This window comes from Oncorhynchus mykiss, chromosome 21 (assembly GCF_013265735.2).
Source record: "Oncorhynchus mykiss isolate Arlee chromosome 21, USDA_OmykA_1.1, whole genome shotgun sequence".
NCBI lineage: Eukaryota > Metazoa > Chordata > Actinopteri > Salmoniformes > Salmonidae > Oncorhynchus > Oncorhynchus mykiss.
This window is the reverse complement of record NC_048585.1, coordinates 42,551,941-42,692,363: the sequence shown is the minus strand read 5'-3', so window position 1 is coordinate 42,692,363 and position 140,423 is coordinate 42,551,941. Positions and strand designations below refer to the sequence as shown.

The 140,423-nt window shown below is 43.9% G+C and overlaps 8 protein-coding genes and 1 non-coding gene across 13 annotated transcripts; 5 read left to right on the top strand and 4 right to left on the bottom strand.

Moving 5' to 3' along the window:
• Window positions 1–2,084: 2,084 nt before the first annotated feature.
• LOC110500846 (N-acetylaspartate synthetase) lies at window positions 2,085–15,419 on the bottom strand. Its single transcript, XM_036957893.1, has 3 exons — window positions 14,960–15,419; window positions 13,122–13,286; window positions 2,085–5,246 (listed from the first exon to the last, which is right to left on the bottom strand). The coding sequence occupies exons 1-3, from the start codon at window positions 15,273–15,275 to the stop codon at window positions 4,879–4,881; spliced, it is 849 nt and encodes a 282-aa protein (XP_036813788.1). The 5' UTR covers window positions 15,276–15,419; the 3' UTR covers window positions 2,085–4,878.
• Window positions 15,420–31,268: 15,849 nt separating this feature from the next.
• On the bottom strand, window positions 31,269–37,003 carry c21h4orf48 (chromosome 21 C4orf48 homolog). Of its 2 annotated transcripts, none has more exons than XM_021577861.2 (4): window positions 36,873–37,003; window positions 36,473–36,618; window positions 36,068–36,156; window positions 31,269–32,420 (listed from the first exon to the last, which is right to left on the bottom strand). In XM_021577861.2, exons 2-4 carry the CDS (start codon window positions 36,582–36,584, stop codon window positions 32,349–32,351), a joined length of 273 nt encoding a protein of 90 aa, XP_021433536.1. In that variant the 5' UTR covers window positions 36,585–36,618; window positions 36,873–37,003; the 3' UTR covers window positions 31,269–32,348. The 2 variants fall into 2 exon arrangements, with proteins under 2 accessions (XP_021433536.1, XP_036813789.1); XM_036957894.1 differs by having other exon boundaries at window positions 36,929–36,947.
• A 571-nt stretch (window positions 37,004–37,574) lies between these two features.
• Window positions 37,575–50,216, top strand: nelfa (negative elongation factor complex member A). The gene is made up of 11 exons (XM_021577859.2): window positions 37,575–37,968; window positions 39,389–39,560; window positions 39,950–40,111; window positions 43,073–43,162; window positions 43,305–43,432; window positions 45,766–45,835; window positions 47,485–47,573; window positions 47,647–47,758; window positions 48,156–48,463; window positions 48,812–48,911; window positions 49,415–50,216. The coding sequence occupies exons 1-11, from the start codon at window positions 37,759–37,761 to the stop codon at window positions 49,597–49,599; spliced, it is 1,626 nt and encodes a 541-aa protein (XP_021433534.1). The 5' UTR covers window positions 37,575–37,758; the 3' UTR covers window positions 49,600–50,216.
• An 866-nt stretch (window positions 50,217–51,082) lies between these two features.
• Window positions 51,083–58,971, bottom strand: faah2b (fatty acid amide hydrolase 2b). Its single transcript, XM_021577860.2, has 11 exons — window positions 58,597–58,971; window positions 57,588–57,670; window positions 57,256–57,392; window positions 56,199–56,408; window positions 55,807–55,926; window positions 55,569–55,704; window positions 54,222–54,339; window positions 54,021–54,140; window positions 52,691–52,802; window positions 51,676–51,864; window positions 51,083–51,433 (listed from the first exon to the last, which is right to left on the bottom strand). The coding sequence occupies exons 1-11, from the start codon at window positions 58,780–58,782 to the stop codon at window positions 51,258–51,260; spliced, it is 1,587 nt and encodes a 528-aa protein (XP_021433535.1). The 5' UTR covers window positions 58,783–58,971; the 3' UTR covers window positions 51,083–51,257.
• Window positions 58,972–72,553: 13,582 nt separating this feature from the next.
• LOC110500469 (dual specificity testis-specific protein kinase 1) lies at window positions 72,554–95,422 on the top strand. Of its 2 annotated transcripts, none has more exons than XM_021577855.2 (10): window positions 72,554–72,762; window positions 74,327–74,632; window positions 86,188–86,309; window positions 86,796–86,844; window positions 87,818–87,964; window positions 89,744–89,826; window positions 92,002–92,176; window positions 92,443–92,529; window positions 92,710–92,806; window positions 93,309–95,422. In XM_021577855.2, the coding sequence occupies exons 2-10, from the start codon at window positions 74,420–74,422 to the stop codon at window positions 94,475–94,477; spliced, it is 2,142 nt and encodes a 713-aa protein (XP_021433530.2). In that variant the 5' UTR covers window positions 72,554–72,762; window positions 74,327–74,419; the 3' UTR covers window positions 94,478–95,422. The 2 variants fall into 2 exon arrangements, with proteins under 2 accessions (XP_021433530.2, XP_036813778.1); XM_036957883.1 differs by having other exon boundaries at window positions 72,560–72,677.
• A 258-nt stretch (window positions 95,423–95,680) lies between these two features.
• si:dkeyp-75h12.7 lies at window positions 95,681–106,125 on the top strand. Its single transcript, XM_021577856.2, has 8 exons — window positions 95,681–95,790; window positions 95,928–96,068; window positions 96,414–96,534; window positions 99,519–99,688; window positions 99,893–100,074; window positions 102,241–102,412; window positions 102,519–102,646; window positions 102,783–106,125. The coding sequence occupies exons 2-8, from the start codon at window positions 96,005–96,007 to the stop codon at window positions 103,260–103,262; spliced, it is 1,317 nt and encodes a 438-aa protein (XP_021433531.2). The 5' UTR covers window positions 95,681–95,790; window positions 95,928–96,004; the 3' UTR covers window positions 103,263–106,125.
• Window positions 106,126–106,150: 25 nt separating this feature from the next.
• LOC110500468 (phosphatidylinositol 3-kinase catalytic subunit type 3) lies at window positions 106,151–123,132 on the bottom strand. Of its 3 annotated transcripts, none has more exons than XM_036957872.1 (26): window positions 122,668–123,132; window positions 121,482–121,670; window positions 120,990–121,133; window positions 120,623–120,752; window positions 120,478–120,504; window positions 119,484–119,570; window positions 117,292–117,390; window positions 117,069–117,140; window positions 116,837–116,941; window positions 116,654–116,746; window positions 116,090–116,275; window positions 114,539–114,678; window positions 114,235–114,313; window positions 114,081–114,145; window positions 113,886–113,991; window positions 113,563–113,679; window positions 113,280–113,411; window positions 112,882–113,010; window positions 112,413–112,482; window positions 112,259–112,323; window positions 111,853–111,937; window positions 111,653–111,727; window positions 111,282–111,450; window positions 111,067–111,157; window positions 110,832–110,957; window positions 106,151–106,390 (listed from the first exon to the last, which is right to left on the bottom strand). In XM_036957872.1, the coding sequence occupies exons 1-26, from the start codon at window positions 122,730–122,732 to the stop codon at window positions 106,376–106,378; spliced, it is 2,661 nt and encodes an 886-aa protein (XP_036813767.1). In that variant the 5' UTR covers window positions 122,733–123,132; the 3' UTR covers window positions 106,151–106,375. The 3 variants fall into 3 exon arrangements, with proteins under 3 accessions (XP_036813767.1, XP_021433526.1, XP_021433527.1); XM_021577851.2 differs by having other exon boundaries at window positions 114,081–114,148; window positions 122,668–123,131; XM_021577852.2 differs by lacking the exon at window positions 120,478–120,504 and having other exon boundaries at window positions 114,081–114,148; window positions 122,668–123,131.
• msmp (microseminoprotein, prostate associated) lies at window positions 122,017–126,990 on the top strand. Its single transcript, XM_021577858.2, has 4 exons — window positions 122,017–122,250; window positions 125,186–125,565; window positions 125,874–125,982; window positions 126,380–126,990. Exons 2-4 carry the CDS (start codon window positions 125,442–125,444, stop codon window positions 126,552–126,554), a joined length of 408 nt encoding a protein of 135 aa, XP_021433533.1. The 5' UTR covers window positions 122,017–122,250; window positions 125,186–125,441; the 3' UTR covers window positions 126,555–126,990.
• Window positions 126,991–130,500: 3,510 nt separating this feature from the next.
• Window positions 130,501–130,573, top strand: trnav-aac. The gene has a single exon. It is a non-coding gene; the product is annotated as a tRNA-Val (tRNA).
• Window positions 130,574–140,423: the final 9,850 nt, after the last annotated feature.

Below are 140,423 nucleotides of genomic sequence, written 5' to 3'. Positions count from 1 at the left end.
GTTAGCCACAGCAGAGTGATAAGTTCACCAGAGGAGTACAGAGAGAGGGAGAGTCCATTTTGTCCCGTCCCCCCCAGGTAAACTGCCACAGTGGCATGTCCCCCCCCCCCCCCCCCCCCCCACGTTTGGTGGAACATTCCAAAGACAGCCATCTTCTCAGACAGACAGTTCCAAAGTCCATTATTTTAGCATTGATGAAATCAACAGAAATTATATATATATATATATATATATATATATATATATATATATATATATATATATATATATAAACTGTAAATCAAAACAACAGTAATAGATATAGCTATGTACACAGTCACTCTTAAACATCAAATGTTGTGGTTTTCTCAGCAATAGAAGAACCATTAGCTGCTTTTTGTCATTTTTGTCTTAATCCTTTCTCTCGTAAAATAAAAATAATGTTTTAACAATTTCTCGCAACAAAGACCCTTAGTAACGGCACCCATATACATTCATGTCTGCTATTAACTAACTCCACGGCCTTTGAAATCTGCACTCGCCCAGGACAAAACACCTATACTCACAGGAATACTATTTGTGCGGTTTTGATATCTATACTTCTACAATAGTGTGCGTGTTCAACTTGACATCTGGATGACAGACGTTGAGGGATTTTTGTCTCATACTTGTATTTCCAGGTGGGAGAGACTACGATAAAGTATGAATTGAGTATTTTGTGAGCCTGCATGGTTTCTTCGCCGCAATTTAGGTGATCGGATGATCGTTTTTGGATTGGAAAGCACTCGATAAAGGAGCGCTCCAATGAGAGAGGCGTTTAGTTCTGATGCAGCACACATGTCTGAAACCCTTTGCAGATAACAATACATGAACATTCTCCTGTGTTCCCAAGTCAACACTAACAATATTTCCCTATTTTCTCAGAACCAAAAGAAAAGCAGAAAAAAAAAAACATTTTCTCTTGGATTGTACATCAGCACAGGTTCAGTGGAATGGTATGGAATAGTATTATTAAGTTACAGAATCACACTAGTTGTGGTGGTGGTTGCATACAGTATTTCTTCTACTTTCTAATACTGCGTATGCTTTACCAGAATCAAGAAGTACTAAGACCAGACCGAACAGGGCATAGCATAGCATTCCCCATATAAACACAGGCTTGACCCTTTTGCGAAACAGAATACAGTAAAATGCATTATAGGCTAGTGACATATCAGTGTAGTTTGTCTGTTCCTCTCTAACAACTTAAAACAGGAAATGAATCATTCGCTACCTTAAGCCATATAGATTGTTGGTGGGATATTTGAATGTCAGCATGTCATTATTACAGTACATAAGGCTTTTGCGGAGTCTTGGTATAATATTACGTCCTTTATCAAGAACACAAATAGTAGCCTAGGCTGAGATCACCCACAATGCTTAACGAGAGGGTATATTATTATTGAAATGGCGACAGCAGCATTCATGGCTCAGTTTGATAAGACTTCACATTCATCTTTTAACAGACATGAGTCCACTTACTACATCACTATGTAGTGTACACTTGTAGTGAACACCAGAGGAGGCTGGTGGGAGGAGCTAAGGAGGAAGGGCTCAATGTAATGTCTGGTATGGAATTATTGGAACGATATCAAACATATGGGAGCCACACGTTTGACTCCGTTTCATCTATTCCATTCCAGCCATTACAATGAGCCTGTCCTCCTACAGCTCCTCCCACCAGCCTCCTCTGGCATACAATACGCTCTTATAGCCTCACCATTTAACCTCTGCCTCCTACATTCTGGTGGATCCACGCCAAAATACTATACCCAGGTCTGTTCTGAATTTTTCAGATGGGGGGGATTGATCATAATTTAGATAATTTAGTACATCCCAAATTGCATACTATTCCGAATCGCACCCTATTCCCTATATAGTGCACTACTTTTGACCAGGTCAAATTGGAGAAGGAGAAAAAATCTGGGCTAACTAGTTTATTTGTTGTGCCCTCCACATCTCAATTCACATGGTTGAATGAGGAAGAGGGGGGTGTCAGAACAGTGAGAAGTCCTCTGATAATACAGCAGACAGTTAGTCGAATGACCCAACATCTGATACGTCAACATGATCTCACTGCTTTATTTGACGTTTGTCAAAACGACCCAGGGACAAACTCCATAGGATTCTTCTCACTGTGCATGATATCACCACTCCCTTGATAAAAAGAGTCCATTGATAATATCAACTTAATACAAAAATGAAACATTTTATCTCCACTGCTTGCCATGTGGTACAATGTATCCTCTAAGACATTTTCATTCAAAGACACATCTCATGCAAAAAAAAAAATGTTTTTTTCTCTTGACAAAGAAACACACATTTTTGTTTATATGTTCAGCTAAAAAATATCTTTCTTTTTTTTTTTAAATGTCGTTTTCCGATTATTTTTCCAGGGCAGGCACCGTACGTATATACGCACACACCAGGAACAGAGGCATGCCACACTTGCATTGCTTTTGCATTTTACAATTGGCAGGCTTGATGTCATCAAGGCAGTGCTGCGCTGCGGTGAGTGGGTTTAATGCACCTCTTCATCTACCCTACCTCCACACACAACCACACACACACACACATACACGCTCAACACACAAACACTCAACCAGACACTCAACACACACAAACACAAACTTAACACACACACCTATGCATTCTCCACCATTGTTGCAGGGAGGGGCCAGACTGCTTTGATGACATCACAATAGGGGCAGTTTTTTTTTTGGGGGGGGGAATAAAAGCAGCGCAGCAAGACTGTGGCGCATGCAGAGATGGGGTGGGGAGTGGGTAGAAGAGTGGGGAGGGGTGGGGGGGTCTGGCCCAGGGTTGCAGTCAGATTTATGAATGGGGGGTCAGAAGGGGGAGTAGAAGTCAAGGCAAGGAGGATCAGCACAATTCATGACATCTTTTTGTCGACTTTTTAAAAAAATCTATGTTTTTTTTATGATCTTTTTTTTTTACATTTAATTTCTTGATTTTTGTACAAGTATGACAAACTCTTGGGCTCATAGAAGTTGTATCTCTCCCTCTGCTGGTTCTGTCTCTGATAGGAGGATGGAAATGGAGAGAGTGGTTATCTTTATGAAGGGGAGGGAGAGGGACGTCTTTTGGGTTTGTCAGCTACATACTGTACAGAGTATTCCAACTGTATACACATTAATACATACACAGAAGGATATAAATATACCTGTAAATTGGATATAGTATTGTGTCTAAATTCAAACTGAAACATTTGTGCTTAGATACATTTTGTTAAGCCAGCTATGTACTGTAAATCCGCAAATATTTTGAATAATGTATTAGGTCTACCCAAGTAGTTTCCCCCAATTACCTGGTTTAAATATATACTAGATTGCGGTTACTATGTACATGTAGGAGTATCCATAAAATGTGCATACTACAAAGTAGCAATGCTTCCATCAAATGTTGTGAATAATAATAACAAAATCTCGAATTTCTCAATCAAATACCAAACATATTCTAAATGTTCAAATTTATCTTGATTCAATTAGTAAACCATTGATAATTACACATAAAACTCAGTAACACTCAATGTTTCATTAGATTAGATCATTTACTCATTAGAAAAACCCATGATTAAATTAGTAATATGATTAACATTGACACAGTATTCACCCTGCATGGGTACGTACCCCTGACCTGAACTACCCTCTCGTCTTCCCAACCAATCAGAGAGACCCTCTTCATAGTTCCCATGCAGGTGGAATGGAATCATAGAATTAGATTCTGACACTGTGTTGAATGAGGGGAAGAGAACGTGACCAAAGATGGAGGAAATAGTGAAAGCAGAAAGCAGGAGGGTTTAGGAAACAGAAAATGCACTGTGTCTGCATCTAAAATGACACCCTTTTTCTTACACCGTGTACTACTTTTGACTAGAGCCCTATGGGCCTTTGTTAAAAGTAGTGCAATATATAGGGAATAGGGTGCCATTTGGGACGCAAGCCTGTTTGTGTTTGTTTTCCTGCCTATGCAGGATCCACAGTGTGTGTCCACAGTACACGTCCTGCCTGTTCCTCCTGTCTCTCCACAGGGCTGGTACAGTACACTTGATGACCCTTGCTGTGCTTCAATATGGGCTGAGCTGGAGAAATGCCAACCTACTTTGTCTTTTTGTCCAGGTCTTTTTGGGCACAAACGTTGTTGTGACAATGGAGAGGGCTTAGGCGGGCTAACGAGAGACAGGGTGCGTTTGAGATAGAAACTATTCAGATAGAAATGCCATGTGTAGGGCGGACACGAATGCCTGTTTTCCATGGCAAAGGACAATGTCTGCTCTACGTGATATATTTCTATCTGAATGTTACGGAACACGCCACCCTCCTGATTAAGCCTCTGATTGGTGTTCTGAAGGGGGTGGGAGGGGATTTTAGTGTTAATGAGTAAAGGGAGGGTGGAAGGAAGGGGGGGGGGGTGATTTTGTCATGGTGATCGAAAAACTGATTGCAATCAAATTTCTATCAAAAGCAACGGGAACACTCAATTGATGATGTCATTTGAATAGGCATGGGACGGTGATATATGTTAGGGATTCTTTTTTCTTACAACAGGAAAGGACGGGAAAATAGGCAAAACAAAATAATTTACTCAAAGGCGGGGGGGGGGGGGGTAAAACACTAAATCTAAAATGTAAAACAAAAACCCATAAGTTAATGACTTAGAAATAATGAATTGACATAGTAGTGGTAAGTAGCAAGAAGAAGTAACTGATACAAAATAAAGTTGTCAGAGGAGTATAAGATTGATCGGGGACTTGGTCGAGGCTCGTCGGGCGAGGGGCTCTGCTTCGAGGAGGAGGTGTCGTTGCTCTCTCTTTCCATCCCTCTCTCCCTCTCTCACCCCTCACTCCTCGCGGAGCTGCAGGCGGTAACGCTGGTAACGGATCTGAAAGAAGAGCCTCTCTAGCGGCGAGCCGCTCATGCCAGGCAGCATGTAGTCCTCGCTCCCGCCCGTCCGCCGGAAGCCCAGTGACTCGTACAGCTTGTGGGCGGCCATTTTGACGGCGGTGGTTCCCAGGACAACGGCGGCGTAGTTGTTGTGCACGGCGAACTCCAGCACGCGGCGCCCCAGCACCTTGGCGATGCCCTTGCCGCGGAAGCGCGAGTCCACCGACATGCGGCGCAGCTCCACCGTGTTATCGTCCTCCCGGCCCTGCGCCGCCACGATGCCGACAACCTGACCCTCCAGCACTGCCACCCAGAAACACGAGCCTGAGGACCAGAGAGCCCAGTTAGACACACACACCATACCAACACAACACATATCACATACCACTGCCAAAAGCACCAACACAACACATATCACATACCACTGCCAACAGCACCAACACAACACATACCACATACCACTGCCAACAGCACCAACACAACACATATCACATACCACTGCCAACAGCACCAACACAAATCTGACAGAATACATACTTTACATTTAAACCCCAAACGACCTGATGTGAAGGGGCTGAAGCAATAAGGGAGTGGCAGCCGGACCTATGACTGCCCACGGACCACGGCTGTCCTTATTGGACTACTGGTTGACTCAGTGAAGGACTAACGCAATAAGAAGTGAGCAGAGCTGCCCCATTAGCCCCCTACACTATTTGCCATAACCCTGGGACCTCATTGCAGGCCAGCTAACATTAACATGTCATTCATCACACATCACAGACCTCAGAGCCTCTGGCTGGGTGGATCAAATGCAGAGGGGACTCCCATCCGCTAACTATGGCCAGTACAACAATCATTAAAGCCACAATCTGCAATATTTCCTGCTGTTCAAAGGCCATTTGAATGAAATATGCCTACAAGGTGGCAGCCTGGGCTTGTGAAACGGCAGATTGTGGCTTTAACCCGGCACCACTGCTCATGTGTATCGGGATATCTCATCAATTACGGACTGGTGTTAATGAGTTCAGATTACAGAGCAATTAGAGGTTGCTTTACAATGGCTTCTGTCAATTAACACAACCATGTGATGCAGTTAAGATGGCAAACATGAGGATGATTCACTCTTGGCTGTCCGCGTAGGAGAACCTTTTGTAGAACCCTTTTGAGGTTCCATGTAGAACCCTCTGTGGAAAGGGTTCCACACGGAACCCAAAAGAGTTCTCCTATGGCGACAACCAAAGAACCCTTTTAGGTTCTAGATGGCCTTTTTTTGTTGTCTAAGAGTGTTGGTAAGACCGGCGTAAAGCCTGTGGTAAGGACAGGCTAGCTGCTTGGACAACAACATAGCACTGTATCATTTACATTTGAGTCATTCAGCATAGCTCCTACGCAGAGCTACTTACAGACTAAGGTTGGGAGGGGGGAAAAAAACAGACACATATTGCAGGTAGACCTTTTTCCTCGAAATAGCCCCTGTCAGCAGAATCAGGGCAAGGGAAGGAAAAGTACTAATGTGGGTGCAAGAAAGTGAGGTGGAATATCGCATGGCGCTGGCACACACATTATAGAGCTGTATGAGAGAGTCTGTCCTGTTGGTAAGATATGCCAGTTATGGCCTTGTCAAACCCACTAACTGGATGGATCTACTAAAAGGAAGTAAAGAAGGAGGGATTCTGCACACGAAACACTCCGGTCACATAGCGGCGGCTGGTGTTTCCATTGGCGACTGGAGTGAAGTGTATCAGAGAGATGGAGAGCATGAGAGAGAGAATCAACTGGAGAATGAGGGAGGTAGGCAGAGTGAAATTAAAAGCCGACAGAGGCTGGCGCTAACTGCTTAATAGCATTATTTGCTCTGAGATGAGATGCTCATAATGAAAAGTACAGTCGTAGGCCCGAGCTGTCCCTCAACGTTAGGGCGATTAGACCCTCAGGGAGAGACAGACAGACAGACAGACAGACAGACAAATACAGGCACACAGGACAGAGAAGGAAGGACACAAACGCACACGTCAACAGTGAAATGTTCGTCCACAATGTAACCTGACCAGGGGGAGAAGAAAAAAGCCTCCTGGTCTCAGTCATAGTAAAAGCAGTTTTATACAGTATTGAAATGTTTTCTGCTCAACTTCGTAACGTATTCTTAAGTCCGTGCCTGCCGTGTTTTTACCTGTGTCAGCAGGCCAGATAGTAGTTGCATCGACGAGAGTACAAAGATTCCCTGTCAGCCTCTGTTGTAACGTGAGAGTACAGCGCTGTCGTCCGTGTGTCGTAGCTACAGTATCTACAGTGTAAAGGGGTCGGTACAGTACCGTGTTGGGAGGACGCTGGACAAGTCGTTGTAAAGAAGACCGGCTTACTATATCCTCATTCTGATAAACCGTCTCCCCGAGTTGATTTTGGATTTGCAAACCCCTCCAAGAACTACAAGGTGAAAACTGCTGACCTTTTCTCTTTCCTTCAGCAGGCAAAATGTGTTGCACGGATGCAACAATAAACTGTTGCTGAAAATAGCGTTTTGTCAATGTCAGCGGTATTGGTGACATGTCCTTGTAGTCAAATACAGCACAGAGAATATTCTGCCTTTTCTGGGACTGACTGATTGACTGGTGAATGTAAAACCTGTGTGTCCATCTGCCAAAGGGTCACCGACACACACAATCTGAGACTCGCACACACGCACATACCAGGCACACAAGCACACTCTCTCAAACACATCGCGTCATGGGGCGAGTGGGGAAACGATGCGAATGTGCTGGAAGCCAACGTTATGAGGGATTTAAAGGGCCCTGTGAGATTCATTGGATTAGTGTTTGATTGAATAAAACAACTGTCGGATGTCCTGCGGCAGGGTCGCCGCGGTAACAAGCCTGCTGATCCAGACACACACTCCATGACATGTGGGCATCACAGCTGGGGAGGCAGTAGCAGGCAGCTAGATCTGCAAGCAGAGTGAATGGTGGGACGGGACATTTTCCCCATTTGACCTTGGTCATATTGTGTGTGCAGGGTTCAGAGTGGGTCAGACAATGACTTCTTGTGTTGACTCTTCCTTGTCTGTAGTCCCAACGCAGGAGAATGTATGAGGTGTCTTTGGAATAGCTACACTTTGGAAGGGGCAGATTCACTCAAGGTACGGTGTACCGTGTCAGCGTCTTTCATTTTTGTTAAAGGGTAGGTTTCATGTAATTTTCCCCCAGAAATCTAACAGTGTGGTGATAATTGACCTTATACTCACGATGTGATAGCTAATTCAAAATCAGACTTTAGTTTCCAGTGCTTTATCTCAGAAGAGAGCATGATGTGAGGCGTGCAGTTAGTTACCCAGAGGCCCTGTCTCTGGGGGGCTACAAAGAGGAAGGGGGAAGGTAGGGGGAGGGGGGTGAAGGGACGGCCACGCCTCTGAAACTGAAGCCGTCACCATCTGTCTGAGCAGGGCCTGTGCCAACAGTCAGCACGGGACGGGACAACCAGGCACGCCAGCCCTAGCTGTGTGTGTGTGTGTGTGTGTGTGTGTGTGTGTGTGTGTGTGTGTGTGTGTGTGTGTGTGTGGAGGGGCCTGAGACAGTGACATACACTCATGTCCTGTGTCTGACGCCGTGACGAAAGAAAGGTTGGTCGGAGAATCTCCGAAGCGAGCCTTCTCTTCCTTCTTCTCCCTCTCCCCCTCCTTTGGGAAGCAGGGGCTATCAGAAGAAGGGATCTGCTGGTTAAGAGTCAGATATGTAGAACGAGAATGAGAGGAGATAGCTAGACTAGAGAGCAGAATCATAGAGCATGTAGGACATTCATTTGTCTTCAGTCCTCCTCTATTGGTAGATAGGGGGGGGGGAACAGGGAGGGGTTGGGGGTTAGACAAGGTAGCTGATCTATCATAGACCCGGGCCAGACCAAGATGAGCGCGGGGGGGGGGGGGGAGGGGGGGGGGTCTTGGATTTAACCAGGCTAAGAGGACTCTACCACCGACCAAAAGGGGGAGGGATGGGTCGACTTGAAAGATGCAGATAAAATCTCATGGCGGTAAGGAAGGAGAGAGAGCTAACGCGCTCTAAACGTACAGATTTTTTACACAGGATTTATTGTGACGGCCTTTTCTCTTCTAACTGCTAAAGGAAAAGAACATGCTACCTGCCATGCATGTGCATTGGGTTGGAGACAGTTAAATATGGCGTTATGACACGACTATGAACCCCCTCCCTTTTTATTATGCTTAACAAGATTAGTGTCTATCCTTTCCGTTGAAACATATGAGGGTAATTCAGTTGATAAGCGTTGAGTCTAGACGGCGCACACCCTGACTGTGCGTGTGTCTAAGATGAAACAAAAGCTCATTAACAGCTTGTGTCCTCTGAAAGTGTGTGTGCGTTCATGCTCATTACAGATCATCCCTATTTTAGGGTTAAGCGTGCCTGTGTGTGTGTGTGTGTGCGTGCGGGAGAGCAGTGTGAGGTGTGATATCTGCAGTGCGTGGCCTCCTCACTCCCCATGTCACAGACCCCTCCCCCCACGTGGAATGCTCCCTCCCCTGGGAACAGAGTGCATGTTGGGAGTATGGATCTGCCTGACATCTGTACCACACCCTGACAGATGAGACTCGGACAAGGAGACCAGGGACATACACATGCTTACATACACACATCCACACACACGTTTGCACACATGAAGGTGTACAGGCACACACAGCACATGCCCAAACACACAGATCTCAAGACCAACAAGCTCCACCATATCTACCTGTGTCCAGTCATACATAATACTTCCTGCCCCTTGTACGTTACAACCAACTACACACACACACACACACACACACACCCAGCCTGCACTCGTTCTCCGTTACAGCTCCATTAGCTCTGAGAGGAGCAGTGTAGGAGCATTAATCACTTAAAGGGGCTGCAGCACTGGCCTTTTCCCATTAATTTAGCTACCCTGCCCGGGCTAATCACTGTGTGTGTGTGTGTGTGTGTGTGTGTGTGTGTGTGTGTGTGTGTGTGTGTGTGTGTGTGTGTGTGTGTGTGTGTACACTTGTCCAATTTAGGTCCTCCCAATCCTAGGGTCAGAGGCTAGGAGGGATCATAAAAAGTCCCTCCCCCCCCCCCCTCCTCTTCCTTTAAAGCTCTACCCAAAACCATTTTTTATGAACCTCGAAGATAATGTGGCATAAGGCAGAGGAAGAAGTGCTATTGTCTGCGAGTCTCACCCGCATATTCATAAAGATCGGACCACATTATTGGTCATCCATTAAAGATCGGACCACATTATTGGACATCCATTAAAGATTGTATTGGTCACCTGGGAGTGACTAACTATAGTGTTCAGAAACGATAATGTTGTTAACATCTTATTTTGCTTCTGGTGTGGGTCCATTGTTGCCTAGCTACAGACTCCTTGCTCCGGCCAAATGCTACGCCACGCCCGTGGACGTTAGTTTCTTCTCCACGATGAGTCTGGATCTGAGAACCTCCCTGACCATTCACCGAATGCGAACACATTCGGGGCCGTCTGATTGGTCCACAAACCGATGGGTTGGGCCAGAGTCAGAACACACTGTAGTTTGAAAATGTGTCATTGGCTTTGATACGCTGATTGGTTAGAGACGATCCAATCGCTGATGACTTTGTTTGGTACAACGCCCCTCGTCACCACAAACGACTTCAACGATAGCAGTCTCAGACTGTAGCAAACAGAGCTACAACAAACAAAATATGTTTTTTGAGGAGCGGTTCTGTGCTATTGACGTGTGTTTGGCTGCGTCATTGTATTATGAATGAATAAGACGCTTACTGAGATTTGCTATGACATTTATAGAACATAAATTCAGTGGATGGAGAATGGAGAATAAAGAATTCTCTCTCTCTCTCAACAGGGACAGGAGGAAGAAATGGAGTGGAAAGATAGGTGCAACGTGTATCTACTGTGTGTAACTACCTCACCTTTGTCTGTACTCTACCCGGCAACCCCTATCACCACACACACACGTGCCCACACTCCGTGGCCAGACTCAGATATGCTGATAACAACCCATCTGGCCAGTGTTATCACTGCTCTGGGGCTCAGGATGGAACCAGGTGACTGTAGTGTGGAGACACATTGGCCCACCTACTTATCCCCATAGTGCACTACTTTTGACCAGAGCCCAACGGCAATAGGGTAACATTTGGGATTGGACCCAAGCTTTATACTGTCCTGTTGTGCAGTAGGTCAAGGAGCTTGGTTTTGCCTTGTGCCTATTCAAGCCATTAAGCTATAAAAGAACTGGAGACTGCATCCAAGATGTCCGACCGTTGTTTTCAACATTATGTACTCAAGTTCGCATACGCCGATTCATGGACCGTCTATATCCGGGTTGCAGCCTGTTTACACGACCCAACTTCACACGCGCAGAGGTAGAAACCGTGCTTCCAGACAGGAACCCTGGCCCCTTGATTCACACCGATCGATATGTCTTGTATAACATCCTATAAGGCCTTGTTACTGTTACTTGTGTATGCTTGGTATAGACAACAGCACAGTGGTGTATATGTACAGTCCAGATGATTCAGTAAAGGGGATTGATTGGTTGGTTAATGAAACAGAATGTATTGATTGGTTGATAGTACCAAAGGGATTTCAGGGAGAACTCATGCTGGTAGAATGAATGTCCTGGTTCATTTGTTGTTAAGAATCCCTAGTTAACCCCCCCCCCCCAAATGCCCCTATTGTTCCTGGTAAGTCCTATGCACACACACACACCTATGAGCTGAGCAGAGGACTGAAGTAACAGCTGGCCTTCAGTGACAGTGGGATGAATAAACGTACACACACACACACACTGAAGAAGAGATAACCATATTTATCTTTTTCCTGGCTAGTTGAGGCCGGTAGACATAACCGTGTTGCTGCTCATCGTGTCAGTGACTGGCCCTCTCACCCTGCACTGTATGACTCACTGACTACTGACACACACACACACTGCCCATGGCAGGAACGTGAAAGGGTGGAGGCCACTGTAAATCATCGCACTCTTACTATCATATGACGCCTGCTCTTTCCCTCTCTCTTTCTCTCTCGCTCTCTCACACACACACACACACACACACAGTCTCTCCTGACAGACCCACACGCTCACACATACAAACACACACAAAAAGACCTGCAGCGTTAATCCCATTAATATCCTGTGTGACTCCTACACACACACACACACACACACACACACACACAGTGGATAACTGTAGCTGCCGGACACAAAGCGAAAGACAAAGACAAGAATCAATGAAGGGCTTAACGAACACCTGCCCTTAAGTAGCTTCGCAAATAGGGTCCGACTGACCCCAAAATGTAGGGTGGATGGAAGTGTGTGTGTGTGTGTGTGTGTGTGTGTGTGTGTGTGTGTGTGTGTGTGTGTGTGTGTGTGTGTGTGTGTGTGTGTTTTAGAGCGAGAAAAAGGTTTGATTTGATTATAGCCCAACGTTTTGGAACGGAACCAGGAGGAAGTGTGGTCACAGCTCAATTCCTCTTATCAGAATGGATAAGAAGTTCATAAGAGAGTGATTGATTTTCCTAGTTAGGGAATATAGTTGAGGAAATGACTCCAATGAGGCTTGGCCGACACAGAGTGGACAGACTGCTGCAGAAAGTGTATCAGCAGTTTCCATCTCAGAATCAATAGGCCCAGTAGCATGGTGTGCCCTGGCTCCCTCTGTAACTAAGTAGAGCGGAGCGAGTCGCCCCGCATACTTAATAGGCAGGCAGACTGCCTCTGTTTCTGAACACACAGGTTACATCCCAAATGGCACCCTATATTCCCTACATAGTGCACTAGTTTTGATCAGTTACTGTGCTGTGTCGGGCATGGAGTGCCATTTGGAATGCAGCCATGCTGTCACTATCCAACTCCTGCTGTGCTTAATACAGGCAGGGAGAGCCTATGACACTGAGAGAGACTCTATACTTTGTGTGTGTGTGTGTGTGTGTTTGTGTGCATGTGTGTGTGTGTGGGGGGGGGGGGGGGGTCATTTGGATACTTTCAAAGGGTCTGTGATTCCATATTTGCATAGAGCTATGTTTTGTATCCCATCATTTTTTTTTAAATCCCATAATTCACTAAAAGCTTAATGTCTGTGGATGAACTTTATATGCTGACAAAGACAACAGATCATACATTTCCACAGATTATATATAGTTTCTGTTTTGTGTCCAATCTCCCACTAGCCCTCTTACCTGTGGGTTTCATGTAATACTCCTCGATGTCCGCCATGTCAGTTCGGAGCGCGCAGGCCAGATAGTTGTGGATAACTTTGCTGCTGTAGAAGTAGCGCGCGGCCATGAGAACGAACGGCGCACAGCTGGTCAGCGTGAGGGATTTGCTCACAACAAAGCACATTACTATGGAGATAAGGAAGAAAAATAAACGATACCTGTCAGAAAAGAGAATCAAATGTTGGATTTTGGCGGAAGTCACACACATAATATATATTATATAACCAAACAGTGACATTCCAAAAAATAAGTTGCTTAAAAATAAAGATCAGTCCCTAATATCACACATTTTGTTTACTGTAGAGAAAGCGATTGACAACCGACGAGCAAACATCACATGACATCCTTTGTTGAGTCTATTTATTTATATGACTGGATGCAAACAGATATTCTACACAGCCTATCAATATCATCTCTGGTCCATTTACAGTCTGATTTTTGGAGTAGCCTATTTTCTCTGGTTTGGCCGCACGGAAGCGCCAGAGTGGAACCCACCACACAGACAGGCTGTGCAGCAGCATTATGTTGTCGTCTGGTCTGCCATGCAAACATCTTTTACTCCATTGCACCACGACATGGCGTGATTACTGTCAACATAGACATTAGGCTACATTGTAGCGACGTGGTCCTAAATTATAGCGTCATATTCATATTAAAGCACTTTAAATAAAGGTTAAATAAATAAAACAATTATACACACATTTTCAGACAAAATGTCAACAGTGAAATAGGCTTATGTGAGATGTTTTGTTGGTCATTAAGGTCACTTACCACGGCACAGACAAAGGCATGAGGTGTAAAAAAAAGGATTGTTTTAGATGGTGTACATTTAAATGACAATAATGATTATGGAATATATATAGCCTAACACATGTTGTGGTGAATTGTTATTCGAAATTTGGTGCGTAATGCCATTCATTCACATCATAGACTAAGCTATGTGTAATGAGTCTGATCATATGGATCAAGTGTGCCATAAGAACACCCATGCATATCATACATGGGGAAATTAACATCTCCACTAAATAATTATAAACTATGCCAACATGCACACATGGCTAGTGGTGGTGGTGCATTAACGCGCTGCCTGCAGGCACAGTAAAACATATGTGTGTAGCCTATGATGATGGAAACTGGTGATAGGGTGCAATTGGTGCACGCTAGCGCACACTGTGGGCCAATCCTCACATTCTATTAATGAATGAATGCATCCAACCTAACCGGCAACTGACATCATTGCCCCCTACATGCACACCAAACAGGCCCACCCGCTACATGCACCATGCGTTTTAACCATGCCTTTGTGTTGCGGTTTGATGCGGTGCTGCACATGAGCTACGCTACATGCCGGTATCGAAGATCCAACACACGAACTCGAGAAGAAATCGACAATTATTCAATGTATTTGTTGTTATTGAATTTGTATAATGTGAAATCATTTTCCTCTTGATGAAAGTTTCACCTAGCATGTATTTGTGCCATTAAATGAATAAAGCACTTTAAAAAGAAAGAAAAGAGGTCAACGAATTATCAATTGACATTTCGATGCTCCAACAGATTATGGCTTTCCTTCAACTTAATTTCAACTCACTTCTAACTTTAAAAAAAAAGATATATATTTTGTTTTACAATAATTGGTTTTCATGTGTTAGTATGGATGGGTTATTCATAATGTCTTTGACAAGAATCATTTGTAAATACATGGGTAAAATGAAAATAGTTTTTCAATGGGTAATGGCAACTTTTAACGAATTTCAGGCCCGTAAATCGTTAAGCATATGGGAAATCTTGTCACTTACGTGTCAGAAGAACATATAAGAATTGGGTTTGACTTTGCTGTAATATGCCTCTGAATGCGGTGTTGGGGATTCTCTCCATGATCCCCTCGTAAAAGATGCGGCGCACTTCCACATGGTCCGTGCGCTCAAACTCACGGATAAAAACCGTATCTTTCCTCACATCATTTTCCTCGATCGGATTCGGTGCCGGTGTGGAAGAAGTCCACATTTGCGAGGAGGAAACGATAATAGAATCTTTTTTGGTCCCTTGTATGGCATCGTGTTCATCCGCAACAATTTTAGTCTCGCAAACCATTTTTGGAGACGAACAATGCATGCAACTGGCCTCAAAGAACTTTAACCTCAGAAATAATATAAATGGGATATGATGCGTTTATAAATATGGAAAGAAAAAAGACGGGGAGTGTTTCTGCTGCAACCCTGAGCGTTTCTGCATGACCAAGGGTTGCAGGAAAACATTTAGCCTATTTATAATGGGCCGTAGTGGATGCATTCAGATTCAGGGGCCGGGGTGGTCCACATAGCGTGCACATTGGCTGAGGCGCTACGCCATTCGATTGTGATAGGCGGATAGAGACAAGAGAGGCACACGGTCAAATTCTTTTAAAAACCTCAACATTCCTCTCATTGTTCCGGCGAAATTCTACACGTGTGTTTGAGTGGGACGGGGAGGGTGGGCTTGCGTAAGGGTATTTCTGAACCGGTAGGCTAATGGAGCCCTTTGAAGCTCACCCCAAACAACCCGGCCTGCACCAGTGCACCTGCAGCGGGAGCTGCGCCAGACCCTCTTCTTGGATGACTGAAATGACACGTCTTTACAGAACGGATAAGACACGTTCATATGAGGACACATGAGCTTTGATGCGTCAAAATATATAAAGGGCAGTTGGTGATGGTTGGACTTTGTACGGGGAATGGTTGGGGAACTGACTGTCCTATGTTAAGGTCTGGTTATGGCGCGGCGCTTCGCTCCTCCCGGCTGTGTGCCTCCTTCGATACCCGGTATCTTGACTGACAGTTCTGCTGCACTGCAGTGATTCCTCCCCGGCTTTATACTCTCGCCTCACCCGTTCTTTCTCCAGACAGTTTCCTTACGATAGCGTTTTGGTGTATCATCATTCATTAATTCACATAATTATCTGACTTTGTAGGCTATGCCACAGTCACAGCCTAGGCTATGTTATAATATAGGCTACGTTCACTGTTAAAAAAAGGTCATTCATTCACATAGGCTGTCGCCTAATTCACTGTTAACATTAATTCAGTGTTCTATTTAATTCTGGCCATAGGCCAATGCCTCACTGGATTTATCGATCAGAATGCGATGTTGCGCCCGTAAGCAATACATAGGCTTATCACAACGGATAAAGTTTCACTGAACCTAACGCTGAAGAAAGTGCATTTTTATAGGATGGATTTAGACTAGAATCCCCCCCCACCCACCCACACACATACACACAGGTCGTCGACGTGTAGCGCAAACCACAAAACATACGCACGCGGCAGAGTATCCCTTTGCGGTAGCCTAGGTTGTAATAGCCTAGATATCGCTGGTTTCTCGCGCCCAAGAACAGCCATTTTACACAGCATGATACTGTCACCCTAACCCTAACTGAATGTTACTGCTATCCGGGATTCTTGGGACATCCCTACCCTAAACCCTAGCCTTAATCAATACCTTACCCTTACCCTAACCTTATCGTAACCGTTACCTAACCTTAACCGTTCTATATGTCAACTTCAATGGGGTGACGTCAGAGTTGGAACGTCCTTTTCCCACCAACTCGGAAGCTCCACCTGCAGATGGAACGAAAGGAGTTCTGAGCATGTGCGGATTGATCTAACACCACTTCATAGGATATTCCACCACCGTTAATAGGCTAGACCAGTGCTTAATTTGAGACAGGATCCGGCACCTCTCAATTTGGGACTGTTTCGTTTCGGAACCCATTTGCCAGGATCCGGTACCTCTCGTGGAATGAACAATTATTTCCACTGTTTCCAATGTAAAAAATTATAATGAGACCAAGTTGCCTCTAATACTCCTGGCTGGCCCCTAAAAAACGTAATGTGCCTGGGTTAATGCTTTGCGCAATTTTGTAGCCTTTATAGACCAACGCTTGGACATTGCTGTGGGGAGAGAGAGAAGCGCGCCAGTATCTCGCACAGAACTACAATGAGATTAACTTTCTATGATCCCTCTCTCACTACTCTGATAGACATGAGCCTGCAACTTTCATCTCCCCAGCGTTGCACTTCATCATTTATTTCCTTATAGAATCATAGCGGCGCGAAGGGTTCTGGAGGTGCCGCAACACCCATGATAAATTGAAATACATTTGCCAGTTATATAACTACTGCTGTCTGTTAAGAAATAAATGAAATTATTACGAATATTACACAAGTAGTAGGCCTATAATTAGCCACTGATGATTAATAGTTTATTTAACAACATTTCCTAGCTGTGGATTGTGTGTAGCCCGATCAAGAAGCATGCCTACAGTCGGGAACACGCGGCAAATGTGTCAGTCATGCAGCTAAAACAGGCCTTTCGTAATATTTAAAATACGATTGCGACGAAAATACAGGTTGGAAAGCAAATGGATCCTGCTAACAAGAGAAGACTATTCTGTCTGTAGGCTACCAAGTTATTGAACGAACAAACATTTTTTTTACCAAGTAAGACAAGAGAGAGCTTTTGGCACGAGCGCATCGGCCCATCGTCGGTGATTGAGTCAGTGAAACTGGAAAGCTTTTTTAGGACTATAATTTCCTCCTCCTATTGTACAATATGTTTGTCTCCACACACCCAGGTCTAGGCTATTGATGTATTGAAGACAAGGTCGTTTTTATTGATCTCAGATTCTTATTTTGTTCGTTTCAAAATAGCCTGTCATTTTGATCATTTGTGAGGTATTAAAACTATGTTCTTCTTCTAAAGTCTCCAGTCATCTAAAAGTATGTAGAATGGCATGAAATCCGTTTACAAAAAGGCCACATTTTCCCGAATTCAAGGCTACAATTTCTTTCCCCCATGTGTACAACTTCTGCAAGCGCTTTACTGATCTATGACAGTACGCAAAAGCATGATAATGCATGCAATGCTTTATTATAAAGGGGATTTTGTTTTCACGCCTTCTGGTACCTCAGAGCATCCTGGGTCACCCCGTCTCTGGCTAACTTTGTGTTCCATGTGTCCAGCACCTCCAAATGTACAAATTAAGCACTGGGCTAGACTACATGCCTTAGCCTACATTCTTTCCTCAACTGTTGCTTAGGCCTACTAGTGTCCTAGCACCGGTGCTATACATATAAATATAGGCTACATCTTTTTGTTATATTTCAGGGTTAGATCAAATAACAGAGTGATAAAGGGGAGCTCAGTCAGTGCTTTTCTCGAGGCTGCAGTGGAGACAACTACAGGTCTGCAAACCATTGAAACAACATGAAGGGTTGTCGTTCTGTACTGCAAACATCCAAGAGGGTTAGAGCCAACGGGGAAGGGGTAGGGAACGAATTAGGACGGTCTGTTCCTGAGCACTGTTTCTGCGTCGCAAATGGCACCCTATTCATAGTGCACTACTTTTGACCAGAGCACTATGGGCCCGAAATAGGGAATATGATGCCATTTGGGAGTCAACCCATCACTCCCAAAGAACTTGTAAAAGAGACTGGTGTGTAAGTCCACTCTTTATTGGGACATAGAACAACTGGCTATAGCCCTGCCCACATATAGTTCTGATTATCTTCAACCTGACCTTTGACGTCTTTCTTTTTCTGTGATCTATGTTTGTTTGTTTGTGTGTGTGCACGCGCCTGTACACGTGCATGTGTGTCTATGTACGTGCATGTGCGGTGCCAATGTTTCCTAAAACACTGTCTAACACTGTCTATTTATAACCTGTCTGGCTGCAGGATAGTTCTAGTCCTTGTCCCAGGGTTTCCACTGTTCTGTTACCACATTACCCCCCCCCCCCTCCCCACACACACACACACAAATACACACACTGTTACCACACAGAGTCCTCATCCTCTCTGCCAGCCATTAGTGCCCACTTCCCCTGTCCCCCTGGGCACCATGCCCCAGCCTGTCTGCCGGAGACACCCACTACTCTGAGGGCAGAGTGTGTGTGTGTGTGTGTGTGTGTGTGTGTGTGTGTGTGTGTGTGTGTGTGTGTGTGTGTGTGTGTGTGTGTGTGTGTGTGTGTGTGTGTGTGTGTGTGTGTGTGTGTGTTTCCGTGCGTGTGTGTGTGCATGCATGCTACAGGCTCTGACCAGGATGAGAGGGAGCGAGAGATATAGATTGATAGAGAAAAGGGGAGACGGGGACTGAACGGGGGGTGATAGAAGGTGAAAGGGAGAGATAGGGACAGAGCTAGTTAGGGGAAAGGTGAGGTAAAGATTAAACTAACAGAATGAAAGAGAGACACAGAGATGGTGGAAGGGAGAGAGAGGGCGGCGGTATCCTTGAAAGCGAAGACCCAGCTCTTTAAAAATGAGATACAGGGTTGTCTTGACTGGCTGGGTCTGTGTCCCAAATGGCATCCTATTCACTACACAGTGGGCTACTTTTCACCAAAGTTCTATGGGCCCTGGTTAAAAGTGGTGCACTATATTGGGAAAAGCGTGCTATTTGGGACACATCCTGTGTATACCAGGTGTCAGCAGATACATAAGGGAACATGCCACAAGCTCTACCGGCTGCATGCAAACACCCAGAACCCAGTGAAGAGAGAGCGAGGGAGAGAGATCAAGATAAACAGTGTATTCAGATATTATTCAGACCCCTTGATTTATTCCACATGTAGTTACGTAACAGCCTTATACTAAAATTGATTAAATTGTTTTTTCCCCCTCATCAATCTACATACTATTAATACCCCATGATGACAAAGCAAAAACTTTTTTTTTCAAAAAAAATTATAAATAAATGTACATAAATATTCAGACCCTTTACTCAATACTTTGTTGAAGCACCTTTGGCAGCAATTACAGCCTCGAGACTTCTTGGGTATGACGCTACAAGCTTTGCACATCTGTATTTGGGGGGTTTCTCCCATTCTTCTCTGCAGATCCTCTGATGCTCTGTCAGATTGGATGGGGAGTGTCGCTGCACAGCTATTTTCAGGTCTCTCCAGAGATGTTCGATCGGGTCAAAGTCTGGGCTCTGGCCACTCAAGGACATTCAGAGACTTGTCCCAAAGCCACTCCTGCGTTGTCTTGGCTTTGTTCTTAGGGTCGCTGTCCTGTTGGAAGGTGAACCTTCGCCCCCAGTCTGAGGAGCTGAGCACTCTTGAGCAGATTTTCATCAAGGATCTCTCTGTCCTTTGCTCCGTTCATCTTTCCATCGAACCCTGACCAGTCTCCCAGTCGCTGCCACTGAAAAACATCCCCACAGCATGGTTGCTGCCTCCAGACATGACCCTTGGCATTCAGGCCAAAGAGTTCAATTTAGTTTTCTCATGGTCTGAGAGTCTTTAGGTGCCTTTTGGCAATCTCCAAGCGGGCTGTCATGTGCCTTTTACTAAGGAGTGGCTTCCGTCTGGCCACTCTACCATTAAGGCCTGATTGGTGGAGTGCTGCAGAGATGGTTTTCCTTCTTGAAGGTTCTCCCATCTCCACAGAGGAACTCTGGAGCTCTATCAGAGTGACCATCGGGTTCTTGGTCACCTCCCTGACCAAGGACTTTCTCCCCCGATTGCTCAATTTGGCCGGGCGGCCAGCTCTGGGAAGACTCTTAATTTGTGGTACTTTTTACCCCTTTTTCATGATATCTAATTGGTAGTTACAGTCTTGTCCCATCGCTGCAATTCCCGTACAGACTCGGGAGAGGCCAAGGTCAAGAGCCATGTGTCCTCCGAAACACGACGCCGCCAAGCCGCACTGCTTCTTGACACACTGCTCGCTTAACCCGGAAGCCAGCCGCACCAATGTGTCAGAGGAAACACCGTACAGCTGGCAACCGAAGTCAGCATGCATGCGCCTGGCCTGCCACAAGAAATCGCTAGAGTGCGATGGGACATGGACATCCCAGCCAGCCAAACCCTCCCCTAACCCGGACGATGTTGGGCCAATTGTGCACCGCCTCATGGGTCTCCCGGTCGCAGCCAGCTGCGACACAGCCCGGGTTCGAACCCGGATCCGTAGTGATGCCTTAGACCACCGCGCCACTCCACAATGTGTAGATTGATGAGGAAAAATTTGATTTAAAGGCTAACAAAATGTGGAAAAAGTCAAAGGGTCTGAATACTTTCCAAGTGCACTGTAGGGTGTGATATATAGGGAGGGAGGGCAGGAGAGAGATATATAGAGATAGGGAGGGCGGGCGGGAGAGAGATGTATAGAGATAGGGAGGGCGGGCGGGAGAGAGATGTATAGAGATAGGGAGGGCGGGCGGGAGAGAGATGTATAGAGATAGGGAGGGCGGGCGGGAGAGAGATGTATAGAGATAGGGAGGGCGGGCGGGAGAGAGATATATAGAGAGAGGGAGGGAAAGAGAGAGCTTATAAATGTTTGAGCAGTGTTCTTCTGCTGCTCTCCTCACACCTCTGAAGCAGTCTTTAAAGCCACAATCATTAATCCTTACTTCCAGCCAAACGGCAGCTCCGCCCGCCACTTGTTTCACTATAATGCTGAGGGATGGGCGGTAAATATTCAGCGGTAAATATTGCAGATTGTACATTTAAGTGGGACCCTCCCTGCTGATTTTCTCTCCACAACCCCTTTGCCTTCCCTCTCTCTCTATTCATCCCTCTCGCCCTCTCTCTCCTCCCCTCTCTCTCTCTCTCTCTCCACCACCCCCCTCTCTCTCCATCCATCTCTCTCTTCCTTCACCCTTGTGTATCTTCATCCAGTGAATATTTAATTGTGGTTGGTCAGGGCTTTATTCATAGATCGGCCTCTAATGAGTTATTCATAAATATAAAAAATGTATATATATGCATATTTAATGCATTATGATGCATATCCCGTGTGGTCCTATGCGACTCAGTTGGTAGAGCATGGCACTCCCCCTGATTCCTGCAGGGGGACCAGTACGAAAAAGTCAGAAAATGTATGCACTCACTACTGTAAGTTGCTCTGGATAATAATGTCTGCCCAATGACTAAAATGTAAAAATATAATTTATTCATGGTGGCAGCACTGCAGCCGGCCACCCATGCCAGTAGCATCTCTGTTGGTCTAAAGTATCCGAATGGCAGACTGGCATTTTCAGGAATATTCAGCCTTGGAAGATCTGTTACAGAAACAGTACAGCGGCAGAGATTGTCATTGTCACCACTAACTAAGTCACTCGTTGCTGACATAGAATGTGTGTGTGTGTGTGTGGTTTGTTTTTTACCAGAAGTCCATCACAAGGATAGTAAAACATGGATCATTCAGAGAAGTGGGGGCTTCTTTTTTTTTCACACAAGGAAAAAGGCTATTTAAGGTTTAGGGTTACAATTTGGGTTCGGTTTAGTTTCTGCGTTTTGGGTTAAAGGTTAGGGTTAGGTTAAGGGTTCGTTTTAGGAAAAAATTGATTTTGAAGGGGAATCCATTTTTGGATAGTAAAACTTTGATGTATTGTTGGGAGCAATGACACATCATGAAGAGTTTACACACACTGGGGGGTTTCCACTCCAGAGGAGAATAGTGGGGAGGGGTATCCTCCTGATAAAATGGTGCATTCCAAAGTTGGAGAGTAGAGAGCATGTAGTGGGGTGGTAATGTAGCGATTAAAGCGTCAATCAGCAATTAGTCCATACATTTTTTTTTACTGTTAAATTAATTATATATACAAGGGTTGAATCTACCAAATTGCAAGCCCCTCCCGGTTATCCCGGGTATTCCCGTTCAAACCGGAAATGGTAGGCATATTTAAAAGCATGTAGGTCTACCAGAGAAAAAAATGTACCACTGTAAATGGATTAATATAGGCATCGAAGGAATCGAACGGTTTCTTGTTGAATTTGCTGCAATTTAATCAACTAAAAGTTCTCTCAAAGTCACCACACTGTTTCGTTGGTGTAGCCTAGTTTTAATGGCCTATGAATTACTGTTGGCCGACTGTTAAAATATGAATTATTACAGCCTAGTGAAAATTACAATCGTTTTAGCCTACCTTTGACGGTTTTCTCTCCCATGTTTCATCTGGCTATCAGGGGAATTAGGGAAGGTTGTGGCTGTTTTTACTTTATGATAACCCGTTTTTTTGTGGCATATCCGACGCTGCGTTAGATTCAGCACCATGGATAGCGCCGCGGTGCAGCGTTTGGGCCGCAGTTCATATTTCGGACAGCCAGAGCCACACAGCTAAAGTTAGGGTATTTGTGAATGTGAGTTGGAGATTGCCTAACTGCGTCGAGAGGTCGCGTGTAGCCTACACATGATAGTCGTCAATGCATTTTATAGAAGTCATGCAAGTCAGCAGTGTTTTCTGTTTTCTATTGGAGACTTCATGTTGAGTAGGCCTAGCATAAATTTGGTAGGCTGTTGTGATGACGGGTCTAATGTATGAATGAAGCCAGATAGTTGATATGTCCATTTCCTGAAGCTATTAGCACATATTTTGTATTTTTGCATTAGTGCGCCATATAAATTGTAAGCCTATATTATTGGTCCAGATTCCACTCATTATTTTTATCGGGGAATGGGCAGGAGCTTGATCGAGAAATCTCGGTATCCAGTTCTTCCATCCTAATATATAACCATTGATTCTTGAAGAATATAATTTCTAAAAGCCTCTGAGGTAGCCTAACTTCGACTGTCGTGCGGTAGACTACCCCATTATAAACCAAAATATAAGCCTGTTTTACTCGATTGTTTGCTAACATTGTAGCCATTGAAGGGGAACAGGAGTGCCATAAAAGCCTGGACCTCTTGGCAGAGAGAGGTCCATAATGCAATCACATACTGCTACTACACTAATGAAACGAGTCATGTCAACTTTTTTTCTGCTCACTAATTGCATACGGTCAGTTGCGTGAAGTAGGAGTGATTTCTAGTTTATGTGATGCAACTGAGATGCATGTCATTTTTTTCGGGGGGGGGGGGGGGGGGGGGGGTGACATACCACACAGAGCAGCCCAGATGCCACTTTGTTGTAAGCAACAGGAATTGCGTCCAGATTGTTTCCTGTGGCATCCGCGTTACTGATGACATAAGCCTTCTGGCAGAGATACAGGGAAGAAGAGTCACTTCCTGTGACCTCTGCTCTGCCCTGTTCCCACAAGGAAACAAATCACCATCCGCAGCAAATCTGTATTTGCTTAGTTACCATGTCCTGGTTTTGGTTTGCATAATGCTCATCCATGGGCTGTGGGTGGTGGTGGTGCTAAATTTGTACTGGGGGGTCAAATAAGGTTGGAAAACCTCTGCGAGGTTAAACACTTAGTGTGTGTGTCTATGCATATGTGTGTGTGTGCGTGCGTGCGTGAGAGAGAGAGCTCTTACTGAACTGTATGCAGGGAACACTTAGAACGGTAATAACGATTTAGTGGGGGTTCACAGGAACAGATGAAAGGGGGCTGTTGATGAAAGAGCATCTTCAGGGTACATCCTTGGTCAAAAGTAGTGCACGTTAAAGGGAATAGGGTGCCATTTGGGATGCACCCTCAGAGACAAGAGGAGGCTGCTCTGCTCCACTGCCAAGATCCATTTGAGTGATTCAGCAGAAAATCTGCCTGATTCTCAGGCAGTGCATCTGTGAGGATGTGATTCCCCCATTAAAGGGGAAATCTGCAGTTCAAGCGATAAGAAAGGGCCACCCTGCCAGGGTTTTGCAAAAAATAATAAATAATAATGAATGTACCAATCGCAGATTCCCCCATTTACTCATCATAAGGTTCCTGATTGTCTGCTTTTTTCATCTTCTCTGACACAAACAAGCCATGCACCGGGCCTGTAAAACCAATGATTGGCAACCTCTAGTCTATGGCTCTCTAGAGATTTCCTAAGACCTACTAAAAAGTATTGAGTCTCCTATTACTGCACCATGTGCACCGCGAGCCAGTAATACCTCTCTACAGCACTCCATGCCAGTCCAATGTGTCAGTTTGTCATTCCCAAAGACCTACTAAAATCCCCTATTCCCATTTATAAAACTTGTTCAAGAAACCAAACACTTATTAAGGTGAAGAAAGAGTTCAAAGTGCTTGGAGAGAGAGAGAGAGAGAGAGAGAGAGAGAGAGAGAGAGAGAGAGAGAGAGAGAGAAGAGACGGAGAGCGAGAGAGAGAGAGAACAGAAGGGGGAATGAGTCCGGACTGGGTGTGTTCAGTTCTGTCAGAGTTGTGACATGAGGATAGCTTCTTTAGCCTGGCTGGATGGTGAATGATGGTTCAACCAGGGTTGCGTATGCAGGGAACCCTATTCCCTACATAGTTCACTACTTTTGATAGGGTGCCATTTGGGACACAAGCCAGGGTTGCAATGCCAGGTTACTGCAGGTGAGTATGTAAAAGAGGAGGGGACGTATGGATGCAGTAGTGCACACTAGATCCCTGATTTTGTGCAAACTGTTGCTAGATCTATTTATTTCCCTAACCTGCTTGCTCTGCAGAGTAGCCCTGTTTTTAAGCCTATAGGAAAGATGCTGCATCAATGCGACATAGCAGTAGCAAGTGCCCAACACTGCACTGAGTTAGGGCTCCTCCATGTGGATTGAGGGGGTATTGCAGGCAGTCTCTGTCTACATGCTGTTATCCACGTTAAACAGTGCATTCGGAAAGTATTCGGACCCCCTGACTTTTTCCACATTTTGTTACAGCCTTATTCTAAAATGGATTAAATCGGGTTTTTTTCACTCATCAATCTATCTACACAAAATACCCCATAATGACAAAGCAAAAACAGTTTTTTTTTTTTTTTTGCAAATGTATATAAAATAAAGAACTGAAATATTACATTTACATAAGTATTCAGATAATTTACTCAGTACTTTCCTGATGCACCTTTGGCAACAATTAAAGCCTCGAGTCTTCTTGGGTATGACGCTACAAGCTTGGCAAACCTGTATTTGGGGAATTTCTCCCATTCTTCTCTGCAGATCCTCTCAAGCTCTGTCAGGTTGGATGGGGAGCGTTGCTGCACAGCTACTTTCACGTCTCTCCAAAGATGTTTGATCGGGTTCAAGTCTGGGCTCTGGCTGGGCCACTCAAGGACATTCAGAGACTTGTCCTGAAGCCACTCCTGCATTGTCTTGGTTGTGTGTTTAGGATCGTTGTCATGTTGGAATGATATCCTATAGAGCATGTTTTCATCAAGGATATCTCTGTACTTTGCTCCGTTCATCTTTCCCTCGATCCTGACTAGTCTCCCCTTCCCTGCTTCTGAAAAACATCCCACAGCATGATGCTGCCACCACCATGCTTCAACGTAGGGATGGTGCCAGGTTTCCTCCAGACATGAAGTTTTACCATTCAGGCCAAAGAGTTCAATCTTGGTTTCATCAGACCAGAGAATCTTGTTTCTCATAGTCTGAGTTCTTTAAGCACCTTTTGGCAAACTCCAAGCGGGCTGTCATGTGCCTTTTACTGAGGAGTGGTTTCCGTCTGGTCACTCTACCATAAAGGCTGTGCCTTAATACAATCCTGTATGGGTAATTCCTTCAACCTCTTGGCTTGTTTTTTGCTCTGACATGCACTGTCAACTTTGGGACCTTATATAGACAGGTGTGTGTCTTTCCAAATCATGTCCAATGAATCGAATTTACAACAGGTGGACTCCAATCAAGTTGTAGAAACATCTCAAGGATGATCAATGCAAACAGGATACACCTGAGCTCAATTTCGAGTCTCATAGCAAAGTGTCTGAATACTTATGTAATCCATTTTTAATAAATTTGCTAAAATTTCTAAAAACCTGTTTTCACTTTGTCATTATGGGATATTGTGTGTAGATTGATAAGGGAAAACATTTATTTGATCAATTTTAGAATAAGGCTGTAACGTAACAAAATGTGGAAAAAGTCAAGGGGTCTTAATACTTTCCGAATGCACTGTAAATAAATGAAAGGGTGTGAGAGTATGAAGGCTCCGCAAACAGCCAAGTACTGACTACAGCACTTCTCTCTAATTGGGGTGAGACTCTTCTATCCTGGTCCCCGATCTCTTTGTGCAGTTTTGCCAAATCTTGCTGTGTTGGCAAGACAGCACAAACATATCTTGGTCCAGGCTTGCTATTGCTGCATTCTGGAAATAAAACAGCTCCAGAACAGAACAATATGTCTACAGAGGGAGAGAACTGTTGCTGTGTGATATCAGACAGCCATTTCTTTTGATCATCGTTTGATAGATAATGCCTGTGGTCTCATTCCAAGCTGAGCAGTCAGTTCAGACCCTATACGAGGAAAGGCATTGCTACAGAGTTTTGAAGAAAATGCTTTTTAAATGTTTTAGTCTATGCAATAATAACGTTAATCATGATCACTTAATAACCACAATTTGTAGAATAAAATGATGTACAGTTGAAGTCGGAAGTTTACATACACTTAGGTTGGAGTCATTAAAACTCGTTTTTCAACCACTCCACAAATGTCTTGCTAAAACTTCTTAGGGCTGCAATCCCATTAACGGGATTGATATGACAACAGCCAGTGAAAGTGCAGAGCGCCAAATTCAAACAACAGAAATCTCATAATACATTTTTTTTTTTAAAGGTAATCTTGTTGTTAATCCCACCAAAGTGTCCGATTTCAAATAGGCTTTACAGCAAAAGCACCACAAAAGATTATGTTATGTCACCGCCAAGTCACAGAAAAATTCTGCAATTTTTCCAGCCAAAGAGAGGAGTCACAAAAAGCACAAATAGAGATAAAATGAATCACTAACCTTTGATGATCTTCATCAGATGACACTCATAGGACTTCATGTTACACAATACATATATGTTTTGTTCAAGAAAGTGCATATTTATATTTAAAAAATCTCAGTATACATTGGCGCGTTACGTTCACTAGTTCGAAAAACATCCCGTGATATTGCAGAGAGCCACATCATTTTACAGAAATACTCATTATAAATGTTGAAAATACAATTGTTAGACATAGAAATATAGATACATTTCTCCTTAATGCAACTACTGTGTCAGATTTCAAAAAAAACTTTACGGAAAAAGCAAACCATGCAATAATCTGAGTCTGAGCTTTCAGACAACAAAGCAGCCAAAAAGATATCCGCCATATTGGGTAGTCAACAGAAGTCAGAAATAGCATTATAAATATTCACTTACCTTTGATGATCTTCATCGGAATGGACTCCCAGGAATCCCAGTTCCACATTAAATGTTTGATGTAGTTCGATAATGTCCATCATTTATGTCCAAAGAGCTACTTTTGTGAGCACGTTTGGTAAACAAACCCAAAGTCATGATGCGCGTTTCCTAGTTCCGTTACTGTCCGTAGAAACTTGTCAAACTAAGTATAGAATCAATCTTTAGGATGTTTTTAACATAAAACGTCAATAATGTTCCAACCGGAGAATTCCTATGTCTGTAGAAAAGCAATGGAACGAGAGCTAACTCTCTCGTGACCGCGCCTCAGAGCCTGTGGCAATCTGCCAGACACCTGGCTCAAACAGCTCTTATGAGCCTCCACTTCACAGCAGAATCCTCAAACTAGTTTCTAAAGATGGTTGACATCTAGTGGAAGCCTTAGGAAGTGCAACATAACCAATATCCCACTGTGTATTCAATAGAGGCTGGGTTGAAAATCGACCAACCTCAGATTTCCCACTTCCTGTTTGGATTTCTTCTCAGGTTTTTGCCTGCTATATGAGTTATGTTATACTCACAGACATCATTCAAACAGGTTTAGAAACTTCAGAGTGATTTCTATCCAATACTAATAATAATGTGCACATATTAGCAATTTACTCTGGACACCTTTCATCCAAGCTACTCAATACTGCCCCTGCAGCCATAAGAAGTTACATTAACAAACTATAGTTTTGGCAAGTGGGTTAGGACATCTAGTTTGTGCATGACACAAGTCATTTTTTCCAACAATTGTTTACAGACAGATTATTTCACTTAGAATTCACTGTATCACAATTCCAGTGGGTCAGATGTTTACATACACTAAGTTAACTGTGCCTTTAAACAGCTTGGAAAATTCCAGAAAATTATGTCATGGCTTTAGAAGATTCTGATAGGCTAATTGACATAATTTGAGTCCATTGGAGGTGCATCTGTGGATGTATTTCAAGGCCTACCTTCAAACGCAGTGCCTCTTTGCTTGACATCATGGGAAAATCAAAATAAATCAGCCAAGACCTCAGAAAAAAAATTGTAGACCTCCACAAGTCTGGTTCATCCTTGGGAGCAATTTCCATATGCCCAAAGGTACCACGTTCATCTGTACAAACAATAGTACGCAAGTATAAACACCATGGGACCACACAGCCGTCATACCGCTCAGGAAGTATGCGCGTTCTGTTTCCTAGAGATAAACGTACTTTGGTGTGAAAAGCGCAAATCAATCCCAGAACAACAGCAAAGGATCTTGTCAAGATGCTGGAGGAAACAGGTACAAAAGTATCTATATCCACAGTAAAACAAGTCCTATATTGACATAACTTGAAAGGCCGCTCAACAAGGAAGAAGCCACTGCTCCAAAACCGCCATAAAAAGGCCAGACTACGGTTTGCAACTGCACATTGGGACAAAGATCATACTTTTTGGAGAAATGTCCTCTGGTCTGATGAAACAAAAATAGAACTGTTTGGCCATAATGACCATCGTTAAGTTTGGAGGAAAAAGGGGGAGCCTTGCAAGCCAAAGAACACCATCCCAACTGTGAAGCACGGGGGTGGCAGCATCATGTTGTGGGGGTGCTTTGATGCAGGAGGGACTGGTGCACTTCACAAAATAGATGGCACCATGAGGTAGGAAAATTATGTGGATATGTTGAAGCAACATCTCAAGACATCAGTTAAAGCTTGGTCGCAAATGGGTCTTCCAAATGGACAATGACCCCAAGCATACATCCAAAGTTGTGTCAAAATGGCTTAAGGACAACAAAGTCAAGGTATTGGAGTGGCCATCACAAGGTCCTGACCTCAATCCTATAGAAAATGTGTGGGCAGAACTGAAAAAGTGTGCGTGAGAAAGGAGGCCTACAAACCTGACTCAGTTACACCAGCTCTGTCAGGAGGAATGGGCCAATTTCACATTCTTAAAATAAAGTGGTGATCCTAACTGACCTAAAACAGGGAATTTTTAATTGGATTAAATGTCAGGAATTGTGAAAAACTGAGTTTAAATGTATTTGGCTAAGGTGTATGTAAACTTCCGACTTCAACTGTATGTACAAAAATATCACAAAATCAAGCACATAACATAAGACTGTGTCCACTGATGTATTCAGAGAAAATCATCTCAGTCACTGGTTTATAGCAAGATAGGCACAGGCACACACACAGTAGTTGATAGTGTGACTAAACACATAAAAACTGTTTCCTGAGCGAACAGCACCTATTCCCTGCAGGGGAGAAGTGGCCCTATGGTTTTACACATTGGATACCTCCCAAATGGGACGCTATTCCCTATATACTGCACTACTTTTGACTTGAGCCTATGGTCAAAAGTAGTGCACAGCACTACACTCTTAGAAAAAAGGGTTATTCGGCTGTCCCCATAGAAGAACCCTTTGAAGAACCCTTTTGGGTTCCATGTAGAACCCTCTGTGGAAAGGGAGACAGCCAAAGAACCATTTTAGGTTCTAGATAGAAAAAAGGGTGCTAAGAGTGTACATAAGGAATAGGGTGCCATTTGAGACGCAGACATAATCAATGTGCCTCGGCCACTAGCGCTGATGGATAGCATGGATAGCGCTGATGGATAGCGTGGATAGCGCTGATGGATAGCGTGGATAGCGCTGATGGATAGCGCTGATGGATAGCGTGGATAGCGCTGATGGATAGCGCTGATGGATAGCGCTGATGGATAGCGTGGATAGCGCTGATGGATAGCGCTGATGGATAGCCCTGATGGATAGCGCTGATGGATAGCCCTGTGCAGTATCTATAAGAAGCAAAACTATACATTACACACACACACCTTGATTAACAAATGTTCTCTTGCTCCTGGGGTTGCTTGCCAGACACTGAAATACGGAGCCTGTAATGTATCACTGGGAACTGAGGCACAGTCCCAAATCGATCCTTAAGCACAATGCCCTATGCCCTTGTGGTGGAAGTTTGATCATATTACTTATACCAATCAAATCCTCTCAGATCTCTTCAAGTGCATAGGGTGTAGGGCTTAGGGTTCATTTGGGATTGGCCTTCAGTTATTTCCACAACCACTAAAAAGATATCAGAAAGGCATACATACAGTGACGAAAGTTATGACTTTAATACCAAATAAAACATACAAGACTTTACTAAAAGCAGCTTATTGACATTTTGAAACAAAGAAAGCAACAACACAAACACAAAGCATTATTATCAGTAATAATACTCCTCTGTAGTTACCATTTTAGCAATACATTGTCAATATTCTACAGTCCCTATGTCTTAGTGGTAAATATGCGTTTGTTTGTCTATATTCTCCTGACCACTTCATCATCCAACACTTTTATCTTCATACAGTTCAGATAGACAGAATAAAGACAAAAGATATGATGAATATAACAAAATGATGAAGTGCCTCAGACAACTGATTGCCATAAACAACTGGTTGAGATGAGTGTAGGCCTACACCCTATAAACATGCATGGTACCACATACACCTAAAAAGTACACTTATTCTAAAGGCCTGGTGTTGCCATGCCAATAAAAAATAACTTCCCAAGACACTTATGTTATGTTATGCATGTTATTATGAATTAACAACTATTTTGAATATAATGCTGCTGCTTCGCGTGCATCTATGTATGTGTTAATTATCCTGATCATATTGGCACACATTTAATAAAAGGTGTCTGTCCATTGAACCTATTTACAGATCTACTACGCTATAGCACAACTAATAGGTTACATCCAAATTGAAAGTGTTTTTTCCCTTTAACTTAAATGTGTAAAGTGTAAATCGTATTTTATTTCACAAAATCCCTCAGATAAGACAAACCCTCACATAAGACATGGACATGAGTTCTGGGACAATAGGCTAGCTGTTGTTGGCTTTGCCCTATACATGCCATAGTAACGCATGCCTGGCTTATCTAAACTCATAAAATGAAATCTTATCTTTAAATAATTAAACCACTGCAATATCAATAGTGATATGTTAGCAAAGAAAATAAAGTGTCTGTTGTACAAATTAGCAAACTAAATGGTACAATATTCCATAGGAGGAAGCTCAGAGAGACAACTGTCTAGTCCAGGCGTTGTTTGTAGTGGGTAAAAGTAAGTGTCCGGCCATTGTGGGTGTGGGGTTGGTTGCCATAGGGGGGGCACATCACTACTCCACTCAGCGCAAGGTATTAGTGGGCATGCAGTCACACAGGGCTCGCCTCTCTGCCCTCAACACCAGAGTCTCAGTCTAGGAGGAAACAAAAGCAATGCCATGTTAGGGAGTACTAGGCGGAGTAAACTTTTTAAACTAGGCTAAGACTTGTAGAGGCCAGCAGCAGGCCAGGGTATACAGTGCCTTGCAAAAGTATTCGGCCCCCTTGAACTTTGCGATCTTTTGCCACATTTCAGGCTTCAAACATAAAGATATAAAACTGTATTTTTTTGTGAAGAATCAACAACAAGTAGGACACAATCATGAAGTGGAATGACATTTATTGGATATTTCAAACTTTTTTAACAAATCAAAAACTGAAAAATTGGGCGTGCAAAATTATTCAGCCCCTTTACTTTCAGTGCAGCAAACTCTCTCCAGAAGTTCAGTGAGGATCTCTGAATGATCCAATGTTGACCTAAATGACTAATGATGATAAATACAATCCACCTGTGTGTAATCAAGTCTCCGTATAAATGCACCTGCACTGTGATAGTCTCAGAGGTCCGTTAAAAGCGCAGAGAGCATCATGAAGAACAAGGAACACACCAGGCAGGTCCGAGATATTGTTGTGAAGAAGTTTAAAGCCGGATTTGGATAGAAAAAGATTTCCCAAGCTTTAAACATCCCAAGGAGCACTGTGCAAGCGATAATATTGAAATGGAAGGAGTATCAGACCACTGCAAATCTACCAAGACCTGGCCGTCCCTCTAAACTTTCAGCTCATACAAGGAGAAGACTGATCAGAGATGCAGCCAAGAGGCCCATGATCACTCTGGATGAACTGCAGAGATCTACAGCTGAGGTGGGAGACTCTGTCCATAGGACAACAATCAGTCGTATATTGCACAAATCTGGCCTTTATGGAAGAGTGGCAAGAAGAAAGCCTTTTCTTAAAGATATCCATAAAAAGTGTTGTTTAAAGTTTGCCACAAGCCACCTGGGAGACACACCAAACATGTGGAAGAAGGTGCTCTGGTCAGATGAAACCAAAATTGAACTTTTTTGGCAACAATGCAAAACGTTATGTTTGGCGTAAAAGCAACACAGCTGAACACACCATCCCCACTGTCAAACATGGTGGTGGCAGCATCATGGTTTGGGGCTGCTTTTCTTCAGCAGGGACAGGGAAGATGGTTAAAATTGATGGGAAGATGGATGGAGCCAAATACAGGACCATTCTGGAAGAAAACCTGATGGAGTCTGCAAAAGACCTGAGACTGGGACGGAGATTTGTCTTCCAACAAGACAATGATCCAAAACATAAAGCAAAATCTACAATGGAATGGTTCAAAAATAAACATATCCAGGTGTTAGAATGGCCAAGTCAAAGTCCAGACCTGAATCCAATCGAGAATCTGTGGAAAGAACTGAAAACTGCTGTTCACAAATGCTCTCCATCCAACCTCACTGAGCTTGAGCTGTTTTGCAAGGAGGAATGGGAAAAAAAATCAGTCTCTCGATGTGCAAAACTGATAGAGACATACCACAAGCGACTTACAGCTGTAATCGCAGCAAAAGGTGGCGCTACAAAGTATTAACTTAAGGGGACTGAATAATTTTGCACGCCCAATTTTTCAGTTTTTGATTTGTTAAAAAAGTTTGAAATATCAAATAAATGTCGTTCCACTTCATGATTGTGTCCCACTTGTTGTTGATTCTTCACAAAAAAATACAGTTTTATATCTTTATGTTTGAAGCCTGAAATGTGGCAAAAGGTCGCAAAGTTCAAGGGGGCCGAATACTTTCGCAAGGCACTGTAGATGTGGTAAAAAGGTCCATCGAACTCGACCAAAACATTGTAATTGCCATGGCAACATGTGGGGGAAAGGGCCGTGGAGGAAAGATCCCAAATCTCCGTATTTCAACACAGAAAAAATAGCTTACATTTAGGCTATTGTTTATGTGTGTATTTCACCAGAGGCGCAACATTCACTGGGGACAAAGGGGAGATGTCCCCCCAACATTCTAAAATTGCATTTTTTGTACTGGTTTTATCATTGGATTGTGATACAAAACGAGGTAAGGGTGTGCTTTAGGACCATGTGGACGTCTCCGAGTGGTCAGGTAGGCTGTTTGGAGTGTTTAGTTGACTGGATAAAAAAATGTATATGTCCCCCCCACTTCTCAAACCAAAGTTGCGCCCCCTGTATTTCACAATATGTTGAGGTAGAAACCGGAGTATAATGCTTGTATGGATGTCAACCCCAACAAATGTTCATGTCATCTTAACCAATCAACTGTATTACAGTTAAAAATGACTGGACTACCACCACAGATTTCTGTACGCTAGCTATGCTAACCAGATTATACGAACAGGAGTTAGCATTTAGCAGTCACTTCTTCTAAACCTGAAAAGGGACAACTTCTAAATGTTATGCAGCGACAACTTCCAAATATATCCAAATCGAACTTAAGTAACCACATTGTGGGTCTGTTACAATACATAAATCATGATGGATTTGACAAATGTCCACTTAGTTAGATCAAATTTGTCAAATGTGTGCTAATCTGGTCAATGGAAGGGTCTGCGTTCCATTGACCCCTTTACTGCGTCTATAGGGAGCAACTCAGTACTATCCCAGCCATAACCAGTGCTTGAAGTGATGCTGGTACTCATTTTAGGTGCTGGTACTCATTTTAGGTGCTGGTACACAGTGGGGTAGTGGGGGCATTGCGTATACTCACATTTTAATAATATTAATCTGTCAGCAAGTGTACACAACTCTCAACCAGAAGCATCTCACAGAAAAACGACATCGGTAGCTCGTAGCTGATAGGAAAGGCATTTCAACTTATACCAGTAAATGCGAATTAACCACATAAGAAGACCATTTTGAGGTCTGGGAAAAATAAAACAGAAATATTCTGGGAGGGTTTAGTTGCCCATTAATTCAATTGTGCACCTAGCATGAGACCTTTTGGCTAACAGTGTTGCTGTACTATACAATGTAGACCTACAGTGTACGTGATGGCAGAGTTTGAAAAACAAATGCACTTCCGATTCATCATCATATCATTCTACCAGGTAGACCTACTTTGCAGTCTACATTTAATTGGGAAGGTTTTGTGAAAGCCTTTAGAAATGTTCAAACACCGCATGATGACTGAATTGCACATCGCAAAGATTCAAATAAGACTTCGGACCAAACTTTTGCAGTACCTGCTTTTCTTACCCATTGTTGCCTTAAAGCATCGTTGTTTTTCTATTTAAAAAAAAAAGTGTGATTGAGAGTGAAAACCTGAAAAAAACTATAGGAAAACGTATACTTTTTCACACATTTCCTTCGCCAGGCGGGCTGTTTTTTGTGTGTGTCAAATTAGAGTATACCCACTTCTCCAGGCACCACTATACCACTGCTGGTACTTATCATATATTAAAGGCAATACAATATTCTTTAACAGGTGCCAGTTCTCAATCAATAGAAAATCAAAGGTGGACAACTACGGCCCACTTCAAGCATTAAGCGTAACGATGTGTAAATACAATAGTTAGTAAATTGATGTAGTTCTGTCCATGAGCTGTTCTTCTCTAGTAATGTTCTTTATTATGTCATATTTCATGTTTTGTGTGGACCCCAGGAAGAGTAACTGCTGCTTACGCAACAGCTAATGGGGATCCTAATAAAATGACAGGCTGTAACATAAAGTGGAACTAGAAAGAAAGGGATCGCAACTGTTACCCGGGCATCAAGGTTGAAAGCAGTCTTCTTAAGGTCTTGTAGTGCCCTCTGCATGAATTCAAATGCATGACAGTCCACACAGGGACGACCTGCAAGACAACGTGACAAAATATAAAAACGGTGTTCATTATGATTCATTATAGGCATTAGTGAAAACAAAAACAATATTTTAAGACGTTTATATTTACAATCAATACCTATCTGCTGATACACTTCCTCAATTGCTGTTGTCAATTGGTATAACCTATCGATTAGGCAATCAATCATAATTGATTGTGTTTGGGCCTAGAATTTAAAAAAAATATTTATACACCTAGACAATACTCATCCACACTACAGTAACAGCCGCTCATTGTGTATAATCGCAAATGCAACAAAGACAATATATTAAATAAAACCACTTACTTTCAGCAGGGATTACCGTCCCTGCCTCCTGCTCAGCATCACTTGGCCTAAAACACAAGAGCTGCACCGCTAATAGCAGCATCGCCGCTTGCAAATAGCCGCTCGATACCATACTGATGCTCGGTGCAAGATGTCAAGAGAAAGACCTGGAAAATGGAGATGGCGAATTTTAGCATATGATTCCTTATGATATATAATTACGTTTATAAACGAAGCATTGATAGGATATATGAAAACGATTGTAGGCTACGTTTCCACGACTAAAGAAAGCAACACCAGCATCCATAAGAACATCACAGATGCGGAGATCACGTTTTAAATGGGCCAATCTTTTTTTCATAAAGAAAAATATCGGAAATATAACTAAGAACAGTATAACATTTAATGTAGGCCTACTCACTGTGGGTGATATTTTAAAGAAAATAAAAACAATGTAGCCTGCCGAAAGACGCCCACCTCAAGACGATTCTGTTGAATATTAATTCAAAGGGCAGAAGGCGCATGCGTATAAAACCCTTTGAGGGTAGTCACTAGTTACCACAGCCACAAAACCAAAATTGGCTCATAAAAATTTAATTAATTTAATGTTAAGCATACATTTAGCAGTGTGGTTAGGGTTTAGTTTTTGTGACTGTGGCAACTGTAAATTAGGCAAACGGATTATCCCTCCACAAATTCCGTAAAATTAGGCCTACGCTAAATTATATTCTTCATTTAACTTATTCATCACAAATTGAATGTTGGCCTCACTGGTTCGCTAATATTGTTCACATTTCTTCGCAGTCGCTTATTTGCATGACCTTATACAGAAATGGTTGTACAATAAATATTATCCGCACGTACACGGACCATTAATTCCTACACATTAGTGCACTCTCCAAGTCAATTTCAAGAAAAGGGTTTGTATTATTAGATTTATTTGCAAAAGGGAAGTCAGCATTCCCATTAGAGTCAAACAGCAATGATGTTACAGACGTACATCTCAAGTGTTCTGTAAACTCAATATTTTCAAAAGGCCATGTAAAATTACATTTGTTTTTTGGATAGGTAAGAGAGATGTGTGTTCCTTTGATCTCCCTCGACATGAACATGGGGTCCTTGATATGTAGAATCCTTGGGACGACATTTAAAATGGTTTAAGGTTAGGGTTTAGTGTAAGAACGTCCCAAGGATCCACGTTAGCACTCAGCATGAACATGGTGGGTGTGTCCTAACCAACCGATCTAAGTTTTCTTAGCTAGGTAGCCTTTTAAAATGCCCGAACTCAAATCGCTTCTTTTTCCAAGATGGCGTCGATGAAGGATAGCGATACCGGCCTGTGGCTCCATAATAAACTAGGATCAACAGACGAACTTTGGGCGCCTTCTAGTATTGCTTCACTCCTCACTGTTTCAGTTATCGACAATATACGGTTGTGTTTTTCGAGTTTGTCGCCTCCAGTAAAGCTAAAAATCTTGCTCGGGATGCTGCATCTTCCGAGGCGGACTGTTGATGAGGTGGGTACGCGAGTTGCTATATGACTGACTGAACACTAGTTAGCCACTGCTACTAGTTAGTTTAAATGGGGTTCTGCAGCATGCAGCCTTGGTCGAGTTTCTAACTAACGTTAATATTTCCTGAGTAGGAAGTATATTACACCATGTTTACAATCTAACCGTTTTCAGGGTACACTTATCTAGCTGCATATATATGGCTTAGACTCTTCGCTTAAGGAGACCTGTTCGGAAGAGCCAAGTGTCTACAGCCAAGAGGTAGTTAGCTAGCTAACTGTCGTTTGTTTAGGTTCATTCTGTCCAGTCTCATTTGTTTACCTAACGCACATGGATTGCTTTCACAAACACTAAGTTAACTGTCTAGCCTGACGTGTAACATTGAACCTGTTTGTAGTGTAGTTGTGATTTTTTTTGTTGGTCGTCCGAGAAGCGTTCAAATGCTCAAAACTTCTCGGAGCTTTGTCACTCCAAGTGGATTCGCATGTCTGCCAGGCTGCTTGTGCCATTTTGGAGGGCGTAACCAGCGAGTTAGGTTACAAGTCAAAATTGGGAAACAGCCTTTCAAATGTTTTTTTTTTTTTTTTAAATCGTCTAATAGCTAAACGTTCTATTAACTTTGATACTGTCTCGCTTCTTAACTACAACTTGTTGTAAACCAGGTGCACTACAATTTCTCGACATTGCTTTGTTTACTTATTATATTTCTGTGATGATTAATTGATTGAATTAGCTACCTGTATACATTTATACGTGTCATTTCAATTTCATGACCATAATGCATTACAGGATATGTAGATTTTGTTATCACCGTCACTCACAGTCCCTGCGGCCTACTGTTTGACCATGTATTGGGCATACATCTTTCCCATGTCCCACTGTTCAGAAGCCTGATAGCTGCCATAATTAAACTTGTCCAGCTCCTTATATTGCTGAACTGTGGGACTTTATATCTCCTTCTTGAGGACAGAAGCACAAAACATTGGGCAAGACTGTGTGGGGTCCTCTATGATGTGCTTGGCCTTGTCCCTTGCTCGTCTATCATAGAGGCCTTGAAGTCTCCTGCACTCAACCCCAGTTTTACGGTCCTCCTGAGGATGCCCATGTTAGCTACTGACAGCCCAACAGGCCACGAAACAAAGTCAGCACACACACTATATTGAAGGTGTAGTAGTTGGATGTATTCCATTTCTGTGCCCTGCTCTAACCTCCACCTCCCTCTTATGCCCATATACACCCTGCCCCATGGAGATTCTATAATCGATTTCTTCCTATCAACAGACAGCAATGTATACTGTGAGCCATGTATGCATGTAAAGCCTAAAGACACATGACCATTCCACAAGATTGAATGCTAAAAGTGTATTTTTTTTTATTTATTAATCTTGCTCTACTAACCTCCACAATCACCTCCTTTGACATGCAGATGAAGGAGGCCCTATCAGAGATCATCCAGCTGGCCACGGTGGACTCTGAGCCCTGGGTACTGATGGTGGCAGATATCCTTAAGTCCTTCCCAGAGACAGGCTCTCTCAACCTGGACCTGGAGGAGCAGAACCCTAACGTACAGGACATCTTGGGCGAGCTCCGGGAGAAAGGTGGGTACACTACCATAGGCTAGGGGTCACAAGTCAAGAGTAAAATGAGAGCAGAAGGGGACATTGAGGGTCATGGTTCTAGCTTTACAACTGGAATGACTGTGATTATGTAAACTGTGCTTTGGGAATTTGTAGTATGGAATAGGATGCATGTTCCAGCATTTTGGTGCTGTTCTGACATCACCTGTTGGTTGGCCATCTATCAGAGTCCTACTTTTTCTTTATCACCTGTGAACATGTTAGTGCTTGTGCAGATACTTGTTGGTTGCACCTGCCTGTTTCCTTCACACTTCTGCTTTTGGGGTCTAGGTTTGAGATGCTGTAAAAACGCTTAACTGCTTGTGTAAAAAAGGGCTTTATAAATACATTTGATTGTTCTCCCCCTGCAGTGAGTGAGTGTGAGGCGTCGGCCATGCTCCCTCTGGAGTGCCAGTACCTGAACAAAAGCGCCCTGACCACCCTGGTGGGCCCACTCACGCCTCCCGTCAAACACTTCCAGCTCAAGAGGAAGCCCAAGAGCGCCACCCTCAGGGCAGAGCTGCTGCAGAAATGTAAGAGAAGACACTTAACTCCATCCACCCACCCTGGGTGCATGTCAATAGTCTAAAGTGGCATCCTCGTCATCTTCATCTGGGGCCTAGGAATACTGATCGAGGATCATGTTCCCCCTGTCCATATAATGTTACTCATTATGATCTAAAAGGCAGAGCTTAGATCACAACTCTTACTCTGAAACGCTTAATGAATGTGGCCCCTGATCTGAAAAGCAAAAGTTAAAGCGCTATGGTGGATGCTTACTTGGGAGTTGCTTTCTCTTGTCCATTTGTTTTTCACACGTCAGTGCAGATGAAGGAAAGCAGATGAGAAAGTGAAGCCACTTTAGACTCTTCGGATGGTCCCAGTGCTTTTTCTGTATCAAAAAGGGACTACGGTGGTGGGTGTGGCACGGCCAGCCCATCAGTGCGGCTGAATTCAGTCAAGGCCTTGGGCAAGAATGTTTTTGAGGCCCCCATCTTGGCGGTTGAGAGAATTTCGGTGTTTTAAAGCCAATTTCTTGAAGGAAATTATATGCATTTTTCTTTTCACACATTTTGTTATGGAGTGGAGAGAATTTGATCAGTTAAGCAAATTTCCTGCTAATCAAAATGACTTAAGTTTATTGGTCGCATACACAGATTTGTGGATGTTATCGCAGGTGCAGTGAAATGCTTGTGTTTCTAGCTCAAAGTGCAGAATACCTAACTACACGCAATTTAAAAAGTCCGGACGAAACGTTAGGAACACTTGCTTTGTCCATGACCTAGACGGACCAGGTGAAAGCTATGATCCCTTATGGATGTCACTTGGTAAATCCACTTCCGTAAGTGTAGATGTAGGGGAGGAGACAGGTTTAAAAAAAGGATTTGAGACATCGATTGTCTGTGTGCCATTCAGAGGGTTAATGGGCAAGACCAAAGATTTAAGTGCCTTTGAATGAGGTGTGGTAGTAGGTGCCAGGTGTCAAGAACTGCAGCGCTGCTGGGTTTTTCATGCTCAACAGTTTCCCATGTGTATCAAAAATGGTCCACTACCCAAAGGACATCCAGCCAACTTAACACAACTGTGGGACTCATTGGAGTCAACATGGGCCATCAAGCAACCCTGTGGAATGCTTTCGACACCTTGTAGAATCCATGCTCTGATGGCTTGAGGCTGTTCTGAGGGCAAAAGGGGGTGCAACTCAATATCAGGAATGCATTCCTACGGTTTTGTACACTCATTTGTACACTGGTGTATATGGATATACAAGTCCTTTCCAGAGACTCCTCCCTCAAGCTGGAGCTGAGAGAAAATATTGCAGTTTAAGTAAATTTCCTGCAATTCTATGCATTTTGCCATGGCTAATGTTGTGTCCTTATGCTCAAACATTTGAACAAGTCAATACTTCTGAAATCATCGTTTTAGTCTGGCTTTTACTTTAGTGATTGTTAGTTCTCATATGTATTTAAAGATACAAAGGTCTATCTTTTCTACATACTAAGTTTACGCTGACAGTGTTATTCCATCTTGAAAATAAATGATTTGGACTTAGGCTGCCCGCCCAAGACATTTCTATGCAGAAAAGACCCTGGCTCTCTGTGTTTCCTGTCTCCTGTCCTTTGTAGGGCCCTATAAAATCTCCGTTGTGGAGAACGCAGATGGAATCTAGACCTTAAAATGGAATTCAACAACATTAAAAAATCAATTGAGCTTACTAGGAAATTAACTAAATGTATTGAGCATTCATTCATTTGTTCAAGATTATCATAAGACCTGAACAAAATACGTCAGTGATTCATATTTTCCTTCAACGTTCTGAAGAGGCAAAGGCACAGAAATTCCCGTGTGTGTATGTGCACGCGTTTGTCGAACACTTTGCGTAGCCGTTAGCGATGATGCTAATGTAATGACAGCCGTCTTCTGGTAGATGGAAAGGCTTTCTCAAAAACCTCAATTAAATGTTAGTGGCAATATGTAACTTTTTGCGGCGACCCTACTGAATTCACAAAGAACTGTGAGTTATAGATCTATAATTCTACTTGAAAGCAAGTCTAAGAAGCAGTAGATCTGTTCTCTATGCGATATTCCTGTTTTGGTTTTGCTTTCGGTTTTGTACAATAGCTTCAAACAGCTGACGCAACAATATTTTTAATTGTTGAAAATATATTTCACATTGGTGTAGATGGTACAATGATTCTCTACACTAAAACTGAAATGAGGCAATTAGAGTTCTAGTAACAAGGAAATGGCGGAGCAATTTTTGACTAGATTAACTTTAATTTCAAAGTAGCCAATGTCTACCTGGCAGAATATCATGATTAGTGGCCTTTTGTTTTGCCAACTCTGCAATCACTTGAGTGCTACAGAAACATCGCTAACCAAACAATGGTCTCATAATGGTCTCATGCTGCACTTAAATTAAAGGGTAACTACACCCAAAAATCAAGATTTCTTAGATTTTTCCCAGACCTCATAAGTGTTCTCTTGATGTGGTTTTAAGCATGGTTGTGGATTTAGAACATCATGTTTTAGTTTTTCTATATAAAAAGTGTGATTTAGAGAACCTGAAACTGGGGAAAAACAGAAACCTGTAAAAACAAAACAGAGAAACTGGAATTTGGGGGGAAAACAAAATTAAATCAGGCAAAAAAGACAATATTTTATAGTTTTTATAGTATTTTAATATTTTATATTTTTGTGCTAGTTTAGTGAATGGTCTTTTTCACATTAGTGAATGGTCATGACATGACTCATGTTCATTACAGCACGCACTGGAAAATGAATATGAACGTTTCTTATTGGACAAGTTCATGTAGTCCCTCCCTATTTGTTTTTGTCTGTTTGGTGCCAAATGAACAGCACCCTCTGGTGTATTCACTAGGAATCTAACGGAAGCAAACAGGACGAAACTGAGTGGAACTTTAACTAAATTAGTTGTTTTAAACATTTTCCATTGCAAAATATTTTTGCCTCACGTTCTGTTGTGGTTTCAGCTACAGAGACGGCTCAACAGCTCAAGAAGACAGCGGGAGTGCCTTTCCATGCAAAAGGAAGAGGCCTGGTCAAGAAGATTGACACCACCAGTGAGTTTGACACACACACACACACAGCAATTACAATACTCGTTGTTGCTAAGACTATGCATATGAACACTTACACACACATTCATACCCACGGGTGTCTAATTGGTTGCTGAGATATTATGTTTTATACTCTCCCTTCCAGCACCCCTCAAGGGGATCCCCAAAGCCCCGTTCCGCAGCCCCACCACCCCCAGTATGTTCAGCCCGCCGAGCAACCGCACACCCATAGCCCCCGCACGGACGCCCCTGCGCAAGGAGAGGGGAGTCAAGGTAACTAAGGGGCCTTAACAAGTGACCTTGTTTTCTTTTAAGGGATAGTTCACCCAAAGTACAAAATTACATTGATTTCCTCATCCTGCAAGCAGTCTATGGACAAGGTAAGATCGCAATCCATGCTTTGGTTTTGTTTTCGGACAGTGGCCACACAAGCAAAACCAAAGCATGGATTGCGGTCTAACCTCGTTCATAGGCTGCTTATACAGTAAGGAAACCAATGTCATTTTGTAATAAAAAATATATTTTCACAATAGACAGGAAGCAGGGTTTCCGTTATGAAAATGTGGTGCTGGACATTTGACCAGGAGCATTTTAATTTACCAGACATTTGAGAAATGTACTGGACCCAAATGTATTGGGTGCGTAAACTGATTAGGACGTCCACGCACGGTGCTCAGAATAACCAAAATCACATTTAGATTATGGTAATTCATCTTAACAGAACATGCAACTCCAGGATGCAACGGCGTGCATCCTTGTTCCTGAATTCCGATGCACACTTGGAAGATTTTTAAATAAATGTCCACATTTACTTTTCCTCAGCCAATAAGACGACTAATGAATAGCGAAATCACGGCTGTGTGATCACGCTCTCCGCAGCCGACGTAAGACCTTTAAAACAGGTCAACATCCACAAGGCCGCAGGGATTACCAGGACGTGTACTCCGAGCATACGCTGACCAAGTGGCAAGTGTCTTCACTGACATTTTCAACCTCTTTCTGTCAGTCTGTAATACCAACATGTTTCAAACAGACCACCATAGTCCCTATGCCTGAGGTAACCTGCCTAAATGACTACAGACCCTTAGCACTCACGTCTGTAGCCATGAAGTGCTTTGAAAGGCTGGTCATGGCTCACAACACAAACCCACTTCAATTTGCATACCACCCCAACAGATCCACAGATGCTGCAATCTTTATTGCACTCCGCACTGCCCTTTCCCACCTGGACAAATGGAACACTTATGTGAGATGCTATTCATTGACTACAGCTCAGCGTTCAACACCATTGTGCCCTCAAAGCTCATCAAGAAATCTAAGGACCCTGGGACTAAACACCTCCCTCTGCAACTGGATCCTGGACTTCCTGACAGGCTACCCCCAGGTGGTATGGGTAGGTAACAACACATCCTCCACGCTGATCCTCAACACGTGGGGCCCCTCTGGGGTGTGTGCTCAGTCCCCTCCTGTACTCCCTGTTCACTCACGACTGTACGGCCAGCCACGACTCCAACACCATCAAGTTAGCCGATGACACAACAGTGATAGACCTGATCACCGACAACGAGGGAGGAGGTAAGAGACCTGGCCGTGTGGTACCAGGACAACAACCTTTCCCTCAACGTGATCAAGACAAAGGAGATGATTGTGGACTACAGGAAAAGGAGGACCGAACACGTCCCCATTCTCATCGATGGGGCTGCAGTGGAGCAGGTTGAGAGCTTCAAGTTCCTTGGTGTCCACATCACCAACAAACTATCATGGTCCAAACACACCAAGACAGTCGTGAAGAGGGCACGACAAAGCCTATTCTCCCTCGGGACTGATAAGATTTGGCATGGGTCCTCCGATCCTCAGAAGGTTTTACAGCTGCACCATCTGAGAGCATCCTGACTAGTTGCATCACTGCCTGTGAGAGGAAGTGATGTAGTGTTAGAGGAAGGCCCTAAAAATAGTCAGACTCCAGCCACCCAAGTCACAGACTTCTCTATGCTACCGCACGGCAAGCGGTACCGGAGCACCAAGTCTAGGTCCAAAAGGCTTCTAAACAGCTTCTACCCCCAATCCATAAGACTCCTGAACATCTAATTAAATGGCTACCCAGACTATTTGCATGGCCCTCCTCTTTTACGCTGCTGCTACTCTCTTATCTATGCATAGTCACTTTAATAACTCTACCTACACGTCCATATTACCTCGACTAACCGGTGCCCCCGCACATTGACTCTGTACCAGTACCCGCTGTGTATAGCCTTTGTTACTTTTATTTCTTAGGTATTTTTCTAAAAACTGTATTGCTGGTTAAGGGCTTGTAAGTAAGCATTTCACTCTAAGGTCTACGCTGTTGTATTTGGTGCATGTGACAAATAACATTTGATTATATGTATTTTCATCAATGAATTGGCAAAGCATTATTTAGCAATGGGATTATATATTTTTTTGCAGAATTAAATACATTTTATTTACGTTTTTTTTTTTTTTTTTAATGCCAAAAGCCGGCTATTAACAGAAACCCTGATGGGAAGCTGTATTGAAAGGATTGTCATTTTAAATTGATGGTTCAATGTGTTAAGCGAGTCTGATGTACATTATTGTCTGTTCTTTAGTTGTTAGACATCTCAGAGCTCGATATGGTGGGAGCTGGTAGAGAGGCAAAGAGGAGAAGAAAGACTTTGGGTAAATGCATTTATTAATATTTTTGATCAGTGCATTCGGAAAGTATTCAGGCCCCTGGACTTTTTCCACATTTTGTTATGTTACAGCCTTATTCTAAAATTGCTACTTTTTTTCACCCATCAATCTTCACACTACCCCATAATGACAAAGCAAAAACTGTTTATACATTTTAGCAAATTTATTTAAAAAAATACCCTTTTCAGTACTTTGTTGAAGCATCTTTGACAGCAGTTACATCCTCGTCTTCTTGGGTCTGACGCTAAAAGCTTGGCACAGCTGTATTTGGGGAGTTTCTCCCATTCTTCTCCACAGATCCTCTCAAGCTCTGTCAGGTTGGATGGGAGCGTCGCTGCACAGCTATTTTCAGGTCTCTCCAGAGATGTTCGATTGGGTTCAAGTCCGGGCTCTGGCTGGGCCACTAAAGGACATTCAGAGACTTGACCCAGCGTTGTCTTGGCTGTGTGCTTAGGCTCGTTGTCTTGTTGGAAGGTGAACCTTCACCCCAGTCTGAGGTCCTGAGCACTCTGAAGCAGGTTTTCATCAAGGATCTCTCTGTACTTTGCTCCATTCATCTTTCCCTCAATCCTGACTAGTCTCAGTCCCTGCCGCTGAAAAACATCCCCACAGCGTGATGCTGCCACCACCATGCTTCACCGTAGGGATGGTGCCAGGATTTCTCCAGACTTGACCCTTGGCATTCAGGCAAAAGAGTTCAATCTTGGTTTCATCAGACCAGAGAATCTTGGTTCTCATGGTCAGAGTCCTTTAGGTGTCTTTTGGCAAACTCCAAGTGGACTGTCACGTGCCTTTTACTGAGTAGTGGCTTCCGTCTGGCCACTCTACCATAAAGGCCTGATTGGTGAAGTGCTGCAGAGATGGTTGTCCTTCTGGAAGGTTCTCTCATCTCCAGAGGAACTCTAGAGCTCTGTCAGAGTGACTGTCGGATTCTTGGTCACCTCCCTGACAAAGGCCCTTCTCGTCCGATTGCTCAGTTTGGTCGGGCGGCCAGCTCTAGGAAAAGTCTTAATGGTTCCAAACTTCTATTTAAGAATGATGGAGGCCATTGTGTTCTTGGGGATCTTCAATGTTGCAGAATTTTTTTTGTACCCTTCACCAGATCTGTGCCTCGACACAATCCTGTCTCGGAGCTCTACGGCCAATTCCTTCAACCTCATGGTTTGGTTTTTGCTCTGACATGCACTGTCAACTGTGGGACCTTTTTATATTGACAGGTGTGTGCCTTTCCAAATCCTGTCCAATCAATTTAATTTACCAAAGGTGGACTCCCAAGTTGTAGAAACATCTCGAAGATGATCAATAGCCGGACGCACTTGAGCTCAATTTCGAGTCTCATAGCAAAGGGTCTGAATACTTATGTAAATAAGGTATTTGTTTTTTTATATTTGATAAATGTACAAACATTTCTAAAAACCTGTGTTCGCTTTTTCATTATTGAGTATAGATTGCTAAGGGTTTTTATTTGTTTAATCCATTTTAGAATAAGGCTGTAACGTAACAAAATGTGGAAAAGGTCAAGGTGTCTGAATACTTTCCGAAGGCACTGTATCTCTATCTAGCTAGCAGTCTTCACTATTATTCACCGTCTTTGACTCACTCATCCTTATTGATCTCTTTCTCTCGTGGTACAGAAACAGAGGCTGGGGAGAAAGCTGCGAAAGAGGAGGCTGTGGTGGAGAATGCTACACCAGACTATGCTGCTGGACTGGTGTCTACCCAGGTAGGAAGAGAGACACTCACGCAATTTACAAAGCGGTTATTGAATTGTAACCTATTCCAACGGGTGTTTTCAGAAACTGGGTGCGTTGAACAACGAGAGCGCCCTGCCGTCTACGAGTTACCTGCCTGCTACTCCCAGTATGGTCCCCTCCTCCTCCTACATTCCCAGTTCAGAGACGCAGCCAGGTGAGAGACAACTTCACACACCTAGATATCTGTTACCCTCCATTTGGTCCTATACGAAGTTGGTTTTTGCAATATGGCACGGTTGTAGCATAGAGTAAATAAGCCCTGTACAATTGACAATTAAAGCCTTGTCTGAGCCAGAACGGTCTATAGGGCAGTTTCCTGTTTCTGTAGCGAGGCAGCTTGATTTACAATCCTCGTAGCAGCTTGCCTTTTGATACACCACATGGAATTTTATGTATTGGTTTGACAAACTACCTGGATTGACAAAGTTCTGACAAGATTTCCATCCGTACTTACTCCTATCCAATCTTCTGCACAACCAATTAGCGATTGATAGAGCGATAGTCTCAGATGTCGAAAAACTGAGTCTTCATTCATCCTCTTCTTTCTCTAGCGAATGCGGGCGGTTCAGGGCGCGACGCCCTGCAGTCGGGTCGACAGCCTGAGGAGTCGGCCACGCCCAGCGCTGCCGCCACCACCCTCCCCGGCCAGTTCAAACAAAGGACGCCCATGTACAACGCCGGCAACACGGCTGCCAGCCCCACCGCCCCCGCCTCCCCCAGTACGCCAACCAGCACCCCCGCCAGCAGCAACGGCCCCCCAGCTGCCGCCATTGCCACGCAGCCCGAGACCCCAGCCACACAGCCCCCCGCTACCCCCCAGCCCAGCACGCCCCAGCCCAAAAAGAACCTCTCGCTCACTGTGAGTTGGATAAAGGCATCATTGGGACTCTGTTCCAACATTCGCACCACTATACTACTTAGAATGAAGCGATATATTGAGCATGCATTCTAAGATGAACTTGTGTTACTATGCGAGAATGTTATGCTTACATACAAACACTGACTGTAGAGATTGTTGTTCAGTATTTGTAATGGTGGTTTGGCATGGGATGGTGGTTTTACTTAAGAGTTATGTAGTTTTGTCTTAGTTGAATGCACTGTGACTGTAAGTGACTCTGTATAAGAGCATCTGCTAAAAGTCTAAAATGTAAATGGATGCAGTGTGGTGTGGCGTAATCTCTGTGCCATGTGTTGTGGTCCCCCCCAGAGAGAACAGATGTATGCTGCTCAGGAAATGTTCAAGACCGCTAACAAGGTCACCAGACCAGAGAAGGCTCTCATCCTGGGATTCATGGCCGGATCCAGAGGTACTGTACTGCTTTGTGCAAATACTCCCATTTTCCTAGATGAAGTCCACCTAGCGTGTGAGTTTTGTACTGTTGGAAATTGCAATGTTTTTGTCATAAATAACAGCTTTTTGCAACAGAGAAGAAATATTCCCTCAAGTACAGGGGGAGGCTGCTGAGAGTAGGACGGCTCATAATAAGGGCTGGAACGGAGAAGTGGAATGGCAAATTTCCACGTATTTGATTCCATTCCGCTGATTTACGCTCCAGCCGTTACCACGAGCCCGTCCTCCCCAATTAAGGTGCAACAGACCTGTGCTGGAGTATGTCCACTTAGTGGCATGCTGTATGAGTTTTCAACGTACTAGTAATGCGTGGGTATGTTCAAGTGCTCTGGAGGCGGAGCTGGCTACACACACACACACACACACACACCTTTTAAAACACTCTCGCTCCCCTGCGAGTTCTCCTGCAATGACACACACCAACTACACCTCTACATGTTGGTGTCTCCCCTCCTCCAGAGAACCCGTGTCCGGAGCAGGGCGACATCATCCAGATCAAGCTAAGCGAGCACACCGAGATCCTGCCCAAGGCGGACGGCACGGGCAGCACCACCATGCTGGTGGACACGGTGTTTGAGATGAACTACTCCACAGGACAGTGGACCCGCCTCAAGAAGTACAAACCAATCACCAACACCTCCTGAGGTGGCTGCTGGTCTGCCTGCCGGGACTAAACACACACATATACACATTTACCTACACACGCAGGCCATATCCTACTCAGGTGGCCAGGGACTTGTCATACTCACACACTTGTGCAAATACACATGGGCCAAATCCAGCCCGTGAGAGGGGCTGGGGAGTGGGGGAACAGATCCCTCTTTCTCAAAGTTCCTTCATTGCCAAAAGGCAGGGACCCTCAAGACTCGTTTCCGTTGGTTCGTTTTTCTTTTCTGTTTTAGTTATGTCCCCTCAGATTCCTGAACATTTGTGTGTTAGAAGAGTCCTTATACCTTCTTTTCATAAGATACCTGTCAAGACCTGCTTTACTATGAAAAGGTACAAGCATGCCACAAAATATTACAACTGTCTGTGTTTTTCATTGTGAGAAGGACGTTTACTGTATTCTTCCTACTTCGTCTGAGAAAATGTAAGAAACTAAAGAGCCCAACCCATCAGTGAAAATGTGACGGAGAGAGGGGTGATGGGTTTCCTTTTTGCTGTGAAATTCTGTTTTGAAAAGTTCCGGAGAATGTCTCGTTTTTTTTCCCATCCTTACCAAGAAGGGAAGAAAAATAAAGCGAAAAATGTTCCGATTCCAGGGTGTTAAACAGTCCTTCAGAACCTCTCGCTCTCCTCCTGACTCTACCATTCTATGTCGTAGCTCATGATGACTAGGGTAAAGGTGTTCTTCTATGGTCAAGATTTGTTTCAGAACGTTTTGCTACAGTGTGCACTAACGAATACACCCCAGGGTTGGGGTAAACTCCATTTTGTCAATTCGGGATATGAATTCCTATTCAAGCAAATGATTAATCAGATGAATTCTTTTTAAAAAGTTCTTTACTAATCGAACCAGAAAAATGCACAAAGATCGGAATCAGGTAATACAGTATTCTTGTTCAAAGGGACTGGCTTTTAGGATCCGCATTCCTGTCATTTTGCAAAAGATAAAGAGATTGACATTGGTAGTAAGATCGATCGGAGTGAGTGGGACTTTGATAGTACAAAAGTCAATCATGGCTGACTAGACATTCTTTGTGCCAATAACATTAGCATTCAGTGCAGAACAAGAGCATGGCAGAAAAACAGACATTCATTCTTCAGTGAGAGGTCATTGAACCAAACAGTTCCATTGGGATAAGTGCTGAATAGTGTGTGTACTGTGTGTAAGAGAGAGCTATTCTGAGCACAAGGCTAAGGCTAGTGAACACACCCCTGTATCAGCGGTTAGGGACATACTTCCTTCCAGCGATCTAGGATCAGATTATCCTAAACCCAATTCTACCATTTCCCTATTAAAAATGGTTAAGGACAACCTCTACCTCCATCAGCCAGTGTGGGACACATTCAGCGGGGCAAAACATTTAGATACAAACATGCCTGTGACTTGTAGAATAAGGAATCATGTCGGTTCTATTCATGACATTTCTATCTGCAACGTTTCTCCACCTTTCATACTCAACATGGCCCAGTGGTCCTCAGGTCAGGGCCACTATCCATAAAGCGTCTTCGTGTAGGAGTGCTGATCCAGGATCAGGTCCTCCCTGTTCATGTAACTCGTTTATTTTTATTTAAAAAAGGCCAAACTGATCGTAGATCAGCACTCCTACTCTACAATGCTTTATAGATACAGGCCAGGTCAGACGGCTCCAGGGTCTCTCCAGCCTCCGTAGGTCTTCTCCAGGTAGAGGGCCATGGCTAGGGACAGGCGGTCCTGGAGCTTCCCAGTCACCACCTGCACCCCCAGGGGAAGACCCTCTACACTCAATCCCAGAGGGCACTGGGTCACTGGCAGCCCCAGGACGTTGATGACCCCTGAGGATGGAGGGGGGAGGACAGAGGGATGCAAATGAGAGAGCTTTGGCGTATGTTGTATTCATTCATTCAGTTGTGGTGTACAGACAATTCATTCTGTCACATATTTGTGACTGCAGCCCTAAGCTTTGAATCAATGTGTGATTTGCCTGAAATTTTGAATACCTCGAGTTTTGTTAAGATATGGTTAATAGATTTATCTCCATTTATATTATTAGATATAGTCTTCCAGACCCTCTCACCTGTGTAGGCGAAGTTGAAGGGTGTGAAGAGGGGGTGGTGGTGTTTGGGGGCGAGGTGAGGGTGGGTGGGGTACAGGAGAACACCGTCTGTACCCAACAGCTCCTCAACCTCCTTCTGTAGCTTCTCTTTCTGCTTCAGGATGAAGGGAGAGGGCTTGGATGAGCTGGTAATCTCTACCAAGGCCAGGCCTGGAACACACCAGAGCAACAGAATGACCATGATTCCAGAGATAACACAGATTGATGTACTTAATGTATTGATTAGCCTATACCAGAGATGGGCAACTTTGATGGGGGTGGGGGCCACAAAAGGAGCTGCGGAGGCACGTGGATCTGCGTACCCACATCCATACCCCTCATGACAGCAAAGAGGAAGAATGTACGTTTTAATTTCCTGCAATTCTGTGCCTTTTGCCATGGGGCGTCGAGAAAATGTTGCCATTTTACAACTAATTTCATGCAATTGTACTCATTTTGCCATAGGGTGGAGGCAAATGTTTGCAGTTTTTAATATGATAACCGATGATCAATGGGCCCCTCCCCGGTCAGGAATTTGACCATGCTTACTACATGTTTAGATAGCTGGATGCTAGACTAACTTACCAATGTAAAATAAAAATAGCTGACATGGGCTAATTGAGTGACTGCTAATGCACAACCACGTTTTGACATCGCACGTTGTGTATTCTAAGTCTCAACAATAAGTTGAGACCACAACAGTTTTTTGGGGGGTCAAATTGGTCCGTGGGCCTACAAAAGGAGGGGCTGCCAGTTGCCCATCCCTGACCTATATCATCATGACAAGAGTGGGCCTAAAGATACCATGTTTGACAGTTGACTCAATTGATCAAATGCCATTATAGCTCTGGTTACTAGAATACACCCTGTCTGGAACAATAGATAATATAGATAGGTCTACAGAATCACTGAGTTGACTGGCAACACTTAAAACAAATCACTAGACCCGAAACTACTATTACTTGACAGGATTGTCAATGTGTGTTTGTGTTGTTACCAATAGCAGCCATGGTGTGAGGGGACCTTCCCATCATCCACTTGGCCAGCTCCCACACTGGCCACACCGGCCTCCCTGGTTCCCCCATCAACACTTGGAAGGGTGTGGGGCGCTGCGAGAAACACATACACACACGTATCTACACTGAACAAAAATGTAAAAGAAACACGTAAAGTGTTGGTCCCATGATTCATGAGCTGAAATAAAAGATCCCCCAAAATTTTCCATATGCACAAAAAGCTTATTTCTTTCAAATGTTGTGCACAAATTTGTTTACATCCCTGTTAGTGAGCATTTCTTCTTTGCCAACATAATCCATCTACATGACAGGTTTTGTATATCAAAAAGCTGTTTAAACAGCATGATCATTACTCAGATGCACCTTGTGCTTGGGGCAATAAAAGGGCACTCTAAAATGTGAAGTTTTGTCACACAACTCAATACCACAGATGTCTCAAGTTGAGAGCGTGTGCAATTGGCATGCTGACTGCAGGAATGTCCACCAGAGCTGGTGGAATGTTCATTTCTCTACCGTAAGCTGCCTCCAATGTTGTTTTAGAGAATTTGGCAGTACGTCCAACCTGCCTCACAACCGCAGACCATGTGTATGGCATCGTGTGGTTTGCTGATGTCAATGTTGTTTAAAGAGTGCCCCATGGTGGCAGTGGGGTTATGGGGGCAGGCATAAGCTACAGACAACGAACACAATTGCATTGATGAGTTCCTGAGGCCTATTGTCATGCAGCCATCACCTCATGTTTCAGCATGATAATGCACACCCCATGACGCAAGGATCTGTACACAATTCCTGGAAGCTGAAAATGTCCCAGTTCTTCCATGGCCTGCACACTCACCAGACATGTCAGCAATTGAGCATGCTTGGGATGCTCTGGATCCACGTGTACAACAGCGTGTTCCAGTTTCCGCCAATATCCATCAACTTCGCACAGCCATTGAAGAGGAATGGGACAACTTTACACAGGCCACAACAGCCCGATCAACTCTATGTGAAGGAGATGTGTTACGCTGCATGAGGCAAATGGTGGTAACACCAGATACTGAATGGTTTTCTGATCCACGCCCCTACCTTTTGTTGTTGTTGGTATCTGTGACGAACAGATGCATATCTGTTTTCCCAGTCATGTAAAATTCATAGATTATGGTCTAATGAATGTATTCCAATTGATTGATTAACTCAGTAGAATCTTTGAAATTGTTGCATGTTGCGTTAATATTTTTGTTCAGTATAGTTAGAATGGCAGTACTAGTGAGGCCTCTTAATACCCCCATAAACGCTACCTAATGAAGAAGACCGCAGCAGGTGACCCACCTTGCCCTCCTTGTCGGGGAGCCCCATGTACGTATCCCAGATCTGGAAGCCATATTTGAGCCCAGAGAGACGCACCTCCTGAACCTTGACCCCTAGGTCAGACTCGAGCCGCTCCACCACCTGGTAGAAATACAGATTATGTCTTTGTGAATCTACGTTTGCGCGTGTGTGCGTTGTGGGTCTACTAGGCATTCTACTCACCCTCCTCTGGGCTTGAAGGAGCTGTTCATCTACAGCACTCACCAGAGGAGAGCCTCCATCGTGAGGGATAGAGAAGAAACGCAGGTTCCTCAGATCCACCTCAACGGACAAAGACAATCTGTACAGAGACATGGAGAGGTAGGACAGTTAAACAGGTGCTCAAAATGTCATGGTTTTGATATACACTACATGGCCAAAAGTATGTGGACACCTGTTTGTCAAACATCCAAAAATCAGAGGCATTAATATGAAGTCCCCCCCTTCGCTCCACTCCTCTGGGAAGGCTTTCCACTAGATGTTGGAACATTGCTGCTGGGACTTGCTTTAGGGAGGTCGGGTACTGACGTTGGGCGATTAGGCCTGGCTCGCAGTCAGCTTTCCAATAAATCCCAAAGGTGTTCGATGGAGTTGAGGTCAGGGCTCTGTGCAGGCCACTCAAGTTCTTCCACACTGATCTCTACAAACCTTTTCTGTATGGACCTCGCTTTTTGCACTGCTCCAAACTGTTGCCACAAAGTTGGAAGCACAGAATCGTCTAGAATGTCATTGTATGCTGTAGCTTAAAGATTTCCCTTCACTGGAACTAAAGGGCCTAGCCCGAACCATGAAAAACTGCCCCAGACCATTATCCCTCCACCAAACTTTACAGTTGACACTATACATTGGGGCAGGTAGCATTGTCCTGGCATCCACCAAACCCAGATTTGTCCGGCGAACTGCCAGATGGTGAAGTGTGATTCATCACTCCAGAGTCACATGGCAGCAAATTTACACCACTCCAGCCGACACATGGCATTGCACATGGTGATCTTAGGCTTGTGTGCGGCTGCAAGGCCATGGAAACCCATTTCATGAAGCTCCCGACAAACAGTTATTATGCTGATGTTGCTTCCAGAGGCGGTTTGGAACTCGGTAGTGAGTGTTGCGAAAGAGGATTTTTATGTGTTACACGCTTCAGCACTCAGCGGTCTCGTTCTGTGAAATTGTGTGGCCTACTACTTTGCGGCTGAGCCCTTGTTGCTCCTAGACGGTCCACTGCCAATGTTTGTCTATGGAGATTGCATGGCGGTGTGCTCGATTTTATACACCTTTCAACAACGGGTGAAGCTGAAATAGCCGAACCCACTAATTTGAAGGGTTGTCCACATACTTTTGTGTGTATATATATAGTATAACTTCATAAAACTTAGTTGTGTGGACATGAAACTTCTTTGCATTTTTGTATGCCTGTAAAAACTACCCATGCACCATTGGTAGGTAGTTGTTTCTAGTTAGATGTGTTGAAGCCTTTACTGAGAATACAGTGTTGGGTGTTTTAGTCTGTTAAAGGTGTGATGGGTCGTGTACTTGTGAGCATTGGGTCCAGCCATGATCCTGAGCATGGGCAGAAGGTCCTCAGCATAGCGACACATGGGGCCAGTACTGAGGTAGTCCTCATGACGACCAGAGGCAGGGGGGTACTGACAATCATTAGATATTACACCTACAAATAACACAGGATAAACATGGCCAATTACACACACACAGACACGCGCTAGCATCTACATATACACCAACACACACACCAGGGGTACTCTTTACTTACCTGGTGTGGTTTTATGGCCAAAAACGCCATTGAAGAAGCACGGCATACGGATACTTCCACCGATGTCAGAACCTATCCCGATCACTGATGCTCCACTGCCAAGTATGCTACCCTCTCCACCTGGAGCCCACAGGAAAGGAGGAGGGAAAGAGGAAGAGATTGAGATAGAGAAAGTAAGTAAAGCCTGTCCGAGCCAGAAAGGCCCATAGGGGCAGGAACCTATTTTCTGTTTCTGTCGGTGACGGTAACTTGACATAAGTCATTCATACGTAATATCAGTCCTATTGTTATGGACATCTACCTGTGTTGTTATGACATCAGCACAGCTGTAACACCGTTATGACATACCTTCCCGTGTCATTACCATTTTATAACACCTTACAATGCCACACCTGAGCTGCCGCCTGGTGTCCTCTCCAGGTCATAGGGGTTATTGCAAATGCCGTACAGGTGGTTGTGGGACTCGGACCACATGCAGAGCTCGCTGGAGTTGGTGACCCCCAGGGGGATGGCCCCGGCCCTCTTCAACAGGGCCACGGGAGGGGCGTCCCCCGCTGAAAGGACCCCGCGCCGGGAAACCACACCTGCGGTGTTGGGCATGCCTGGGGGACCAAGGGAACGGGTGGGGAGAAGTTGAACATACAGGTGGAACTGTAAACTAGGACATATTCCGTGACAATTCGACAAATATTTGGAGAGTGCAATGGCTTGGGTCTGTTATGTTTGTGGACGAAGCTGGCAGATAATACAGATGTTCAAAACCGTTTTCATTTGAATAGGGACAGACGCACTTCACCGATGCTCATCTAGTCATCTAATGGGAACATCGTCAAAGACTGTCATGTAAATGTGCCTGATGGTGTTGAGGCAGAGGGAAAGTTGTTGATGGTCGAGTGCTGTTATGGTGAGACCTTGGGACTGTGGAGAGGGTCTGGGTGTGTGTGTGTCTGTGTGCGGGTTAGCTCTACCTATAGCAGTGTTTCTCAACCAAATGGGTACCCTTTTTAATGTTTGCCCTAGTACTAACAGGCCTAAATCACTCATTAAGGCTTGGTGATGAATTGGTAAGTGAAATCAAGTGTGTTGATGCTAGGGCTTTGGTTCCCCAGGACTAGGATTGGATAACACTGACCTATAGGGTAGGCTTACACACTCACCCAGACCCGCTCCCATAGCCTCACTACAGGGTACACAACTACATGAGTAGTACACAGTGTGGGAGAGTACAGGAGAGGATCTAGGTCAGCCATTTTCAAACCTCTGCTTGAGGAACACCCCCAGACGTTTCCCAATTTTAGTTGTAGTCCTGAGCTAGCGCAAGGGCTGGATGATTAGATGACAAGTTGAATCAGGTGTGCTAGTTCTGGAATAGTTCAAATATTGAAACAGCTGGGCGGTCCCCGAGGAGAGGTTTGAGAAAGGATGGTCTAGGTGAGTGTGTAGACCTACCCTGTAGAGCGAAGGCCTCTTTGACAGTGAGGGGGACCCCCAGCAGGGGAAGTCTATCCTCCAGAACATCCTCTCCCCCGGTCTCCTCCTCGATCAGCTTGTCCACCTGGGCTGCCTCTAGCAACGCTGCTGCAAACCTGGAGAGAGGGAGGAGAGGAAAATAGGGAGCAGAGAGAAGGGAGAGGAATAGAGAGAAAAATAAATTAAGAAAGAAAGAAATAGGCATAGTTTAGTTTTGTGTCAGAACATAGTGGAGGTATGGTGAGACGGCAACATGAGATTTGTAACCATATGACATTTAACCAGTCTAGTCCCGGAGTACTTGTACTTGCCTGTCCTGCACCATAGCATTGAGCAGCGGGTTCACCTCCTGAATCCTGTCAATGTAGGCCTGCACCACCTCCACGCTCGACACCTACACCAACCAACATACAGTACAGACAGTAGTGCGCCTGTGTGTGCATCAATTCCAGTCAATTCAGAGTAAACCAATTTCCAATTCAACATTTTCCTAATTGAAAAGCCCTAAAGATGATTGGAATTGCTGTAGTCATAAACTTCCTGAATTGACAATTGGAATGGAATTGACCCCAACCCTGTTTCATAAGGAGACCACAGCACAAGGCTGTAGCCTAAGAGCCTTTTTTTGTTGTTGCTTGATCTGAAAATGTTGTCGCAGACGCCATATGGATGGTGTGGCGCTATTTGCGGAGCCACCAGAGGCACGCAGACGCCATATTGAGCTCCGTACCTTATATATGTGCGCATCTCAAATTGTGTAACAGTGTGGAGGGCTAGGTATAGCTCCGCATTGACATGATTGGTTGTCTAGACACAAACGGACTTCCCTGACAAATTCCTTCACAACAGCTCTGCGCTACTCCGCGATGCAGAAAAAAGTATGAATGCCCTGACTTCTGCGGAGGCCATATAACCGTAAATGCTGCACGGCCAATGCAGAACTCCGATTGACCCTTTATGTAATGGACATGTATGTGCAGAGTGCAGTCACAGCCCAACCGCTCCCAGAGAGCAACGCAGTAGCCTATCATGCAGCAGATTGGCTCTCTATCACTCTTTATCAAGCCGTTGTAGAACCCTGTCCTAAGATTTGGGTATTTTATTAGAATCCCCATTATCTGTGGCAAAAGCAGCAGCAACTCTTCCTGGGGTCCACACATGGTGGATAAATAAGAAGATAGCCCACTCAGGCCTTTTACCATTGGCTGCACCTTTCAGGCCTACGGCACCGGAACCGTACAAGTGGAAGCACTCCGGAAAAGTAGTCTCTCGCGTAAAATAGATTAGAACATATAACCCGGTACCGGGTAGCCTACGGACCTCTCTCCGACGAATCCTTTGCGCGAGCTGCATCGCAGACATCATCAGCAGAGGGTTGGTGACTGGAAGAAGTTTGATTAATCCACGGGACCGCCGTGGAGAGAGGAGCCGAAAGAGCGCAAAGAGCACGCCCATGCACGCACTCAGAATCCATGCCTGGGCCCGTTCTAGCCGGGTCAACGCCATGATCACAGCTTGGTCACCACCACCGCACGAACTGTTTTGACAGCAGGACACTGTCGTCGTCTAACATAACAACTCCCGGCATGCAGCGTGTTATTATGGTTGTTATCTATAAATGGGTTGCAGTTTAAAACCATCCGACCTCGCTATCAGGTCAGCCGTTATCTATTGGACAGATTCACGTTTAAACGGAAAGTGACAACTTTCGCGAGAGTTGTACTTCTCGGTAACCGATTTTAGGTCAACCGTGGCTAAATTTTAAACCGATATGAAGTGTCCAGGTGTGAACAAACAAAAGGTTAATGGTTAACCATTTGCCATCGTGTACTTCGATACGTAGACTATGAGAATAGAAGGCACTGTAAGGTATCAAGCAAACCACATAAAGAAAATAAGTGTGCAACATAGTAGACAACAAATTATTATAGTGACACATCGGTCACAAATCACTTTGCTTAGCATAATCCGCTCTTCTAAGCGAGCGCAATCAACTGTAATTTCTACATTGCACCACGTGGTGGCAGTATTGCTATGAGTAAAAACACGATGCGCACTCTGACAAACTGAGCAGGTAATCACGGGGGAAATAACTGCGCAATGCATGTCAGTGGATTAGGAAACCAAACCCATGAAGTCTGCCTTTTAACCATCAAAAATGCTTTCCACAAATCCACGTTCCAGAATTTCCCTCAATATCTACAGGACTCAAACTGTACTTGGTTTTCTTTTGAATGTGTTATGCTTGTATAGGCTAATTTAGCTGAAATGTCTAGATGCAGCCTAATATTCTAATGTAATTTAACATAATATACAAAAAATACACAAATATGTCAAATGTATTTTTTTTCTAATTCCACCTGATATGGCACATCGCCCTGGGCCATTTGTCTCAGTAGCTTATTGCAAAATCAGAACTTTATATGAATGAAACATGTACATTTTGAAAGATTTTATTGCAATGATTCAGGGAAAACAAAGTGTATACAATATAAACTTCATCTTTAAATATCTGCTAACAACCAATATAAAGGTGTTTGAACTTAATCTACCTTGTGCCTTAACTGAAAATGTTCAGCAGTCATATTGTACTTGTTATATCAATTTGTAAGACATCACACCTTTTTTTATACCGAGCAACTTGACAAAAAAATATTTTGGCCACATCTGCTGTGTCCATGATTGATACAAATCAATCAAAATGTATTTGTCACATGCGCTGAACACAACAGTTGTAGGTAGACCTTTACTGTGAAATGCTTACTTACTAGTGCTTAACCAACAATGTAGTATTTAAAAAAAGTAGGCCCAAGTAAGAAAAATTTGCTAAATAAACGAAAGGAAAAATAGTAACAATAAAATGACAATAATGAGGCTATATACAATAATCGAGGTAATATGTAGGTAGGGGAAAAGTGAGTAGATCATGAGCAGAGAGTAGCAGCAGTGTATGTGAAGTGTGAGAAGGAAAGTGAATGTGTGTTTTGTGTCTGTGTGTGTGTGTGTGGTTAGAGTACAGTGCGTGTGCGTTGAGCCTGTGCAGGAGAGTCAGTACAAAAAAATAAACAATGAATAAAATAAGGGGGTCAATGTAAATAATCTGGGTGGCCATTTGATTAACTGTTCAGCAGTCTTATGACTTGGTGGTAGAAGCTGTTAAGGAGCCTTTTGGTCCCAGACTTGGCGCTCTGGTACCGCTTGCCGTGCAGTAGCAGAGAGAACAGTCTATGACTTGGGTGGCTGGAGACTTTGACAATTTTTAGGGCCTTCCTCTGACACTGCCTGGTTTTGAGATCCTGGATGGCAGGAAGCTCTGCCCCAGTGATGTACTGGGCCGTACGCATTACCCTTTGTAGCGTCTTGAGGTCGGATGCCGAGCAGTTGCCATACCAAGCGGTGATGCAACCAGTCAAGATGCTCTCGATGGTGCAGCTGTAGAACTTTTTGAGGATCTGAGGTCCCATGCCAAATCTTTTCAGTCTCATGAGGGAGTATAGGTGTTGTTGTGCCCTCTTCTTGATTATCTTGATGTTTTGGGACTATGATATGTCCATTAGTGATGTGGACACAAAGGAACTTGAAGCTCTCGACCCACTCCACTACATTCCTGTCAATTTGAATGGGGGCGTGCTCGGCACCCATTCGAAGTGAGACTAGAAGGCATTTAGCTCATCTGGCAGGCTCGCATCACTGGGCAGACCTGTATCTTAGCATCGACTTCAATGGGCCACTTCCATATTGAGCGCATCACTGGTACTTTCTGTTTGAGTTTTAGCTTGTAAACAGGAATGAGGAGATTAGAGTTATGATCAGATTTGTCAAATGGAGGGCGAGGGAAAGCATTGTATTGAGTCCCTGTGTGTGGAGTTAAGGTGATCTAAAGGTTTGTTTTGCCTCAAGATGTACAGGGGACATGCTGGTAGAAATGAGGTAAGACGGATTTCAGTTTTCCTGCATTTAAATCACCGGGAGCGCCGCCTCTGCATGAGCATTTTCTTGTTTGCTTATGGCCCTTTACAGCTCATTGAATGTGGTCTTTGTGCCAGTATCGGTTTGTGGTGGGAAATAGACAGCTACGAAAAATCTAGATCAAAAATATTTTGGTAAATAGTATTGTCTACAGTTTGTCATGAGGTATTCTGCACCATCGAGAGCATCCTGACTAGTTGCATCACCGCCTGGTATGGCAACTGCTCAGTATCTTACCGCAAGGCGCTACAGAGGGAAGTGCACACGGTCCAGTATGTCACTGGGGCCAAGCTTCCTGCCATCCAGGATTTCTATACCAGGTGGTGTCAGAGGAAGGCCCTAAAAACTGTCAAGCGGCTCGCCAAGTCTGGGTCCAAAAGGCTCCATAACAACTTCTACCCCCAAGCCATAAGACTGCTGAACAGTTAATCAAATGGCTACCCAGACTATTTGCATTGACTTCCCCCTTTTTTTACGATGCTGCTACTCAGTGTTCATTATCTATGCATAATCACTTTAGCCCTACCTATATGTACAGTACCAGTCAAAAGTTTGGACCTACTCATTCCAGTGTTTTTCTTTCTTTTTTTTAAAACAATTTTCTACATTGTAGAATAATAGTGACGACATCAAAACTATGAAATAACACATATGGAAACATGTAGTAACCAAAAAAGTGGTAAACAGATCAAAACATATTTCAGATTCTTCAAAGAAGCCACCCTTTGCCTTGATGACAGCTTTGCACACTCTAAAATGTGTTTAACATCTTTTTGGTTACCACATACTACATTCCATATGTGTTATTTCATAGTTTTGATATCTTCACTATTATTCCACAATGTAGAAAATTGTAAAAAAAATTAAGAAAAATCCTTGAATGAGTAGGTGTGTCCAAACTTTTGACTGTTACTGTATATATAACTTCAATCACCTCGACTAACCTGTACCCCCGCACATTGACTTGACTTGGTACTGGTACCCCCTGTATATAGCCTTGCTATTGTTATTTTATTATTACTTTTTTAAACTTGATTTTCTTTACTCTTATTTTTCTTAAATAAGTGACAAATACAATTGGATTTGAAAATAAGGAAGCCTGTACAGATTTGTCCTGAATACAAAGCGTTATGTTTGCGGCAAATCTAACACAACACATCACTGAGTACCACTCTTCATATTTTCAAGAATGGTGGTGGCTGCTTGTCTTCGGCAAGGACTAGGGAGTTTTTTGGGGGGGGGATAAAAATAAACTAAATTTAGCTAAGCACAGGCTTACACTGCGAGACACAAATTCAGCTTTCAGCAGGTTAATAACATAAAACACAAGGCCAACTATACACTGGAGTTGCTGACCAAGACAACATTGAATTATCCTGAGTGGCCTAGTTACAGTTGTGACTTAAAAATCGGCTTGAAAATCTATGGCAAGACTTGAAAGTGGCTGTCTATGATCAACAACCAATTGACGGAGCTTGAAGAATTTTAAAAAGACAATCCAGGTGTGCAAAGCTCTTAGAGACTTACCCAATCGCTGCCAACGGCGATCCGAATGGAGTGACTCAGAGGGTTGATTACTTATGTAATCAAGATTTATTTGTGTTTTATTTTTCATAATCTTTTTTTTTTACAAATGTTACAATTTTTCTTCCACTTTAACATTAGAGTATTTTGTGTAGATCTTTGACAAAACATGACAATAAAATCACCTTTAACACAACAAAATGTGGAAAATTAAAGGGGTGTGAATACTTTCTGAAGGGACTGTAACTTAAATACCTCATGATGTAACGTCTGCTTCCAACTCACACCCTCAAACATATAGATCCCCTGAACGCAGCTCACTTTCCAGCTCACACTCTCAAACACCGAGATCCCCTGAATGTAGCTCACTCTCCAGATCCCAATCACCTGAATTCTAATCACCTGTTCACACACCTGTATGTTATTATCACACACTATTTAGTTCAGTTATTTGCACCCCATCACTGTGAGTTATTGTTTGTTTTGTGGCACATGTCTTTCAGAGCGCTGGTTTCCCCCGTGATTTACTCCTCCTGTGTATGATAGTTTTTGCCTGCCTCACTAACGCTGACTTTTGCCTATTCCCTGCCTGTACTTTAGCCTATCGGATTTCCTGTTATCTAACTTTTGCCTAGCTTGAGCTAGTTCGTACCCCATCACAACCCAAAATAAAGCTTTTTATACTCCAATATTTGTAAATGAAAAACAAACCACTAGCCTGAAAACATTATTAAAACTATCCTTTTGATATCACCAATGGTTTACTGAAACAGGGGCAGGGAGAATGCTTTGTTATTGTTTTTACTGCTGATTGCCACTTTACACATAATCTATAACATTCTTATTAAATCACACACAATATTGTAAAATGTTAAACAAAAAGTGCTAATTGTAAGACAGGAACATACTACCCTGTAAAAAGAAAAGGTTTCTGGAGTATCCTTTAGGGTTTCTTCAAATTGAAACTGTGGGGGAACCCCTATAAGTTCTTCGGAGAACCCTTTAAAAGGGTTCTTCAAAGAACTCCTTTTAAAGCATTCTCAAAAAAAGTTTGAAGAACCTTTTGGGGTTAATTTAAAAAAAATAGTCATTTTACAGATTATCATAACATGCACATTACAGTATTTTGTGGTAAATGCAAATGAAAAAACTGTTTTGATAATGGTTTCATACACATACCTTGTCCATAATGTAGAGGCCTATGGGATATTCATTGACAAGGTAAGGGAGGAGGATGGTAAATGTGATCTGCATAACATACCAATTTTACATACCTTTGTATGCCTCCTCTGTATAACTGCAGACACAAAAGTGAGCAGTTCAGTCATCTGCACGCTATACAGCTAGCCTTCAACATATTCTTATAGCCTACATACAGTATTCTTACCTCTTTGTTGATTGATATCCATTGAATTGTGTCCATTTTCTGTTTTAGAAAGAGTTGCACAAATATGAAAAGATAGATGGTATCGTTATAAAACAATTTCAATTTAGATCATAAAAGGTACAAAACTTACCTTAAATTGAGATCTTTACATTTTTCAGTTAGGTGCCTGCATATGCTGTCCGTTCAAATCCAAATGTTTCCGTTGGGCAGTTAGGTTCCTGCAAGAACCCCCACCAACTAAGGAGGTTCCTCGATGAACCCCACCTCCTATGAGGTTCTTGGAAGAACCTTTTGGGGGCAATCACACACAATATTGTAAAATGTCAAACAAAAAGTGGTATTTCTACAACAGGAACTCACTATTAGAAGGTTCTACAGGCTCCAACTGAATCAGTGAGTTATATCATCTCAATTCTGTATGTCCACATCGTTAATTTCTTGATATTCCCCATCCCGGATCCGGGAGCGTAATCATCGCCTGACAATAATTAGTATAACGCAACGGACATAAATATCCCTAGAAAATATTCCTATTCATGAAAATCACAAATGAAATATATTGAGACACAGCTTAGCCTTTTGTTAATCACCCTGTCATCTCAGATTTTCAAAATATGCTTTACAGCCAAAGCTAGACAAGCATTTGTGTAAGTTTATCGATAGCCTAGCATAGCATTATGCCTTGCTAGCAGCAGGCAACCTTGTCACGAAAATCAGAAAAGCAATCAAATTAAATCGTTTACCTTTGATGAACTTCGGATGTTTTCACTCACGAGACTCCCAGGTAGATAGCCAAAGTTCATTTTTTCCCAAAATATTATTTTTGTAGGCAAAATAGCTCCGTTTGTTCTCCACGTTTGGCTGAGAAATCGACCGGAAATTGCAATCAAGAAAACGGGGAAAAATATTCCAAATTAGCTCCATAATATCGACAGAAACATGGCAAACGTTGTTTATTATCCATCCTCAAGGTGTTTTTCTAATATCTATTTGATAATATATCCATCGGGACAATTCGTTTTTCACTAGGACCGATTGGAATAATGGCTACCTCTGTATTTTAGGCGAGAATCTCTTTCGGAGCCAACATGTGACCACTTTTGCAATGTGGCCGCCTACGGCTATTCTTCAACATAAATGCGTAAAACTACGTCACAATGCTGTAGGCACCTTGGGGAATACTTAGAAAGCGTAAACTGGTTCATAGCACACTCACAGTTCAATAGGGACTAATTGGAACGCAGCGCTTTCAAAACCTGGGGCACTTCCGGATTGGATTTTTCTCAGGCTTTCGCCTGCAACATCAGTTCTGTTATACTCACAGACAATATCTTTACAGTTTTGGAAACGTTAGAGTGTTTTCTATCCAAAGCTGTCAATTATATGCATATTCTAGCATCTTGTCCTGACAAAATATCCCGTTTAAAACGGGAACGTTTCTTTTCCAAAAATGAAAATACTGCCCCCTAGTACCAAGAGGTTTTAAGAGGCATCGTATGCTATCCCCTACCAGCTCCAATTGCTACTTTCAGTTAGACAAACTAAAGATATGGAATAACTTAAGGCTGAACCTAGATATTAGAGATATACTTCCCTAATCCCTCCCTGGTTTATAACCATCTATTTCCACCATCCTTTTTAGACAAAGCTTTTGATATATGGAGACAAAATGGTGTGAAATCACTTTATGACCTTTATAAAGTTGGCACCTTTGCATCATTTTAATATCTCTCAAAAACATTAAACATTCCAAATTGCCACTTCTGTAGATACTTACAAGCCTGCGATTGGGCCAAAAAATAAACAATAAATGATTTCCCACAGGTGCCACCTCGCAACATTTTCAACTATATATTCAAAACCAACTCAATTGCAAAAGGGAGTCTATCAGCGGTTTATACTAAATTACTAACTGTTGGGACTCCTTGATGTAAAGAAATTGACATCAACTTGGGAATTGAAATTTAAACCAATAGTTGAGAATGTACACTGAGTGTACAAAACACTATGAACACCTGCTCTTTCCATAGCTTTCACCTGGTCAGTCTATGTTATGATCTCTTATTGATATCAATTGTTAAATCCACTTCAATCAGTGATGATGAAGGGGAGGAGACAGGTTAAAGAAAGTTTTTTAACCCTTGAGACAGTTGAGACATGGAATGTGTATTTGTGCCATTCAGAGGGGGAATGTCCAGTAATGTCCAGTAGGTTCCAGGTGCATAGGTTTGTGTCAAGAACTGCAGTGCTGCTGGGTTTTTCACACTCAACAGTTTCCTGTGTGTATCAAGAATGGTCCACCACCCAAGGGACATCCAGCCAACTTGACACAACTGTGGGAAGCAATGGAGTCAACATGGGCCATCATCCCTGTGGAACGCTTCCGACACCTTGTAGAGTCCATGCCCGACGAATTGAGGCTGTTCTGAGGGCAAAATGGGGGGGGGGGGGGTAATATTGTAACTCAATATTAGGAAGATGTTTTTAATGTTTTCTACACTCAGTGGGCCTCTTGAGTGGCACAGTGGACATTGCGCTCTAGCGACTCCTTGTGGCGGGGCAGGCGCCTGCAGGCTGATCTCGGTCATCCGTTGAACGCTGTTTCCTCCGAACACATTGGTACGTTCAGGTGTTAAGAAGCGCGGTTTGGCGGGTCATGTTTTGGAGGACACATGACTCAACCTTCACCTCTCAAGCCAGTTGGGGAGTTGCAGCGATGAGACAAGATCAAAATTGGGGAGAAAAAGGGGGTAAAATACAACCATAAAATAAACAAAGAAATCCTTCCTTTTCTATATGTAGCAGTCAGGCTACATTTGTATGCAATCAGTTCATTTTGTTGCATGAATTGCAGTGCATTTTCTTAGGCCAAACTGCATAGGCCACAAATCTTTTAGGGTTGCATGTGATTTTTTAAATTCCCATGACAACTAGGCCAAATCAATATCTCATCTGCAATGCAAGTGACATACTGTACATTGATTGAATGTTTAGCCTCTATTCGCTTTCCTGTTTTTAATTACATTGAAATGAAATGTTTCTGCATTTGCATTTAAGACGATTGTTTTATTGTTGGCCTATGCCTAAAGGCTATAGTGTTTATGACCCAAATCAGTCACCCCTGTAAAACCTGCAACATTATAGCTTACAACGTGATTTATGTCCTACAAAAGACGTGTGAAATTAAACAACTAGAAATCAAAGCAATTTCTAGACCCTTTTATCTCATTAGAAATTCATCAATTTAGCAGCACACAAAGCCCTATGTCTTATGAGGATCAAATGATTTAACCAATATTTTAATTATCAATAGGCTTTAATCCAAGCACACACAGTCATAGAAACCTGAGGAGATAATACGTTTCTGCACCTCATCTGTAAATTGAGATACACCCCCACACACTCCCTCTTGTAGGGTAAAGAGAGTTAACATTTTGGGACGTGTAGAGACAGGACACACTGAAAATGAAAGCAGTGGGTGGGTTTTAAAACTGCCAATTTACTTTGTTTGTGTCTCTAGTCTCTACAACCCACTTCTTTTATCAACAATCTACATGGAGAATAGAACCAGAACTAGAATGAGATTCCATTTCTATGGATAGAACATTGTATTTGAATGTCCTTGTCCCTTAAGTTTGAGATCCTGAGTTGTTTGTATAGGCATAGATAGCTATACCACATTGTCGTGTTTTATGTGTGTTAATGGGTAAAATTATATGGATTTATCTCTATAACACGGACACACACACACACACACACACACACACACACACACACACACACACACACACACACACACACACACACAGAAGACCCCCAGAGGGGCTCTTTACATTGATTTATATTTTGATCTTTAAGCCATTTAGACACTAATGGATGGAAGCCAGGACATCCATCTCATCTAATTTATTTTCAGTCTTTTTCTTGTAGATCCTCAATATATCGATACCCCACTGACTGCTTCATAAGGTCTTCACAGTAATAAGACCCTATACTTTCTGCATAATGTTTACAAGAATGTATACACAAAAGGATTCGAATTCTGCAATCGATCATATCCACCCCCAGCATTTAGATTTAGATTTTATTAGGATCCTTTGGCATAATAACGAAAAAGACATTACAGACAAAAGACTTTACAATTGACATACATTTAAAACATTAACATGTGGTGTGCATCTATCAGTTACACATACATGTCAGTACATACACACAACAAGTAGGTCACATGGGGGAGAGGCGTTGTGCCGTGAAGTGCCACTTTGTTTGTTTTTTAAAAAAACAGGTTTGCTCTTCACTTGCACTGTATAAGACGGAAGGGAGTTCCGTGCAATCATGCCTCTGTATATTACTGTACGTTTCCTTGAATTTGTTCTGGGCCTGGGGACTGTGAAAAGACCCCTGGTGGCATGTCTGGTGGGGTAAATGTGTGTCAGTGGTGTTGCGTAAGTTGACTATACAAACAAATTTGGAATTTCCAACACATGAATGTTTCTTATAAAAACAAGAAGTGATGCAGACAGTCTTTCCTCAACTCTTAACCAAGACAGACTGGCATGCATAACATTGATATCAGTCCTCTGATTATGATGAAGAGCCAAACGTGCCACTCTGTTCTGGGCCAGCTGCAGCTTAACTAAGTCCTTCTTTGCAGCACTTCACCATATGACTGGACAATAATCAAGGTAGGATAAAAGCATTCCAGGTGCCAGTTGGTCAGTCATTTAGTAAATGGAGTGTAATGTACTTCACACACACACACACACACACACGTACAAACAAACACACTCATTTAGTAATTTTAGTAATTATTTTCTATTTCCAATGGGTGAGAGGATGAGAGCATACACACTTCCTTATGATCCACTATCCTGCTACTTCAGTGTACTCTAGTGACTGGCCCTGTCGGTCCCCCAAGGGGGTATCACTCACCACCATGTCTCCTCCATTGGGGTATCAGCAGCAGCTGGTTCCTGGAGGTGAGCAGGGGGGTTCATCATGGAACATGTGGCATCCCCCTCCTCAGTCTACCCCACCCCTCTACTCCTGTGGGGCATGTGGGGGTGCGTGAAACAGCTGGTGAGTTCCAAAAACCAATTAGAGCCATCCTACCGTGCGGATCTGGACAGCCAATGAGAAACTAGGGGGAAGTGAGTGGGATCCTTAGTACCTGCAGGACGCTCTGTGATAATAATAATTTGGTGGGTGCATATATTTGTCCTTTGCATATCCCAACTCTACCCAACATGTTTCACCTTGTTGGCCCAGGGATTCAAACCAGCAGCCTTTCAGTTACTGGGCCAATGCTCTAACCAATAGGCTACCTGCCATGACCTGTGTGCGTGTGTACACAGTCTGTTGCTGCACTGGTAGAAACGTAAGATGCAGGCTACAGTCCAATGTTTAGTTTATGTAGGCCTATCCACCTATATTCACATTTCTTTATATGAATATGTAGTCTAAAAGGTCAACAACAATAGCCTATGTGTCAGGAGCATATAAACTATAATCAATGACCAAGATGTAATAGCCTAATGCTCACCTATGCATATTTGTTTGGTTACAGAACTATGAAGCACTAACATATGGGGTCATGTGAGGTCAACACAATCACCTCCCATCCGTGTCACACAGGCTACGTCCCAAATGACACCCTATTCCCTAGTGCTCTATTCCCCTTAGAGCTCTGGTCAAAAGTAGTGCACTATGTAGGGAATAGGGTGCCATTTAGTATGCAAGATCAGTCTATTCTGAGACATTCGCTAAATAATACATGGGATATGTCATTATCTAAACAATGGTGTGACTTGAGGGTTATGTTTCAGGCAGTCACTATCTGGGGTGTATGTGTGGATAAAAACCCCAAGAAACAAATTGATAAATTATGCATTATAGTAGAACCTAGAGACTATTCAAGTGTTGCCAGTGGGTAGCCTACTGAATGGCACAAAGCATTTACCAGGGGCCGAATGTGACCACAGCCTGTTATGTGAACTATATCGGTATGTGGTGTGAGATGGCGCTACAGTAAGAAGCAATTTGTCACAGGGTGGTCCTGAGGTTGCACTGAGCTGTGTTCCTCCATGTTAAACCTGGACTCAGGGGTAGACGTAACATAGTAAAAGGCAAATCCGAGACACTCCAATTAGTATGTTATGTTTCGTATGGTATGTATTAATTTATGGACGTCCGCCATATGATACAGTATGTTGCGAATTACAATTTCTATGTTACGAATTGCAATTATTACAATATGTTATGAATTGCAATTCGTACAATATATCAAGAATTTGCAAAATGGCCTCCCTAGTGGCGCAGCGGTCTAAGCCAGCCATGACCGGGAGACCTATGTGGAGAAGCACAATTAGCCCAGCATCGTCCGGGTTAGGGGAGGGTTTGGCCGGCCGGCCGGCCGAGATGTCCTTGTCCCTTCGCGCTCTAGCGACTCCTGTGGAGGGTTGGGCGCATGCACGGTCGTCAGTTGTACGGTGTTTCCTCTGACACATTGGTGCGTCTGGCTTCCGGGTTAAGCGAGCAAGGTGTCAAGAAGCAGTGCGGCTTGGCAGGGTCGTGTTTTGGAAGACGCATGGCTCTCCACCTTCACCTCTTCTGAGTCCATACAGGAGTTGCGATGGGATGGGACAAGACTGTAACTACCAATTCGATATCACGAAATTGGGGCAAAAAAGGGGTAAAAAGAGATATATATATATATATATGAGTTTTCAAATTTGTTGTGGCTAACGTTAGCTAGGAGTCTAGGTGGCGAACACTAATGTTAGCTAGGCTAAGGGTTAAGGTTAGGGTTAGGTTAGGGTGAGGGGAAGAGTTAGTTAACGTGCTAAGTAGTTGCAAAGTAGCTAAAAAGTAGTTTAAAAGTTGCTAATATCCTAAAGTTGTCCGTGATGAGATTCGAACACGCAGCCATTGGGTTGCTAGATGTTCACTTTTGGTTTTGTCTTAAGTAACATTCTGTCTTATGTAACCATACCAAACGTTACATACAGTGCATTCGGAATATATTCAGACCCCTTTGTCTTTTCCACATTTTGTTACAGCCTTATTCTAAAATAGATTCAATCGATTTTTTCCCCTTATCAATCTACACACAGTACCCCATAATGACAAAGTCTCCCAGTCTCTGCCACTGAAAAACATCCCGACAGCATGATGCTGACACCACCTTGGTTCACCGAAGGGATGGTGCCAGGTTTCTTCCAGAAGTGACGCTTGGCCTTCAGGCCAAGGACTTCAATCTTGGTTTCATCAGACCAGAGCATCTTGTTTCTCATGGTCTGAGAGTCCTTTAGGTGCCTTTTGGCAAACTCCAAGCAGGCTGTCATTTGCCTTTTACTGAGGAGTGGCTTCCGTCTGGCCACTCCCCCCATTAAGGCCTGACTGGTGGAGTGCTGCAAAGATGGTTGTCCTTCTGGAAGGTTCTCCCATCTCCATATCTCTGGAGCTCTGTCAGAGGGATCATCAGGTTCTTGGTCACCTCCCTGACCAAGGCCCTTCTCCTCCGATTGCTTAGTTTGGCCGGGCAGCCAGCTCTAGGAAGGGTCTTGGTATTCCAAACTTCTTCCATTTAAGAATGAAGGAGGCCACTGTGTTCTTGGGGACCTTAAATGCTGCAGAAATGTTTTGGTATCCTTCCCCAGATCTGTGCCTTGACACAATCCTGGCTCAGGGCTCTACGGACAATTTCTTCGACCTCGTGGCTTAGTTTTTGCTCTGACATGCACAGTTAACTGTGGGATCTTATATAGACAGGTGTGTGCCTTTGCAAATCATGTCCAATCAATTGAATTTACCACAGGTTGACTCGAATCAAGTTGTAGAAACATCTCAATGATGATCAATGGAAACAGGATGCACCTGAGCTCAATTTATTTTGAATCTCATAGCAAAGGGCCTAAATACTTATTTCTGTTTTGTCTAAAAACCTGTTTTTGCTTTGTCATTATGGGGTATTTTGTGTAGATTGATAAGAGGGAGAAAAAAATATTGTGTATATTTTAGAATAAGGCTGTAAAGTAACAAAATGTGGAAAAAGTCCAGGGGTATGAATACATTCCGAATGCACTGTGTCATAGTAATTTCAGTATCTCAGATCTACATTTACTATGTTACGTTTAGTCTATGAGACAAGTCTGTAATGTTGACAGTCAACTGACAGTCAAAATTGACAAATAGGTGTCTGGTGAGGCTATGTCGAGTTGCACTTAGGGTACTGCAGGTAGACTATGCGTGCTATGTGTGTTTACCTTGAGTTTCTGAGATAGGTGAACATTGTTGTTAGTTTGAAAGCAGCCGCAGGTGAAGTTTTTGAAGGTGATGACCGCGATGACGCGTGGACCCGCCCAGCTGCTTTTTCGCCAATAAGAAGCAACACTAAAAGTCGCACTGCTTTCTCAGTGCACTGCAGAGCAGACCCACGACAAACAGAGGCAACAGGACTTGAAACGGAGGACCGTGCAGGAGCGGGACGGTAGACAAGGCTGATTAATTAGAGAAATAAAAGGCACGGTAATCCAATACCACGGTCGGGTCAGGGCGCGAGAGGCAGAGGACACAGTTGGCTAGGCTACCTGCAGATTTGATCAAGGGTATGTAAGTCGTATCAATGTTTTAGTGCAGTTATGCATGCGTGATTCCACCCTATAGCGTTTTTGTGCCATTATTTTCCACTTGTGTAGGCATAGGCTATATTTTTGTGCATATTTAGTTGTGTGGGAGAGTAGTGACAGACGAAGCCCAGCTCTGCATTTATAATTGATGACCTGCAGTCAAGCTGACAGTGGTCGAATAAAGTCTGTCACGAATGCGCTACTCTCTCGTTTTCTGTCTACCGAAAGAATCAAACGTGCCCAAAGAAGCTCTCTTCGTCCGTCCACGGGTTGTTTTCAACCTGCGCACTTGCCTGTTTGTTTGTGCAGCCTGGTAGTCCTGTTCTATTGAATGATCAATCAAGATCCCTTTGAAAAGGCTACAGCTATGTGATTGGATCAGGTTAGGCTATATAGCAGCTCTGTGTGCAAATTCTGTTCTACAATGAAGCGGCGATATCTCGCTGCTTTCATGACCTGTATCAGGACAGACCAGCCACAGATAAGTAGGCTACACAAATAACAGCGGCGAACCACGGTAAACGGCCTCTTTTCTATTGTATAGCCTAGTGGCTTCCTTCTGTCAGGGGGAAGCAGAGACAAGGGTAATTTACGCACGGGCATAGCCGCGGGAAATAGGGGTGCTGCAGCACCCCCTGAAAAATCATATATATATAATTTATTTCCACAAGTAGTGCTCTGGGCCTTTTCCTGAATTAGCAGACTGATATAGCCCTCTGTAGTGCAGGCAATTATTATTACATTTTGTAGATGGCTCCTGCACGTCATCTCTAGCTGACACTTTTGCTAATAGGTGTTGTGCCAATTTATTAATTACTACATTTAGCTAACATTAGCTAGTTAATCCAGAGATTCTTCACTTTGCCTCGATTCATCAGTTTCATCCAGATCATGGCATTTGTAGTTCTTTAGAATAGCCACATTAGTAGCTAATTAGCGTTTCATTTTTGGGGGGGTAAATACAGGTGAATATATTGTTAAAAGTCACCTTGTCCTAGAGAGATTTACAGTTATCAAAATGTCACGCCATGGTAAGCCTACACAAAACACAGCCCTTTAAGTGTTTCTAAAATCCCCTATGGGAAAAATGGTGGGAAAACGATTGGAACCATTTCCTTGTTAGAACGCTAGATTTTATGGGTATTATGACTCCTGGTGTGGTACTCTATAGCCGTCTGTAGCAGGAATTGATTTTGTTCCCCTTCCCAAACATCTTCCTGCGGCTATGCGCATGCGAAACTGGGTTTTCGATTGGTAGAAAATGGGTGCCCTTTCCACTGCATAAGCAGACCGGAGGAAACTGAATTTGACAGAGAGAGAAGGGGGTGGATAAGCCTGCCTATATCTTTACAGCATGACGGAATCGAACACGGAGCACAAGCTATGTCGGATACGGCAGGAATGATGGAAATTGTGTCGGCTTTAGTTTCTAAAATAAGAAATACACAGACTTGAAGACAGACAGCCGTTTTCTGTTAGCTTTAGAGATCGAGGGTGCTTTGATCGTGAATTAATCTTGTTTCTCCCTCGTTCTGATACTCAGTATCCCGTGGGAAGCTCCTCCGTTTTACCGGATCCTCTCGCTCCTGTGGAGGACATGGGAAATGTAAACGCTGTTGGATTTTGAACTGCGTCCATGTCCCTCCCCCCTCCGCATCCTGGGATAACTGAGATGGAGCGGGTCGAGATGGACCAGGACCAGGAGGCGGCGGAGCCACTCGTCCACGGGCCGAACCGGATCAGGCCCTCGTCCTACCGGGCTCTACGCAGCGCCGTGTCAAGCCTGGCCCGTATAGACGACTTCATCTGCGAGAAGATTGGCTCGGGCTTCTTCTCAGAAGTGTTCAAGGTAAGATAAATTACATGTAAGAGTTTGAAGATCAGGGCCTGTCCTGTATTCTATTCAGTGTCTCAAAGTAGAGGTGGGGCGGCAGGTAGCCTAGTGGTTCGAGCGTTGGACTTGATCGAATCCCAGAGCTGACAAATACAAATCTGTCGTTCTGCCCCTGAACAAGGCAGTTAACCCACTGTTCCTAGGCCGCCATTGAAAATAAGAATTTGTTCTTAACTGACTTGCCTAGTTAAATCAAATAAAAAAGGAGAGCTGAACTATGATCATCTTTCACTTATTAATCATAATGAATATGATTAGCTATAAGCCTAGACAGAAAGGTCCCAAATCCTAGACTCATATTCTTATTTCTTATTCAGAACCTTTATTCTGAAATGCTTTGAATATTGGTCCAAAGTAGTTTGACTTGGCCTATTGACGTGTTTAAGGAAATCTAGGCTTAGTGCTTAACACTGTGGGATAGGATAGCCTTTGGACATCTGAGCATCCCTGGTGAGGTCATCACTAACAACAAGCATGAAACATGAATGACCATTGTTACCTGACACCAGGTGTTTTTGTAGGCAAGTGATTAGTTGGCCTTTACTATACTCTCTATTGGCCTATACTCTTGTAGGGTTGTGTGTGCGAAGGAGGCTTCAGTATTTGGGCCTCTTTGGAAGGACACTTTCCACAAAATCTCTTTCTGAAATTAATGGCATGTAGAAAACAAGCTCCTAAATACTCTATCTAACATTCAAGGTGTTAGATAAGGTAGGCTTATACATACAGTTGCGATGATGATGGATCATAATAGGAGGATTATTTTGCCAGTAGTGACCACAGCACCACATCGACCCCCACCAGAACCCAGTGACGGTGAAACACTGAATTTCCTTTTCTCTTCCATGCTTTTCAATTAGGAAAATTTGGATTGAAATGGAATTGACCCCAAGCCCATAGCCCACATTACAGGGAAGGGAACGAAGTGTGTTGGTGTGAAAATTATACCTGTTCCTGGATGGTAGGTCTACTGCACATGCAGAGGTAGATGGTAACCTTACTCTGTCTAAACAACATGAGAGGAAGTCAAGGGGGTTCAGCCTGGGTTGCATCCCAAATGGCGCACTTTTCTCTACACAGTGCACTACTTTTGACCAGATTAGTGCACTACGTAGGGAAAAGAGTGCTATTTGGGACACAGCTATGGACTAACCTTATTCCTGGTTCCTCTCCTGTTTCACTGAGCCTTATAGTGTTCAGGTAGCCTATCGGTTAGAGCGTTGGGCCAATAACCGAAAGTTTTGACAGTTTGAATTCCCGAGGCGACATGGTGAAAAATCTGTGCCAATGTGCCCTTGCGCAAGGCACTTCCCTCTAATTTGCTCCAGGGGCACTGTACTACTATGGCTGACTCTGTGAAACACATTTCACTGCACTCATCCAGTGTATGTGACAACAAAAACATCTTAGTTAAAAAAAAAATTAATAACATTGGGCCAGGGGCTTTCCTTGACCTCTCTTTATAATAGGAGCAGAGTAACACAACTGTCACACAGTGCCCTTTGGATGTGCAGTTGGCATGCAAATGATTTGGTCTTTTGTAGGTGCTGGTTGTAAAGATGCCTCTCTTGATTTGCGTTATCTGCCCTTTGATAAACTGCGTATAAACGCAAATGTATTACTGCAGTGATTACAAATACGCGTTCCGATCTAGCTGTTAAGTTCAGATGACATGACCATAATGGAGGCAGAAATGAGCCTCGCAATAAATCTGCGAAGATAAACGGACAATGATCGACACCGACCATACAGATCTCTCATCGCAGGCATTTTGCTGACATCATTCATTACGATAAGTAGCCTATACTAGAGAAATGTCAAGTTTGAAGTAAAATAAGTTTGCTAATATGGGTGATGTGTTAATGGGACAATTGATGGCTACAAAAATCAAACTACTAATAGTAGTTCAAGGATAATAACAAACAACAAAAAACTGGTGAACATTAATGTTATAAATATATCGTTCTATTTATCATTATCTGGCAATTTATCGCAATGTATGTTTTTGTCCATATAGCCCAGCTTTACCTCGCAACTGTGTGCGCACATTCCATAAACGATCTTCTCTCCGCTCTGCCCTTTGACATCTGCTTTAGACCACAGAGATGCTGTGTTATAAGGAGACCAGGAGTTGTTTTTTTTGCTCAGTCCCTCACACACACACACACACACACACACACACACTCTGAAGCATTGACTCTTAATAATTAAATACAAATGGAGCTCCACCAAGACACTTGGCATCCTGCCATCTCTAGTGTCACACTCTTGCTCTCTCTCTCACACTCTCCAGCTCAATTAATGCTTTCCTCATGGCAGTCAGGCAGGCAGACATGTACACCTCCGCACGGCCATTGTGCAAGACAAGGAGGGGTGCGCGTGTCAAGACAAATCGTTCAGGTGCTGCTTTGTATCTTTTTTCTTTAATAATTTTCAAAGAACTGCGAGAGCGCGCTCCCTAGACCTGCCTGCCTGCAGTACTGCAAGTAATTACTTCCTGTAGAGGCAGGAAGGAATGCTGTTTTTTTCCCCTCTTCAAATCTAACTGAAACAGAACTAGAATTACAATGTTCCGTTCTAGTTATTCTAATTCTATGGGAAGGCGCAGGTGTCATAACTGTCCTTCTCAAGGATGAAAGAATGGAGATTGACAGAGGAAGGGATGGTAGGAATAGAAGATTGGTAGAGAGAGGATAAATGTTTTTGTTTGTACTTTTACCCAATTTTTCTCCTCAATTTCATGATATCCAATTGTCCCATCGCTGCAACTCTCCTACGGACTCGGGAGAGGCGACGGTCGAGAGCCACGCATCCTCTGAAACACGACCTCGCCGAGCCGCACTGCTTCTTGACACACTGCTCGCTTAACCCGGAAGTCCGTAGGAGAGTTGCAGCAATGGGACAAGACTGTAATGCTGGGGTTGGAGTTTGTCCTTAGTGGAATCAGATCAAATCAAAAGGTATTTGTCGTATGCACTGAACAGGTGTAGCCCTTACAGTGAAATGCTAGCTTACTAGCCCTTTAACCAACAACGCAGTTGAGAAAAATAAGTATTTACTAAATAAACTGAAGTAAACAAAACATTTTTTTTAAAATAAGAGCAAAAATAAAATAACAGTAATGAGGCTATATACAGGGGGTACCAGTAGTGTGTCCATGTGTGGGGGTTAACTGTTCAGGAGTCTTATGACTTGGGGGTAGCAGCTGAAGACTTTTGGACCTAGACTTGCTGCTTCGGTACCGTTTGGCGTGCGGTAGCAGAGGGAACAGTCTGACTAGGGTGGCTGGAATTTTTGGGAAATTATTTTTAAAATGTGTTTTATTTCACCTTTATTTAACCAGGTAGGCTAGTTGAGAACAAGTTCTTATTTACAACTGCGACCTGTCCAAGATAAAGCACAGCAGACTGACACATACAATAGCACAATTGGTTAGGAGCCCGTAAAACGGCAGCCATCTCCTCCGGGGCGACATCAGACCTGTGACTGATGGAGCTAGTTCTGAGTCATGTGGCGAAAAGTCACTCAGTCAATGAGTCATCACCCTAATGACGAGCACTAATTGACACTAAAGGCTTCCACATGCTTCTGTTCGGCTGGCGCCTAGCCAAACTCACCTAGGTGAACCTAACGAGCGTGCTCGCATACTCCCTTAAAAGGACTTCATGTGAGCGAGAAAAAAAACGCTGTCACCGTAGCAAATATTTCTCAAACTAGTCAGATTAATTTTAAGATGACTCAAGAAATGTCATTTTTAATTTTGACGTTTGTGCCGAGGAGATCTTAGTTGGCCTATTTTACATCTAAGATGTTTGGTGCAGTATTTCACGTGAAAAGAATTGCATGAAAACCCGTCTATCATTTAATGATAAACACTTAATTGAATAATCTCTACTGTTGACCAATGACCGACAAAGGGGTGTAGACTTCGGCTACTGAAATTCGGCTAACAAAAACATCACAATGTTGTCATAATATATGCACAAACTGTTTCCGATGAGAAGCATGCGAACACTTTTAGGGCACAAGCAGTCGGGGGGGGGGGGGGGGATGTATTCATTAGTGCAAACCGTAGCAAAATGTTTTGCAACAGAAGAGTTTCTATTGGGCAAATTCAGATAGGTCCCTCTCTGTTTCATCCTGTTTTCTTGCATTTGGTTCCTAGTGAATACACCCCAGGAGCTTGTTAGATGACAGCATGCAGTTCCCAGTACATACGTCATACGACGATCAAAAATTAAATAAACCAAACTAAAATTTAAAAAAATATATGAAATAAGAGTAACTCTGAGACAAACAGAAAAACCAAGGCACTCAATACTGGTTAATGATTTCCTAGTCATAGGAAAATATACACATGACAAATGTAAAATCAGAAAGCTGTGTATGTGGGGTGTAATAAGGACAGTTGGGGAATAATGGGCATAACTAGTCTGTGTGTCAGTACCAAGCTGCTGCCAGCTGCTTTTGACACCAAGTGGAAACGGTGACGGCGAGAGCCACACACTGCTGTCAACAACATTCACATAACAGTGGTGTGTGCGTGTCGATGTGTGTTTCACACTTAGCTGGGTTTTGCTAGAACGACATGCAGACATTTTCCATAGCTAAATGCTTCAAATGTCAATCAGATACACCTATATACAAAAGTATTTGGACACCCTTTCAAATGGGTGGATTCGGCTATTTCCACCACACCTATTTCAATCTCCATAGACCAACATTGGCAGTAGAATGGCTTTACTGAAGAGCTCAGTGACTTTCAATGTGGCACCGTCATAGGATGCCCACATGTCAGTTCGTCAAATTTCTGCCCCGCTAGAGCTGCCCCGGTCAACTAAGTGCTGTTATTGTAGAGTGGAAATGTCTGAGCAACAACGGCTCAGCTGTGAAGTGGTAAGCCACACAAGCTCACAGAACGAGACCGCCGAGTGCTGAAGTGCGTTTCGCACAATAATCGTCTGTCCTCGGGTTGCAACACTCACTACCGAGTTCCAAACTGTTCATCGGGAGCTTCATGAAATGGGTTACCATGGCCGAGCAGCGTCAAACAAGCCTAAGAACACAATGCAGAGCAGCGTCAAACGTGATGTAAAGCTTGCCGCCGTTGGAATCTGGAGCAGTGGAAACGCACTCTAGAGCGATGAATCACTCTTCACCATCTGGCAGTCCAACGGACTAATCTGGGTTTGGCGGATGCCAGGAGAACACTACTTGCCACAATGCTTAGTGCCAACTGTAAAGTTTGGTGGAGGAGGAATAACGGTATGGGGCTGTGTTTCAAGGTTCGGGCTAGGCCCCTTAGGGCCAGTGACGGGAACAGCATACAATGACTTTCTAGATGATTCTGTGCTTCCAACTTTGTGGCAACAGTTTGGGGAATGCCCTTTTCCTGTTTCAACCTGACAATGCCCCCGTGCGCAAATGGAGGTCCATACAGAAATGTTTTGTCAATTGGTGTGGAAGAACTTCACTGGCCTGCACAGAACCCTGACCTCAACCCCATCAAACACCTTTGGGATGAATTGGAACGCCGACTGCGAGCCAGGCCTTAATCGTCCAACATCAGTGCTCAACCTCACCAATGCCTTGTGGCTGAAATGGACGCAAGTCCCCGCAACGTTCCAACATCTAGGTGATTTTGGGATGAGATATTTGACAAGCAGGTGTCCACATACCTTTGGTCATGTAGTGTATTTAAAATTGAACTCTGCTTTTAATTTACCACCACAGATTGATCTACAACATGATTGTGTTCTAATTCATTCTTATCAATATATTGGCCTGTTCATTATATTGCATCAGTCTCTTTGCAAGCCTGCTGAGTGGTAGTTTCTGTGAGGTTTTTGTAGCTTCTTGCTGAGTCTCTCTCCTGTCCCTCTCACCTCACACTTTCTTTCTACGCAGGAGGAGAATGATGATACTAGGTCTGTCAGTCTGGTTAAAATCACTGCTGCATTTGCACAGAGGAGATTAGTGTGTGTGTTTTGTGAGCAAGTGTGTGTGATTGACAGCCTGGATTAAGCGCTGATGGGCAATGCTCCCCTCTAGAGTCCTGTTGTCCCAGCTGAACCGAAGTTTGTCAGAGGAGAATAGACAGGTTCTGGAAAGTCTACCCTTTTGGAAAAGCGCAACAACAATACTGAGGATCTACTACGTGTTACTGACTTTTGCACATGCGCACACACAGGCATGCATGGCACACACACCCACACCGATCCATCCTCGACTGTCACTCGTGTTTGTGATCTGTTACAGTAAGTGAGCATTAAACGTCAGTAAGTCTGTGTTTATTGGCTGAGGATCTGCGATTAGAAGGAAGGGGGGAGGTGGAGAAGACTGGGAGGTGGTGGGGTTAGGAAAGGAGGAGACTGTGGTGGAGGAGGGGTGGTATGGGCTGACACTACCAGTTTTGACTTGAACCTCCCATTCAGGGGCTTGGCTAACACAGCACTTTCCCTGCTTCATTGTCCCTCGCCTCCTACCTTTCCTTTCCAGTCAGGACTTGCTCTCCTGTCAATCAAGAGCTGTCTGTCTGGGGCTGTCTGTCTGGGGCTGTCTGTCTGGGGCTGTGTGTATATTCCCTTTTTGTTTCCACATGAGCTCACATGTGGTAATAGACTATACACACGTGCACATAATTGTTATTTAAACACTTTGTTGTTGTGCCCCTTTCTTGCCCAGATTTCATGATATCAAGTTGGTAGTTGGTCTTGTCCCATCGTTGCAACTTCCCTAGACTCTGGAGAGGCGAACATACTTGGTATTGAAATGCATATGAACATAGTTGGTATTTTAAATGCATGTAACACATTGTTGTGGAAGTTCTTACATAGGGTCACTCGAAGTTGATCATTGTATATTATCAGCGCGCTGGAGAGGTTCCAACCAACTCAATGCACCGTAGCACACATGTCAATCAGGAGCTCTGCTGGGGCAGTCCCAGCAGTTGTCTTTAAATACGGCTATACACAGACAAGTTATATTTTTATGATTTAGCATTAATTAATCATTAGTTTTGTTTCATTCATGTGACCGATCAATACTGGTTCATAACATGTGACAGTCCAATACCTCACGAGACCTCTTCTCTCAGCTGAGACCTTGAAACTGCGATATATCTTTCGTTCTCAAAACAAGTTCTGGGCATACTGCCAAAATGCAGCTATTGATAGTGAGGATTTGTTCAGTCAACCACTTGCATCAACACAGAAATTGGTTTATAGAACAGCACATACATTGAACACAAATGATTTATCAGAAAAGCACAAACATTAAAATTCCCATTACAACGTACTTGGTGTGGTTTAAATGCATGTAGCACATACAATACCATTCAAAAGTTTGGGGTCTCTTAATACATTTTAAAAAGTCCTTGTTTTTGAAAGAAAATCAACTTTTGTGTATTTCAAAATAACTTCAAATTGATCAGAAATACAGTGTAGACATTGTTAATGTTGTAAATTACTATTGTAGCTGGAAACGGCAGATTTTTTGGGAATATCTACATAGGTGTACAGAGGTCCATTATCAGCAACCATCACTCCTGTGTAATAAATTTATTGGAATTGACTGATTTCCTTATGAACTGACTCGGTAAAATCCATGAAATAGTTTTATTTTTGATCAGAATACTTGGCCGTTCTTGACATTTTCCTTGCTCTGTGTGTGTTTACAAGCCCCGTGTCCCCACATGTTATGTAGTGTGTGAAGAGCTTGTTATACCCGCTACGCCCCTCCCTCAGCTCTCTGGCCCCTCCCTCAGCAGTACAGTAGGTATGTAAACAGGCCAGTGATGTGTTAATTTGGCTCCAAAACGAGGGGGGGGGGGGGGGGGCGAGGGAGTGACTACCTGGACTTGGCCAACAAAAAATGGTTGTTTTTGTTTTCCATTGCGAAATGCTTTGCTACGATGTGGTCCAGAGGTGTGACTGTGTCGGGGGACCGGGACTGGTAGTAATCCCAGAGAGAGGTGGGGAAGGGTGGAAGAGCAGTAGGATTATTATTTATTTTTTTACAATGAAGCAGAAAAGTGTGGGGGGGAAGAGCTTCTTTTGATGTCATGGAGCTGCATGCTGTTACTTGTTCCTGTAAGGCCTACCACAGACACGGAGCGAGAGAGGTGCAGGGCTGTCATAGCATTAGAGACAGGAGTTGTCTGTCGGGTGTATGTTTTTGCGTGTGTACACAATTTGCATGCGTGCGACGCTCAGTGCTGATGTTGTGTAACACACTAAGTGGTTTACCCCGGTAGGTAAGGAGTGTATCTGTGTATCATGTCCCGGTCTAGAGAGTCTAGACACTGGGTCATGTTCTATTTGGAGGCTCCACAGGAAGTCAGTCAGGACCTCCCTGCCTGTTATGATGGACCTGTTCTTAGCTAGCAGCCCCACATGTATCCCCTGGGCTCCCAAGGAGCGAAGCAGTCTATGGCACTGCTTCTCAGTGCTAGGGGCGTCATTACAGACCCTGGTTCGATTCCAGGGCTGTATCACAATCGGCCGTGTGATTGGGAGTACCATAGGGCGGCGCACAATTTGGCCCAGCGTCGTTAGGGTTTGGCCAGGGTAGGCAGTCATTGTAAATAAGAATGAGTTCTTAACTGACTTGCCTAGTGAAATAAAAAGTCTCCAAGTCACCAAGAAAATAAAGCTTGCAGTCAAAACAGAACCAAAGAGAGCGTATGCATGTAGGTCATTTCTAAATGCTGTCTGTTCAGCCACACATTTTTCTCTCTTGTGTTTCTCTCCAGGGTGACTAGAGGTCACCGTAACTCAGACTCTCTCGTCAGCCAATGACAGACAGCCCTGCACATGTCCACTGATGCCCCTGACCTTTTTATCTGCTAAATACCAGCACTTCGCATGCAAGTGTGTCTGAGTCAGCTTTATTGGGCGTCTCCGTGTTCCTGTCACTGGAATGCTGATATCACACATGCTCACTGTTTACCTGTGATTATGGAGCTCTGACGCGCGCGCACACACACACACACACCTGAGGTAGACTCTCTCACCACGTTGCCATGGTACTCCTTTTTTAGCTTGTGGCCTCTGGACACATTCCTATAACCATGCTTTACTGAGCACTTGTTTATTTGAGCTGAAATTCTGCATGAGGATGAGATGAGACGGATAGCCCAGAGAGACCTAACACAGTTCAGTTCTGCTGGTTCAGCATTTGGCTCATGTCTGCATTATGGTGTGTGTGTGTGTGTGTGCGCGCCTATTTGTGTGTGTGTGTGTGCACATCTTTGTGTGAGGGAGCCACTGTCCTGTTCTACAGGCCTGTAAATCCACTGATGTGGTTAAATCCTGTAGAAATGTTATAAATCTGATCAGGGGGTAAACTATAGAGCTAATCTTCATTGTACAATGCATAGCTCTTACTGTAAGTGCGTGCGAGCCAGCAGAGTAGGAGTGAAACTGTGTGTGGGAGGGAGAAAGTGTGTTCTTCAGTCTCTCTAGTCCTTTCACTCCTCTCTTTTTTTAATCTGTCTCGGTCTGCTTGAGGGATAGACTGCAGCGGCTGGACCAAGTGGAGATTTGGTTGTGTTCAAGCAGTAAACCTAAAGTCGTCGAGTGAAGTCGGGGGAGGTGCGTCTCTGACAGCCGGACGTTCTGGTGGTTTTCCAACAGCAAGGCCCCGATCAACATGGCTGCCGTTGTTTTTAGGATTTTCTTCCGTATAATTGTCAAAAACTGCTCTATACCGCGATATCACACACTCAAACTGAAAGCATAACGTTTGTACAGTAATTCATTGGTTAGAGGTCTCATCCCTTTCATTTGTATCCCCTGTAGTTTCAGAATCGCTTCAAAGTTTGTTCCCATTTCAGTCAAGTCTTTGGGCATGGTTTTTTGTGGGTCAAACAAAAACACCCTAATTTGTTGACAAATAGTGCCTCCCACAATACAGTTAGTGAGAAGCACCCGCAGCGACTTGAAGGCACCGTCATTAAAAACTGCATGACCTTGGATCACATGATTTTTGTAAAGTTCATGCATTTGGCATTAGTCGCAAGTCAGACACTTTATTTTTTTATCCCCGTAATGCAACACACTTTGAAAGGCACGAGTGGCCAACGATGGTCAACGTCTTTGACAAAAGTGATCCGCTTGACTGCATACTGTAAGTGTGGTAGTACTGCAGCCTTGAATTAAGAGGCCTGACGTGCGTTTTTGTTTCTCTGGTCTGCTGGCCAGCTCCTATCCAGGCCACTGTCACGTTGACGACGTCGTCATACTCTTGCAGCATTTTCACTTGTGATTTACCTCTTGTGTTTTACCCAAAAGGCTCAGCGATTTCTGTTTCCATCTACGCGGCCCGGCACCCGTGTCTCACTGGGCCATGGCTCTGGCGGATAGGCTCTCACTTGGGGCCAAAGCAAGGCCCTGGGTATTTTTCAGCTTGCATTTACATCATGGCTAACTGAACTTTAACACCTCACAAAGCAACAGTCTTGAATGATGCAAATGTTGTTGATTCTGCTTGCCACAAGTCTTAAGGGTCACACTCCTGATGGAAACACAATGACACCAGAGTTGACATTAACATGAAACACTGGCGACACGTGTGTGTGTGTGTGTGAAGGCGTCCGCATGCTGAACTTTGCAAGGTCAATAGTATGGTTTGTCCATTTTGAGACGCTGTGGTCAGAATACACTTCATCCAAAAACTCAAATCTGTAATTAAGTTGACGTTTTTGCCGAGGAGATCTTAGTCGAGCAATTTTACATCTAAGTAGTTTGGTGTAGTATTTCTGAATGAATTGTTGCAGGAAAATGAGTCGTCACGCGTATGACAGACCTCATTGAAGAATCCCTACTGTTGACCAATCCCCGACGAAGGGGCGTAGACGTCGGCTACCGATTTTAGGTTTGCCTCAAGAAAATGTGCCCGAACAACCGAAAAAATCCTTACTGAAGGCTAAAAATGTACCAAATCACAATATGCACAAACTCTTCTGAACTGTTTCTGCTGGGAAGCATGCAGACCCACTTAGTCTCTGAACACTCGCCGTCTTGCTCGTGCTCTCTTTCGCTCAGGCACTCGCACTACCGAATGTAACGCACAAATTCCCACACACGGACAAACATGACAGTAACACTCACAGTACTAAGTGGGTTGTTTTTGTGGACTGTTAGGGTACTTAGTGGTTGTCTATATGGTTTATTAGTTAGACGGGCAGGAGTCAAAGCCTCTCAGAACTCACATATAGGGGATAAGACAACACATCTCCATGGTGACCACCAGACACTCACCAACACCTTGGCCAGAGTAGAGCCATATTGTCCTGACTCTAGAACACAGGCCAAGACACTAGAACAGTTGGGTGGAAATGCATACTAGAACTGGGAACCAAAGATCCAATTGACGAGTTCACATGTTCAGTTCTCGTAAGTACAATCTCTGGTGTCCAATGGTGTATCGAACTTAACTGTGTGTCATATCGTCTGTCTGAGGTCTGACCCTAGTGATGCCCCCCCCCCCCCCCCCGTCTCTCTGTGTAGGTGCAGCACCGTATCAGTGGCCAGGTGATGGCGCTGAAGATGAACACCATGGCCAGTAACCGAGCTAACATGCTGAGGGAGGTCCAACTGATGAACCGCCTGTCTCACCCCAACATACTCCGGTCTGTCCGTCTTCAGACGTGTATTAAAACACACACCTGCTTTCCATATGAAAGCTTTAGTCAACAGGGCAAATCCTCAGTATACACATTTGAACCATGCAGTTATAACGCATTGTGAAACTTGTCATGAGAGACTCATATTACCTGTTTTTGAAATTGAAGAGTGTCTGGTAACACCTTTCTCTATACCGGCGCTGTTGAGTGGAACAAACTACTATAGCAACTCAAAGCATGTATTTTTTTTCTTCACGTCTGCATGTAGTGCTCTAAACCAGGGATACTCTGTGTAGCATAGAGGCTTAGTATGTTTAAGTTTATAACCATTTATTTAAGAGGACCACAATGGAAATGCGTTTACAAACTTTTTTTTGCCATCCTCTGAATGTAAATGCATTATCCACATTTGGTTGAATTGAGTTTTTAAATTGTCAAATAAATCTATCCTAGTTTCTTGTCTTCTAATATTCTTCCTCTCTCCTGTCTCAGGTTTGTAGGGGTGTGTGTTAATGAGGGACAACTCCATGCATTGACAGAGGTAAGATGTCTCTTTAAACTCTGGTAGACTGACTAGGATCTAGAGAACACTGGACAAATTGAACTATACTAAACAAAAATATGAATGCAACGATTTTATTTAGTTACAGTTCATATAAGGAAGTCAGGCCCAGCCAATCAGAATTATATTTTTTCCTCCCCAAATGGCTTTATTGCAGACAGAAATACTCCACAGTTTCGTCAGCTGTCCAGGAGGCTGGTCTCAGACTATCTCGCATGTGAAAAAGCTGGATGTGGAGGTTCTAGGCTGGCGTGGTTACACGTGATCAGCGATTGTGAAGCCCGTTGGATGTACTGCCAAATTCTCTAAAATGACTTTGGAGGCGGCTTATGGTAGAGAAAAGAACATAACATTCTCTGGCAACCGCTCTGGTGGACATTCCTGCAGCCAGCATGCCAATTGCACACTCCCTCAACTTGAGACATCTGTGGATTTGTGTTGTGTGACAAAACTGCACATTTTAGAGAGGACTTCTATTGTCCCCAGCACAAGGTGCACCTGTGTAATGACCATGCTGTTTAATCAACTTCTTGATATGCCACGTCTCATGTGGATGGATTATCTTGGCAAAGGAGAAATGCTCACTAACATGGATGTAAACAAATTTGTGCACCATATTTGAGAGAAATAAGCTTTTTGTGAGTATGGACGATTTCTGAGATCTCTTATTTCAGCTCATGAAACTATGGACCAACACTTTACATGTTCTGTTCATATTTTTGTTTAGTATACTTTAACACTGACGGTTCACTTCTGAATGGTCGTTATGGTTAGGCTGAGGAAAATCTGAAGTTGAGGCAATCATTTGATTGACGGGTGCCATTGTCATGGCTACCATACAGCGACCTGTATCTCTCTTCCAAAATAGATTTGATCTCCAATTGAGAATAACCTGTATAAATAAAGATTTGATTGACACTTGGCTGAGTGTGGTTGTCATGATTACTTCCAGTACATCAACGGGGGTAACCTGGAGCAGCTGCTGGACAGTGACCGGTACCTGTCATGGTCAGTCAGGATGGGCCTGTCTCTAGACATCGCTAGGGGCCTGCAGTACCTCCACACCAAAGGCATCTTCCATAGAGACCTCACCTCCAAGGTAGGAAGCACGCATATAAACACACACGTAGGAACACACACACACTGGTAATTGTACATACTTCAAATCAGATGTTATTTGTTTACATGCGCCAAATACCAAAGGTGTAGACCTTACCGTGAACTGCTTACTTACAAGCCCTTAACCAACAGTGTAGACCTTACCGTGAACTGCTTACTTACAAGCCCTTAACCAACAGTGTAGACCTTACCGTGAACTGCTTACTTACAAGCCCTTAACCAACAGTGTAGACCTTACCGTGAACTGCTTACTTACAAGCCCTTAACCAACAGTGTAGACCTTACCGTGAACTGCTTACTTACAAGCCCTTAACCAACAGTGTAGACCTTACCGTGAACTGCTTACTTACAAGCCCTTAACCAACAGTGTAGACCTTACCGTGAACTGCTTACTTACAAGCCCTTAACCAACAGTGTAGACCTTACCGTGAACTGCTTACTTACAAGCCCTTAACCAACACTGTAGACCTTACCGTGAACTGCTTACTTACAAGCCCTTAACCAACACTGTAGACCTTACCGTGAACTGCTTACTTACAAGCCCTTAACCAACAGTGTAGACCTTACCGTGAACTGCTTACTTACAAGCCCTTAACCAACAGTGTAGACCTTACCGTGAACTGCTTACTTACAAGCCCTTAACCAACAGTCCAGTTCAATAAGAGTTAAGAAAATATTTACTAAATAAACTAAAGTAAAAAGTAACACAATAAAATAACAATAACAAGGCTATATACAGGGGGTACCGGTACCGAGTCAATGTGCGGAGGTACAGGTTAGTTGAGGTAATTTGTACATGTAGGTAGGGGTAACGTGACTATGCACAGATAATAGACAGCGTATAGCAGCAGTGTAAAAACAAATGGAGGGGGAGGGTCAATGTAAATAGTCCGGGTGGCCATTTGATTAATTGTTCAGCAGTCTTATGGTTTGGGGGTAGAAGCTGTCAAGGAGCCTTTTGGTCCTAGGCTTGGCACGTCGGTACCGCTTGCCGTGCGGTAGCAGAGAGAACAGTCTGACTTGGGTGACTGGAGTCTTTGACAATTGGATGGCAGGAAGCTTGGCCCCAGTGATGTACTGGGCCATATGCACTACCCTCTGTAGCGCCTTGAGGTCAGATGCCGAGCAGTTGCCATACCAGGCGGTGATGCAACCAGTCAGGCTCTCGATGGTGCAGCTGTAGAACTTTTTGAGGATCTGGGGACCCATGCCAAATCTTTTCAGTCTCCTGAGGGGGAAAGGTGTTGTCGTGCCCTCTTCACGACTATCTCGGTGTATTTCGTTGGTGATGTGGGCACTAAGGAACTTGAAACTCTTGACCCGCTCCACTACAGCCCTGTCAATGTGAATGGGGGACTGTTCGGCCCGCCTTTTCCTGTAGTCCGCTATCGGCTCGTTTGTCTTGCTCATATTGAGGGAGAGTTTGTTGTCCTGGCATCACACTGCCAGGTCTCTGACCTCCTCCCTATAAGCGGTCTCATCTTTAGGCATGCAGCAAGCCACACGCATACACACACTCCATAAAACACAGTTGTGCCTACTGAAGTACACAGTTAACTGTTAGAATACATGGATTTACCAGGGTCCATATTCATAAAGCATCAGAGTAGGAGTGCTGATCTGGGATCGTTTTAGCTTTCGTGATCATAATGAATCAAATGATATGGATAGGAGGGACCCGATCCCAGATCATCCTATTCGGAGACGCTTTGTGAATACGGACCCTGACCTCTTGTCTTCCTGGTTGTCTGTCCTGCAGAACTGCCTGGTGCGTTGGGAGAGTGGCCAGTGTACGGCTGTGGTGGGGGACTTAGGCCTGGCAGAGAAAATACCAGAGTACAGGTCGGTTGGCTTCATAAATCATCCAGCTATCAGCATGCACTGATTTTAGATAACACACTTGAATGGCTGCTTCCTCTCGCTCTACCTTTCTCGCTCGCTCCATTTCAATAGCTTGTTAGCGCTCGCCTGCTCTCGCTCGCTCCCTCTTTTGCTCCATCCATCCATCCATCCATCTCTCTTTCGCTCAGCCAGTATTTTATGTTAATGTAAGCTCTAGTGTTGTAGTATTGTAGACACAGTATTGTAGACACAGCTCTACCGTTAGGATCAGTTTCCTCTTCCCCAATCCTAACCATTATGTGTACAGGAAAAAAAACACAACACTGACCTTAGATCAGTGTCTTAGGAGGGCCATTAATCCCACTAAAGCACAGTCCGATTTTCGAAAGAATGCGAGACTCTTTCACCTGAAGAAGTTGCGCTTTACCCGCTGTATCGGACTGGGTGAGTAAGCCCCTGTTTCAGGGGCGAAGGAATGTTTCGAGCGGCGTTCGTTCGCACCCAACCCCAGTTTGTTAATGACGCTGACATTTCCGCCTCCTATTTTATTAATCGCTTCAGCCTGCGTTGAACACAGATTGCCAGCGCGTGTTTCTCAACCTCTCCGCTTCTCCTTGATGACAGGAGTTAATGTCCTGGTAGCTATAGCTCATATTAGCTACAGATCCAGGAGCAGCTTACGCTCCCTCAATCCGAACCTGAACTATTAGGGCTAAAACACGAAACTGAGCTTGGCTCAAACACTCTTACCCCGCTGGCCTCTTTACCGTGGTAAATGGGTCTGTATCCTGTGTCTGACGGGAGGCAGCTGTTGCATTTAACAGACTGTGTGCCGTTGCTGCCCACTCTGTTTGTCTTCTGGTCAACCCAGTGTTTACCTTTGTGTTTTTTGCGTATGTACAGGCACTTTGTTTTGGTACCCCACAACAAGTTCTTGTGTACCGTGCATGCTTTTAGGTGTGAGTAAATTGATTTTGACAGTGGAACATGTTAGTATTTGGCACCAGTAAATGTCTGCTGTGTGTTGACTGAACTTCCTCTATTGCAGCGTTTATTAACATGCATACACTTGTCAGAGTATTTTTTTTGTGTGTTGCCTTTATACATAGTGTGTGTGTGTGTGAGCTCTGCCTCCGAGAGAGCGGGCGAGAGACACAGATGGAGTTCAGGAAAGCTTTCCAAATAAGGTCAAACTATTCCAGCACACTCTCTCTCCTCTTTCTTTCTCCCTCTCTACCTCTCGTCCTCCCGTCCTCTAACACTGCCTGACCGGAGACTCTCCCTCCCTCTTCCACATCCCCAAATGGTTTACACTGGGAGCTATGAATGTCTTTCTGCATTCCTCTCCTCTATCGCTCTCTCACTCTTTCTCAGCTCCCATAACTTCCCTTACTATGATGATGGGGGGGGGGGGGAATTGATAGTTACATTTTGCAAAATAATTTGGGAAGATATATCAATATTTGACTCCAAGTATCGATTAGTAAACATTTCCTACTGTAGGTAGAGTTGGCGCCGAAATGCCGGTATTTTTATTGTTCGCTCATCTTTTTGTAAATTGTGAGACGAAATGTTTTCAGCACTTTTTAAAAATGTATTTCCCTGACTGATCAAAACTTGTTTTCTCATGCTCTCTCGTCTTTCTGAAGCAGACACATGGTGAGCAAATATGTTTGGGACATCGAATTGCACTATCGAGTCGCAATCCATATAGAATCGTGAGAAACGCAATACACATCATGTCGGCACCAAGGTATCGTGATGTTATCGTATCGTGAGGTCCCCGGGCAAATCTATTTCTGCAAAATCATGGTTCACAGTGAGATGGAAATAGCAGAGAGGAAGTGACTGCCAGCAGGGTGTCTGCCCGTTTTTGCCGTGTGTGTGTATATACACACACACACACACACACACACACACACACACACACACACTAGTTTTACCCCATATGGTTGTTAATGAACTAGAGCATGATGATACTAGCTGCTAGCTCCAGTCTTGTTGGTTTCGGTCTGTCTCACTTGCTGTTCTCTGTGTGAGCTGTCGTGCCTGTGTTAATGACTCCGGGTGGAACTTTCCCCTCGGTATGATACAGGTCTAGGATCAGCTTCCCCTCCCCCAATCCTAACCTTAACGTCGTCGCCTGTCATCATGCCTGTCTTCCTCTGTCCTCAGTGAAGGGGCAGACCAGCAGCCCTTGGCCGTAGTGGGTTCCCCCTACTGGATGGCACCTGAAGTGCTGCGAGGAGAGATCTACAACGAAAAGGTGGACGTATTTGCGTACGGCATCATCTTGTGTGAGGTCATCGCTAGGATACAGGCTGACCCTGACTTCCTCCCACGCACAGAGGTATGTTCATCACACTCAACATGCACATGTGCGTGTGCACACACACACTACCTCACACAATCATTTCCCCCAATATTATTGTGTGGTGTAGACTTTGTTAAAACTTTTCCCTCTTCTGCCCATTGTATGCAACTGCAGTATAAAAGCCTCTCGGGCAGTAAGTCGCAGGACTTTCATTGAAGTCTCTATTCTATTGTGCAAATGAGTGACTTTGCGTCTCCTTAGGGCTCTGTTTCACAGGGAGATGTGTGATTGTCTGTCTGTAGGACTTTGGCCTGGACGTCGAGACGTTCCAGCACATGGTGGGAGACTGTCCACCTGCCTTCCTGAGCCTGGCTGTCACCTGCTGCAATGTAACACACACAAATCCTCTTCTACCTTTTCTCGCTCCCTCTCTGTCCCCTTCTATCGTTTCCCCTTATTCCTTCTCCTGCGTACTGTTGACTTTTGAGGAACTTACCCCCCCCCCCCCCTCCCGTCTCTTTCGCTCATCTAACTCTCCGTCCATCTCTCTCTCTCGCTCTCTCTCGCAGATGGATCCAAAGTGCCGTCCATCGTTCTCAGAGATTGTAATGGAGTTGCAGAGGAGAGAGACCGAGAGGACACAGAAAGATGAAGCTGCACTAAAGGGTGTGTGATTTTGTGTGTGTGGGGGTTAAAGAACACCGGGGGGGGTCTTAGTCAGTGGGGGGGGGGGGGGGTTCTATATCTGCATTGTGTATTCAGGCAGGGGTCATTAAAACTGTTGTAATTGAGCTGAGGCGGCAGGTTATATGGGGTGGTATCCTGGGGATATTCTGCTCTCTAGACTCCTACAGATTGAAAGATGGATAGATTCGGGGTGTGCAGGTAGCTTGACTGGTAAGAGTGTTGGAACAGTGACTGAAAAGGTCGCAGGTTCGAATCCCCGAGCCGGGCACTGATGATGTCCATTTTTAAGGCAGCCCCCCTGCACCTTTCTGACTCAGAGGGGTTGGGTTAAACGCGGAAGACACATTTCAGTTGAACGCATTGTTGTCAAACTGAGTTGTGTTTTTTTCTCAGGCTCAAATCTCAGGATTTGTATGTTTTTTTCTTAGTCTCAGCAGATTGCCAGCCGTGTATTATTCTTATTGAATCTCTCTCTCTCTAGATCTCGGCCCACTGCGGAGGCGCTTCCTCTGTCTCCCCGGCGACCCTCGCCTCTGCCGCAGCAAATCAGACGTGCTCCCTCCGGCTGTGCTCCCCACTCTGGCGCCTCCCACCCGTGTCAACCCCTTCTCCCTGCGAGAGGACCTAAAAGGAGGCAAGATCAAACTGTTCGACACGCCCAGCAAGTCTGTCATCTCTTTAACGTTCACCTTACCCAAACCCCCGGATCCCTGTACCACCCCCTCGCCCTCAGACAGAGAGGGGGGTACCCCCCGAGGAAGGCTCCACAGACGCTGCTTATCCCTTCCTTGCACCCCCCCACCAGATCTCCTGCCCCCCACCACCAAAGACAATACCACAGAAAAAATGGGGGTATTGCCAACTGACCTAGACGCTGAGAATGATGAGGGGAATGTTGAGAACGAGAGAGAGGAGCGGGGAATCGTGAAAGATAGATTTACCTTTGAGTCGAATGAGTTCGTAGACGAGGAGGATGTGGAGAGGAGGAAGAGCAGCGAGGGCCTCACGGGCGATGACTCAGGGCTTCCTCTCGATCCAGAGCTGCTGTCATTGGACCAGCTGAGCGAGGAACAGGAAGAGGAAACTGACCAGGAAGTGGAACCTATGGATTGCACCAGCTCCCCTGACACTCTAGATGGCACTCTCCCTCCACTCTCTTCTTTCCCTACTCTTCCACCTTATTCCAAACCCTCCACCACATTCAACAACGGCTGGGGTAATGTTCCCCCCGTCTTCAATGGTCCTCTATGCCTGCCCCCCCTCCCCTCCCCCCACATGGACAACAACAACAGCACCACGGTGGTCATTAGTCGGCCTCTGGGATGGCGGGGCACCAACCGGAACCACTCACCTCCTGGTAGGCCCAGTGGGGGCTCTCCATCGCTGTTCGGGTCCGGTAATGGTTCTGGTCCTTCTCTGGAGCAGGAGGAGATGATCTCGTGTCCCGGTTGCTGTCTGGTGGGTTTCCGGTTCCCTTCTCTGTGTTTCCGCACGCCCCCTCGCCGGAACCCCTATAAGAACCTGAACGGGAACGGAGACAGTACTGGAGTCACCCGAGGGCTGCTCTATAAAGGGCCTAAAGGGATACCGTCCTCTCCTACCAACCCCGAGCCTGGCCCTGGTCTAGCCCTGCCTGTGGCTCAGACATAAGAGACAAAGAATGCCCTAACCACAGATCTAGGATCAGATTACCCAACCCTGTTATTCTAACCTTATTTCTTAGGAGGGAGAGACTGGGAACTGACCTTGGATCAGTGCCTATGGGCTACTTCATTCCATTCTTACATATAGATGTTTACATAGCTGCTGGTGGGAAGGCACTGTTGTGCTAGTGGTCTATGAGTGGTGGGACGCCCTCTGCTGGACTGAGGCGGTATTGATAATGCTGTACTGTATAATCCAGTATCACGCTATACTGATAAGGGGAGTGAGCTGAGGTCTCACAGATCCCTACAGTGGAGGAAGGCTGGTAAACTAACTGATTTTAATAAAGAAGCAATGACAATACTCCCCCTCAGCATGACGGCACTTGTATTGGTCAGAGCCATATTTAAATGTAAGCTAAACATGGCTTTGGTATTGGACCAATCCCGTGGGATATGTATTTTATGACATTCTTCTATGCTGTGGTCCATGGCTCCTTTTCTGACGGTCACAGTTGTAAGTACTATTTTTGAACGGTGGTGGTGTTGCTTCTATGAGGAATGTTATGGGATAGTGTTACTTATGAAATGTTGTGAAATATGAATGTTATTATTTAGACGTTTGATACTGTCTGAACGGTCGAAGGCTCAGCAGTTTGCTTTGTGTTCAGGCTGCTACACAGCTGTACGGTGCAACCTGGAGATGCTACGTACGAAAAGGGCAATGAAAGGTGTGTGTGTGTGTGTGATCCGTACACTGTTCTGTTGACTGATATCTCGCTGTGACATCTCTTACGGCCCTCGGGACAAAGCACTTATTGCGTTTTTATTTGGACTTGTTTGGACTTTTGTTTTGTTTTTGCAAATGAATGGTCAAAGACCTGCTTCAGCAAAGAGATGTACAGATTCATATTATTTAAAAAATGGCATTGAATAAAACTATAGAATGGGACGACTGTCTGCTTTCTCTCTAGCTGGATTGCAGGATTTCTAGCCAACTATCGACCCAAACTTGCCATGAATAACTAGGAAGCATCAAGTAGTAGTGACTTTGGAAATAGTGACTCAAGACTATGTACTTGAATGAATATATATATATTCATCTATAGAGCTTGCAAGGTGGTTCTTTTCCCTCTGTTTCCTGTCTCACTGATTGTCTTTGCGCTTCAGGTTATACCATTTCCTCTCACACCCGTGACTACCGTGTCACGTCCTGATCCTTCCACCCCCTGCCCGTCTTTATCTATCCCTTATCTATTATTTTTATTTCTCTCTCTCGCTCTCTCGCTCTCTCCGCTCGCTCTCTCTCTCTCAATGTAGGTAAGTGACTGCTTACGCTACTCCTTTCCTATTCAACTTTGGGAAAATGATTTGTTATGCATTTTATTGTCATGTAGTCCTCTGTGACATTGTGTGCATCAGGGTAATTGCATCAATGTGTTATCCCCTACCTCAAGGGGATTTTGTTTTGGAAAAAGATTTAGGGTGTGTCCTCAGTCTTTCTCAGCCTGGCGTCTAGCTTACCTGTGTCAACATGGTGACGGCGCCAGGTGTACTGACGACCCTTGTGTTAACAGGGTTGTGTGTCCACCTCACAGGTAAGTCTGTTGCTCCCTCAAACCCACCTTTATTAAATAACCCGAACCCTCCATATTGGGGACAGTGACTGATCTAATTTACACCATCTATGGGGATGGGGGGGGGGGGCTCACCAGAGTTACTCATATATATGGTTTGATCTCAATAGATTACATGGCCAACTAAAGGTTAAAATGGTGTCAGTCATGTTATGTCTGTGAATTGTTCACGCATGGTTATCCTTGTTTATGTGAGATCTTGAATATGAAAGTGTAGCGTGTGTGTGTGTGTGTGTGTGTGTGTGTGTGTGTGATCTATTCCTGTGTTTGTGTGTTGACTTTGAAGTGTTCCGTGTGAACTCTCAGGATCATCTAGAGCCGTCTGTACCACCCGTCTGTATTCCCTGAACTTAAACTGTGTCCTGCAGTGGGATTGTCCACAGGCGAATGCTACCACCACCTACACCGTCCAAACTAAGACTCAGGGGTGTGTCTGACTCATCATTGCTCACTATTGACTTAATGGACTAGTATCTAGCTCTAAGGTTCCTCTCAGCTAAATGCTGTTCTAAGATTTGGGGTTCTGTCTTGTCTGCTGTCTCCATTGACCTAATCGATCTAGCTCAAATAGTATGCTGTATTACTGTTTTGCTATTTTCTAGAATTGGTAGTGAATTGTTTCCTAGAAAGCCACTACATTGATGGATCTTCTGTAATGTTTTGTTCTGTGTGTAACTATGTTATAGTCATTTTAAGTAGAGTATTTTTTAAATCGCGTCATTGAAGGTTGTAATCAGCAATGGGATTCTGATTAGTCATTTACTTTACAGTGAAGCTAATATGGATAGTGCAACTGTTGGGATTGTGAGGGGAAAGCTAGCCTAGAAAGGAAATGGAAAGCAAATTTATTGTGTGAACAAAGCGCTCTAGCGATGCGGAGAGGGGTAGCGTGAGAGCGGAGAATTTCAAACTTGTGGTTTTTGCAGAGAAACCTCAAAGGGTTTTAATCAGAGGGATGAATCAGTCACTCGAGTCCATGGTTGGTTGACTTTATGGGTAGATGGGTTCCGATAGATGGGCACTATTGTTTTCTACCACAGCCGTGAAAACACCCTGGCTGCTCCTCTCCCCTGCCACCTGGTTTCAGTCATAACCATCACCACCCATGTCGTCCAACAACCAGTGTGTGCCTGTTATCTTGTGTGGGTATTGCATATTTTCAGAAAGGACATTTCCACATACATTTTAGAAGATCGGAATAATAAATACTACATAGTTAATCTCCGTGTTTGTGTATGTTTCTATGTGTACAGTATATAGTACCAGTCAAGTTTGGACACACCACCTCATTCCAGGGTTTTTCTTTATTTTGACTATTTTCTACATTGTAGAATAGTGAAGACATCAAAACTATGAAATAATACATGGAATCATGTAGTAACCCAAAGTGTTAAACAAATCAAAATATGTTTGAGGTTCTTCAAAATAGCCACTCTTTGCCTTGATAACAGCTTTGCATTCTCTCAACCAACTTCGAGGTAGGCACCTGGAATGCATTTCAATTAACAGGTGTGCCTCGTTAAAAGTACATTTGTGGAATGTCTTTCTTTCCTTAATGCATTTGAGCCAATCAGTTGTGTTGTGACAAGGTAGGGGAGGTATACAGAAGATGGCACTATTTGGTAAAATACCAAGTCCATATTATGGCAAGAACAACTCACATATGCAAAAAGAAATGACAGTCCATTACTTTAAGATATGAAGGTCAGTCAATCTGGAAAATTTCAAGTACTTTGAAAGTAAAAACCATCAAGCGCTATGATGAAACTGGCTCTCATGAGGACCGCCACAGGAAAGGAAGACCCAGAGTTACCTCTGCTGCAGAGGATAAGTTCATTAGTTACCAGCCACAGAAATTGCAGCCCAAATAAATGTTCCACGGAGTTTACGTAACAGACCGATCTCGACATCAACTGTTCAGAGGAGACTGCATGAATCAGGCCTTCATGGCTGAATTGCTGCAAAGAAACCATGATTTCTGGATGTGTGATTTCCACCTTGAAGCATGGAGGAGGTGCGATGGTGTGGGCGTGCTTTGCTGGTGACACTGATTTATTTAGACTTCAAGGCACACTTAACCAGCATGGCTACCACAGCATTTTGCAGTGATACCATCCCAACTGGTTTGCGCTTAGTGGGACTATCATTTGTTTTTCAACAGAACAATGACCCAAAACACACCTCCAGGCTGTATAAGGGTGATTTGACCAAGAAGGAGAGTGCTGCATCAGATGACCTAGCTTCCACAATCCCCTGACCTCAACCCAGTTTGGGATGAGTTGGACCGCAGAGTCAAATCAAATGTTATTTGTCACATACACATGGTTAGCAGATGTTAATGCGAGTGTAGCGAAATGCTTGTGATTCTAGTTCCGACAGTGCAGTAATAACCGACAAATAATCTAACCTAACAATTTCACAACTACCTTATACACACACTTGTAAAGGGATGAGGAATATGTACATAAAAATATATGAATGAGTGATGGTACAGAACGGCATAGGCAAGATACAGTAGATGGTATCGAGTACACTATATACATATGAGATGAGTAATGTCGGGTATGTAAACATTAAGTGGCATTGTTTTAAGTGGCTAGTGATGCATCAATTTTTCCATTATTAAAGTGGCTAGAGATGAGTCAGTATGTTGGCAGCAGCCACTCAATGTTAGTGATTGCTGTTTAACAGTCTGATGGCCTTGAGATAGAAGCTGTTTTTCAGTCTCTCGCTCCCAGCTTTGATGCACCTGTACTGACCTCGCCTTCTGGATGATAGCGGGGTGAACAGGCGGTGGCTCGGGTAGTTGTTGTCCTTGATCTTTATGGCCTTCCTGTGACATCGGGTGGTGTAGGTGTCTTGGAGGGCAGGTAGTTTGCCCCCGGTGATGCGTTGTGCAGACCTCACTACCTTCTGGAGAGCCTTACGGTTGTGGACGGAGCAGTTGCCATACCAGGCGGTGATACAGCCCGACAGGATGCTCTCGATTTGTGCATCTGTAGAAGATTGAGTGCTTTTGGTGATGAGCCAAGTTTCTTCAGCCTCCTGAGGTTGAAGAGGTGCTCCTGCGCCGCCTTCACCACGCTGTCTGTCTGGGTGGACCAATTCAGTTTGTGTGTGAACTCTTTCAAGACTGTTGGAAAAGCATTCCTCATGAAGCTGGATGAGAGAATGCCAAGTGTGTGCAAAGCTGTCAAGGCAAAGGGTGGCTACTTTTTGAAGAATCTCAAATATAAAATATATTTTGATATGTTTAACACCTTTTTATTTGGTTACTTCATGATTCCATATGTGTTATTTCAAAGTTTTGATGTCTTCACTATTATTGTACAATATAGAAAATAGTCCAAATAAAGAGAAACCCATGAATGAGTGTCTCTGAACTTTTGACTGTGTGTGTCTGTGTTGCAGTGATTCGTGGCAGGACGTGGAGAGTTGTGTGCGGTTCTCCTCCCAGCTGTGTGACCTGTCCGAGGCCTTCTCTAACTTCGAGGTGTACAACATGATCCGCCTGGGCCTCCACCAGGGCCCGGGGAGTCCAGTCTGGACAGAAAATCTGGGGTTTGGCGTCCGTGATTTCAGTCAGTAGCCTGTCTCTCCTCTAAGACCTGTCACGTATCTTGCCACTGATTTATTGTTCAAATCAACAAAGAAAAAGGAAGAGCATTTAACCATCTTAATACACTGCAGAGTTCAAATAGAGAGGGCTAAAATGGCTAAAGGCACTCGCATGAAGAGATTGTCGTGATTTTTGAAATGAAAGTGGCTTTGTTTCTCCTCTTCAGACTTCAGCAGCCCCTCTGTCTTGGTCTCTCTGTCTGGAGAGAGGCTGGGAGTGGAGGTGCACTTACCTTGTTCTAGCAAAAGGGAGTGTCTTCCTCTGCAGAGTTGCTGTCCACTGTCAAAATTTATTGACCTCTGGGTCACCGTGACAGTATATGACCGACAGAACCCCTCTGACTACAAGGTACCCCTGTTGCCATCGGCGATACCACTTTTTGCTGACCCTCCTTTTGTCTTGCTCGCTCTTGTTCACACATCCTTTTTCCTTTCTACCTGCTGCTATGTAAGTGATATACAGTGCCTTGCGAAAGTATTCGGCCCCCTTGAACTTTGCGACCTTTTGCCACATTTCAGGCTTCAAACATAAAGATAAAACTGTATTTTTTGTGAAGAATCAACAACAAGTGGGACACAATCATGAAGTGGAACGACATTTATTGGATATTTCAAACTTTTTTAACAAATCAAAAACTGAAAAATTGGGCATGCAAAATTATTCAGCCCCCTTAAGTTAATACTTTGTAGCGCCACCTTTTGCTGCAATTACAGCTGTAAGTCGCTTGGGGTATGTCTCTATCAGTTTTGCACATCGAGAGACTGACATTTTTTTCCCATTCCTCCTTGCAAAACAGCTCGAGCTCAGTGAGGTTGGATGGAGAGCATTTGTGAACAGCAGTTTTCAGTTCTTTCCACAGATTCTCGATTGGATTCAGGTCTGGACTTTGACTTGGCCATTCTAACACCTGGATATGTTTATTATTGAACCATTCCATTGTAGATTTTGCTTTATGTTTTGGATCATTGTCTTGTTGGAAGACAAATCTCCGTCCCAGTCTCAGGTCTTTTGCAGACTCCATCAGGTTTTCTTCCAGAATGGTCCTGTATTTGGCTCCATCCATCTTCCCATCAATTTTAACCATCTTCCCTGTCCCTGCTGAAGAAAAGCAGGCCCAAACCATGATGCTGCCACCACCATGTTTGACAGTGGGGATGGTGTGTTCAGCTGTGTTGCTTTTACGCCAAACATAACGTTTTGCATTGTTGCCAAAAGTTCAATTTTGGTTTCATCTGACCAGAGCACCTTCTTCCACATGTTTGGTGTGTCTCCCAGGTGGCTTGTGGCAAACTTTAAACGACACTTTTTATGGATATCTTTAAGAAATGGCTTTCTTCTTGCCACTCTTCCATAAAGGCCAGATTTGTGCAATATACGACTGATTGTTGTCCTATGGACAGAGTCTCCCACCTCAGCTGTAGATCTCTGCAGTTCATCCAGAGTGATCATGGGCCTCTTGGCTGCATCTCTGATCAGTCTTCTCCTTGTATGAGCTGAAAGTTTAGAGGTACGGCCAGGTCTTGGTAGATTTGCAGTGGTCTGATACTCCTTCCATTTCAATATTATCGCTTGCACAGTGCTCCTTGGGATGTTTAAAGCTTGGGAAATCTTTTTGCATCCAAATCCGGCTTTAAACTTCTTCACAGCAGTATCTCGGACCTGCCTGGTGTGTTCCTTGTTCTTCATGATGCTCTCTGCGCTTTTAACGGACCTCTGAGACTATCACAGTGCAGGTGCATTTATACGGAGACTTGATTACACACAGGTGGATTGTATTTATCATCATTAGTCATTTAGGTCAACATTGGATCATTCAGAGATCCTCACTGAATTTCTGGAGAGAGTTTGCTGCACTGAAAGTAAAGGGGCTGAATAATTTTGCACGCCCAATTTTTCAGTTTTTGATTTGTTAAAAAAGTTTGAAATATCCAATAAATGTCGTTCCACTTCATGATTGTGTCCCACTTGTTGTTGATTCTTCACAAAAAAATACAGTTTTATATCTTTATGTTTGAAGCCTGAAATGTGGCAAAAGGTCGCAAAGTTCAAGGGGGCCGAATACTTTCGCAAGGCACTGTAAATGATGTCTGAGTGTTGGAGCGTGCCCCTGGCTATCCGTAAATTCAAAAACAAGCGAATGGTGCTGTCTGTTTTGCCTAATATAAAGAATTTGAAATTACTTATACTTTTACCTTTGATACTTAAGTATATTTTAAACCAAATACTTTTAGACTTTTTTACTCAAGTAGTGTTTTACTGGGTGACTTTTACTTGAGTCATTTTCTATTTAAAGTACCTTTTTTAAAAAAAATGTTTACTCAAGTATGACAATTGGGTACTTTTTCCAGCACTGGTTGTTTCTTTGCTGCATATATATTATTTTTTTGTGTGCATTTGTTAGTACAAGTGTCCTTGATTGGCTCTCTGACACACTGTCTGATACAGCCTCTCTGATTGGCTGATCCTCTTGCATGTGTCTGATACAGCGTTTGTGATTGGCTGGTCCTATTGCAGACGCAGATTGGTTTGGTCCAGACGATGGTGTATGGGGCAGAGTTCTCAAACCTGGTCCCAGGACATGACTACTGTGTCGTGGCTAACTTCTCCACCAGTCCGGCCACCTTCCCCCAGGCCTCGTCTCCTCCCTCGGACCCCAGTTGTGTCCACCATGCTGGCCCAGGACTAGGTTAGAGGTTTACGTTAGGGTTAAGGTTGAGTCGGGGTGTGGACATGAAGCTTGGGTTATGAATACAACCCTAATTACAAAATGACGTGTGGTTTGTGTTTCCCAGGGTTGCAGCCAGTGTTGTTGGGGTTAGGAGTGTGTGCTGTACTCTTCTCTCCTCTCCTTGCTCTGGCTCTGTACCTGCTGAAACAAAAACGAGATGTACCACACGTAAACAGACTCCCCAAGTCTCTAGTAAACTGTCCTTATTCTTTTGAAACACAAACACATGAGTATTTCATTTGTGTATAGTACTACATAAAATGCAGTATTATCTTGAATGTCCTTGGATATATCATTACACTGTTTTTGTGTATATTTTTTAATGCAGGCATCTCTTCAGGCATTCCTCGAGGACCTGCCGGAGTCCCCTTCAGACCCTGTTGACCCCAGTGACATTGTAGACGACCACCTCTCCATCCTGTCCTCTTTCTCCAGCTGTGTCTGCACCGAGGCCCAGGCCCCAAGCCTGGGTAATGGGTACAACAGCAACCCCTTCCTCAGTGACTATAGGTCAGGCAACATGCACTGGAACACTGAGAGAATGGAGCTGGACCTAAACTCAGCCAGCACCATATCCCTGCCATGCTCCACTGTGCCTATAGGCCTGCATATGATCCAGTGCAGCTTTGATTCACCTCGACAACCACATCCAGGGCCCAATGTGCCAGTTCTACCGTACCCTGGTTCTTTATCTTTGTCAGAGGCCGTGGAGGGCCAGGTGGTCCCGCTGTGTTCTGTGAGGTTTGGGAGGGTGAGTGAGGGGGATGGGGGTGAGAACCTTGAGGGACTACAGTGGTGTAACCTGTAGCATGTTGCACTGCAGTACTCACAATGCCATGTTTAACATATTCCTATGAACTCCACAGTGCTGAGAGGAGTTCAAAAACTTTATTGACCATTTTTGTTGAAAATTGAATTTTTTTTCCCTCAGCTTACAGACATACATTTTCAGTTCCAACAGGACTGTTGTATGGTCCAGCACCTTACCAAGGTCAACCATAACAGGGACAATACTGGACGGTGCAATCATAAACACATACACTCTTAGAAAAAAGGGTTTCAAAAGGGTTCTTCGGCTGTCCCCATAGGAGAACCCTTTTCGGAACCAAAACTATTCTTCCTGGAACCAAAAATTGTTATTCAATGGGTTATCCTATGGGGACAGCCGACAAACCTTTTTAGGTTCTAGATGGCACCTTTTTTTATTTATTTATTTTTCCTAAGGGGGGTTTATTATTCTGACTCCCCTTTTAAATGTCCTTTGTCTACTGTGCCAAGTCTGTCTTTTCTGCTCTTTTTCTGTGTCATAATAGGTTGTTCTCCCCCCCTCTCTCTGCCTTGGTTCTGACTCACTGTTGCCCCATCCCATCTCTGGCCTGACCCCCACTCTCTTTCCTGTGTCTGACATCTCATTCTGGGGGAAGAGCGCAGAGGGTAGGGGAACATCTCTCTCCTGCCTCTCATTTCACTGGTGGTGCACTTTTTCCGGAACATTAGAACATTCGGGGGGGAGAGACAGAGGAGACATTGGATGGGAAACAGTGATTGGCCCTATAGTTCTGGAAACCACATAGCCTGCGTATGGCTCATAATAATATCACTGTCTGGAGGATTTTGATTCATGTTGTTGGTCTAATATTGGGGTTGGATCATGAGTCCAAACTAAGCCGTGTGTTTGCCTGCCAATCATAAAAGTTACTTCTCAGGCATCCAACAGGTATCGCATCTAACCTTGAACTTTGGTTTTTGGAGCAAACTTTGGTTTTTATGGGTTCTGCTGTATTTGCAGTCAATTCACCGGAAACCTGATCCAAAATGGTCGCTTTGTGGCTCACTCTTCACTGGTGTGTGCTGGCTAGCTCTGCAGCTGAGCCCAAAAATGTCTTATATGCTGCTGCATAAATGATGTAATATGCCAGGGAGATATGTATACCGTAGCTAAGAAAGTAATACTAAGTGTATGAAATCATTTGCTAAATTTTTCCCTCTGAATTTTCCATTCTGTTCTGACTTCGTGGTGCACATGTAGCCTATAACCTGTTTTTGAGAAATGTAATCATTGAATATTGTAAGAGCTTTCATTGTCTGCTTATATGCCCCCTTTATTTATCCTAAAAGTTCTGACTTGGTGTACAGGGAGAATACCTTAAGAACGCCCGTGTTCTGAATTCTGTCACTGTACATTTCAAAAGGGTTATATCTCAACAAGTAGTTATGACTACATCCATCCTAGCTTAGTCATACATTTATAAAAAAAAGAAAATCAAAATCACAGATTGCCTCTCATCCACTTGTCCCCTTATGCCATAGTTTGTATATCTCAATTGTCAGTTAAGCAAGCTGACATTTTTTTTTTTTTAAGCAAGTCAGCCATGTTTATTTTAAATGAAGTAAATGAGGCTGAATGAATTGTTTCGCTGGCAGACAAGGCTCCGCTGATAGCCAGGTGTAGCAGTGGTAAGGTTTTGGGACAGCTTTGTTTGTCACTGTTATAGTGCAATTAATGTATTGTTCAGTGTTGAGGCTTTGCTGGCATGCATCCCACATTTTCTTTGTTTGTCCCCCAACCAAGATTTACATGCTAAAATCGCCACTGTCAACAGTGTGACCTTTTCGAAAATGACTTATTCATGGGTCAGCTGAAACAGTCTGCTAGTGTCTGAAAGTGAATACTTGCTTTCCATTCGGGTGCATCCTGTTCTGTGAATGTCAAGTTTCATATTAACCAGAGAGGAGGGTGAAGATGCATATGTGAGCACAGCAGAGCTTGAAAAAAACCACCACCCACAAGCCTAATAATAACTGCTTGAAATGAGCAACAATGAGATCAGCTTGAAGACTTTGTTGTGTAATGCTAGATAAGTGTAATTGCTGATGTTCTTTATGTATAGTTCCCATTCCAACACCATAAGGAAATGTAAATTGAGTGAACAATAAATGTTTGACATTTTGAAGTGTTTATGTACAATATCTTGCTTTTTTCATTTCTTAACCAGTTACAAATGGATTACCTTTAAAAAAATACAATGAGTACTACTCTTCTTTTGTACATAAAATTAAAAGCAACTAAAGGGTTGTTATAATTCCACCTGCGATGGTAAATTCATAGTCCTGGTACCTTAAAATGCAATGTGTAGTAGTGTCATGTTTTGAGGTATAAGAAAGATCTGTCTAAAAAGCAACTTACAAAGATCACAATAGTAAAGTCTATTCCCTTCAAACAAATTGTTGCTCTTGGTCAGGGTGTCAGATCAAACATGACAGAACCACACAGGCATTATCACACATCTAACCACCTGTCATCTCCAGCGTCTTCGACTGACCTAGATTTAGGATGAAACCAACGTGTTCTAAACTAAATGGCCCTTGTATGGTGACGGGGTTTCAAAAGTAATCTTGTTGGAATACAACGTATTTTCGCTAGAAATACAAAAGCCAGAAACAGCATGTTGCCCTTTATAACCATGATAAATGACATTCAGCTCTACATAAAGACCTGGTGATTCATCTCTTACACAGGATAAACTCACCCCATCATAACCATCCCACTATGTGTTGCTGCTCAATGGATATAGCCGGCCATACATGTTAATCATGTACGTTAGCCATTATACCACACGTCCCAACAGATTATTTTGGGAATGTGATGTGTGTAAACACACTAAAACACAACTCCAAGACAAGGCAACACCAGTGTTGCACTGTATCAACATGGTTTTTATTTGGCCATTAGTTTTATATCTATATATAATATATACAAAATGAAAACATCAGTCATTGTTTTGTTTTTGCAGTAGAGGTTGGCCTCTATTCAGCAGTGTCCTGGATGGATCCTCTCAATCTCACACAAGGGAGGGGGAGTGTCACTATGGATACAACCCCTCCTGTCTGTCTGTTCATCCATTGTTCAGATGGTCCTTCTCATCTGCGCCAGTACTGGAGGAGAGATGGGAGACACCACTGTTAGATGACCCTCACATCTACAACACACTCAGGCGGCACAATTATTGGCAAAAGACTTTAAAATGCAGCGTTACATAAATAAACACTACTGATTAATTGTAGGTAGCAATCTCAGTTAACCCAGAACTAAAGTCTTGCGTAATTGGTCAGATGCTCGATTAAGAATTGGGTCCAGGCCTCCCGGGTGGCGCAGTGGTTAAGGGCGCTGTACTGCAGCGCCAGCTGTGCCACCAGAGACTCTGGGTTCGAGCCCAGGCTCTGTTGTAACTGGCCGCGACCGGGAGGTCCGTGGAGCGACGCACAATTGGCCTAGTGTCGTCCGGGTTAGGGAGGGTTTGGCCGGTAGGGATGTCCGTGACTCCTGTGGCGGGCCGGGCGCAGTGCACGCTAACCAAGGTTGCCAGGTGCACGGTGTTTCCTCCGACACATTGGTGCGGCTTGGAGAACGCATGACTTTCAACCTTCGTCTCTCCCGTACGGACTCTGTACGGGAGTTGTAGCGATGAGACAAGATAGTAGCTACTAACAATTGGATACCACGAAATTGGGGAGAAAAAGGGGTAAAATTCAAAAAAAAAAAAAATGTCCCCTTGTGAAATTGTGATTTGCCCAAAGCACCAGAACTAACGCTGCTAGTTATCTCACACATCCTGTTGGTACTGTAGATCTTCCATGATACATGTATGTTTAACCTGTAGGGGGCAGCATTTTCACGTTTGGATGAAAAGCGTGCCCAGAGTAAACTGCCTGCTACTCAGTCCCAGTTGCTAATATTGTTGAAAGATTATTATTATTATTAGTAGATTTGGATAGAAAACACTGAAGTTTGATGTCTGAGTACAACAGAACATATGGCAGGTGAAAACCTGAGAAGAATCCAACCAGGAAGTGGGAAATCTGAGGTTTGTAGTTCAACTCTATCGAATACACAGTGTCTATCGGGTCATATTGCACTTCCTAAGGCATTCACTAGATGTCAACAGTCTTTAGAATCTTGTTTGATGCTTCTACTGTGAAGGAGGGGGGAATGAGGGCTCTTTGGGTCAGTGGTTTGGCAGAGTGCCACAAGCTGGTGACGCGCATTCACATTAGAGTCATCTTAAATTTCTGAAGACAAAAGGAATTCTCCGGTTGGAACATTATTGAAGATGTGTTAACATCCTAAAGATTGATTCGATACTTCATTTGACATGTTTCTACGGACTGTAACGGAACTTTTTGACTTTTCGTCTGCCCCTAGTGATCAAGCGTCGTGAGTTTGGATTGTGTACTGAACGCGCGAACAAAAGGGAGGTATTTGGACAAAGATTAACTTTATCAAACAAATCAAACATTTATTGTGGAACTGGGATTCCTGGGAGTGCATTCTGATGAAGATCAAAGGTAAGTGAATATTTATAATGCTATTTCTTACTTCCGTTGACTCCAACATGGCGGATTCCCTGTTTGGCTTGATTTTGTTGTCTGAGCGCTGTACTCAGATTATTGCATGGTTTGCTTTTTCGGTAAAGTTTTTTTTAAATCTGCCACAGCGGTTGCATTAAGAAGTATATCTTTAATTCTGTGAATAACACTTGTATCTTTAATCAATATTTATTAGAAGTATTTCTGTAAATTGATGTGGCTCCTTGCAAAATCACCGGATGTTTTGGAAGCAAAACATTACTGAACGTAACGCGCCAATGTAAACTGAGATTTTTGGATATAGATATGCACTTTATCGAACAAAACATACATGTATTATGTAACATGAAGTCCTATGAGTGTCATCTGATGAAGATCATCAAAGGTTAGTGATTCATTTAATCTTTCTGCTTTTTGTGACTTCTCTTTGGCTGGAAAAATGGTTGTGTTTTTGTGACTAGGCTCTGACCTAACAATCATACGTTGTGCTTTCCCTGTAAAGCCTTTTTGAAATCGGACACAATGGGTAGATTAAGAAGTTTTTCATTTGCTGTATTGCACTTGTTAATGTATGAAAGTTACATATTTCAAAAAAAAATCAATTTTGCGCGCTGCCTTTTAAGCGGAATGTTGTCAGTCACACCCCCCCGTTAAGAGACACACACACAAACCCCTGCTAAGAGAGAAAGGGAGAGACACACACACACACACTAAACCCCTGCTAAAAGAGACACACACACACACACACACACTAAACCTCCGAGAGAGGGAAAGAGACACACACACTAAACCCCTGCTGAGAGAGAGAAAGGGACACACACACACACACACTAAACCTCTGCTGAGAGAGTCACTAAACCCCTGCTGAGAGAGAGACACACACACACACTAAACCCCTGCTGAGAGAGAGAGACACTAAACCCCTGCTGAGAGAGAGAGACACACTAAACCCCTGCTAAAAGCGAAACACACACTAAACCCCTTCTGAGAGAGTGAGAAACTAAACCCCTGCTGAGGGAGACACACACACACTAAACCCCTGCTGAGAGAGAGACACACTAAACCCCTGCTGAGAGAGAGAGACACACTAAACCCCTGCTGAGAGAGAGACACACTAAACCCCTGCTGAGAGAGAGACACACTAAACCCCTGCTGAGAGAGAGACACACTAAACCCCTGCTGAGAGAGAGAGAGAGAGAGAGACACACACACACACACACTAAACCCCTGCTGAGAGAGACACACACACACACTAAACCTCTGCTGAGAGAGACACACACACACACTAAACCTCTGCTGAGAGAGACACACACTAAACCCCTACAGAGAGAGAGAGAGAGAGAGAGACACACACACTAAACCCCTACTGAGAGAGAGAGACACACACTAAACCTCAGAGAGAGAGACACACACACACACTAAACCTCTGCTGAGAGAGAGAGGGAGAGACACACACTAAACCCCTACTGAGAGAGAGAGACACAATAAACCTCTGCTGAGAGAGAAACACACTAAACCCCTGCTGAGAGAGACACACTAAACCCCTGCTGAGAGAGAGACACACACTAAACCCCTACTGAGAGAGAAACACACACACACACACTAAACCCCTGCTGTGAGAGACACACACTAAACCCCTACTGAGAGAGACACACACACACACACACACACTAAACCCCTGCTGAGAGAGAGACACACACACACACACACACTAAACCTCTGCTGAGAGAGACACACACACACACACTAAACCCCTACTGAGAGAGAGACACACTAAACCTCTGCTGAGAGAGACAGAGACACACTAAACCTCTGCTGAGAGAGACAGAGACACACTAAACCTCTGCTGAGAGAGACACACACACACTAAACCTCTGCTGAGAGAGACACACACACACTAAACCCCTACTGAGAGAGAAACACACACACACTAAACCCCTGCTGTGAGAGACACACACTAAACCCCTACTGAGAGACACACACACACACACACACTAAACCCCTGCTGAGAGAGAGACACACACACACACTAAACCTCTGCTGAGAGGGAGAGACACACACTAAACCCCTACTGAGAGAGAGACACACTAAACCTCTGCTGAGAGAGAGACACACACACACTAAACCTCTGCTGAGAGAGACACACAGACACACACTAAACCTCTGCTGAGAGAGACACACACACACACTAAACCTCTGCTGAGAGGGAGAGACACACACTAAACCCCTACTGAGAGAGAGACACACTAAACCTCTGCTGAGAGAGAGACACACACACGCACACTAAACCTCTGCTGAGAGAGAGACACACACACACACTAAACCTCTGCTGAGAGAGAGACACACACACACTAAACCTCTGCTGAGAGAGACACACACACACTAAACCTCTGCTGAGAGAGAGACACACACACACTAAACCTCTGCTGAGAGAGAGACACACACACACACACTAAACCTCTGCTGAGAGAGAGACACACACACACACACTAAACCTCAGAGAGAGAGGGAGAGAGACACACTAAACCTCTGCTGAGAGAGACAGAGACACACTAAACCTCTGCTGAGGCAGAGAGACACACACACACTAAACCTCTGCTGAGAGAGACACACACACTAAACCTCTGCTGAGAGAGAGACACACACTACACCTCTGCTGAGAGAGAGAGACACACAGACACACACTAAACCTCTGCTGAGAGAGAGAGACACACAGACACACACTAAACCTCTGCTGAGAGAGAGACACACACTAAACCTCTGCTGAGAGAGAGACACACACTAAACCTCTGCTGAGAGAGAGACACACACTAAACCTCTGCTGAGAGAGACACACACTAAACCTCTGCTGAGAGAGAGACACACACTAAACCTCTGCTGAGAGAGAGACACACACTAAACCTCTGCTGAGAGAGAGACACACACTAAACCTCTGCTGAGAGAGAGACACACACTAAACCTCTGCTGAGAGAGAGACACACACATACTAAACCCCTGCTGAGACACACACCTGGGCAAACTTGTGTATCTGCTCCACCACAGCAGCAAACAGAGCTCCCACACTCTCGTCAATCAGACTCTGCATGTAATGCACCGCCTCCTCGTCCGACAGGTCCAATCGGAACTTGTCCTGCACCTGGGAGGGGGAGGAGACAGAATATTCAGTGAACGTCCCATTCAAAATGGGACTCTTACAATTCACATAACCATTCGCTAAACAACATAGCGAAATGAAATACACACACCTTCTTAACAGTCTTGTCAGGCTCCAGGGCAATGTCGGGAATGTTGGCATCCACCATGAGAGAGAACAGATTTAGGATGAGGTTAGAGTACCTGAAGAGACAGGGATGAGAAAGAAAGAGAAATTAAAAAAGGTTCATCACAGCTGATATAAATGACCAATTAGTGGCAAAAGATCAGAATTGAGCTGCCTGTGTAAACGCAGCGTGTGTCCGACCTCCTGAGGTGTAGGAAGGCAGTGTAACACTGTTTCCTGAACTCCTGGTACTGTTCACTCTGCATGCCGCCCATCCCCTCCACCATCTCCTTACTCAGCTTCATAGGAGGAGGCAGGGGCTTGGGGTCACGACCCAGGATGTAGCCAAAGTCTATGTGGAACAACTTTCCTGAAAAACGGAAGATGGAAAGGTATTCATTTAAATGTATTCATGAAGCCCTTTTTTACAACAGCAGTTGTCACAAAGTGTCGTCAGTCACACAATAGAGTGGAGCAGCATTTGAAGGAAAGGACTAATGGATCAGACAACGTATGGTAGAAATCCAACCATAGGGTGTTGGAGGTACACAACATAATTCCTATAGACTCACCAGTCTTTGTGAGGAGCAGGTTGTCCAAGTGTCTGTCTCCTACACCCAGGATGTATGTGATGACACAGTAACCAGCTGGAACAAGAAAGAGTAGAGGAAAGACAGACAAAAAAAATGTCATCCCAAAACACACTTTAAAATGAGCCCACACCAAGGCCAGGGATTGGTCGGTGGGAGGGTGTTATTGGTAGTAGACTCACCACAGCTCTTGACGTAGGTGTCCATCACCTCAGGGCTGATGCCATAGGGCCCCTTTTCACTGGGGGCGTGTTTTCTGAAGAAACTCTGGAGAGACACAGGAAGAGAGAGAGGAGTCTTAATCAAATGGCATTTGTAATATGCGCCAAATACAACAGGTTTACCATGAAATGCTTACTTACAAGCCATCAATGCAGTTAAGAAAAATAAGAGTTAAGAAAATATTTACTAAATAAAGTAAAAAATGTAAAAAAGTATAATAATAACACAATCGCTTAAAACAAATTAGGCCAGAGAAGACATCACAAGACGTGTCTGCACAGACATGCACAGAGCAAAGATGCTAGACAAACACCTTACATAGCAAATAATGTTAAGTCTCTTAGCCATGGATACAGTCAATTCTACCTGGATGTTTCCTTCAGTGGCCAGGACCTCAGCCACAGGCACTGACTGAACAAACTGCATGAACCCTGGAGGAAGGACAACACACAGGTCAGAGGTCACTTCACACATGCCCTGACCCAGTATTCTAATCGATAGCTACATCGGTGGTGCTCACCATGCTTGGTGCTTGTAGCCAGCACTTTGTAAGGTGTCAACTTCAGGTCCAGGTTCTCTTTCCTGAGCAACTGAGAGAGAATTTACATAATTCACACTACACCGACTCTTAACCTTCTCTAGAACCTTCTAAGCGAGGCTGAAATATAAACAACAGCCTGTGTCTTTACATTTCAGTAATTTAGCAGATGCTTTTATCCAAAGCGACTTACAGCAAGTTTGTAGTAAGGTAATATGATAATAATATGCTGGTTTCAGACCATGTCCATAATAATAAATACAGTACTTTGTTTCTACGGTAATGACACGGCAATAATGCTAGTTTCTGACCACGTCCATAATAATAAATACAGTACTTTGTTTCTACGGTAATGACACGGCAATAATGCTAGTTTCTGACCACGTCCATAATAATAAATACAGTACTTTGTTTCTACGGTAATGACATGGCAATAATGCTAGTGTCTGACCTTGTCCATGAGAGAGATGATCTGTAGAATGAGCTGGTCTTGTCTCAGGTCGTCTCCGTGTTTAAAGATGACCGGGTACATCGCCCCGTCCTCCGCCTTGAAGATCAGCTTGGCTGGCATCAGGGCGCTCTATAATACACGCGCAGACAAACAGCGGTGAGATAAGGACACGTGGAACAACAAGGCACATTAGCAGGCAAACATAGCAGCACATACAAAAACAACTGCTACATAGCACAACCAAAGAAGAGGGAGCGAAAGGGAGGATGAAGGAGGAGGAAGAAGAAGATGAAAATAAGAAGGGATACGTTCGAGAGGGAGAGGAGAAGGAATGGAAGGAGGAGAGGAAGGATAGCGTTGAGAAGGAAGAATTAGCCAGCGATGGAGAGATGGTGCACCTTGAATAGCGTGGCGGTGTCTGGTACGATGCCTCGGATTCTGACCGAGGGTTCCAGAGGTAGCGGGATGGGGTCAATCTCACACAGGTTCACCTTCTCATTGTCCGCCAGCAGAGCCTGCAGTCGCTCCGTCTGAAACACGGGGGGGGGGGGGCAGTGTCAACCAGCAATCGTAAACACCAGTCGCAGGGAAGACCTGGGTCATGTTCATTGGCAACCACAACGGAAGAAAACGGACTGACAGAGGGAGGAGTGTAAAGTGTGCGTCATTGGTCTCTCGTACCTTCTTCTTGCGGTTGCCGCTCTCTCTCTGCACGGCCTTCATCAGCTGCACCAGTCTGTCCACAAACGTCTGTTGGGATGCCAGGAGAGACCGCATCACCCTCACACTCTTATCACCCTAGAGAGAGAGAGTACAGAGACGAAAGTAAGATCATGAAAGAGGGGGAAATTAGTTATACTCATGGTTACCAAAGCAAAAATACTTGCTTGGCGGTTTTCCGACGTACTGCACCGTATCATTCACTGCACAAGCAAATTCATAGTCCTGAAAATGTCAATTAACGGAAGGATGAAGTAAGATATGAGGCACGTTGAAAGTCTAACCTTGAGCAGCGCTTGGCTAAACCTCCCAATGACGTTGAGGTACATCTTGTGCGTTTTTAGGTCTCTCTGCTGGGTGTCCTGGTCCTCACACTCCACTATTACATACCTGAGGGAGCACACACAGATTTAGTACACACGTGTTTATATATGCGCACACACACACACACACACACACACACACTAATTGATCCTCACCAGTAGAGGTAGTTGGCCAGTGTTGAGTTCTTACAGGCACGGGAAATGAGAAAGGTACACAGGTCCTGCTGTAGAAACACAGAACAAACATTACTACCTCTCTCGTCAGACAAATAAACATCTGTCCTTTCCCCTTCTCCTGTACACTTTTTACCTCGGGATTCTCACTGTCCGCCCCTTCCTTTCCATTCGGGACAGGTGAGGGCACTGCTGGAGCAGTCAAGATCTGGGAACTGGAGACATACAGACAGTTCATGTTGCACTGTTAGAACACAGTTAAATAGCACAGCAGACAACCAACACCAGACATATCTAGGGGCCAGGAGTTTTTTTCCCCTGTCCAACACTGGCTAACTACCTGACCAGAATAAACTCAGGGTCCTAGGCTATGAATTAGGGCCAGAGTTTTCCCTGATTCGGTCACAACTTTCAACCCTCCACCTTGACCCCCCTCTAACCTGTCTAGGTCCCCCAGGGTGGAGCTCTCTGCCAGGCCCTGGCTGTCCCGCTTGCCTCCTGGCTCCAGCCCACACTGGATGTCGTTGAAGTTCTCATATTTCAGAGCCTGGACCAGCTGGAGAAGGTACATCAGCAGGTCCTGGAGCACAGGGAGAGTGATACGTAGGTGTGTGTGTGTGTGTGTGTGTGTGTAGTACATGTACACGCACACAAACGTTCAAAAGTTTGGGGTCACATAGAAATGTCCTTGTTTTTGAAAGAAAAGCACATTTTTATGTCCATTAAAATAACATCAAATTGATCAGACATTGTTAATGTTGTAAATTACTTTTGTAGCTGGAAACAGCTGATTTTCAATGGAATATCTACATAGGCCTGTTATCAGCAACCATCACTCCTGTGTTCCAATGGCACGTTGTGTTAGCTAATCCAAGTTTATCATTTTATGTTAGCACAGCTGAAAACTGTTGCTCTGATTAAAGAAGCAATAAAACTGGCCTTCTTTAGACTAGTTCAGTATCTGGAGCATCAGCATTTGTGGGTTCGATTACAGGCTCAAAATTACCAGAAACAAATAACTTTCTTCTGAAACTTGTCAGTCTATTCTTGTTCTGAAAAATGAAGGCCATTCCATGCGAGAAATTGCCAAAAAACTGAAGATCTTGTACAACGCTATGTACTACTCCCTTCACAGAACAGCGCAAAGTGGCTCTAACCAGAATAGAAAGAGGAGTGGGAGGCCCCGGTGCACAACTGAGCAAGAGGACAAGTACATTAGAGTGTCTAGTTTGAGAAACAGACACCTCACAAGTCCTCAAATGACAGCTTCATTAAATAGTACCCGCAAAACACCAGTCTCAAAGTCAACAGTGAAGAGGTGACTCCGGGATGCTTGCTTTCTAGGCAAAGCCATATCTCAGACTGGCCAATAAAAATAAAAGATTAAGATGGGCAAAAGAACACAGACACTGGACAGAGGAACTCTGCCTTCATTTCTCAGAACAAGAATACCCTGACGAGTTTCAGAAGAAAGTTTGTTTCTGGCCATTTTGAGCCTGTAATTGAACCCACAAATGCTGATGCTCCAGATACTCAACTAGTCTAAAGAAGGCCAGTTTTATTAATTCTTTAATCCGAACAACCGTTTTCAGCTGTGCTAACATAATTGCAAAAGGGTTTTCTAATGATCAATTAGCCTTTTAAAATTATAAACTTGGATTAGCTAACACAATGTGCTATTGGAACACAGGAGTGATGGTTGCTTATAATAGGCCTCTGTACGCCTATGTAGATATTTCATTAAAAAAAAAGAAGCAATTTCCAGCTACGATAGTCATTTACAACATTAACAATGTCTACACTGTTTTTCTGATCAATTTGATGTTATTTTAATGGACAAAAAATGTGCTTTTCTTTAATAATAAGGACATTTCTAAGTGACCCCAAACTTTTGAACGGTAGTGTACATGGCTCTGCTGTGTCACTCCCCCTCCCCCACTCACTCACACAACCCAACACACACTCTCTCTTCACCGCCCCCTGCAACCTACCTCGTCGTCGGCCTGCTGCAGCCTGGTCACAGCGTAGCGTCGTACGGTGGGGTTGGTGAACTGGGAGGAGAGCAGCTCTAGGGAGTCCTCAACATCCATGGGCCTCCACTTCCCCAGCAGCTCCAGGGCCTGCTTAGCCTCCCCGGGCAGCGCCCAGTTCACACACTTTAGGAACTTAGTCAGTGCCTGGAGGGGAGAGGGAAGAGGGGCTCTTAGGTAATTAGCTTAGACAAGTGTGTCAACACTCATGGAGTGTATTTGAGTGTTGTTGTGGTGAACATAGGGCTCTGGGTTTTTCCTGACCCTGTGACTTAACCAAGAATAACTCAGGGCCCCAGTTATACTGGGACAATGCTAATCTAGGATTCTTCCCTGGTCAGGTTACGAGGTCAGGAACTCGATGGGCCCTAGATGCTGTCCAACTTTGTTTCCATTTTGTATGGAAATGTTTTCTGCTATAAACATGCACATACTGTGTTGTGTGTCTACATACTTTAAATCACAAATAAAATGGACTAAAAAGGACAACCAATGAAAGGACTTCAAACTTAGCAGGACACACACCTTCTCCTGAGTGGTGAGGTAGTAACGGAACTTCCACACCAGGTCCTGTTCCTCTGAGCTCAGTTGCTTGGTCGGAGGGTAATTCACTATGACCTGTAGAGAGAGACATACACACGAGATTGAGCCTACTGCTAAAATCACACACAGACACACATACAGTTGTGGTTGACTAATGGTACTAACGTTGAGCTGATCTCGTGTGGCAGCGTTAGGCTTCAGGTCGTGGTCCGACGGGCCACTCCGAAGGCTACGGGCCAATTTATGGTGCTTGCTCTCCACAAGGTTCTCCTATGGCAGGGGCAGAGGGACATTATAAATGATTAATACATTAAACTCAATACATGTATGGCAATATTGATATGTTGAAAATAAAACAAATCTCCATTCTAACCCTGTGTGTGTGTGTGTCTCTTACCATGCACATCTGAGGGTCAGGGACTTTAACGATGTCAGCGCTGGTGAGCACCGGTGAGGCGTCATCTCCATCCTGGAGGGGGAGGAGTTAGTCAGTTAGCCAGCCAATCAGCTACCACATCACCACGACAATCAACCAATCAATCCCTTTCAGAATTATGACAACAGCTCAAATGTCACAACCATGTATGTGTGTGTATGTATATATATACATATATACCTACCTTCTCATAATAGACAATACTGTACTCAGGCTTTTCTCCAGTTTTGACACGAGGAAACTCCACCATAAGATACATGAAGTTGGAGCTACGCTTCTCACTCTGTGGGAACACAAACATAAGAGGCTGACTGACTTTAGATGTTTTTTAAAGAGGTCTCGGCAGAAATGAGCGATGGCCTTTACATATAAAGTACGTCATGTTATGTGTCACACATATAACGCATCTGTGATGAGGCTGTTCAAATCAAACTTTATTTGTCACACGCGCCGAATACAACAAGTGTAGACCTTACCGTGAAATGCTTACTTAAAGCCCTTAACCAACAGCGCAGTTCAAGAAGAGTTAAGAAAATATTTACCAAATGGACTAAAGTTAAAAAATTAAATTAAATTAAGTAACAAGAATAAAGACTATATACAGGTTAGTTGAAGTAATTTGTACATGTAGGTAGGGGTGAAGTGACTATGCATAGATAATAAACAGCGAGTAGCAGCAGTGTACAAAAGGGGGGTTCAATGTAAATAGTCCGGGGGGGGGGGCGATTTTATTAATTGTTCAGCAGTCTTATGGCTTGGGGGTAGAAGCTTTTGAGGAGCCTTTTGGTCTTAGGCTTGGCGCTCTGGTACTGCTTGCCGTGCGGTAGCAGAGAAAACAGTCTATGACTTGGGTGACTGGAGTCTCTGACAATTTTATGGGCTTTCCCTGACACCGCCTATTATATAGGTCCTGGATGGAAGGCAGCTTGGCCCCAGTGATGTACTGGGCCGTATGCACTACCCTCTGTAGCACCTTACGGTCAGATGCCGAGCAGTTGCCATATAAGACGGTGATGCAACCGCTCAGGATGCTCTCGATGGTGCAGCTGTAGAACCTTTTGAGGATCTGGGGACCCATGACAAATCCTTTCAGTCTTCTGAGGGGGAAAAGGTTGTCGTGCCCTCGTCACGACTGTCTTGGTATGTTTGGACTCTGATAGTTCGGGGCTCCACTACAGCCCCGTTGATGTTAAATGGGGGCCTGTTCGGCCCGCCTTTTCCTGTAGTTCACAATCAGATCCTTTATTTTGCTCACATTGCGGGTGAGGTTGTTGACCTTGCACCACACTGCCAGTTCTCTGACCTCCTCCCTATAGGCCGTCTCATCGTTGTCAGTGATCAAGCCTACCACCGTTGTGTCGTCAGCAAACTTAATGATGGTGTTGGAGTCGTATTTGGCACGCAGTCATGGTTGAACAGTGAGTACAGGAGGGGACTATGTACGCACCCCTGAGGGGCCCCAGTGTTAAGGATCAGCGTGGCAGAAATGTTGTTGCCTACTCTTACCACCTGGGGGCGGCCCGTCAGGAATTCCAGGATCCAGTTGCAGAGGGAGGTGTTTAGTCCCAGAGTCCTTAGCTTAGTGATGAGCTTTGTGGGCACCATGGTGTTGAACGCTGAGCTGTAGTCAATGAACAGCATTCTCACATAGGTGCTACGGGGCGGTAATAATTTAGGCAGGTTACCTTCTCTTCTTTGGGCACAGGGACTACAGTGGTCTGCTTGAAACATGTAGGTATTACAGACTCAGTCAGGGAGAGGTTGAAAATGTTAGCAAAGACACTTGACAGTTGGTCCGCGCATGCTTTGAGTACACCTCCTGGTAATCGGTCTGACCCAGCGGCTTTGTGAATGTTGACCTGTTTAAAGTTTTTGTTCACATCGCCTACCGAGAGCGTTATTACAGTCATCCAGAACAACTGGTGCTCTCGTGCATGCTTCAGTGTTGCTTGCCTCAAAGTGAGCATAAAAGGCATTTAGCTTGTCTGGTAGGCTTGCATCACTGGGCAGCTCGTGTCTGGGTTTCCCTTTGTAGTCCGTAATAGTTTTCAAGCCCTGCCACATCCGACGAACATCAGAGCCGGTGTAGTAGGATTTAATCTTAATCCTGTACTGACGCTTTGCTTATTTGATGGTTCGTCTGAGGGCATAGCGGGATTTCTTATAAGCGTCCGGATTTGTCTCCCGCTCCTTGAAAGCGGCAGCTCTAGCCTTTAGCTCGATACAGATGTTGCCTGTAATCCATGGCCTCCGGTTGGGATACGTACGTACGTTCAGGTGATTGTGAGTGTGTATGGTTTACAGTATAAGGCATCAATGATTTTTAAAAACTGAACCTCTATTAACTGACCCTCTACTGATTCTCTACTAACTCACCTCGTTGATCATTTCTATCTCTCTGAAGGTCAGGCGGTCCAACCAGTCTACCTTCACCATGTGACCCTGCCGGTGGGCCTTGGTCAGCTAGAAGGAGAGAAAGAAAGAGGGATGGAGGGAAGGGAGGGAAAGAAAGAGGAGAAGAGATTGAGAGGTTAGCAATAAAGGATGCAATCGAGGTGGAGCAGAGATATGCAGAAAGCTAGCTCGGCCAATCAGAGCGCAGCTTGGTGCCAGTGGCCAATCCAGTGCAACGGAAGCACTGAACACACACTCAGCAGCCAATCCGCTCAGTCAGTGTGGGTGACAGGGGCACACAAGCACAACATTCGCTATAGCTATTAGAGCTCACTCTGAACTTGGTACAGACAGTTTCCAGTATTTACAGCCAGTTGACACACCCATGGGGCACCATTAATCCCTTTTATTTTGACTTCAGCTTGATAAAATGGTCAGTGGGTCTAATTCTTAGTAAATTACTGCAAAATGAAAACCAACACACCAAAGGCTAATGACACATTAGTGCAAGATTTAAATTGGGGTTTCCTAAACTCGGTCCTTCAGGACCCCAAGGGGTGCATGTTTTGGTTTTTGCCCTAGCACTCCACAGCTGATTCAAATAATCCACTAATCAGCAAGCTTTGATAATTTGAACAAGCTGTGTAGTGTTACGGCAAAATCCAAAGCATGCAACTCTTGGGCTCCAGAGCACCGAGTTTAGGAATCCCTGATTTTAATTATATGCATTATACAAAGGTGGTGCTTCTTAGTTGTTTCTCTGGTAAAATGGCAGGGGTGTTTGATGCACCATATTCCTAACAAACATTAACAAGCCACACACACACACACAAATTCAGCAAGATTTAGCTATAGGGCCTAATATGTGCACCAACAAAGAAATAGACACAAACACACACAGGCCTACACACACAGGCCTACATACACATCCAGCATTCCGACACCCTCTCCCCTCCTTCCAACCCCTAGTACTCACATCACTGAGAAACTCCAGGTCAGGGGCCTGGAATAGACAGTGATTTAGACGAGTCCTTTCACAGGAGATCACAACACACTCTCTCCGCCGTCAAACACACAAACCCAAACAAACCCTCCAGGGGGACCCCTGACCCTGTGCTTACCTTGGCCAGTCGCCCCATCTGGTCCTCTGCCAGACTGCTGCTGGTCCTCCCTGGGGTGCTGGTGGGCTCCCCTCCGTCCCCCTCCACCCCCGGCCACACCTTCAGGTCGTGCATGCCCTGCCGGAACATCCTGAGAGAGAAGGGGAGATGGGGAGGGGACGGGAGATGGCATCAGTCAATGTTCTGGTTGGCTTTCGGAGTTGTCCCCCACCCCAATAATAGCCACATACTTCTTCCATATACAGTCAGCTAGGGTTGGGGTCAATTCCAATCAATTCAGAAAGTATACGGAAATTCCAATTCCCTTCCATAGTACAGCAATATACAGTATATGGACATATATTTGCTGAGATGGACTTGGACTCACCCATATTTGCCGAAGAGGGTGACGGTGGTTCCCCCCACAGGGGTGGCTCGGCCCGGTCCGTACACATCCCACACAGTAAGGGCCACCTGGGCACTCTGGGGCAGGTCTGGGTACTTCACTGGCAACTTCAGCCACTCATTCCAGCTGGGGAAGGGGAAAGAGGAAGGGGGAGAGAGAGCAAGAGAGGTGATAGGGAGGAGAGACAGGAAGGGAGAGAGGGAGAAAGAGAGAGAGAGAGGTGATAGGGAGGAGAGACAGGGAGGAGAGAGAGTGAGAAAGTTTACAGAACAGTTCACAAGGATGATTATATTTTGTATATATTATCGTGAAATTAGTCTACAATGTGAGATAAAGACCAACCAGGTCAAAGAGTTGATTACGGTTGCTCTCAAATTGCACCCTATTCCCTATATAGTGCACCAACCTGGTCAAAAGTAGTGCACTATGTAGGGAATCGATTGCCATTTGGGACACAGCCTGGGTGTCACTCACTTCCAGCGTGTACTGAAGGCCTTGTAGGAGGTGCGCACGGGCAGCGCCAGGGGCTTGCCCTCTGCGAACACCTGACAGGTAACATAGAGGTCTGAGCAGTTCTCCTGGTAGAGGCCAGAGAACCGCAACATTGGATCCTGCAGCAGGGCCTTGTAGCTCTTCTGCTCCCGCTTGCCCTCCAAACTGCCTCTGTAGGGGGGGTACAGGGGGGAGATCATGAGAGACAGACAGAGGGAAGTAGTTTGACACTACCACCATCACTTGTCATCCTTCCCTTTCAGAATCAGTATTCTTTGTCACTCTGCTCAGCCAAAGTCCTAAAATCTAGACAAAAGTTGTAGATCAACACTCTAGAGGTCCACAGATCTATGAACACCTGCAAGTGTGTTCACATTTGGCTAAATTAGTTGTATTGCCACTAGGCTAAATGACAGGGCATATCCCGGAACATATCTTTGTGCATTCTGCGGTGTTGAGACAACGTTAACAGTCCCCTGACAAGATGTGACAAAACGCATCACCCTATTATTCCAGTGTGTAACGGCCTAACGGGAAGCACTGCACTGTTTGTTGAGAATTATGAACGTTATTTACGGGCCACCACAGCGGAGCCTAGCTCGTTAAGTGACGTCACGAGAGGTAGATGAGCCGTTGGAATGTGCATGTCAAGAAAATGCGGATTTTTCCGTGTTCCCAAATAAGAGCCCTCACCGGGCACGTTATGGAGCCGTGATTCCGGTTGAGTCATGGTGTTGCCATGCTCGCTAAGGTAAATAGAAGACAAACAACTAACGTCAGCTAGCAATGTAATAAGATACTTTTGGGACAAGTGTTGCAATCATTTTTCATGCATGTAAAGTGGTATTAGACAGAGACTCGAGGTGCATTGTAATTTATGTCAACATGCTATAATTTAACAGTACGCAGTTATGGACATAAGTAGGCTAGCTAGGTCACTGAGGTATAATAAGACCTAGGTAGCCAGCTATAGCTACACTGACTGATATTGTTTATTGTTGACATCAATCAATCACATGTATTTATAAAGCCCTTTTTACAGCAGATGTCAACGTTCTTCTGAGACCCATCCTAAAACCTAGAAGAGCATTTAAGGAGCGAGCGAGATAGTTAACTTGCTACTTGTACAGTATGGCCCATAAGTAGCCCACGGTAACAAAATACTTACATTTTCAGTTGAACATTAATGTCCAAGTCACAACTGTAGACATAGTTAAACTTGTCTGTGTCCATCTTATTTAACACATACAAGTAAAAACCTAGCGAACGTTACTCATAAATTCGCAGAGGCAAATAGGATTGTAGCTAGCAAGCCTTTCCTGGCCGTGGGCTAGCTTGGAAGGCCTGAGTGCAAAAATCCCCTTGGTAGCGCACAAACAATAGTTTTTGCAGTTGTCTTGAAAAAAAACTGAGATACAGTCCGTTTACAGACCATCAGTCCGATCGAAATGTGAACTTTTATCGCCTCGATTCACAATAATGACATTATAGCGACACATTTATTTTCGGACTTGATTATGTTTTTTTGTGATCACAACAGTCTGCTGCTGATATCAGGAAAACTTAATCAATCTCTAAGTCACTGTCAATGAGCGAGTGTGTTCCCCATCGTTGTTTTCAAATGTTGATTTAGCTGGTCTGATAGTGGTCACTTACTTCCTGGATGGGAACATTGGGGGCGGGGTTTACCATGTCATCTTAAAGGGATAGTCAAAATAAGTAAATTTTTATTTTATTTTTTATTTTACCTTCATTTAACTAGGCAAGACAGTTAAGAACAAATTCTTATTTTCAATGGCGGCCTAGGACGTATGGGATTTGAGTTCCATTATAGTTTTGCAACACATTTATGTGCAAATTAAATGTTTTACTTTGAATTGTGTATACGCTAAACCTCTACGTTGGTCTTTGGGTTGGAGCACATGCCATCATAGGCACTACTAGCAGAGTGCTTAAATTGAACTGCATCCCTTGCTCTCTACATCTCCATGGGGCAGTCTTGTGGGGTTATTGTCTTGTATTGTGGTGATGGCAGCAGGTTTAAGAGCGTTGGGCCAGTAACCGAAAGATCTCTGGGTCAAATCCCTGAGCCGACAAGGTGAAAAATCTGTTGAGCAAGGCACCTAACCCTAATTGCTCCTGTAAGTTACTCTGCATAAGAGAGTCTGCTAACCCTGTCAAACCCTAAAAAAGGAGGGTTTGTTTGGGACATGTGATTTGGCTGGTTAGAGTTGTTCTATCCGAGGTAGCAAGTTAACGCTCCCTGAGCCAGAACAAAACATTAGCTCATCTCCTTCCACTTTTGCTGTCAATCTGCAGACAGACAGAGATCATGGGGAAAAACCTGTGATGAGGGAACATGTTTTTCACAATGGACCCCGCGGGCCTCACAATTTGTGTTTTACGCCCGTGTTCCCTCCTACCCCCACAGAAGTCTGGCGGGTGTTGATAGGTCTCCCTCGTCAGCTAGGGGTGATGCTGACAGCAGGGCCCTGATGTGCTCTGGTCCTGTATTGTTGTGACTCAGTGTGTGTGTGTGTGTGTGTGTGTGTGTGTGTGTGTATGGCAAAGTTGCCCATGTCTCTCCAGCTCCACAGCTTGACTTGTCACAGTCTGAGGAGGAACATGTCTCGACTCTGGAACCTTGTCACCTCAGTACCCTGTGCACATTATGTGTGAGTCCCAAATGGCACCCTATTCCCTATACAGTGCACTACTTTTGAACAGGGCCTATATGGCTCTGCCTGGTCAAAAGTACAGCACAAAATATTCTCCCCTCCCAGAACCTAAGGGTCCTATACAATAAGACGATGACGGATGCTGACGGATTCCCACCCTTTGATTGACGCCATTTAAAGAGGTGCTGAGTAGGAAAACCCTCTTAAAACAAAAGCAATTTGTCTCACACCCATTAGTGTCTTCATGGACGAGCAGTTCATTGGTAGCATGAGAGTGAGAGAATCTCCATCCTTTTCCATTTGACATTCCATAGACCAGGATGTCGCCCTAAAATCATGACACATTTCATCCTAAGTTGAAGAGCGGGTGTATAAAAGCATACCTGCCACCTGCCTGCAGCAGCCAGTATAAAAGTAAAAAAGTATTATCCTGTCCTTTATGAGTTTCCTGCTCCCAAACATCCTGCGTCTCTGTCTCTGCTCCTCTGGGGTGGGCGACTGACTAACCGCTGTTGGACAGGGCCCGCATGAGGTCACAGATTGGAGACACGGCTGCATGCCATGACATCATACACATGAGCTCATCCAAATGAGGTAGACTGGGGTCAGTGGAGGCAGTAGGTCGCTGACTTCATTTGCAGTATTATGCATCTGTGTTTGCATGTAAGAGCGTCTTAGTAACCACATAGTAACACATCTGGTAGTGAAAGGTAACGCAGCTAGTCACTCACTGGTACTTTCTTCTTCAGCTGGAATCCTTAGTAAGGTAGTAATGAAGATATTTAACTTCAATCCCAATAGGGAAATCTTATGTGGATAAACACAGATTTGAATCAATGGAGTTAAATCATGTTAGCCATTTATTCCTCTCTCTATTACTGGTTCTCCACAGGCCTCCCCTTCCGCTCTCCTTTCTACCTCTCTCTCACTTCCCTCCTTCCTCTCACCTCTCGCTTAGCCTCCAAGTCTTAGTCATTTTAGGATGTGTCCGTGTTTCTATCATTTTAGAAGTCATGCCCACTGGAGCGAAGAGGTGCTGATCTCCAGATTGCCAAGGCGATGCCAAGACACAGACCCCCCCCCCCAAGCCCAACCCTGTTGCCCCACACCCCTGCCTCGACCCTGGTCGGTCCTCGTGATGGAGCTAACTAACCCCACCTCCACCCTGTACGCTGCGGTCGTAAAGATGTTGGGGTATAAATTGAGGTGGAAGAGGGGAATCGGAAAACTCTGAGAACTAGATCTAGAACTACAAAACGAGAACATGAAGAACATGGTGACGATGGACTCCATTGTTGGGAGAAACTGGCCACTGACCTTCCTGGCTGGGACACTGCTCTGGACCACCTGCTTTGCGGCTCCTATGCAGTGCCACTTCAACTCCAAAGGTAAGCAAAGCCATGCTCTAGGATAGGGTGTTTAGCGTTAATCTGAAGGCATTGGGCCTGTTGAATGGATTTTAAATTCAGAGTAGATTTTTATTCCCCCGTGATTCAGGGTATCATTCAGGTTTGCTCTTCTTAAATGAAAGTCCATCGTCAACACGTCCAAGCCCAGGAAGACTGCTTTTGGTACTAAATTACTTTTGTTTATGTTAAAGTTGTGATTTATAAATTGAAGTTGAAGTTTTGTGGATAAATTAAACTTGGTTTATGTATGATTGGGGTAACACCTTTGGTGTATCTCTCTACCCTAGCGCTGTGTGTGTACGAGGGGAGACACTTCTCTCTGGGGGAGTCCTGGATGGAGGACGGCTGTCTGCAGTGTACCTGTCTGCATCCTGTCGGCGTCGGCTGCTGCGAGACGTGAGTACACTACGCACCTTTGATCAATGTGCCTTTCTGGGTCGTTGTATTTAGATTTGCAGCGGTGGGAATAGGAACCTGATTGCCATGGTTGGGAGAAGCTTGCAATGCAATACAGCCATGGAAATTGGATCCAGGCGCAGAGGTCCTTGAAAGGGAATTTTGAAAGATCTGATAATTATGGTTTTTGATTTGAAAATAAATGCAAGGAATATATTCCACCAGGCTCTGAAATGCTTAGAGTTGTATTACATTATCTATGTGGCGTTGTTACTTCAGGATATTCATATTGTCATCATCATGCTTTCAGAGAAAGCATATATGTAAAGCAAGCCATTGAAAACGTTGAAAACGTACCAGCTCAACAACCCCTCTCTCTCTCTCTCTCTCTGTACAGGGTGCATCACCCGGTGGACTTCCCAGGGTGGTGTGAGGTTCGGGTGGACACTCTGACCTGTAAGATGACCCTCGTTCAGAGCGCTGACCCCCGCCTGCCCTGCAGCCCCGGGTATGGACACAGCCTAGACCCCAGCCACGGCTCACTGGAACACTACTTGAAGCTAACGGAGTAGACAGGGACCGAATCACAGTCGGACAGTGGAGGCTGGTGGAGGGAGAAATCGAAGAACGGGCGCATTTAATTCCAGCCATTACAAGGAGCCTGTTCTCCGATTTAAAGTGGCACCAGCCTCCACTGAAGTCGGACGATCAACCTCCCTCCACCCGTCTGTCTGTGTACTTCAAACGCTCCATTCTCACGTGTTGCAGACCCGTAATTTGTTAACATTTAAACCTCATGAATATTACAATATATTGTACCATAAGCAGAAACGTATACTCAGTTGGAATGCAGAGGTGATCCCACATAATGTAATCCCACATTTATGGCACCCTGTAATGCTCTACTGTAAATATCAACTCTTATAGTAATATATCTAACAATTATTGTCGTATTTGTTCTGTATTGCAGTTATATTCAGTTATCCTCTAAATAAAATTCTCATTCAGTGAAACTTTTGTTGATTTGCGTGTTAAAAGCAGTCTCTTCACGGCAAACACACTTTTTAATTCATGATTCACATCGTTGAACAGTCTTTTGTTCACAAAAAATACATCTGTTGTAGAGCACGAAGCTCTTGAATATGAAATACATAAAAAATGGAGTAACGAATCAATGGACTGTATTTTGGGGGGTTTTGAATGAAGGGATAGTAGCATTTTACATTGGTCGTCATCATCATCTTTAAGCTATATAAAAAGAAAGTTAGGGCAATCCCCAAAACATAGGACATACTGCAAAATATGTTAAAACACCAATAAATTGATGCCTGCTTTACATCACCATTCATGCAAATATAACCCTCCACTCCTCATGCTCAAATGTTGATGCTGTTGGTCCCTGTGAATTGGGAGACATAGGACGTCAGGGCGGGATTGGTGGGGAGCACTTTGATTGGCAGGTTCCAACTGAACGTCAACATGCTCCGCCCCCGTCCACACAGTGACCTCTGATTGGTTCTGCAGCACGGTGGGCGGTTCCATGGGCTCTCGGAACGTGACAAACTCAAAGTGCAGACGCCATCGCAGGGTCACTGTGTACAAGTTGAACATGTTATAGTTAGTTTAGGTTGTTATAGAAGTGTCTGAAGTATAGTTAGGCTGTACAGTCAGAAGGTCTCAGAGGGTTGAGGAGCTACTCCTATGGACGGATTCCCATACAGATTTAACCCAGTCTTTATTGAAAGTCCTTCTTAGACCAAGACTAGGCTTAATCTGTGTCTGGGAAACCATCTTCTTGTGATGGCACTGTGACTCCCAGAACATGAGCAGCATCCTCAGTCATCTGTAACAACAATGGTCCTTCTAGTCAAGTGCTCAAACCCTCTCTGCTAAGCCAGATAATAAACAAAAAGCAGACAGGGATGGCTTCCTATTCCCTATACAGTGCCGTGAAGAAGTATATGCCTCGTTCTGATTTTCTCTATTTTTGCTTATTTTTTCGACACTGAATGTTTGTATATCTTCAACCAAAACCTAATATTAGATAAAATGAATCTGAGTGAACAAATCACAACATTTTGATAATTATTTCATTTACTTTATATAAAACAAAGTTATGCAACACCCAATACCCCTGTGTGAAAAAGTCATTGTCCCCTTAAACAACAACTGATTAGTGGAGGGCAGCGCACAATTGGCCCAACGTCGTTCGGGTTAGGGGAGGGATTTACAAGTAGGCCGTCATTGTAAATAAGAATTTGTTCTTAACTGACTTGCCTAGTTAAATAAAAGGTAAAAAAAATGTATCAATATTAAATTACACAATAACTGGTTGAGCCGCCTTCAGCTGCAATGACTGCAACCAAACACTTCCTGTAGTTGTTTATCAGTCTCTCACATCACTGTGGAAGAATTTTGTCCCACTCTTCCATGCAGAACTGCTTTAACTCAGCAACATGAGGGTTTTCAAGCATGAACTGCTAATTTCAGGTGCTGCCACAACATCTCAATCGAGTTTAGGTTTGGACTTTGAGTAGACCATTCAAAAACATTTACAGGTGACCGGAAACATGACCGAATACAAACAGTGTAGCTATTCCCACCGCAAGGCAATCAAACAAGCTAAGCGTCAGTATAGAGACAATGTAGAGTCGCAATTCAACGGCTCACAAGAGGTATGTGGCAGGGTCTACAGTCAACCACGGATTACAAAAAGAAAACCAGCCCCGTCGCGGACCACGATGCCTTGCTCCCAGACAGACTAGACAACTTCTTTGCTCGCTTTGAGGACAATACAGTGCCACTAACACGGACCACTACCAAAACCTGTGGACTCTCCTTCACTGCAGCCGGTGTGAGTAAAACATTTAAACGTGTTAACCCTCGCAAGGCTGCAGGCCCAGACGGCATCCCCAGCCGCGTCCTCAGAGCTTGCGCAGACCAGCTGGCTGGTGTGTTAATGGACATATTCAATCAATCCTTATCCCAGTCTGCTGTTCCCACATGCTTCAAGAGGGCCACCATTGTTCCTATTCCCAAGAAAGCTAAGGTAACTGAGCTAAACGACTACCGCCCACTTCCGTCATCATGAAGTGCTTTGAGAGACTAGTCAAGGACCATATCACCTCCACCCTACCCGACACCCTAGACACCCACTCCAATTTGCTTACCGCCCCAATAGGTCCACAGACGACGCAACCGCAACCACACTGCACACTGCCCTAACCCATCTGGACAAGAGGAATACCTATGTGAGAATGCTGTTCATCGACTACAGCTCAGCATTTAACACCATAGTACCCTGGGTCTCGACCCCACCCTGTGCAACTGGGTACTGGACTTCCTGATGGGCCGCCCCCAGGTGGTGAGGGTAGGTAACAACATCTCCACCCCGCTGATCCTCAACACTGGGGCCCCACAAGGGTGCGTTCTGAGCCCTCTCCTGTCCTCCCTGTTCAGAGGGCAAAGGTACAGGTCGGCAGTGTGGTCAGACAGGCAAGGGTCAAAACCAGGAGGCAAAGGTCAAAACCAGGAGCGTGAGAAAAGAGAGACTGGAAAAAGCAGGAGCTGAGACACAAAACGCTGGTTGACTTGAACAAACAAGACGAACTGGCAACAGACAAATAGAGAACACAGGTATAAATACACAGGGGATAATGGGGAAGATGGGCGACACCTGGAGGGGGATGGAGACAATCAGACAAGTTGAGACAGATCAGGGTGAAACACAGGTGAGACAGATCAGGGTGTGACAGCGGGTGTCTATGGCGTCATAGCGTGTCAAACTAGAAAGCAAGTCTATTCGCGTCTACGCCGAGCAATGCTGGTAAAATGAGTGGGAAAATTGTGTGGGTCTTTGTAGAAAAGGAATTAGAGGAATTGTTATGATCTTCCCTATGCTAAGTAGACTAGTTTACATGTAGTGGGCTGTAAGCTAAAGTTTATTCATCAAATATGCTACATATTTTAAAACAATTGCAGCCTACCTGTGTTGATTTTGATCAAGGTAGGCTATGGCTGGAAATCTCGAGGACTCCGATTTCAAGAGAATACTGTTCATGTAGATAGAACGAGATGTACAGTTGAAGTCGGAAGTTCACATACACTTAGGTTGGAGTCATTAAAACTTGTTTTTCAACCACTACACAAAATGTCACCCAAAGAGTGAGTCTGTTGTGACCTCTATATGATGAGCAGCGCAGTACGTCAATGTCTACCTGATCCACGACACCGCCGACTGGAAGAACCTGAATCTGAAATTAGTCTCTGTAGACCTGCAGGACAATCACCTGATCCAGGACACACTGTACCTCCAGGACATGTTACCCGTCTGCCAGGTACCACTGATAATAATATAATACAACTATAACATATAGTAGCGCAGGGATTCCACCTAACTCAGTACATACAGTACATGTAGTCCATCTGCCCGGTAAGAAACAGAATTTCGGAGTTGGGATGCTTCTGTAGGATTAGTTATAAGGATACATCTATATAGACAGCAACAGCTTGCATCTAGTTTCCGTAGTGTAGTGGTTATCACGTTCGCCTAACACGCGAAAGGTCCCCGGTTCGAGACCGGGCGGAAACACTTTTTTTGGCGGGCAATAATACCTGTTTTCATACACAGTACTTAAGCGTTCAAGTATTGCAGAGAGCAAGTTATGGCATGCAATTATGAAATGGAACGCTTTATCCACAGCTATAATTTTTTTTGTGTCTAAATAATGCTCTCAGAAGTAGGTTTTGAATTATATTATTTATTTCTATACAGACATAAATTAATATATAATTTTGGCAAATGTATTTCATAAACATTTTTTTTAATTTTTTTTAAAGTATTTAATTATTTGATACATTTATTTCAAGTGTTATTTTATCCCCTTCAGGTTGTAATGGAGTCGGAGATTAAGTTTGTTAGTTTTTGTAATTTCAAGATTGCTCTCACCATATTAGTTTTAGATTATAGGAATGATGAACTGCTCTCTCTCCTCCTCTGTCTCAATGCGTACTGTGTGGCTTTGTGGCTGGCCTCTGTGTGTGTGATGTGTAAAAGAGAAAGGCTATTATTAGTGGACAGTGAGGCTGCCTTCCAGCGATTCAGAGATATATTAGACAGAGGGTGCACTGCCTTCGACAAGCTGCTATGGAACAGTCAGTACCTTAACAGCCAGCATTCAGTAATGAATGGGGACTGAATACAGGAAAAATAGTTTTGCTTTGTGTTTACACATTATTCTTCAATTAGTTGGCTAAGACATTGATTCTTGTGATGTTATGTGTTTATATAGTATAGAGTTTGAATTCAAGCAACAATTCAAAAACTAGTAACTGAGTTTATGGAATACTAGGGCTTAGCGCTTTACTGAAATGCTGTTTTTTAAATGTTTTATTATACAAAATATACAAAAAAAATATATATATATATTTACTTCGGTTCAGTTATTTGAATTGCATTTCGTTCATTTTGTTCTGTTTGATCGATTTGCAGTTTCTGTAGAGATAAATAATGGGAGTTGTAGTTTCCAACAGGCCAATATACAACATGGTTTTGCGCAGAAAACGTGGTAATTAACTACAATGACCATAATCCGTTGCGTGCCCGCTTACTCTTGTACAGTCTGCAGGGCAGACAAACAGCGACCAAGAGAGATTTCGAAAGCAGTTACTTTGCGAGCCTGAAAATACATGATTTAAGAGATTGTAAATTCAATAAAGTATGAATTGTTTACATTGAAGATCTACAAAAATAGTGATTTTGGCAGACAACGTAGGCAGCAGCTCTATAGAGATGAGATTACTTGAAATTAAATAATAAAGTCATCAAATAAAACAAAGATTTTATTAAAGTAATGTGAATATCAAATCAAATGTATTTATATAGCCCTTCGTACATCAGCTGATATCTCAAAGTGCTGTACAGAAACCCAGCCTAAAACCCCAAACAGCAAGCAATGCAGGTGTAGAAGCACGGTGGCTAGGAAAAACTCCCTAGAAAGGCCAAAACCTAGGAAGAAACCTAGAGAGGAACCAGGCTATGTGGGGTGGCGGGTGGAGATTATAACAGAACATGGCCAAGATGTTCAAATGTTCATAAATGACCAGCATGGTCCAATAATAATAAGGCAGAACAGTTGAAACTGGAGCAGCAGCCAACCCAGACAGGAAGATCACATCAGTGATTCAACCCACTCAAGTGACGCACCCCTCCCAGGGACGGTATGAAAGAGCCCCAGTAAGCCAGTGACTCAGCCCCTGTAATAGGGTTAGAGGCAGAGAATCCCAGTGGAAAGAGGGGAACCGGCCAGGCAGAGACAGCAAGGGCGGTTCGTTGCTCCAGAGCCTTTCTGTTCACCTTCCCACTCCTGGGCCAGACTACACTCAATCATATGACCCACTGAAGAGATGAGTCTTCAGTAAAGACTTAAAGGTTGAGACCGAGTTTGCGTCTCTTACATGGGTAGGCAGACCATTCCATAAAAATGGAGCTCTATAGGAGAAATCCCTGCCTCCAGCTGAGGCCTGCGTCTTGTGACCATAGCGTACGTGTAGGGATGTACGATAGCGTACGTGTAGGTATGTACGGCAGGACCAAATCAGAGAGATAGGTAGGAGCAAGCCCATGTAATGCTTTGTAGGTTAGCAGTAAAACCTTGAAATCAGCCCTTGCCTTGACAGGAAGCCAGTGTAGGGAGGTTCTAGTCAGGATTCTAGCAGCCGTGTTTAGCACTAATTGAAGATTAAGATTAATTGTCAGATTCAACAGAAGATCTCTTTGTTTCTTGGGACCTAGAACAAGCATCTCTGTTTTGTCCGAGTTTAAAAGTAGAAAGTTTGCAGCCATCCACTTCCTTATGTCTGAAACATATGCTTCTAGCGAGGGCAATTTTGGGGCTTCACCATGTTTCATTGAAATGTACAGCTGTGTGTCATAATAACTGATGGTTAATAAATGATAACCAGTCAATACCATTAAAGGACTTTTATTAGTTGTTTTATTCTGTGTTGTTACAGCAGTCAACCCATATAATGCATAGTGAATTGAATATCAAAAACCGTGATTATTTTTTCATCATCTAACCGAAACCGAACCGACCACAAAAAGCATTAATCGCTCAGTACTATGGAATACCAATGGCAAAGCATAAAATGTTCATGGCGTTGTCAGGTCCAAAAACTGTGTGCTAAATACATAACAATATGATTTAATCAGAGCTTTCAGTCCTCGTTAGTATAGTGGTCAGTATCCCCGCCTGTCACGCGGGAGACCGGGGTTCAATTCCCCGACGGGGAGGAATACGTTTTATTGTGTTTTTAATATGTCTGTCTGTGAGATACGCTTCACACTAAGAGGCCATTCAGATCTTGACTTTACGGTCTCTTCAGGCCAGTACTACAATTACGACAGCAGTGGGCGGTATCTCTCCAACAGTGTGATCTCAGACCAGTGTCACGGTATTGTGTTGAAAATCTCCCCCCTAATAATTTCCTTAGTTTTGTGGCTAAAGTCAAATACTTTCTGTGACACACATCAGAGTCAAATACTTTCTATAGAACAAACTTCACGACAGGATAGGTAAACATAAATGTATAATTAACGTATGTGTGTTATATTAAACATAGAGGAGGGAGTAAAATGTTGGCAAGGAATAAACATTTCAGAACAACTATGGCTGAATTATTATCCTTATACTTTCAAAAATACTAGTCAAATAAGACATGGGAGAGATGACGAATTTTGGCAAAGAGATTGATTTATAGACTAAATTCAGACACAATCACGAATATCATTTGATAAATATATATCTTAAACAACTGCATTTTCAAGAATGTAATATATAATCGGAAAATTCATTCAAAATAATTAGGGGACTGACCCCGGAAGTATGATATAATGGTGAGTCACTTTCAAGGTATATAGGCACACACACACACACACACACACACACACACACACACACACACACACACACACACACACACACACACACACACACACACACACACACACACTGGACCAACATTGTCCTTCAAGCGAGATAAATATAAATGCTAAAGTTTTTCATGCCAGATTGACATAATTTACATTGCCATACTAGCCGGATTAATATGAATAAATGATGATTGGCTGGGCCTGGCTCCTCAGTGGGTGGACCTGGCTCCCAAGTGGGTGGGCCTTGGAGGCGGATTCATATCTATAAACACTAACATTATATGTTCCCTTGAGACAGATTAATATGTATACATTTCATGGTCCTTTGAATCAGATTCACATTTAATTTATATGGTCCTAGTTGGCTTCATATTTATAAATTGTATGGTCCTAGTTGGATTAATATTGACAAATTATATGGTCCTTCGAGACAATTATATATTTTTTTAAAGATTTACAGTATTAAAACTAGGGATGTGACATTTTTTTTTTTCGTTTATCGTTATCGTTATCGTTAAACGATAAGAAAAATGCATACAATTCCATGTGATTTCACAATGCATCTGTGCTGCTGCCAGCAACGGTTTGGGTGTCAAGGTGCTTCGTTTCAGATGGTTAAGCATTGCACCTGTACTACCATTACTGTACCTCAATTCCACCTTGCAAAGTTTACATTTCCTTCTCCTTTACCTCAAAGTATTGCCATACAGGACTTCGCTGCTGTCGCTTGCCTTTCTCTGCCACTTTTACAACAGTTAACGACGGTGACGTAGTGGTAGAGAGTCGACTCCAAAATAATTCATTCCTCGACCCTCTGTGTCGACTCCCATTTCTGAGTGTCAAGATGAGATTCCAATAGGAATCGACTCCTAAGAGTCGAATGCCGTACTTCCGAGAACACAAATACTCACATCTTTCATAATGAGACTGCGAGGTACTGATAGAGAGAGGGAAGGGGCACAGTGTCGACAGGTCGGCCACCAGGCAGACGAAGTCAGACCATGCACTAGGCCTATCTATCGACAATCAAAAGATGTATCTAACAATTGAATGCTGTGTCTCTGGAATTTATTGGCTTTCAATGTCTTGCAACTTCACTAAAGCAGGGCCTATCATCAATGAATAGGCTAGGATATTCTACACGACACAAACCGAAGACTGAACACACACTCAAAACATTAGAGAAGAGAGAGCTGGGGTGTAATCATTAACCCAGACTGTTTTTCGGTTTGGGATCCCAATTTCATTTGAACGTTTAAACATTCACACCCCTAATTAAAATCACAGACATTTGCTTTATATACTATCAGACCACCGCCACTGTCCTCGTGCTGTATGTATGTTCATACAACATCAATTAAATCTGGGATACTGACCCAGATCTGTGATACTGACCCATATAGCGAGCAGTCCTCGTGAACCCTGACCATGGATGTTTGGCTGTCTGTGATTTCATTCTACATTAAGTTTTATTCTAAATGCGGGAGGGGGGGGGGGGGGGGGGGGGGCAGCCATATTAAGAATGTCGTTATTATAGAATCTCAAAATAGAACGGGGTTGAAGTCAAGATATGAATTACTTGTTTACTCCATGTGTAACTCTGTGTTGCTGTCTGTTCACACTGCAATGCTTTATCTTGGCCAGGTCACAGTTGTAAATGAGAACTTGTTTTCAACTAGCCTACCTGGTTAAATAAAGGTTAAATAAATCAAATTAAAATTAAATGGGGGGTTATCTCTCGAACAGAATTCAAAAAAAGTTTCCTCCCCGTCGGGGAATTGAACCCCGGTCTCCCGCGTGACAGGCGGGGATACTGACCACTATACTAACGAGGACCTGGCAATTCATAAGAAGTTACATTATTTGTTTCCTTTCCAAGGAGCTAAAAGTGATCGGCATGATTTTACTGTTGAAAAGTATAAATAGAGTAGAGTACATACACACACTAAAAAGGTTAAAAAAAAATAAAAAAAAAAAAAAAATAAAAAATATATATATATATATATATATATATATATATATATATATATAACGACGGTTGCGTAATCTAAATAAGCACTCTTTTGATCAACATATATATATATATATATATATGTTGATCAAAATAGTGCTTATTTAGACAACTGAAAACTTAAAGGAGTAGGGCATTCAAGGAGTGAGTCTGATGGGAATAATGAATAGATACAACTTTCTCCATGCTCTTGCATTTTCATAATTAATATGCGCGTCACCAGAAATCCATGCATGCCTGTACATCCTGAGAAATTTCAACATATTACTGGCCAGCTAACGTGTCAGGACCGTGTAGGCTAAACTGCAGAGAAAAAAAATACTAAATGGTTGCCCAATCAGGCTGGCAGGATGCAGTTATTTCTAAATTAATAAATATTTAATACGCCAGGCTTTTTAGATAGGCTATTTGATGAGGTTTACAGCCTAGATTCGAGATTTGTAGGCTACTCAACTGAAAACAATAATAACATTCTTCATTACATTGTGTTGTTGTAGCCTAGGTAGGATACAGTTCTTGTCCCTAAAAAAACTGAAACAATTGGGTAGCTTTATGGCTTTTAGAGCTGGTATCATGGGACTGGGAGGAAGCGCACTCAGCGCGATCGCACAACGTGTTCAGGCTACCTATGATTTCGTTATCTGATAAATGTACTTTTATATCACTGTGCTAACATCGAGCTTGTGAATTATGGGCTAATATGAATACGCTTCTAATTTAAGCTATAGGCTACATCTCGATCCTGTCTGTCATTGTTCTGTTGCGTAATTACGCACCTGGCCTCTCCATTGCCACGGCTTTCCCTCTTAAATCTTGTGGAGTCCCAGGAAAAGCCAGACTACAAAAGCTTGTTGGTCACTTATTTCAATGTATTTCTTTAGCCTACGCATAGCCTATTGCACGAGATATGCACGCTTGCTGAATGTAAAATAGACTAAAGAATTAAGAACGGGTCAGGGAGTAGGAAAGGAGAAGGCAAACATTTCCTACAGGCCAATCTTAACCCTGGGCGACATCCTGACAAAATAAATTATATCAATAAGTTTATATCAATCAAATGTATTTATAAAGCCCTTCTTACATCAGCTGATGTCACAAAGTGCTATACAGAAACCCAGCCTAAAACCCCAAACAGCAAGCAATGCAGGTGTAGAAGCACGGTGGCTAGGAAAAACTCCATAGGAAGGATGGAACCTAGGAAGAAACCTAGAGAAGAACCAGGCTCTGAAAGGTGGCCAGTCTTCTTCTGCCTGTGCCGGGTGGAGATTATAACAGAACATGGACAAGATGTTCAAATGTTCATAGATGACCAGCAGGGTCAAATAATAATAATCACAGTGGTTGTAGAGGGTGCAACAGGTCAGCACCTCAGGAGTAAATGTCAGTTGGCTTTTCATAGCCGATCATTCAGAGTATCTCTACCGCTCCTGCTGTCTCTAGAGAGTTGAAAACAGCAGGTCTGGGACAGGTAGCACGTCTGGTGAACAGGTCAGGGTTCCATAGCCGCAGGTAGAACAGTTGAAACTGGAGCAGCAGCACGACCAGTTGAACTGGGGACAGCAAGGAGTCATCAGGCCAGGTAGTCCTGAGGCATGGTCCTAGGGCGCAGGTCCTCCGAGAGAGAGAGAGAGAGAGAGAGAAAGAAAGAAAGAGAGAATTAGAGATGGCATACTTAAATTCACACAGGACATCGGATAAGACAGGACTAATACTCCAGATATAACAGACTGAGCCTAGCCCCCCGACACAAACTATTGCAGCATAAATACAGGAGGGGTCAGGAGACACTGTGGTGTTGGCTTGATTACCAACAACGACGAGAAGGCCTACAGGGAGGAGGTGAGGGCCCTCAAGTGTGGTGTCAGGAAAATAACCTCACACTCATTGTCAACAAAACAAATGAGATGATCGTGGACTTCAGGAAACAGCAGAGTGAGCAGCCCCCTATCCACATCGACGGGACAGTAGTGGAGAGGGTAGTAAGTTTTAAGTTCCTCGGCGCAGCAGCGCCTCTTCAACCTCAGGAGGCTGAAGAAATTTGGCTTGTCACCAGAAACACTCACAGACTTTTACAGATGCACAATCGAGAGCATCCTGTCGGGCTGTATCACCGCCTGGTACGGCAACTGCTCCACCCACAACCGCAAGGCTCTCCAGAGTGCAGTGAGGTCTGCACAATGCATCACCGGGGGCAAACTACCTGCCCTCCAGGACACCTACACCACCCAATGTCGCAGGGAGGCTCAAAAAGGTCATCAAGGACCACAACCACCTGAGCCACTGCCTGTTCACCCCGCTATCATCCAGAAGGCGAGGTCAGTACAGGAGCATCAAAGCGGGGACCGAGAGACTGAAAAGCAGCTTCTATCTCAAGGCCATCAGACTGTTAAACAGCAATCACTAACATTGAGCGGCTGCTGCAAACATACTGACTCAACTCTAGCCACTTTAATAATGGAAAAATGGATGTAATAAATGTATCACTAGCCACTTTAAACAATGCCACTTGATATAATGTTTACATACCCTACATTACTCATCTCATATGTATATACTGTACTCTATACCATCTACTGCATCTTGCCTATGCCGTTCGGCCATCACTCATTCATATATTTTTATGTACATATTCTTATTCATTCCTTTACATTTGTGTGTATAAGGTAGTTGTTGTGAAATTGTTAGGTTAGATTACTTGTTAGATATTACTGCATGGTCGGAACTAGAAGCACAAGCATTTCGCTACACTCGCATTAACATCTGCTAACCATGTGTATGTGACAAATAAAATTTGATTTGAATGCTGAGCTCTAGTCAATGAACAGCATCCTTACATAGGTATTCCTCTTGTCCAGACGGGATAGCCATCTCTGCAGCAATCAAGCCTTTATGGTAGAGTGGCCAGACAGAAGCCACTCCTCATTAAAAGGCACGACAGCCCGCTTGGAGTTTGCCAAAATGCACCTAAAGGAATCTCAGACGATGAGAAACAAGAATGTCTTTGAGTGGCCCAGCCAGAGCCCGGACTTTAACCCGCTCAAACATCTCTGGAGAGACCTGAGAATAGCTGTGCAGCGGCGCTCCCCATCCAACCTAACAGAGCTTGAGAAGATCTGCAGAGAAGAATGGGAGAGTTCCCAAATACAGGTGTGCCAAGATTGTAGTGTCATACCCAAGAAGACTCAAGGCTGTAATCGCTGCCAAAGGTGCTTCAACAAAGTACTGAGTAATGGGTCTGAATAATTATGTAAATGTGATATTTCTGTTTTTTATAAATTAGCAACATTTTCAAAAAATCAGTTTTGGCTTTGTCATTATGTTGTATTGTGTGTAGATTGATGAGGGGGAATTTAAAAAAAAAATCAATTTTAGAATAAGTATGTAATTTTCTTAATTTCATAATGTTCCTTAAGACCTGCCCTTAATGAATTATCTTAGTGATGGTGTCCATTTCATGGATTTTAACATTTGCAATTTGTGTTTTAGTTGTTTTTCGTTTGTACATTGGCTATACCCTACAGTTACATAAACGAATGAAAATGCTATTGTGTTTGTTGAAGGGAAAAAATGAGGGAAAAAATGCATCCTCTCCGCCGGGGAATACCTGTATACAATGAGGCTAATCTCACCAGAACAGGCTAGCCAGAAGTATAAAGGGGGGAAAAAAAATATTTTTCTCCCCGTCGGGGAATTGAACCCCGGTCTCCCGCGTGACAGGCGGGGATACTGACCACTATACTAACGAGGACTGGTTATGTTGTGAAGTTTTACCTTTAAAAAATATATATATTTTGGCTATATATTTTGGCTATATAGAGTATGACGTCATACTCTTGAGGAGGATTAGCTGGCCAAGCAGCTGTCTACTTGCATTAATATTTTTTTATGACCGATATCAATGACAAAAACATTTTTGCAGATAACATTAGAAAAATATATTATTAAGTAAATATTTACAACCTGTTGTGCCGAAAAAGTAACACCACAAGTCATTATAAAAGAGAATGCTAACAAATGTCGCTACAGAGTGCTTATACTAAGGGAAAACAAACATTTTTTCAATAATTTTTCGTAGCATAGAATGAACATACCTTTCAAATTCTGTGCATGTTATTTAATAGTTTTGACAAATGTAATTCATATTTAACATTTTGCTTGTTTATGAGTGGGCCGGAAGAAGGAATACCAATCCCAAAAAATGGATGCGCCCTTGTTACCAGGCATCATAAGGTGAATAAACTAAAATTATATTACATGCTCTCCTCTCCTCTAAACCCTTCAATCATCTTGAATCATTACACCTTGTAGCCATGTAACCTATGGACTAGGTTTTTACCAATAATTTATATACACACACAAAATGACTGAAATGGGGCGCTGTTTTGAAGCTGCCGCACCTCCATCTTGGCACTCCCCCACCATAATAAAAAAGTATTTTAGAAGCGATGGAAACGCATGTATTAAAGTCTTGATTTGTTTTCGTCACGTTCATTCTAT

Coding starts and splice junctions, on each gene's coding strand:
- LOC110500846 (XM_036957893.1), bottom strand. CDS start 15,275: ATGCATTGTTCGTCTCCAAAAATGGTTTGCGAGACTAAAATTGTTGCG. Junction 13,287..14,959: donor CTTATATGTTCTTCTGACAC/GTAAGTGACAAG, acceptor TTATCTCCATAG/TAATGTGCTTTGTTGTGAGC. Junction 5,247..13,121: donor GTATTACATGAAACCCACAG/GTAAGAGGGCTA, acceptor TCTGGTCCTCAG/GCTCGTGTTTCTGGGTGGCA.
- c21h4orf48 (XM_021577861.2), bottom strand. CDS start 36,584: ATGGTATCGAGCGGCTATTTGCAAGCGGCGATGCTGCTATTAGCGGTG. Junction 36,157..36,472: donor GACGGTAATCCCTGCTGAAA/GTAAGTGGTTTT, acceptor GTTGTCTTGCAG/GTCGTCCCTGTGTGGACTGT. Junction 32,421..36,067: donor CTTTCAACCTTGATGCCCGG/GTAACAGTTGCG, acceptor GTTTCCTCCTAG/ACTGAGACTCTGGTGTTGAG.
- nelfa (XM_021577859.2), top strand. CDS start 37,759: ATGGCGTCGATGAAGGATAGCGATACCGGCCTGTGGCTCCATAATAAA. Junction 45,836..47,484: donor GAGGAGAAGAAAGACTTTGG/GTAAATGCATTT, acceptor CTCGTGGTACAG/AAACAGAGGCTGGGGAGAAA. Junction 48,464..48,811: donor AAAAGAACCTCTCGCTCACT/GTGAGTTGGATA, acceptor GGTCCCCCCCAG/AGAGAACAGATGTATGCTGC.
- faah2b (XM_021577860.2), bottom strand. CDS start 58,782: ATGGCGTTGACCCGGCTAGAACGGGCCCAGGCATGGATTCTGAGTGCG. Junction 54,141..54,221: donor TCCTTCAAGCCCAGAGGAGG/GTGAGTAGAATG, acceptor TATTTCTACCAG/GTGGTGGAGCGGCTCGAGTC. Junction 51,434..51,675: donor CTTCAACTTCGCCTACACAG/GTGAGAGGGTCT, acceptor CTCCATCCTCAG/GGGTCATCAACGTCCTGGGG.
- LOC110500469 (XM_021577855.2), top strand. CDS start 74,420: ATGTCCCTCCCCCCTCCGCATCCTGGGATAACTGAGATGGAGCGGGTC. Junction 92,177..92,442: donor ACTTCCTCCCACGCACAGAG/GTATGTTCATCA, acceptor GTCTGTCTGTAG/GACTTTGGCCTGGACGTCGA. Junction 92,807..93,308: donor AGATGAAGCTGCACTAAAGG/GTGTGTGATTTT, acceptor CTCTCTCTCTAG/ATCTCGGCCCACTGCGGAGG.
- si:dkeyp-75h12.7 (XM_021577856.2), top strand. CDS start 96,005: ATGGTGACGGCGCCAGGTGTACTGACGACCCTTGTGTTAACAGGGTTG. Junction 102,413..102,518: donor CCATGCTGGCCCAGGACTAG/GTTAGAGGTTTA, acceptor TGTGTTTCCCAG/GGTTGCAGCCAGTGTTGTTG. Junction 102,647..102,782: donor ACAGACTCCCCAAGTCTCTA/GTAAACTGTCCT, acceptor TTTTTAATGCAG/GCATCTCTTCAGGCATTCCT.
- LOC110500468 (XM_021577851.2), bottom strand. CDS start 122,732: ATGGACACAGACAAGTTTAACTATGTCTACAGTTGTGACTTGGACATT. Junction 121,671..122,667: donor ATTAATGTTCAACTGAAAAT/GTAAGTATTTTG, acceptor CCCCCCCTACAG/AGGCAGTTTGGAGGGCAAGC. Junction 111,728..111,852: donor CACCTACGTCAAGAGCTGTG/GTGAGTCTACTA, acceptor TTCTTGTTCCAG/CTGGTTACTGTGTCATCACA.
- msmp (XM_021577858.2), top strand. CDS start 125,442: ATGAAGAACATGGTGACGATGGACTCCATTGTTGGGAGAAACTGGCCA. Junction 125,566..125,873: donor GTGCCACTTCAACTCCAAAG/GTAAGCAAAGCC, acceptor TCTCTACCCTAG/CGCTGTGTGTGTACGAGGGG. Junction 125,983..126,379: donor GGCGTCGGCTGCTGCGAGAC/GTGAGTACACTA, acceptor CTCTCTGTACAG/GGTGCATCACCCGGTGGACT.